This window comes from Miniopterus schreibersii (genome assembly GCF_964146895.1).
Source record: "Miniopterus schreibersii genome assembly, chromosome: 1".
NCBI lineage: Eukaryota > Metazoa > Chordata > Mammalia > Chiroptera > Miniopteridae > Miniopterus > Miniopterus schreibersii.
This window is the reverse complement of record NC_138101.1, coordinates 73,552,954-73,669,248: the sequence shown is the minus strand read 5'-3', so window position 1 is coordinate 73,669,248 and position 116,295 is coordinate 73,552,954. Positions and strand designations below refer to the sequence as shown.

Sequence of the window (116,295 nt, the reverse complement as noted above, 5' to 3'; positions counted from 1 at the left end):
CTAGCTCCATTTTCCAGTGGAGTGGGGGTGGAAAGGAAGACAGAGTTATTCCCCATTTTACCCAGTTTGTTTCCAAACACTGGTAAGAAGTTGAATGTAGAAAATGAAGAACTTAAAAACATTTTAGCAAACAGTGGCTGCAGAACCTAAGGAAGCTTTAAGCATTTCAAAAGGAATAGCAGTGAGTATAGGGGTGAACTGTTTTCTTTTTGTAGGCTTGCGGAAGTGTTTGTGTGACACACACACACACCTCCAAGCAGTTCACTCTCGAAGTGAGCAGTGAAGGTTTATACATGAAAGGCTCTTCCTGCAAAGAGAGAGGAACAGCCAGGGAAAGCTGACGTGCTACAGGTAACTGGCCTTTGCCAGAATTCGTACTCCTGCCATATTATTCAATCCATTCTTAGAAGTGGTGTGCATGCATGTGTCTGTGTGTGTGTGTGTGTTGGCTAGATTGCTATGTTAGAGGAGAAAATTGCAAACAGAACGTCTCAGAGAACTTGGGCATCAAATGGAGACATAAAACATCCATCTTTATGGTTTCTCTGCTTCATAGGTAGCAGATATCTGTCTCCTCCCTCCAAAGTCCTGAGTATGGCAAGGGGGAAAGGACTCCAGGCTTTGAGGGCAGAGAGCCTGGGTTCAAAATTTCCCTCACCCTCTTGATTATTTTTGGAGAATCACTTAACCTCTTAGCCCACATCCTAAAAAGAAGACATTACCTGCCTCACAGGTGTACTGAAAGAATGAAAGATGACAGAGATGATGTCACATGAGAAACAATAATTGCAAGCATCCTACTGCCCCCACAGACAGTAGGGAATATCCTGTAGTTTCTATCTCCCAACCTTATTTGTGAACTATTACCAAGGACCACTTTTCATGTACACAACTGAATTCTGTTCAGAAAAATAGATTTGCATGAACCCATTCTGCCTAAGATCTAGTACCTTTTACAAAGCAGGTATCTCTATATGAACAAAAGGAGGATCATTTTGCCCCCTTAAAACTTCCCCATGGTCTCTTTACTTAAAACTGCACTCTATATCCTTGACCCCTCCTACCTGTCTTTTCTCCCAGCCCTCCCCACCTCTCACTTCCCCATTTCTCTTTACTTAAAACACTGTGGTATTCAACACTGTCTTTCAACTCTCATGTCTCAACCCTGCTCAGTCCCCAGCACCTCCTGCCTAATTAAGGGCAAATAAATTTATCTTTCATAAAGAAGTCTCTGTCTAAAATCTTACCTGAAAGTGGACTTCCCTCCAGAGTGGAGATGCTCAGTGAGGCAGGCGCAGCTTCAGGACCAAGAGGTCTGTCCCAGGAACATCCCCTGAATTTCTGCCTCTGCTGGGGTGGCCGGCTCCTTTTCTTGTATTGTTTCTTCTCTATGGAGACCGCTCCACTCCCTCGTGTGTGTATGTAAAAGACAGATCACAGGGTGGGTCGTAATTCCAGACGTGGTTTCTACACTGGGATGAGATTTTGTTTAAAATACAACCAGAAGCAGCTGTCCACGTCATGGAGACAGCAGGCACTCTGTATCCTTGACCCCTCCTACCTGTCTTTTCTCCCAGCCCTCCCCACCTCTTACTTCCCCTCTTGCCCTAGCAACTTGCTTCATTGATAAAAAGAAAAAACACTGTTAAACTGAGAGGCAGTTTCTTTGAAGAGTTTTATTACTGATTTTAGTTCTTACCAATTTCAGTGTTTCTACATCCTATCACCCTAACCAGCCTTTTGGAAATCTAGAGCCAGGACCTGCTTTGAAAGTAGAGAAGGTACCTTGAAGTTCACCTGTTGTCTTGTGAATTCTGACCTGCAGTGTTATCTCAAAACAACAATGTATTTGTGTTATCAAAGGGCACACGAAGGGACAGGCATAGAGTACCTAGAGCTTTTGGTGGGAAAGCACTTAATTTTACCCATTTATTCATTTATTCATCCAGTATTTGGGGGATACCTGCTGAGTCCCAGGTATTGCCAGGGCCCTCAGGAATTCAAGGAGTAAGTTGCAGCCCTTGTTCTTACAGGACATTCACAGTTTAGAAAGATACATAAAAAAAGAACCTACTTTCAGGGTGGCAAACACCACAGCACAGAAGGGAGTATCCCTGTCCTGGAGACTCAAGACAGGGGATATGTGCCAGGAGAGGAGAGCATAGGGGTTCAGACAGAAAGGAGGTTTGGGTAGAGGAACCAATCACGAAAGGGACTGGTGGGAAGGAAGGTAAGTGGGAGAGAGGTGGGTGGTGGGGGTTGGGAGGTTGGTTCATCGTAGGATCTACTCTGAACGTAGGTTAGGAGGTTTGGATTTTCTTTCTAAAGCAGGGATTTAGGGTGCCAGAGGGAAGGGGGTGGGGGTAAAAGGGGGGTCTTAATATATGATGACAGAAGAAGATATGACTTTGGGTGGTGGGTACACAGAGCAATATACAGATATTGTAATATAGAAACCCACACCTGAAGCCTATATGTTCATATTATCCATGGTCACCACAAAAAATTTAATTAAAAAATAAATAAATAAAATTTTTAAAAAAATAAAGAAGAGATTTAGAAAGAGAGACAATAAACATTGGCTTTTTTTCTTGCCAATCAGCACTGTCTCCTCTCAACTTCCTAGAAAACTTTCCCACCTGAGGCCAAAGCTCCACGGGACTAAATAACATCTTGATGTTGGTGGCTGGTAGCTGTCCTTTGAGTGTACTGGCTCCTCCTTCAGACAGGTGGACCCATGGGTTCCCGCTGGATCATCTTGGGTTGGCCTTGGAATTGGTGGATGCTCCCAGGAGCTCCCGAATGTGAGTAGGCAGGGTGCCCGTTGGGATCCTCTTAGGCCTAGGCAGTGGTTAAAGATGCTGTCCTAAAAGTACCTGTGATCAAAACCTTAAGATACAGTCTATTTGTTTTGTAACTTGAAACATCTTCTGGCTTCATCTAATGGAGGATCAGACAGAGTCTTGGACAGAAAGAGGATGATTAGTGAACAAAAACCACCAGGGTGCAGTTTCCAGTAAACAGTGATTTCCCTTCCCACTCTCATTGACGTGTGTGTGTGGCATTCTGCTCTGCTTGCACTTTCTCTGGCCATGTGAGCCATTGGTCTCTTCTGTGAATTCAGCATCTGAAGGTTGTTTAGGGATGTAAATACTCTGTAGAGATTATGTGGAGGGCCAGGGTGGGAAGTAAAACTGGTCAGCCTCGTAGATGAATAGGAATGGCTTATATTCATAAAACTCATTTCTCCAAAGTGCTTGAAGCTAATAGTTTATTTTCTCAGCATCTAAGGTAGGCAGTAAAAGGAAACATAGGAAAGAGGAATTTGGGAGCTGTAGAATGCTTGATTTATAGAAGAGGTTTTGCCTTGGTGTCAGGAAGGAGAGTTTGCATCTCAACCAAGTCAAGAGTAATGGTGGTCAAGCTGACCACTGTTCTTCTAAGTGCAATAAACTCACTTTTGCCACTACTTCCCTTCTAGCAACTGCCCCAACCATTAAATATGTTTTGGAGTCACTATGTACATGTTTGCTGATTAGTCAGGTACAATGTTCAGTGAGTAAGGAATAAAACCAGCATTTCCTATCTGCTGTGAATTTTAATCCATTTCCCTTGGCAAGTCTAAGCTTTGGAGCTGGTTGTGGTCCATTCCTGCATTTGCCTATTTGTTTGCAAGAAGCTTGAGGCTGAGATTTACCCACCACTTAATCCTCAGGGACAAGTACAACTAACACAGTGGCTGAACATTTGTAGACTCAACAAATGAAATGGATATTCCTTATTCAAGATAGTATGGTCTGTGAAATTGCCATGAACAGTGAGTTAGCAAATACTATATCATTACTCCTAGGAATTGGTTCCTTGCTAGTTTCAGGTCACATTTCCATCAGCTGATCCATTCAGAACCCTGTTTTATGTGTTTTCCTGTTTAAAGACACCTTACGAAGTATATATTATTGATTAATTAACACTGAACTCACAGCTGACAACTCTGTACACATACTTGAACAAAGCTTATCTAACATATTTTATCCATAAGGCACACCACAGCCTTCTCACACTTAGGAACAGTAGCAGCATTTTAACACTACACTCAGGTGTCACTTTAAACAGTGAAATTACCAACAAAAAGCACAAAAATGTAGAAAACATGGCAATAACTAACTGCTAAAAGGACTCTTTTAAAAAAAATCTTTATTGTTGAGAGTATTACAGATGTCCCATCCCCCCCCCCCAATTGACCCACTCCGCTTCACTCCCACCCCCTCCCCAGGCCTTCACCCCATTATTGTCTGTGTCTATGGGTTATACATATATGCATATAATTTCTTTGGTTAATCTCTTCCCACCCTCAACCCCCTCTTCCCTCTTTCCTCTGAAATATGATCGTCTGCTGCATGCATCAATGTCTCTGGATCTATTTAGTTTGTCAGATTCTTTTGTTCATTAGCTTCTTCTTAAAGAAGACCCTTCAACTTTTCCTGTAGTGCTGGTCTGGTGGTGATGAACTCCTTTAGCTTTTTCTTATCTGTGAAGCTCTTTATTTGACCTTCAATTCTAAATGATAGCTTTGCTGGGTAGAGCAATCTTGGTTGTAGTTCCACGTTTTTCATCACTTGAATATTTCTTGCTGCTCCCTTGTGGCCTGCAAGGTTTCTGTTGAGAAATCAGCAGACAGTCCTATGGGTGCTCCCTTGTAGGTAACTAACTGCTTTTCTCTTGCTGCTTTTAAGATTCTCTCTTTGTATTTAACCTTTGGCATTTTAATTTCTGCAGGGAAGGCAAGGCAGGGCATGGTAAAGAAGTTAGGAAAGGCTAGTTTAAATAATTTCAGCTGGCTTTGGGCTATATGGGTGGTCCCCAGTTGCCTGTCACCTGTTTCTGGGATGATTAAGGCAGAAAAATATTGCCTCCTGGGGTGCAAGGGCCAGATACAAGAAGTCTGGCTTCAACTGGTTGGTTTGCACATCAAAGGCATGTTCCTGGCTTGGCCTTTTCTCTCTCTAAGAATTGGCTAAATTCAGGAGGGGCAGTCAGTCTCTCTCTAGTCAGAAAGGTTCTTCAACATATCAAACATCATAACATACAGAAAATTTATATATATAATATACCATATATACAATACAGTAAGCAAATTGTATTATGGAATCTGTGAGTAATGAAGATCAACTATATGTGATGAATAAATGAATGAATGAATGAATACAGGAAACCAGAAGCTATGACAAGGTTTTCCTTTTGTAACAACACAAATTCCCTTTACCCTTTCATTTCTATTGTAGTTCAATAGAAAGAACAGAGAGAAATAAGAACTTTTGATTTGGACAAGATGGCAGACTACAATAATCTAAGCACTCCAACTATGAACACATAGGAATTCTCCATAAAAATACATAATTTTAAAATGCATTTCTGAGCTTGCAAGAATAAAGGTGGGTGGGGGAGTATCTCCAGTGCCAGGACATGAAGGAACTAAAAATCAAAGTTACAAACACATTAGCTCATGGGGAAAGATTACTGGTCTTGGTATTCAGGGACATTGGTTTTAACATGAGACCAGGGGAGATGGTCTTGGACCCATGCAAGGTTAGTCATTAGAACTGAGATCCCTGCAAAAAGCTCTCCATAGGAGCACAACCTCCATAAGATAAATCGACGTAGAAATGAAAAAAAAACAACTTTAAAATGGCTTGACTGTAAAACTGGCTGCTTGTGAGAATGGAATGGGTTGGTGAAATTAAGATGTTTGATTAGAATGGTAGAATTTTCTTCTCTCCATGCTTTGGGAGAATGTGCTAGTCAACACCCCTGGGTTTGTATCATGAGAGTTCCTTATCACAATCTTTCTAAGAAAGCTTGCTCGGATGCTCTACCTCTGTGCTGTTGTGTATGGAGGCCACTAGTCACATGGGGCTACAAACACTTGAAATGTGATCAATGGAAATGAGATAGATTCCAAGTGTAAAACACACACTGGATTTCAGGACCAAATATAAAAAATATATCTCAATAATTTTTTTATCCTCATATGTTGAAATGATAATATTTTGGGTATACTGGGTTAAGTAAAATACATTATTCAAATTAATTTCAATTACTTATTTTTACTTTTAAAAATTTATCTACTGCACAAGTGAGAAGTATATATAACATTATCACATTTTATTTCTTCTGGACAATGCTCTTCTAGATAAATAATGTCATATTGGGGGAAGTTAAAACCGTGCCATGAAAAGATCTGGCACTTTGAAATCAGACAAATCTGTTTTTACAATCTGGCTCTGCCACTTTTTAATGTAGAGGATCTTTGGCCAGTATTTTAGACTCTGGGCTTCAGGTTCCTCATCAGCAAAAGTGAGGATAATCATACACACCATGTTGGATTGTTGTGAGAATTATGTGAGATAATGTATGTTATTACCTACCACACTACCTAGCCTGGGGTGAGTACAAGATGTAAATTCTTTCCTTTCTTCTTAGAAACTGAAATTAAAACTTTATTAACTAAGCCAATAATGTCACAGTGTGAGAGAACCTATCTCTTCCTACCCTTGCCAGCTTTAAATATTAATATTAAAAAAAGTTTTCTCATTTGTTTTAATTTGCTTTTGTTTGTATTAATGAGGCTGAACAACTTTCAGACAATGTTGACGATAATATAAAAGTTTTCTGAAATGATTTCATCAATAATCTCTAAAAAGTTATTTACTCTTTACTCAATAATTTTTTTCTCCAAATCTTTTAAAAAACAGTCACAGATAAGGACCAAGATACATGGGACATGCCCGGGAATCTTTATTTTAAAGATTAGATTAAGCCCGGCCGGGAGTGGCTCAGCGGTTGAGCGTCGACCTAGGATCCAGGAGATCGGGATTCAATTCCCGGTCAGGGCACATGCCCGGGTTGCGGGCTCGATCAATGACTCTCTCATCATTGATGTTTCTACCTCTCTCTCTCCCTCTCCTGTCCTCTCTCTGAAATCAGTAAAGATATGTTTAAAAAAAAAAAAGATTAGATTAAAATGGTTAAGCCTAAATTAAGTTGAAATGTTACTTCTACCAGCCAGGAGATGAGAGCTGGGAAAGACAGCTGTGTGGCCCCGAGGGACGGGAGATGCTGGTGCTGACTTGAATTGTGGCTGGGCTGCTGGTGGCTTTTTGCCATGATGTTCCTCTGTTTCATGTTGGGCCCCACTAACCTTTTTATTCTCTTCCCCTTCCCCTCCATATCTCTCTTCTTCCCACCTACCACCTACTTTTAACCTGGTGAAACTTTTGTAGGGGTCCTTGCTTTGACTCTTCATGATTCTCCCAAACATTGTTTTGTGTTTGTTTGTTTATTTTTTGTTTTTATATATTTTTATATTTTTTATTTTAAATGCAAGGAGTTCCCTCCGCTCTCTTTTATAGCTGGGGGTCTTTGGAAACTAACACCAAGAAGAATTCTGATTTATCTGTCCCATCCCTCCCTTGAGTAACTGAGAAGAGGCTAGGCCAACGATTAAGTGGGAGACGGGGAAAAGGAAATATGCTAACATGAGAGAGAGAGAAAAAAAGACTTTAACAAGTCAAAGTAATACCCCTCTACATATATTACATAGTTATGTGGGAACAATATCTGTGCTCAGTAAACTTTCTCTCATTTCCTGTGAAATCCTATTTGGTTGCAGAGTAATTAATTTCCTATTGTAATTGTGGTAAAGAATTTTTAGTGTAATCCATACAAAGGATATAGATTGCTTGGACAATAGAGTGGAAACACTATGGGGAAAATTCTTGTCACAGAAGCAGGATCTTTTTCTAAAGTATCCTAATCCTTACCCTCTAAAAAGAGCATGTGTGGAGGCACCAGTGGAGCAGGACTCATGTTTGTGTGCTGACAACAGATTGGAAACCTAAGTCTAAGGATTATAAACCTATTTCCACAATCAGTGAAGAAACACAGTAGGAGCTCAGTTTTCCATCTGAAAGATGGACCCAGAAATGCACTACAAAGATTAGAATAGGTATTTATTTTTGCAAAGGTATCCTCAATAGATAGGATACTTTTATTTGTAAGGTTTTTACTGTTACAAATGCTTAAATTCTGGTGTCCACGTTAAGAGAGGAAAGAAAAGCTCTAGAAAATAGGATAGTGAAAAACGCGAAACTCATTTTACTTTAGAGTGCTGTTGAAGGCACGTATGTTTTGAGAACATGGTTCGTTTTTTTGCATTATATACTTAAAGTGATGTTGATAAACTTGAGCTTGACTTGAAGAGGCTAAACGGAGAACCTGAAAATATGCCACAAGAGCCAAACAAACAGGTGAAATTTCATCTGAAGAAGACGGAGGAGAGAAATGTTAACTCACATCGGAAGGGCTTCATATGGAGGAGAGTAGATTTTGGTGAAAATGTGATTCCAGTTGATAGAAATAGGTTTAATGAATAAGTGTTCCCAGGGGACAGAATTTTCTTAGTCTTGAAGCTATTAGACTTCCCCTTCATCTCACCAAAAAAAAAAAAGTGCAAAGTATCCTGTACCTGGAGGTGAACAATGATGAAATGATATTGATCAGGATGTGGAAACTGGGATTCTGTGCAATGTTTGTTAGTGGGAGGCATGGGAATGAGGGGAGACTGAGGAGGTGGATTTCCAGGTTGCCTTCCATGCTTTAGCCAGAATGTTTAGTTTTATTTGTTTGATATACTGAGGTTCTGAATAAAATTTTGTTGGGAACAAGGTTTTTATTATTATAATAAATAAAATGAAATAAATTCAAACCCAAACCAAAGAACCCTTCTAAGCCACATGTCTGTAAATGCCATTGCTAAAGAGAGGATTGGGCCAATGGAAGCAGAACTATGGTGGGTGCTGGAGCTGGTGGTTATGGTGGTGCTGGTGTGTATGTTTGTGTGTGTGTAACTCTTACTGAAGATCACATTGGGAATTCATGGCAGATTGAGGACAGAAAGAAAGTCATTTGATTCCTAGAAGTGTGTGTTGTATATTTTAATCTGTAAAATCTTGCACGAGGTAGAAATAGCAAAATTTTGTACCTATATGTATGTTCTAGTTGCAATCAATCACATATACCTGAAGAGATATTCTTTAGGTATTTTAAATGTTTTTGTTTTTGTGAACCATTCTAGAATGACAGAAAGTTTGGCTTAAAGGAGGCCACATAATATAGTTGTCTTCTCCTTTTTCGGAAGAGGAAACTGAGGCACAAATGTGTTAAATTATTTAGTTAGGATTACACACAGGTTATTGTCAGAGCTCAGGCCTCTGATGTGAATATGCTCAGGGCTCTTATTATTTTTTAAAAATATGTTTTTTATTGATTTTTAGAGAGAGAGGAGGGAAGAGGGTGAGAGAAATAGAAACATCGATGAGAGAGAAACATCAACATTGATCAGCTGCCTCTTACACGCCCCTGCTGGGGTTCGAGCCAAAAACCCTTGCATGTGCCCAGACCGGGAATCAAACCTGTGACCTCTTTGTGCAAGGGTTGATGCTCAACTGCTAACCACACTGGCAGGGTGAGGGTCTTATTTTTTACAAACCTGGATGTGCTGCATTTCTGACCACTTGGAAGAAACAGAACTTTGCCTTGAGAGTGAGTGATTGTTTTAGACATGGAGCCTATAATTGAAGATAATATTATTGAAATGAAATAAAAACGAGAGATTATTCGATATTTATTCGAAAAGACAAGTGTAGGGAGTCAGATTACATTAAGATTACATTTTATCTCTAATAATCAAAGACGGGTGAAGAATGTATGGGTTTCTTTTTTTTCTATGCTAGGGCTAGGTTAGAAGGCAGTAATGCCACTGATAATTTGCTTTCAATAGTGGAAGGTCATACAATTAATTTCCATTATTAGAAGCAGAAGGAGAAATTTTAAATTAAAAGGAATATGCTTGCACCTGTGTGTGCATGTGTTCAGGGAAAGGAGGGCAGAGTAAACAACACATAAACCTGCAATTCTGGCCAGTAATGGTTATGAGGGTTGGGATGGAAGCTGCTACATGTAGAAAAACAGGTTCACTCTGTGATGCCAGATCACTGGGCTGAATGGGTAGGACCCTCAACTAATGATGCTATTTCTTGTTTTGCTTCACAGGCCAAAAGATAAACCCCTTTGCCAGTTCTGCTACCGCCTAACAATGCCCCAGCCTCCTTAATCTAAGACAAAAAGGGAAATTAGTAGGATGAAAGGCAGGCATCTAACCAAAGCTTCTTCACTTCATTCTACTATTGTAGAAACAGTCAATAAATTCAGTCATCCCTCCAAAATGTGTTTATTTGATACCTACTAAGTATGAGGAACACAGGTGCTTAGTTCTGTACTACTTATTATAGGAGTCTTCTGCTCAAAGTGTGGTCCCATGACCCCCAGCATCAGCACCCCTGGGAGCTTGTTAGAGATGGAGAATCTCAGGTCCCAGAGCTAATGAGCCAGAATCTGCATTTTAGAGTTCCAGGTGAGAAAAGCAGCCATTATTCCTAAAATAAATAACTTTACTATAGGAATATTTTTGTAGACAGGCTTGAAGAATCAGGCGATTGAATGGGAAGTGAGCCTCTCAAGAAGATTAGAAAGATCAAGTTTCTGATTCTTTGTGGCACCCAGCTTGCCTGCATCCCAGTGAAAGCTGAGGGGAATAATGTACTTTGGTCGTATTAAGGTGTGTAGCTTTGGGAAGACAGTCGAGTCATCATGGTGGGGAATTGGAAGTGAAAGAATAAAAAGCACTGCTCAGTAGTTCATGTAAGACATCCTCAGAAATAGCTCTTTGGGCTTCAGGGGTGGTGTGGCAGTGCAAGTCCCATGTCATTCAGACCAGGGCATGAGCACCTGGATTTGCAGCCTGAGAAAACTTGGGTTACATGTATTTGTAGCCATAGCATAGATATTATTTTATATTCTGCCTTTCCACCCTTCCACTGCATTTTCAAATACTTAAAAGGTCTACTTCTATTTCTGTTCAGTGGAGACTTATTTTTCCACTCCATGTTGTGGAGATAATAACATTACTATTCCCACTTCACACTCTGTGTATTGGGGGATGGCTCACTGAGCTTCACTGAGTTCCTGGGAAAGGGAGGTTTGCAATCATCTTGAGCATCGGGCAGACACTCAGGTCCTAGTGTTTGCAGAAAATATTGCTAACACCATACTTACAGAATACAGAGAAATCTGGGCTGAACCTGAGCTGCTAATGAGAACATCACTGCTCTCTAGAGTCATTCTGCAGCAGCTCAGAAGTGAAAATGAGATTTTCCCAAACAATAATTCATTGTTCATTCCCGACTGGCTGATCCTTCTCCACTAGGCTTATTTTCAAACATCCAAATGTTGTTATTGAACGGCTGGTTTGTCAGGGCTCTATCATGAAGGTAACTCCACTTTCCCCTTTGTAAAATAAACATGTTGCTCAAATGACTTCCTATGCACACTTTTTTCACCCTAACTTTTTATTTGGAAAATTTTCTAATCTCCAGAAAAGTAGAAATAGGAGTATAGTGAACATTGGTGTACTCTTTACCTAAGTTAATCAATTGTTAACCTGTGATTGTGTGTGTGTGTGTGTGTGTGTGTGTGTGAAGAATCCAGGCCAGGTAGCTTGTAGAATGCCCCATATTCTGGATTTGTTAATTTCCTCATATTTAGATTCAGGTTAAGCATTTTTGGCAAGATTACCACATTGGGGATGTTATGTACTTCTTATTACATCACATCAAGAAGTGTATAACAGTTTATTCCATTACTAATCATTTTAATTTTGATCACTCAGTTAAGATAATTTTGCTAGATTTCTCCATTTTAAGGTACCCTTTTCTTCTTTCTAGTTAATAAATAATTTGTGTACTGATATTTTGAGAGCATGTGAATATCTTGTTTCTCAATAACCTTTCACCCAATGGTTTTAGCCTAGATTGACATTTTATTGAATAAATCATAACATTGGAGATTACAAATGGTGATTTTCAATTCTGTAATCCTTCTTACATTAATTGACTGATATTCTTCTATAGAAAACTCCCCCTACCCTCTATCTTCCCCACCCCCCTTTTCCTTGTTCTCTTATTTCTGAATATTACCATAGACATATAAATTATTTTCTAAATTCCATGTGTTATAATCTATTACTATATTTTTACTTTCAAATTATTTGAAATGTATCCAGTGTTGGCTGAGCTAGCTCCTGTGTTCTTTGACATGTTCCTATTAGTTTTTTTTAAAATACAAAGCTAGGAAAATAAAAGAAAATTAAACTCAAAGAAAGCAAAATGAATTAGGTAGTAAAGATAAGAACATATGTAAATGAAATAGAGAATAGAAAAAGAGAGAATCAATGAAAATAACCCTCTTGCTAGCTTGACCATGAAAAAAGAAGACACAAATTACCAATACCAGGAATGAAAAAGGAACACTTTTACTTACCCTTTGGGGTAATAATATATATGACAAACAAATGTATACCCATGAATTCAACAAGGCAGATGAAATGAAAAAATTACATGAATGACACAAACACCCATAGTTCACTAAAGAAGAAAGAGATCCCTGAAACAGTTTTATATCTGTTAAGGAAACTGAAATTGTAGTTAAGACACTTTGAACAAATAAAACTTCAGGCCTAGATGGCTTTACAGGCAAATGCTATCAAATACTGAAAAAAAATACTATAGTAGTCCTACACAAACTATTCCAGAATATAAAGCAGGGCTGGGACTAGGGTGAGACAAGAGAAAACTTATGGAAGTGTAGGATCAGCACCTGTGAGTGACTGCCTCCACAAATTTTGTACCTTGGATGTCTTGGTTGCTCCACCCTAGTCCCAGCCCTATATAGAAAAGGAAGGAACACTTCCCAACTCATTCTATAAGACCTACAGGAAAAGACAACTATGGACTAAAATCCCTCATGAACATAGATGCAAAAATCCTCAAACAAATACTAACAAATCAAATCAAACAATATATAAAAAAGGGTAATACATTATGACCAAGTAGAATTTACACTATGAATGCAAAACTGGTTCAATATTTGAATATCAATAACTTTTATTAACCATATCAATAGACTAAAGAAGCAAAACCATATGATCATCTCCATAGATGCAGAAGAAGCCTTTAGAAAAAGTCAGCATCCCTTCATAATTTAAAATGTCAGCAAATTAGTAATAGAAGAGAACCTCTTCAACCTAATAAATGTTATTTGTGTTAACATATTTTATGGTGAAAATTAAATGCTTTCCCTTTAAGACTGGTAACAAAGTAAGGATGTCTGCTGTCACTCTTTCTATTCAACATCATACTAGAAGTCTTAACCAGTGTGATAAGTCAAGAAAAAGAAATAAAAACATACAGGTTGTAAAGGAAGAAATAAAACAATATTCACAAATGACATGATTTCTGTGTTAAAAACCCCAAAGAATCTACATAAAAACAACTAAACCAATAAGTTAGTTTAGTAAAAATTGTAAGATACAAAGTCAATACACAAAATTCCTTTTATTTCTATGTATTAGCAATGAATAATTGGAAATTGAAATAAAAATACCATTTACAATAACACTAAAAATAAAAGTAAAACTACTTAGACATAAAACTAATAAATTATGTGTGAGATCTATATGTTGAAAACTATAAAACACTGATGAAAGAACTCAAAGAATACTACATAAATACAGAACTATACCATGTCCATGGATTGGAAGACTATATTAAAGATAGTAATTCTCCCCATATTGACCTATAGAATCAACAAAATTTCAATTAAAATCCCAGAAGGATTTTTAAAAATTGATGAACCAATTCTAATGTATATGAAATGTAAAGAAGCTAAAATTGCCCAACTAACTTTGAAAATGAAGACAATGGAGGTCACACTTTACTTGATACCAAGGGTTACTATAAAGCTATAGTAATGAAGAGAACATGATTTTAGATAAAAGATAGAGGTATAGATTAATAGAAGAGAATTAAGTCCATAAATTAACTTATACGTATATGATCAATTGATTTTTTTTTATAAAGGAGCAAATGCAATTCAATGGAGAATGGAGAGTTTTTTCAACCAATGGTACTGGGACAATTGGATAGTCATATAAAAACAAAAAGACTCTCAATTCATACATAACTCCAATTATATGAATTAGCTCAAAATTAATCATAGATGTAAATGTAAAATCGGAGGCTATAAAACTTCTAGAAGAAAACATAACAATGACTTTCTTATGCATTTGGGTTAGACAAAGATTTCTAAGATACAATATTAAAAGCATGAACCATTGGGGGGAAAAAAGATAAATTGGATTTCATTAAAACGGAGACCCCCTATTCTTCAAAGATCACTAATAAGAGAATGAAAAGAAGACACAAACTGGGAGAAAATATTTTCAAATCACATTTCTGACAAAGAACTTGGATCCAATATTTATAAAAGAACCTTCTCAAATATTAAAAGATTTTCAATACTATAAGACAATGACACTCTTGTCACTAAATTTAGTTCTTATTTTGGATTAGGTAGTTATTTTTCATAAGATGTTTTTATTTAGGTTAACAGGTTTTGGTTTGCTAGTTTTATTTTTAAATGAATACTACTTATTTAATTTTTTTTTCTATTTTAATGTTGAATATGATAAACATTGATAGATATAATTCACAAAAACAAAAGCTCTTTGTTGTTCTCCTTAGAGTGTAAAGGGACCCTGAGACCAAGAAGTTTGAGATTTGCTGTTACAGACTATAGATATGGGAATTCAGCACCAGTATTTTCTGTAGTTGTATTAGCCAGGTGTTTATGGGGAAAGTCTCTTGTGCAAATTAAGTTAAGGTTGTTTTCAAATCACTTTGGTTTTGTTAAATGCCTGAGTTGGCTCAGGATCTCAGATGGCCCTTAAATGCCAATTTCTCACTACGGTTACTTATTAGATCCATAGGTAGCACCACTTACTGCAGCAGGTGCTTTAGAAGCACTTTATTCTAGAAAGATGCTAAGTAAAGGAAAGATGTATTTTCCCAGATGAGTTGGGAATGCTATATGGTCCTGATCATATTTGATGAGTGTCATCCTGTTGTGCTCACCTGTTCAGGTGTTACCTTAAGGCTTTTTCTGGCTTTGTGTGTCCCAGATAAGAAACATTTTTTTTCTGTGTTCTTTGCAACAATCAGTCATGATGGATATTTCTTTGCCAGAAATGTTAGAACAAGCATCTTGTTCCTTTGTCTCTTTCTGCATTCTGACTAATTGTCGATTAATGCTTTGCATATGCTTGATTCTTTGCTTGTCACATTTCTCCAGTGCCCTAACCTTTTCTGACACTCCTCCACTGAGTGTAGTCTGAGGAGAATTAGATGTAAATGAGGATAAATCCGCTCAGAAATGAACTTTCTTCAGAAATATTTGCAAGGGGGAGTAGGTGGGAGAAAACCTAAATGTCAGTAATAAATATGTTTCAGATTTCAACAAAGGAAGTGCTTCAGAGACACCCTGCTTTGTCATTTCAAAATTATAGGACTGGTTAATTGTCCCAATTGGAAGAGGAGCATGCTGGATTTTTAAAGATAGATTTTACATCATGAAGAAAAACTGAATTTTTGGTAAGGTCACTTATTTGTTTAAATATTTATTGAATGCCTATGAGTGTGAAGGGCAGTCTTGACTGCTGGAGGTTAAAAATGGAGTGGGACAGTCATGACTCTTGCTCCCAGAACAGAGTTTCTCAAAGTGGTGTTTCTTAGAATAAATGATGAACTCATTTCCTGCTGAGTATGGATAACTACTATTCATTTTTCAGTTCTCAGATTGTTAGGTTAGATGCTAAGAACTGCAATATCAAAGGGTCTATGTAGTTCTATCATTTTTAAAGATACCATATTTGAAAAGTATTGACCATTGCCCTTGTACAGTGATTGTACTAGTTTATACTCTTAACAGCAATATAAAAAAATATGGGTTAGGGTCCAGTGATTCTGAATCACTTGCAGGGTGAGCTAGTGTGGGCTGAAGATGGATAAAGAGTCAGTGGCAGGACAGAAAGCAAACTGACTACTACAAGAAGTAAAGTCCAGGGTGCCGTGAGGACATCGTGAGGGGTCTTGTAGTGTCTTGGAGGCCACAGAAAGATTCTTAGACATTGAAGCAAAAACTTAATATGGGCTCATGGAGACTTTTATTTCTCCCCACCCAGATTCCAGACAAAAATAAGATTTTTCATCTCTGCATAAACAGTCATTGTTTTTTTTGGTTTCGTTTCTTGATCACACACTTCAAAAAGAAAGCACTTTTAACAAATACATTCATTATGATTGGGTTTCCCTCAAACAAAGATGTGTGATGGATGGCTTAATATCCCTCCTATCATCAGCTTCTGATACATTAATTAGCAAAGCAGAACGCCGTGAGCACCGAAGTTACAGAACTGCCTCTAAATATGTTCTGTTGAGCCTCAGCAACAAATCTTAATACAGCCCTGACACCATTAGGACATCCAAGAACCTTTGCCCTAGTTGGCCTGTGCAGAAATAAACCTGAACTGTCCTGAGAGCAATAAGGAAATGGCAGGGTTGAGGTGGGAGGGATAATGTCAGGGCTGGCTGAGCCTCACTGAGACATGTGAGTGAGAATCTGGGCCAGCAATGTTCAGAAAGCATTTTACAAAACACAATTTTGTACCAGGTTCTGTTTGAGGGTCTAAGAACCAAAGCAGATACAAAAGGGTAACTCCACTGTCCTTCATTCCCCACAGAGAAGTAGAGAAAATAGAAGTCACATAATTTAGCCCACAAGAAATACCATTAAGTTTTTTAAATGCTACAGAAATGGAGCAATTATTATATCAGTTGTGTGTATGCTGGTGTCATTGTTAGAAAAGACAATACTTCTTTCATCACCAACAAACTATGCAAGAAGGAAAAAGAAAAACATATTTACAATGGCTAGGTGTGCCAATGAGGTAGGTGAGTTATTCCTCTTCTCAAAACTTTTCCTTTCTAGACATTAAGAAATGGTGTCTTATCGACAAATCAATAAATGACAGGTGCTGGCAAGGATGTGGAGAAAGGGAAACTCTGGTACACTGCTGGTGGAAATGCAGACTGGAGCAGCTGCTATGGAAAACAGTATGGAGATTCCTCAAATAATTATAAATGGAGCTGCCTTTTGACCCACTGATTCTACTCCTAGGAAAGTAACCTAAGAATCCTGAAACACTAATCAGAAAGAATATATGCACCCCTATGTTCATACCAGCACAGTTTACAATAGCTAAGATCTGGAAACAGCCCAAGTGCCCATCAGTAGATGAATGGATAAAAAAGCTGTGGGACATTTACACCATGGAATACTATGCAGCTGTAAAGAAGATGAATCTCATACCCTTTGGGACAGTATGGATGGACCTGGAGAGTATTATGCTGAGTGAAATAAGCCAGGCAGAGAAAGACAAACATCACATGATCTCGCTTATACGTGGAATTTAAAGAACTTAATAAACTGATGAACAGAATAGATTCAATGACATGGAAGCATAGATCAGACTGATGAATCTCAGAGGGAAGGAGGGGGGTAGGGGGAAGAGATTAACCAAAGAATTTATATGCATATATGCACAACCCAAGGACACAAACAATGGTGTGATGAGGGACTGGAGAGAAGGGTGGAAGGGGTAGAAGGGGTCAATGGGGAAAAAAAGTGACATCTGTAATACTTTGAACAATAATAATAAAATAAAAAAAGTACTGACATGAAATGATATGTGGAACAGGAACAGTTTCTAACAATAGATCAGATATTTCCTCATGTTAGTATAGGTTGCATTACTGGCTCCAGTTCTTCCCCCTTCCCAGTATCCATTCTCTTTTTCATGTGATTTTTTTTTTTTAATTTTTAAATTTTATTTTTGTTTAAAATATTACAGATGTCCCTTTTTCTCCCAATGACCCATTCCACCCTGTCCCATCCCCCTCCCCAGTCCCTCTCCCCACCATTGTCCGTGTCCTTGGGTTGTGAATATATGCACATAAATTCTTTGGTTACTCTCTCCCCCTCCACCCACCCACCCTCCTCCATCCCCCTGACATTCATCAGTCTGATCTATGCTTCCATGTCATTGAATCTATTCTGTTCATCAGTTTATTAAGTTCTTTAAATTCCACGTATAAGCGAGATCATGTGATGTTTGTCTTTCTCTGCCTGGCTTATTTCACTTAGCATAATACTCTCCAGGTCCATCCATACTGTCCCAAAGGGTATGAGATTCTTCTTCTTTACAGCTGCGTAGTATTCCATGGTGTAAATGTCCCACAGCTTTTATATCCACTCATCTACCAGAGGGCACTTGGGCTGTTTCCAGATCTTAGCTATTGTAAACTGTGCTGCTATGAACATAGGGGTGCATATATTCTTTCTGATTAGTGTTTCAGGATTCTTAGGTTACTTTCCTAGGAGTAGAATCAGTGGGTCAAAAGGCAGCTCCATTTATAATTATTTGAGGAATCTCCATACTGTTTTCCATAGCAGCTGCTCCAGTCTGCATTCCCACCAGCAGTGCACCAGGGTTCCGTCTTTCTCCACACCCTCGCCATCACATGTCATTTGTTGATTTGTTGATGGAGCCATTCTGACAGATGTGAAGTGATACCTCATTGTGGTTTTAATTTGCATCTCTCTGATGATTAGCAATGTTGAGCATTTTCTCATGTATCTCTTGGCCATCCGTATGTCCTCTTTGGAGAAGTGTCTATTCAGGTCCTTTGCCCATTTCTTAATTGGGTTTTTGTCTTCCTCTTGCTGAGAAATATGAGTTCTCTGTACACTTTGGAAATTAGCACCTTATCAGATACATCCTTGGAAAATATGTTTTCCTAGACTCTGGGGTTCCTTTGTATTTTGAGGCTGTTTTCTTTTGCTGTGCAGAAGCTTTTTAGTTTGATGTAGTCCCATATGTTTATTTTTCCTTTTGTGTCTCTTGCCCTAGGAGATGTATCAGTGAAAATTGCACTACGTGGGATGTCTGTGACTTTACCGCCTTTGTTTTCTTCCAGGATTTTTATTATTTCATGACTTACATTTAAGTCTTTTATCCATTTTGAGTTTATTTTTGTGTATGGTGAAAGTTGGTGGTCTAGTTTCATTTTTTTGCATGTATCTGTCCAATTTTCCCAGCACCACTTATTGAAGAGACTGTCTTTACTCCATTGGATGCTCTTGCCTCCTTTGTCAAATATTAACTGACCATAATGGTGTGGGTCTGTTTCTTGGGTCTCTGTTCTGTTCCATTGATCTATATGCCTGTTGTTGTACCAATATTAGGCCATTTTTATTACAATGGCTTTGTAATACAGTTTGAAATCCGGTAATGTGATCCCTCCCACTCTGTTTTTTTCTCAAGATGACAGCAGCTATTTGGGGTTCTTTTTCATGCGATTTTGCAATTCTGTTCTTGACCTTGTACTTGACCATGTGACTTATTTTGGCCAATGTGATATGAGGAGAAATGCAGTTTTTTAGTTGTTTACCCTTGTCATTGTCATAAGAACAGCTTGCTTTGGTTATCCCAAGTCAGGAAGGAAGATGAAAGACTAGTGGTAAAAGCAGAACTGCCCCAGCTGACCCAGAGGAACAGTGAGAAACTTCATGGTGCAAGGCCCTGCAATTTGAAGCTGAGAAGCTCAGCCAAGCCCAGCCTCGATCAGCCAAACTCCCAAAGTCCTGCAGACACATGGGTGATAATAAATGATTTTTGTTTAAAGCCCCCCCCCCAAAAAAAAAGAATTGGTGTCTTCATGTGGGATATTGGCATTTTAAATTCAACCAGTCTTTTTGAGGACTTACCACCTTTTTTTTTAGAGGTTCTGCAAGGGATATAAAGATTAACAGGGGTTGGCACTATCCTCAAGGGTTTATAGTTGTGTGTATGTGTGTATGTGTGTGTGATATTAGGGACAAAAAATAACTGCCAGAAAAGTTACCATGGATTGAATACATTCTCTATGTTACTTATTTTAATCTCATTTAATCCTCTGAACAATCACGTAAGGTAGGCATTATTCTCTGTGGTTAAGTGACTTTCCCAGAGTCACACAGCTAATAAGAGAAGGATCACAGGAGAATTCCAAACAAAGTGATAAGGGGCTCAAAGGAGGAAATGTCACATTTGAGTAAGAAGATATCAAAGGCTTCATAGCGGAGGATGTTTTTGCACCTGGGCAGAATTTTGAAAGGCAAAGATTATGAATGTGGGATGTGGGAAATATTCTCAGCAGAGGGGAGACTATGAGCACAAGCCCAGGGCGTTCAGGGCACAGCATAGTATGTTTTGACTGGTGTGTTGGGGTGGATAGTGGTGTGATGATAAATAAGGCTGGAAACATAGAACTTTAGAACCTTTCTTTGGAGGCTGTGTCTTTGAATGATGGCTGAAGAGTATACAATACAGAGGATATTAACAGCAGAGGAGTGGGCTCTGTGGTGTGGGCATAGCTGTGCTTTAGGAAGATGACTGGGACTGGAGGGCAGGAATGCGAAAGCAGTGAGATCCATTAGCAAAGAACCACAAGAATTTCATGAAAGGTAATGAGAGTCTTAACTAGGGCAGCGGCTTTGGGAGTGGACAGCTGTATCTCTTAAAGATGAGCATCATGGGGGTTATTTTGTTTCAGGATTCTTAAAGAAGAAATTGTGCCTATTTTCACCAAGTAAACCCATCATATAAATACTTCGATAATAATGGTTCTACTAATCATCTAAACATGATATATGCCAATATTTTCCAAGAATCGTTATTCTCAAAGAGCTCTTGTAGCTAAATGCTGATGCTTAAGGCAAAGCACAGGTGAAAACATCAACCACAGCAATCAGTCCTATGACTCACCCCCAGCAGCCTAGCCCCTAACTCAAAGGCTGCAGCCGGTGGACAGTGGCAGATGCTGTACCTTCTGGTGATTACATCACTCAAGGATTTGATCACAAGGGGGCCATGCCAGGTCATACAGAGGTCTTTAAAGTGGAAGTGGATCAGACAGAGTCAGTGGAAAGCTAAGAAAAGCCTTCTTGTCACCCAGGAAACTGGCCTGGCACTTGAGATCATGAACAACCATAAGATAATCTCTCTACACACACACACACACACACACACACACACACACACACACACACACACACACACACACAACAGATATTATATTGTCAAAGACCTGCTCTGATTTACTGGATAGCAAATATATGTCTGACAAACCTATAAGGAAATCAGAAATGACTTTATGTATAAGGGAATAAGAATAACACAGAGCTTCTTTTTAGCTAAGCCTATTTTTGTACCTGCTGATGCAAAGACCAGCTTCTCAAACCATTGAGATTGGGGGTAATGCCATTTTTCAAACATTTAAACCCTTTCAGATGCCACCTTGTGAAGGACTTGATGGAAAACATTCTGTCAACTTGATTCCTCAAACAAGGAGGATTTTTCAAGATTTTTACAGGGTAAAGGCTGCCTCTGAGAACCCAGATTCAAGAGGGCACATCTAATCAGGAAATTTGATAAGTACCAGGCATTACTGACACCACCCCCCCACCCCCCCACCCCCGTCCTCGCCAATAATGCCTGAGCAAATGTTAGTGGTTTTCCTTTACAGAGAAACAAAAGTGAATTTACTCAATTCCTACCCCCTTTCATGCTGTTAGACCACAATAGTCTCAAACACTTATCATTTTGTTACTCATGATTTACCTCCTTTATTCTTGGTGCTAAGTAAAAGGTATCTAGCCCTTGTTCAAAAAGTTATTTCTGTGCTCTGATCCCCTCATCTCCCCAAAGATCCCCTTCCTTCATTCTTTCTCACCAGTTCCTGCCGCTCAATTTATGGTCACAAGCAAGGCTTCTAACTTACTCAAACAATCGAACATCCCATAAACTCTGGGTCTTGCTTTAGTTGTCTTTCTATCATTCTCTTTTTACTTTAATAGCCATGCTTTTCCAAAAATAAATGAACATTTTTGCTAATTTGTTCTTTATTCATTTATTCATTCATCAGCCTTTGGTTGGGGTCCTCCCATGTGCCGGGAACCATGCAGGGTGCAGGGAACATGAAGATGAACATGACAATTCTTGCCCTCAAGAAGTTCACAGCCTGGCAGAAGAGACCAGTTAGTTAATGACCACACAAAAGGTGGTCAGTGCTACCCCAGAGAGATTTACACATTCTCTGGGGGTACATAGCACCTTCCAGTCTGTCCTTCAAGACACGGTAGAAAAGTTACTTCCTCTATGAAGGTTCTGCAGGGCTAGTCTTTTCTGTCTTAAGGTTCCCACATCAAGGTGTATTACTATTATGATATCATTTGTCACATTTTACTGTCATTAGCTTTGGGCCCAGTTAAGTCCTCTGCTATCTTGTGAGTTTGCTCAGGTCAGGGACTACGCCCTATTTACCCCAGGACCTTTATCCCAAAGCCAAGTACTTCGGAGGTAGAAGCTCTCAGTAAGCGCTTATTGAAAGAGAATGAGAGAATGTTAGAAGGAACACAATATGTTTGGGGGCCAACTTTGATGGTGATGACAAGGTTTAAGCGAGAGAAACCTTAGGGCAGAGGGCAGAGCCATGGGCAGAAAGCATCAAGGACCACTTGCACATTTGGTCCATTCTCTCTCTCTTATCACCTGGAGCTTCTTTTTCTCACCACATTTCTATTTAAACCTGGGAGGGTTTTGAGTTTGGTTTTTTATCACAAAGGTCCTTTCGCTTTCAAAACTGGAGGAGTTTGGCTGGTTGTGTGTGAAACCAGGTTTTTCATTCTGGTGCAGCTGAACATCTCCAGCCATCGTGGAAGGAAGCTTTGGATCTTCTGAAAATGAGGAGGGATGTGAGTATTGGGATTAGGACAGCAACCAAGTGAAATTTATGGGCTCCCAGATTTCAAAGATTAAGGAAGTGTTGGGCAGAATTTATCTGACCAAACTTTGTTCTTGGGAGCAGGAAAGGTTTTATTATCCTTAGGTATTTTGCTGAAGGTGTGATTGAACCGAAGGTAAGAGGTTAAATGGTTTGCCCAATAGTTAGCAAGAACCTTATGACTTCTAAGGTAAGTCTTTCTCAAACTCTCTGAAGCTACTTGAGCAATAAAGTGAAGAGATCAGCTTGATGTTTCTCTGAGGAGTGAGACAACTTCCCAATGATTTCACGTTGACGTAAATGCCTTTTTTCTTTTGGGCTGTGAATTTATCAGAAGTCATCCTAGACACAGATGCAGCAGGTAGTTAAAGTTAAGGGAGGGGGAATATGAGACCCTCCTACCCAGGTGTAAAGCAACTTCTCGCCCCAACACCCCTCTGTATGAAGGCAGTGTACAGAGCAGTGCTCTGGACTCTCTGTGGGGTTTATCACCCCAAATCTTGTCAGGGCTCTAGAGGAATGACATTCTTTTCTAAAAGTTGAATACATTTTAACTTTGTTAAATACCCACCAATTCTGTGTGTGTGTGTGTGTGTGTTACAAACTCCATAGGAAATTCATTAGTAGCTTGTTAACCAGGACTGTTGGAGCTGAGCTGATGCTAGTCAAGGAAAATTAGCTTGTGCAGCTTAAATCAATGCCGGAAGTGATCCTTGTCCATATTATCAAGAGCTTGATAAATGCCACAGTACATTTGGCAAATGCCAGCAATCAGAAGCAATAAAACCATTAATGGATTTCAATAACTCAGTCAAAAAAGGTCACGCATCAGTCAGGGATGGGATGAGTAGAGGGAGGGCGTAGGAGTTAGAGTAATCTCATCAGGAATCCAATAAATTTGCTGGGGTTGGGGAAAGAAAAAAAAATAATGTTGAAGACAGGACTACAGGGGAACTATGTATATTTTGAAGTAATCCTGCTAAATGTTAAAAGAAGCATATTAATTCATGACAACTTTTATGACCTTGAGTTCCTTACCTGTATGATATAAATGATTGGTAAGTTTGGATTCACAGAGAAAGGTATGAAAAAGAATGCTTTTGATCATTAAGGTGGTTTAGTCCAGAGTGGCTTAGATGTGCTACTTAGAGGCAGGAAATGAATGAACTATAGGAAACTTTGAAGGCCACTTCTAGCCTTCAGTTTTATGCTATGAATTTAGGTCCAAGAACCTGTAGAAAAGGAAGATATTATCTTCCGCTCAATCAGATTCCACATAGTTTAGTACAATAAGTAGCAATAAGTCCATAGTCATAAGTCACCCCACTTTTTAAATACCAGCACCTTCCATTTTACCTGAAGAGTCCATTTCTTCTCTTTAGACTCATTGGTACCTTTGGAAAACTTCCAAGGCAGAACTTCTGAAGCTGAAGCGCTTCTAAAAAAATTTTTAACTTAAATGTACATTCAGAAAATTGTATGTGTGTATGTGTGTGTGTGTGTGCGAGAGAAAGAGAGAGAGAGAAAGAGATTTGTATATGTTGTGAAATGATCACCATAGCAAATCTAGTTAACATTTGTCACCATAGTTACAGATTTATTTTTCTTGTGATGATCAGATCAATAAGCTCCTGAAGGCAACCTATCAGGCAAAATTACTACTCACAGAAAACAACTTACATGTGTGGTGGAGAATACCATTAAAGCCAGAGCAAAAGAATCTGCTGGATAATAAAATGATAGATATTCTGCCTGTATGTGCACTTTCTCCTGAGGAAGAGAGGGGGCAAGCATTATGCAAATAATTTTGAGATTTATTTACTTCTGTATATGTAGGTTTTTAAGAATATTTTCTTCAGCTCATTTCCACAAATGCTCATGACTCTCAAGTTCGTATGCTCCTATCTTTGGCCTGTGCCTTTGTCCTCAATGTACCATGTACATCCAGCTGCCTCGTCTACATCTCCATTTAATGTCTTTCATGCATCTCACATTTCACATGTGCAAAACTGACCTGATTCAGAAGACCTCCCCTTTTTACCCCTTCATCCCACCACCCAAAAAATTAACTATTCTCCCTATAGCCTTCCTTGTTTGGATAAATGGCAATTTTATTTACTTGCATGCTTAGGCCCAAACCTCTGGCATCATATTTGACTTTCTTTTACTCTCATGTCTCAAACCGCGTAGACTTGATCTTCAAAGCATATTCAGAATCTTTAAAAAAAAAAAAATCTATAAATATAATTCATTACATGCACAGATTAAAGAATAAAATGGTTACCTCAATAGCTACAGAAAAGGCATTTAATAATACTTAACATAAATTTTGATTAAAAGCTTATTAAATTAGAATTTCTTTAACTGAATCAGGGGCATCAGATCTATAAATGCCATCAGCCTAAGTGGAGACATATTGGTGGCATTCCTTTAAAACCAGGGACAGGACAAGAGGGATTGTTATTAGCACTCTGGTCAATGTTATATTGGAGGACCTCGTCAGCGTCTAAGACAAAAAAAGGAAGAAAAAGGGAGAAGACTGTAATATTGCTTTTCTTGCCCTTCCTTTAACCTGCAGACATCTTCCCACCTTAGCTGTTTGCTTACAGACTTCTTTTCTATGGAAATGTTGTTCCTCCTATAGTATGACATCAATAAACATTTCTTAAATGAACTAACAGGTAAAGAACGTAAGCTCCATGTGAGCAGGGGTTTTTGTCTGCTTATGCATTGCTGTATCCCAGGTCTTAGAAGAGTGTACATAGGAGCAGAGCTAGCTATATAATTGCAACATGAAAACATAGGGCTCCTTGTTAAAGACAAAAAACACTTAAGATTTTCAAGATAGTGACAATAGAGCCTTAAACCAAGTGTGGGGCTCTTTTAAGCGCAGGACTGTATACAGAGACGCAGATGATATACCCATGGAGCCAGCCCTATGTAGAAATTACATAGTAGTTACTCAAAACGAATTGCTGAATGAGTGAATAAATGAACGATCTCACCTGATCATCTCAATATCCCATAAGGCAGTGGGTGGAATGAAGCTCAGAGGGCTAAATGACTTGCCCAGTTTTATAAATTCTGTGGCCTACCTTGGCCAAATCGAACTGGAAGTGAGGATAAAGGAGCTTGTTGTTGGAGTTCATACAGGTCAACCTCTGAGGCCACAGAGCAGGGTGGGGAGGAGTGGAGTGTGGGTGTGCGGGGCAGACAGGAATTCCAGGACACTTCTTATCTCACCTTTTTCTTGACTTGTTTCTCCACCAGACTGTAAGTGCTGTAGGGCAGTGGGATTGTATGACATCCCAGACCCTGGCCCCAGGACAATGGAAAGGATGGGCTAATTAGATGGGCTATAAGTGAGATGTATCAAAACCTTGTTTACAGAGAATTATAGGATTAGAGTCCAGCACATGGTGCCTGCTATTTAATGTATATTTGTTGAGTAAATTTGTTAGCAATTGCATTTATGAATCTGTATTGTAGGTACAAAATTATAGATTTACACAAATCCATTTAATGGCAAAGTCTAAATTTATGGAGGAAAGAATCTAAATTTAATCCTGCCAACTATCAAGAGGATAGAAGGGAGTAAGAGGTTGGGACCAGTGCCTCCAAACTCATCACCAAGAATGGCAGCTCAGAGGTCTAGTTCTGGGTATCCTGCTTCATCAGCGTAGTTAAGAATGTTTAAGGGAGCAATTAAAAGTGACAGAAGTAATTAAAAGGAAAGGCACACAAGTAGGAGGGTTTAACAACAATCTAGTATAATTATGTAGCACTCAAAATATGAACATAGAGCTGTCCTTACCAGTTTGGCTAAAATTTTCCACCTATATTGTGTCACCTCTTCTGTACAACTCATTATTTAAATTTAAAGAAGCTATTATTACATCACCTTTAAACTGTGTAACATTTTAAAAGATTAAAAATTTTGCCTCAAACCCACATACAGCTATTTTCAGTTATTTAAGTATCTTTTTAATATGAATACTTATGCCATAATTTATAACTTATAAATCATATAGACTTTGGTTTGTATAAATTTGCATCCATGATATACAATTTAGTTTTTTTTCCTATTAGTATTACATTATAAGCACATTGTTGTTTGTCTGTTGTCTTCATGTACCTTTTTACAATGACTGTAGAACATTTTTTGAAGTTACTATCCTTTCTCACTTGTCAGCTGGTGGGCATTTTGTATTTAAAGTTTTTTCTTTCCTGTGACTGCCTTGGCACAAAGTGTCTTTATATATACATAGCTTTTTTTTTTTGCTTTTTTCTCTCTCTCCTTTTGAATGATTAGCTCAGGAGTAAATTCCCAAGATGGGGTTAGGTGTGCAATGGCATAGCATCAGAATTGCTTGTAGTCGACCTGCTCTTCTCACTGGCTACTTCCTGTACCACAGATTCCCCAGGTAAACCACCCCTCACAACTGAGGGTCTCTCCTCACTACTCACCAGCAGGCACTTCGTAATTTAGAGAACAGTGTCCCCACAGATCCAAGCTCACACCATATTCACTGACCTGAACCTCATTCCTCCATCTATGCTTTTATCTTGATGTACCCACATACTTCCCAAACAATGCCTCCCTCCTTGTCGCTGCTCAAAGAACAGCCTTTCTCCATATTGTAACACACACCCATCTCACTCCTCTTCAAACTCCTATTGTGTGTCTAGCCTTCATCATGCAAACAAGCCTTCCATTGTTTCCTAATAATTTCATGTGAATTAGCTTTATTCTCCTCAATTTTTTTTATTTTTTATTTTGAGCTACTCAGTTTTGAGCTCCTCAGATTTTCAGCTACCTTGAGGGCAAAGACTGTGTTATATATTTCTATAACCTGATTGTTTCTATCAGAAGTGCTGGGCCAACTCAAAACCCAATAAACACATGCTTGATCACCAGTAAGTAGTTTTTTACCTATAAGTCATTTTTTCTAATAGTCCTCTGAACTATTCTTTCAAAACCTTGTACTAATCTCCTTTTTTATTTTAGCAGATGGTAGGGAAAGGAATGAGGCTTTGGGCATGTGGCTTCCTTGCTCTGAAAGCAATGAAATGCACAGAAGTTGGCAATAAAAAAGAAAACATTGCAAGAAACATATTAAGAAACAGAAGGAAATGTAATTCAAACATTGAACATAATGTTGGTGAATATTATAATATTGGTAATATTAGCAGTTACCAATTGCACAAATAGTGTTATGTAACACCCAAAACTCAGTTGGCTTAAAAACATAACCGTATTGTTTGTTCCCAATTCTGTGGGTTAGTGATTTAGGCCGGTGGTCCTTCTGGTCTCGACTGGGCTCAGTTATAAGTGTGGGGCTCAGCTGATTGTTGGCTGGGGCAAATAAGCTCACCTCTACAGGTCTCTCATGCCTCTTCAGTGTATTCTCAAGTGAGATTCTATTTGAGCTGTGGACAGAAGTGGGAAAAAGGAAATAGACTCAGCACTTGAGATGCAAAGGAAGGACTGCTGAGAGTCTCATGGCCATCAGAGTAGGCAGTAGTTCAGAGTATCATGGACCGGCTACAGTTGGAATAGAAGGAATTGACAGGCAGGAAAAACTAGGGTTCAGTGGTCAAACTGGAGAGACATCAAGCAGCAGGAAGGGGAGTGAGACGAGTGGCTAAAACCTCAGTCAAAGGAGTGGGGATATGTGCTGGACCTGAGGCAGGGTGGCAGGCAAGGGAAGGGTGGGTGCTATACATATGGAGCTATGAGAGGGCCTGCTTCTGAAAATACATCCATCTCAGCATCCTCATGTATCTGGGGAAGGCAAGCATCAGTCTTCAGGAGGGGATGTGGTTTTTAATGAAGGAAGGAAGGTAGGTCTTGTTCTCCATTCTGGGACGACTGTTCAGACTTATATTTAAAGTTTCTTTCCACCTCACTGGTTTCTGGTTCAGCCCCCTGTCAGAACAAGGACAGGAGACTAGGACTTTAATTGTGTTAAGTCCAGTATGATGATTGATCTGTGTTCTCTGCACTTGGAAATAAAATCAGAGTCAAATCTGATCATTGAGAACAGAGAAACTCATTTAAGTCATGGGCTTTGCTGGTCATTTACATCATTTTCAATAGGGGAAGGAAGTGGTACTAGTTCAGTAAGCATGAAGAGGGGACAGGGCTTTATAGGAAGGATTTATAGTAGAACTTAAAATAAAGTGAGGGTGGAGTCCTGGGACAGCTGCTTCCCATCTCACATGGAGTTCAGGAGCACCTAATGTGTGTGGTCCCTGTGAGGATCTGTGCCTCGGTTCTGTGTCCCCACCATAGGAGACTTGAGAGAAGGCAGTGCACATTGCTGGTGTATCTTCAGGAGCATAGCTCAAAATTATCCCTCTTATCGGATAATCATGGTGTCTGGACCCAAACCATTGAAGATTTTCTGCTCTGAGGCTTGAGACTTCAGAAATCCAGACTTAGATCTAAATGCCATGGAAAGAGTAATTCAACCATCAGCAGCAGGGTCCCTTGAGCAGCCACACCCGGAGGTGGTGGGATGAGGCATATTTGGGAGGAGAAAAAGGAGTTGAGTCCACCCAAGAGCTACCAGATCAGATTCATAAACACTGCAGATGATTGTTTCTAAATTGGTGTTCTGGGCAATAAGAAGAGCAAGCTGACAGTCAGGGCCTCTGGTTTATGGAAGCTCACACTGTGAAAGACTTAGATGCTTTGTGGGAAGATACTCTCTTCTTTTCTTTGCTAATTATGGGCCTCTATTCATGATTTTCTTTCAACTCTGCTGAGAAATATAAGCTCCAAGCAGTAGGAATCATGCATATCTTATTGACACTGTAACCCTGGCAAGGTAGACACTCAATAAATACGTGGGCAAGACATGTGAGCCATTGTGTTTCTCAACCCATAACACCTCTGAGGGAAACAAGTTCCAGAGATTGGCTGCCCACTGTGGAAAGTAACACTTCTTTCACTTTGTTCTTAAAAAAGAAATCAATATTTCAAGTTCAAAAAAACAGATGATTGAATTGTAAATGGTTTTCAGTTTCTCCCTTCCCTGTTTTTTTCTTTTTTTATGAAAGCAACAAAACTATTTTACTAAATGCAAGTTTACTTAAAACGTTAATTTATAAAACATATACAAGCCAGGCTGCTCAGTTCATAGTGGGTAGACCTCCCTCCAAAGGTACCAGAATCCCAGTGCTCTACTTCCAGGCATTTGTACATTATCAGAGAATCCATTCTTACCATTAATATTTAATTACATGTTGCAAGGCTCTTAGCCCCCTCTGTTTTCTCTCCTCCCCATCTTCCTCCATCTTGAAATCTTTCTCTTTGGTTCATGTATTGTTTAACTATTTTTTTCTCACATATTTTTCTTAGATGGGATCCAGAGGCAGTATGCTCTCTAAGTTCAAGGCTGTGGTTAAATATCCCTTTATCCTGAAAGGCAAATGGTATTTCAACTGCGTAAGAGGATGGCAGCCTCTTTCTCAAAAGTCTGTAGATGCTCTCCTACTGCCTTCTTCCTCAAAGTTCCTAACCACTGGGGATCTTTTTATAATGCAGATTCTAATCCAGTAGGACTGGAGTGCGGCCTGAGACTTTTCATTTCTAAGAAGCTCCCAGTGATAAAACTTGGGAAGTCAGCTGGTTATTTTGAAAAAGCTCCTGATCCTTCCCAAGCCTGAGATAATATAACCTGAGCCTAAGAAAGACAAAGCTTTCTCTCTCTCTCTCTCTCTCTCTCTCTCTCTCTCTCTCTCTCTCTCTCTCTCTCCCTCTCACCTGTTAACACACGTTTATTATGTGCATGTGCATTTTCTCTCCATAGCAGCAGGGTGGCCCTAACAGCTGCCTTGGGCCTGTGGCAGACCTTGTGGTCTCCAAGTGCAGGCCTGGACACAGACCAAGCTGAAGCACAGCCGGGAACACAGACTAAGCTAGCCAGATGGGGAGAAAGGCTAGACTGGACTAGCCTTGGCATGGAATAGAATCTCTGAACATTGGCCCATTTCTGGGCCGGATGAAGACAAGACTGGACTTTTTCCATGGTGGGACGGACAGAGACTGGGCATTGGAAACCTGGGGACAGCCTTCTATTTCCACCCGAATAAACCTGACTACCAGACCACATTCTCCCACGTGTGGGTCTCCTGAAATGCTTTTCTCACAACCCCATGAAAGAGCCCCATTTCCACCAGCAGCAGTGAGAACACAAGAGTAGCCTTCTTAGCAAATTTGAAGTATACAATACAATTTTTACCTGTAGTCACCATGCTGTACATTAAATCGCCATACCGTATTCATCTTGTATAATGGAACTTTGTACCCCTTGGCCAATATCTCTTCATGCTCCCCACCTCCAGCTCCTGCAGCCACCATTCCATTCTCTGCCTCTGTGGGTTCAACTATTTTAGATTCCATGTTTAAGTGGGACCATGCAATATTTGACTTTCTCAGGCTGGCTTATTTCACTCAACATAATGTCCTCCAGGTTTATCAATGTCGTGTCAAATGGCAGTATCTCCTTTTTTAAGGCTGAAGATCAATAATATCTTTTTAAACTGGATATTGCCCTACATGTCTTAACCCTTTGGGAAAATAAAGACTTAAGTAAGATTGGAGTTGAAGGTAATTATTCCCTTTATTGTGTGAGTGGAGAAAATGAGGCTCTAAGTAATGGAGCCACTGCTTCATCAAAGGATCAGAAGCAGAAGTCCAGAGGAGACATCTATGTCATCATAGTCATTATCAACCATCTGTTGTACTCTTACCCAGTGCTAGGCACTGAGTTAAATGTTTCACACATATTATTTTAATTAAAGTTTCTTATGAAACGAAATTGTCTGGTTACTAACATACAACATTTGATCTGTGACATAGGTATGATGATTCTTCTCACTTATAGTTGAAGAAGCTGTATCTTTCCCTGAGATCACATAGGTAAGAAGTGGAGAAATTGGGATTTGAATTTAAGCCTCTCTGGTTTGAAATCCTGATTGCTCTGCTCCACCATCCTGGCATTTGCCTTCATTTGTTTGCCTTGGGCAACACTGGAAGTTGCCTCATTTCTCTGCTGCCCCTCAACACCTTGTTCAGTGGGTGGCTTCCTCATTTAGAAAAAATTTTCCTATTCTCTTAGTGGATGAGGTCAAGAACACCACCTCCTCATCTCTCATACATTTTTCGCAGCAGCATAGCCCAGCTATTATTATTATTTTAAAAATTACTTTCTTATTTAATGCTTAATTACAGAGACTGGTGGGTTGGATGGTGTTGTCAGGTGATGGACTCCCTGCTCAATTTTGCTTCAACCTTCCCCACCCCTTGCCCTTTGGATTAGCTGATTCATAGGCTGTCTCCTATTACCATGAACCCTGGGGGGAAAACAATCCTATTTCTGGTTTTCATTAGCATTTTTATTTTGGAGACATTTCGAGTTATGGGTGTGGCATGTTCAAAAGTTCTCCCAGGGTCTTAGGTGGTCTCTGCCAAAGGAGTTTCTGAGCACAGCACAAGAAAGAGATGAGATATGGATGATCTGAACCAATGCTTAACCCCAAATCACTTAAAAAAAAACCACTTTGTAATGAAACTTGTAAGAGGAACTAGATATACCAGGTATCCAGATGGAGGTACAGCAGGGGCTCTATGGCAGGCAAAGGAGTTGTGTCTTCCTTGTGTAGTGGTGGGATCAGTCAAAGCCAGTATGCCCATTAGAGTTCAGATCTGGGGAACTCCTAGGAATAGATTCTATTTCAGAAGGTTTTGGCGGGTCTTCTGAAATTTTTACAAAGTTCCCCTGGTGATTCTGGGACACACACCTTGGGTGAGATGTTGCACCAGCCTCAACTGTAGAGAGGAGGTGGGTCTTGGGTGTTTGATTACGTACTACTGAAGCCAGAGATTCAGAGTTTATTAAATGAGATAGTTCATGTAAAGTGCTTAGCATTGTGCCTAGTACTGAATAAATGACATACTGTTACTGGGCCAGGAGCAGGGAGGATAATCTTAGGACTGAAAGAAGAGGAGGGTTCAGGAACACAGAGGAACAGATCATCAACACAAGGGCAGCAAGAGTCAGAGTCAGCATGAAAGGGGAGACCTCAGGATTCAGGTTTTAAGGTTGGAACAATCTACAAAGGTAGAGACAGGCTCACAAGGGAGGCAAATGAGCAAGGGCCTGGAACACCCATCTCTACAGAATGCCCAGCCTGCCCTCCACCTCCTCCTGCTCCACTAGTTAACTTCTGCTTGCTTAGCCTTACTAGTTCCCCACCTGCTTCTAACATTATTTCACAGGTAACTTTAGTACCCAGATCTTACAGGAAACCAGTTCACTCTGTGCCCTAGTCCCCTGGCAGGTTTTCAATTTTCTAGGTAACCAACATGAAAATGACTTTCCTTCCCATCTGGACCCCTGGTGTAGCCTTTCTGGCAACTCTGCAGAGAAATGAGATGAAGAATGAGTCAGTTCAAGGTAGGGAGGTCAATGAGGAACATGACAGTGGGTATATGGGGACCCTGATGTGAGTAATGACAGGAGTCTCTTGTCTGGCAGAGTCAAACTTTTCACTTAGCACTAAGTGACCCCACTACCAAGAGCTGAATTGCTTCACTTGCCAACCCAAAATAGATTTATCACGAAAGCTTGAAAAATGAGATAACCTGATGAGGAAGCTGTCTTCCCTCTCTGGGACAGTCGGAGGAGCCAGCGGCATTGGACGCCATGGAGGAGGGATGAGAGGAGGACCCTCGGGTTGGCTCCCTCCCCCCCTGCTCTGATACTGGCTCCAACTGTGCCCTCCTGGCCCCACCTATGGGCTGAGATGCGAATGAGAGCAAACATCCTTCCCTGCCCGGGATCCCAGGCTGGTGTTCAGTCTCTAATTTTTGGTCCAAGTGGCCCATTTTACTATCAGAGTGACAAGTAGCATTTTCATTTGTTTGAACTTGAAAGTGAAAATTTGAAAGTTTAGCTTCAGCGCCCTTCTTCTGCACATGAATTTTAGAATTGACTTCAGTTTCGACGATTGTTCGTTGTTTCTCTTTCCCAGTTTAAGCTTTTACCCTTTTCTCGTCTTCCTCTCCTTTTTTATTTCTAGTTTCCTCTTTCCTTGCTTTGTCACCCACTTTTCTCTTTTTCCTCCATTTTCTTTGGGGAGGTGGGTAGAATCCTGGAACGGAAACCAGAAAATCTAAGTTCTGCTGTGAGCTCTGCCATGAGGAAAGTATGTGACAGTGGGCAAGTCAGCTCCCCTCTCTGGCTCTTACTGTGTTTTTTCTATAAAATGAGGGAGTGGGCTAGACAAATTCTGGTAATGCTTCTAACCTGTTCTCTTCTTTCTTATGACAGCTCACTCTTCCATGGGACTTAGTTCTACTCACCAATGTCCATGACACAATAACAGGAGCTTCTCTCTCCACCTAGCCATCCCCACCTCCTCCCCCCTCCCAGCCTGGCCCTGAACCCTCCCCTCATACACTCAGGTGTGCAATGGCCAGGTGCTACAGACCAGTATGCTTGCACCCTATAATATTCCCAGATGCTCCTCAGCCAAAGAGAGAAAGGGATAATTTGGTGGCTGCCATTGTGAGATTTAACTATTTAAGTGGCTAGTCTGGCTCCTCTTGCCCTGCCTGAGTGCTGCTTGAAGACACAGAGGGCCTCTTAACAAGCCTCACTTAGGGCAGGATTAGCTGTCAACTTGCCTCCCAGGTAATGACTGCCGATAGCACTACAGCCTCTATCATCACCTTGCTGGTGGCTAGGTAGTATTTGCCATGTCCAGCTGCTCTGTTTGCTTTTCTAACTGTAATGGTCAAAGTCAGACTGTTAATGAGGCAACAGGTGCTCTTCTGGGTGATTAAATTCTTAGAGACAGTGAATCATTAGATCAGACTGTCTCTGAGTTCTTATTTGCCTGGAGGGATATACTAGTAGGCAGCCCTACTCATTGGAATTTTCTAAGGGTCTAGGGTAAGTCTGGCCCATTCATTTGGGACACAAGGTTTGCTGTTCATGAAGTGTAAGGGGGAGGATGTGGCCACTGTGTTTGATGATTTGTCTATAGTTCTAGACATTCTCAGCTGACAGGATGGTTCACAGCTGTGCCCCTCATTGGGAATTGCCTCTGGAAGCAGAAGACTGCCCACTCTGCAGAGGGGATTCACACCAGTAACCACTGATGCAGGCATGCAAAGGCCCAGCCCCCTTGCCTCAACATGGGATAATTCAGAAAGGCCATCCCCAATCTAGGGCTCTCCATAGGATTAGCAGAGGCCTCCGTTCCAACTGCTTCACAGGTTAGCTGCTCCCTGGCCCAATCTTGCCTTTCTCATATCTTTACAGTTGTATCTTCCAAGAATATTCACCCCCAAACCTTTTGCATGTAACTCTCTGTCTCAGGTCTTTCTAGGGACCCTAAATTCAGATGCACAGAAGACACACACATGCTGCATGGTTTCCTCTGGTACACAAGGCCCTCAGCCGCAGGCAGGTGTTCCACATCTCCACCTTCTTCATGGGCCTGACACAGAGTGCTCATGGGTATTCATTAAAGAATGAATGAATGAATGAATGAATAAATGAATGAATGGAGACAGAGAAGTTTAGAATTGTGCTTTGTTTTTCAACTGAACTTCACATTCTAACACTTCTCAGACACGAGGGAAATGAGAAAAACTGATAAAGATTCCGTTGTAAGGCAATTACTGAGAGAATGTGGAAAATTACTTTGGGGAGCATAATCTTAAGATGATACAACTCTTACAATGTTGGCTGGAATGGTTGTTATCTTTTCAGCAAAAAGACATCAGGCTTGACAGGTGGGGAGTGGGACCCAATCACCAGGGAACCTATGACCTGCAGGGCTGCTCTCCTAGCTCCTTGCCAGTTCTCTCCCAGGGACCCATCTTAGATCCGGAAGCAGGTACACAGATCCTAGCTCCCAGGTTGTTCAAGGCTGTTCTTATCAATGAGTTACATTCTTATATCCTTGGACCTCCTTCCACCCCCTTCCAACTTCACTCCTCCCCCCTCCAGCCTCGAGGTCTGCTGACACAAGGCCCTCACTATCTGGCTCAGATCAGATGGCTTCCCCGGTGGCTTTGCTGGCTGCCTGGCATCTGCCCAGGGGCTTTGCGCTTGGCCTTCTTCCCTCCGCCTTGAAGCCCTTCTAAAGGGCTGCTTGTGTCCTTCAAGAACCCAGTCTGTGGTGAGCTCATGGCAACCCCAAGGGCAGCAAGTAGGCCTGCCAGTTCTTCTAGAGGGATTCCCGAGAGCTGCCATTGCCCCCCAGTGAAGAAGAAACATTACTGAGCTTTCACAACTTCTAAACTTATTATTCTTCCTTAAACAATCCAGGCTCTTTTCTGGTAGAATTGTCTAACTCCTAGACTCGAATGTCTCAGAGAGGCAATAACATAAATTAACATTCATTGAGTGCTCTTGAAAGGATGAGCTAAGTGCTTTTCCGTCTCAAGTTATTCACAACTCCCAACAGTCCTTTGTGGTGCTGCTCAGGGAAGGTAAGTAGCTCATCCAATTTACTGCAGTTGAAGAAAAGTTTCAGGAAGCTACCCAAAGTGACAGTGCATCAGTGTCAGGGCTGGGATTTGAACCAGGCAGTCTGACTCTAGAGTACACCCTCTGGTGTACCACTAGATGGCAGTGCCCTTCTGGATAGTGTGATATTTTGCAAAAAGCACAGTCACCTTTATAATCTTAGCTCTGCCAGTCACTTTCTGGGTGAGCTCTGGAGTTGCCCGACTCCACTGGCCTCAGTGAGACAAGAGTGCTGTCTGGACGGCCCCTAAGACTGATGCTATTTGGACAATTCTAGAAACTCTCTTTGTTCTTCCCTTGACCAGTTAAATCATCATCTTCTGTCACATCTTCCCACTCTTGACTTGGAACACTAGTCATGTAGGGAGAGAGAGATACTTTCCTGGTGCAAAGAAAAACTTCAGCACTCTATCCAGGAAGACGTGGACAGCTGGCTCGCAATTGGTGCTAATTCTTGAAATATGCTTCTAGCAGTTATGGCTGCCCCTAGTCAGCCCTCTATTGCTCCAGCAGGCATTTGAAGGTAGATTCATAAATATTATTCTCTCATGAGCTATTGGAAGTAATAGGGCACTTGATATTATTTGACATACTTTCCAAGGTCAAGACAATCAATCGTTGCTTCCTGGTGTCTGATAATATTAACTAAGTAGCATCCTCCACTTAAGTCTTTGTGCTCTGCTTAGAATTTTCTTTACAGGACCATAAAAAACAAGAGGGACAGAGCCTCAGCTTGTTGGCTGTGCAAAGTAGTTTAGTCACCACAATGGCCACATAACTGCAGTGTGATGGAGGGACGTCTGTCTCAGGCTGCCTGTGGCCCAAACATGAAGGAGTGAAATCTTCAGCCTAAAACTGTTTTCCCTTGTAAAAGATAAACATTTTATGAGAATAGTAACATAGTAAGCTTGTATTCATGAGTTGTCCCTATAGGTCTGGGACTGTACAACGCTTTATAAAGAAGCTGCCATTTAAGAGCATGTTTTCTTTGAGGGGGCAAGAGAACTGATCCATGTCTCATTTCTCTTTCTGGCAAAAGTGCTTGAAAAGTGTCTCCAATACCTGTACTCCCTGTCCTTCCATCCTCTTGAGTCAACCTGCATGGGCTCTCTCCTCCTTCACCCATGAAATTATTCTCAAGGACACCAGTGACATTCATGCTGTCAGATCTAATGATGCATTTGTTATAGGCAGTTAGACAGACATGAGCAGAGAAAGGACAATGGGCCAGGTACACAAACTCACCAGAGCAGAAAGCCCTGCATGCCCAGCCAGGGGCAAAACAAGGAAAACAAAAACCTTGCCCCCAGGGTAACTTTTCCTCCCCTAGCATGTTGCTGATCTTGCAGTTTAGAACCTCCTGACCTTTCCCCTGCTAAAGATAACATTGAGGCCTCAGTTGTATTTCAGCTTCAGGCCCAGAAAAACAGCAAAACCAGACTAGTGACCCCATGGCTGCCTCAGGACCAGCGACACTGACTAATGACCTCCTGCCCTGGTGCCAATAAGTCAGTGGAGACCATGACCCTGAAAAAGCACACCTGGGAGGCTGATGAATATTCTATTAAGGCCCCCCCCATTAAAACTCCCCTAAGATTTCCACCTGCAAGAGAGAGCGAAATACACTCCGGATGAAGGATCCAGCACACTCTCCTCCAGGGGAGCATGCCATTCCCTTCTCCTTTTCTTCCCTCTAAGGGACCTCATGAGACTTGCAACCAGGAGCAATGGGCAGTGGCAACTCATCCCAGGCTAACTCCCTGAACCTGTCTCCAAGGCCCCCTTTTCTCTGACTTCCCAGTGAGCCAACACAGCCGAGCCTGGGCTGTCCTGCTACTTCTTCTATGCTCTTCCTTGTTTCACTGTCCTAAGTATAGTTTTGCTGTGGCCAATAAATTCTTACTTACTTTGCTACATTTTGTCTCTTGATTGAAACCTTTCCCTCAAGAAGACAAGAACTGAGGTCTCATGGTCTCGCCAGTAACACATTCTCTTTTCTTGCTTTACCTGACCCATCAGCACTATTGACGTTTTTTGTTTGTTTGTTTGTATTTTTAGCATTTTTACAGTGTTTAGCACATTTTTTTCTTGAAATTGCTTGCCTCTCTTCTGTGATATGAGACCCTACTGCTCTCCTCTCTCTCACACATGGACTCTGCCCATCCTATCAGGCGAGTTCTCACCCATCACCCTCTTGTTCTCTCCTTTCCCATGACTTCCCTGGGCAGCTCCATGTGTGTCCAAGGCTCAGCTGATCTGTAACTAAGATCTATACTGTGTGCCTGAGCTCCAGGCCTGACTGTCTGATTGCCTACTAGGTATTTCTATCTGGATGTCTTGTAGGGCCTTTAAACTCAGTATGTCCAGAATTGAAATGATTATTTCTCCGACCTCACAAACCTTCTTGCTCCTTCTCCTGTGTTCACTAAAAAGCTTGGTAATACTGTCAACCCTGGTTCTTTAAGCTAAAAAATGAGGAGTTATTACCTTAAGTTGTTATCACGCATCTTCTGTATTACAAAAACAAAGCTGTGTTTATCTTTTTGTCTCTAGCCTACCCTCCTTCAGCTTTAGCCACAATGGCCTTCTTAAATTTGAAATTAGGTCATAGTTCTCTGCTTAATATCCTTCCATAGCCATCCACCTTTCCAGGATTAAGTTAGAAATCTTTAGCACAAAACTCTGTTACTTGGTCTCTGGTAACTCCCCAATTTTGCTAGTTAAACATGGAAATGATCTCCCACAAGGACCCTGCTTGCATGAACTGAGATTGTTTTTTAATTTGAACTATGTCATAGTCTCTCTTGTTTGAGATTGCAAATTCCTAGAGGGCAAGTACTGAGTGCTTTACGGTTTGTTGAATTTTAGAAAGTTTAATAGGGACCCTCACCTCTTACATGGAATCCTTTGTTCCACATCATTGCTTGCCTGTTAACTGCAGAGGAGGCAAATGATGGAAGACAGGAATCCTGCAAGTCCGTTCATCTCCACCAGCTACTGGCTGCATGACCAGGGGCAAAACACCCAGCTTTCAGTTTCCTCATCTGTGAAATAAGCTAGTTGAAGGGAATTTGGAAATGGCCATTAGGTGTCCTCAAACTCTTTTATGTCTGTGGCCAGTCCTGGGCTAATGTAATGTCATAGCTGCACACTACAGGGCAGCATTGAGTAAAATGTGCTGAGAAGTCCATGTACTCTAGCCCTATCTTGGAAGTTCATTTAGCTTTGTTTCAGAAAATATTGGCGATAAAGATCATGGTGAAGTGAATGCAGCTTTTCTATTCAGTAGGATATTTCCCCCCGGGCATTGTTTAATATCTTCATTTCTTTAGAGAGGAATTCTCCCTTAGCATCCCACAGAGGGGCATAGGGCCAACCCATTGACCCTACAAGGAGGACACTGATCTTCTATTTACAGTCCTTTGGCCAGGACCACTTTTTTAATATCCAACTGAAATACTCTGGCCGAAATGATCTCTTCTTAGCCTGCCCTAAGCGAGGATGAATGCCAGGTTGGATGACTATAAAGACAATCCATGATTGTGGACCTAGAACTTGCTAAGAGGGATTCTGACAATTAATCACTGATGGAGCAAGGATACATTAATGTTTTACCAAGGAACAGGTACAGCTCTTCATATCCTTCAGAGGAGCTCTATGTTATGGAGATACCCGTTTACTTGTGGAGTACAAAGGGTAGAAGATAACGCGATGACAACATTTGGTGCATAGTTGTTAAGCCCTACTACATGTCAGGCACTGTGCCAGAGGCTGAGGACACCACAATTATCAAGATGTTGCACTTGTCCTCATAAGGGACAGAGAGACAGACAAGTAAATAGGCAATTGCAGTAAAGTGTGACAAGCACTAAAGCCAGGGGTGAGCATGTTAGCTAAGGGGACACATCAGAGGGACCCTGCCTAGTCATAGACTGTCTTAGGGAGCTTCTAGAGTAGGGGATACTACAGCATTATACTGAAGGACAGGTGAAGGTTTGTAAGCCAGGCAGAGGAACTTTCTGGGGTGAAATGGAGCATAGCTGATATGGGGAACCGTAAACAGTTCAGTGTGGTTAGAATGCATAGAGCACAAGGGGAGGAAAGCCAAAAGATGAGGCTCAGGAGGTGGATCGTAAAGGGGCTGTACACTAAGGATTGGGCTTCCTCTTGAGGGCAGTGGGAAGCCAGTGCAGGGCTAAAAGGGGAATCTTTTGTTTGGGAAGGATAATCTGACTGCTCTGTGGGTACAGATACCGGAGGCTGGGACACTAGTTGGGAAGCTTCTGCCCTTGGAGGAAAAGATGTACACATGTTTTAGCATCATGTGTTAAAAAGACTACCCATTCTCCTTGAATTACCTTGGCACCTTTATAGAAAACCAATTGACTGTGCATGTGTCCATCTGTTCCTAGAATCTATTCTGCTCTGTTGGTCTGTGTGTCTATCTTTTCATTGTATCACACTGTCTTAATTACTATACTTTATAGTAAGTCTTGAAATAAGGTAGCTTGAATCCTCCAAATTGGCTCTTTTTCAAAAATGTTTTCACCATTCCAACTCCTTTGCTTGTCTATGTAAATTTTAGAACCTGTTTGTCAGTTTCTAAAAAAAAGGTGCTAGGATTTTTAGCAAGATTAAATCTAGAGAAACATTTTAAGAAGAAGTGACATCTTAGCAATATTGAGTCTTCTGATCTATAAGCACAATATATCTCTCTATTTATTTAGGTATTCTTAATTTATCTCATCAATACTTTGTATCTTAGCATACAAATCTTGCACATATGTTTAGATTTGTCCCTAAATATAATTTTTTCTTAATACAATACTAAATGATACTGTTTTAAATTTTTCAATTTTGGATTGTTTTATGGCTGATATATAAAAATACCATTTTGTATTCTGTGTTCATACTAAACTCACATATTAGTTGTATTATTTTAAAAATTGTCTTTGGAACTTTCTGTATTGAGAACATATCTGTGAATAGAAAGTGTTTCTTCTAGATAGCATATAAAAAGATTTTGCTTTTTATCCATTCTGAATATCTCTGCCTTTTTTGTTTGCTTTAATGATTTTTTTTTTTTTTAGAGAGAGAGAACCATCAAAGTGAGAGAGAAACATCGATCAGCTGCCTCCCTCACACACCCCATCAGGGATTGAGCCTGCAAACTGGGCTTGTACCCTGACCAGGAATTGAACACTCAACAAAGTGAGCCACACTGGCCAGGTATCTGCCTTTTAAATAGAGTGTTTAAACCATTTATACCTAATGTAATTATAAATTGCTTGGGCTTAAATCCACCATTTTGCTATTTGTTTTCTATTTGTCTCATCTGTTCTTTGTTCCTTTGTTTTCTCCTTTTTGCTTTCTTTGTATTAACACTCCATTAGTTGTGTATTTAGCTTTATTACTGTCTTAATTAGCATACCTCTTTTAATATTTTTTTGTGGTTCCTCTAGAATTTAAAATATTAATCTTCTAGGGTCTGTACTAAATACGATAGGTGCTCAACAAAGATTCTTCACTCTGGCTGGTTAGAACTCAAGCATGCTCTGTGCCATCTCTGGGAACTGTTCACCTAGTAGCTCCCTCATCTTATTTGTGTGACTTTGAGGAGTTTCACATTTCAGTATTTAGTCATATAGTCAAGGGGACTCCTATGCACCTAGCTCCTATTTTCTGGGACCTGCCATACAATATCCAGTTTCCTCAGCCTTCTTGTGCTATGATTTCAATCTGCTTAACTCAACAAGGCTGACATGCTCTGCTTGGTTTTCGCTCCCTGCACCTTAGAAAAGCCAGCTATTTCATCTGTTGGGCTCCCCTGACCAAGCGTGTTATAATCAAGAGATGGCAGATCCATCGGCACTCACATTCCTGATGTTTGCTACAGCATAATCCACAACATAATCCCTGGACTTCTAGGCTGGGTTTGGGAAGGTGTTTACCCCTGGAACCAGGGGCTTCAAGATCCAGCAATAATTACTTCTATGTCCTTGTTTCAAAGAAGATTGCTGCCATTTTAGTGTCAGGGAAAGATTTAAGAATATAGCCCTGCAAAAGCAAATTTCAGAACTCTTAGACTTGTCCCTAAGTGCATGACCTAAAAAAAAAGAAAGAAAAGTAGCAACAGTATTTGCATGCAAGAGAAATTCAGCAAATATTTGCTGAACTGAATCTTGTTAGGATATGTTATTATAGCCCCGCCTGTGCTAATCCCAACTTTTGGCAAAGGTGACCTGATCCTGTGAATGCTAATGCAAGTTAGCATTTCCCCAGGAGCAAGTTTTAACACATTCTAGTTAACCCACACAGTTCGCACCCTTACATTTATGAAACCAACGTTCTGGCCCCACCTGCATGGGGTACAAAAGAAGGCTGCATTCATCGATACCCAATTTAGGACACTGGGCCAAGAGCTGCTGGGTTGATTGGCATTATAGTGCTGGCCCTCAGACCCCTTTTAACCGTTTCTTGTGGCTGTAGCCAGGAGAGCTGTTCCCTGCAGGCTGTGTCCTGGCTTCCCAGTCTGCTGGTCTCCAGCTGGGTTTGGGTATTGGGAGGCACTGAGGAGAAACTAGAAATGGAGGGACGAGTCGGGGTATTTTTCCCTCCTTTTTTGAGAGATGTAACAGCAGCTTCCATCTTGTCAGTAGTTCTAGCTCCCACTCAGAGGGCCCACCATGCCTGGACCCCCTGCCAGGGGACCCCCCACCAGTTCTGGGCTGTAACCTTCCTTTCCTTTGTCTCTTAGCTACATGAACAACAAGCAGTGGCTGACTGTTTCTGAAAACCTCTGGGTGGCTTCATGTTCCCTGGTTGGCTTCCCAGATGCTCTAACAATTTGAATACTAGTTCCCCAAGTAGAATTTCCTGTGTTTAAATTTACAGCATGGTTTCTTTCTTCCCTTTCTTCTCGTGACTAGAGCTGTGCCCTCGAAGTGTCTCCTGCAATCTTGAAATCTCCTTAGGGCTGTTGTCCCACACATGTTCATGACCAGCCCTCTCATGTTTTATCCCTATGGTTACCTGTCATGCCAGCCTGCTGTGCTGCTGTTTTCCATGTGATTAGATATGTCACTCAGGTGGGCCTGGCTGTATCTGACCACTGTCACTGCTGTTATCAACACTGGCCTCTAGGGGAGGGATGAAAAATACTCTGTTCCCTTGCGAGATGGGCTTTTCAATTTCCCCGAGCTGAGCAGTTTTGGATGCAACTTTTACTAAGGATTTAGAAACAGTTTGGGTTCATAAAATCTAAGAACAGAGGATAACAAAACTGGGAAATGTGATTATGCTTAGAGGTCAACTGCATTCATTCCACAAATATTTATTGAGCACCAGCTACATGCTGGGAGTGTTTGTAGGTGCAGGGGTCAGTGCTGAATGATTCAATATGCTTGATAACATACCAGCAAATAAATGAGTAGGTAACATCGTTTCAAAGAGTGGCAATTGTTCGGAAGAAATTAAATCAGGTGTGAGGTGAAGAGAAGCTGTGCAGAATGGGGAGTTGCTTTGATTAGAGTGAGCCAGTAGAGAAGACCTCTCTGAGGAGGTGACACTGGAGCTGAGAGACCCAAGAGGTGGGAAGGAGGGAGTCCTGTGCAGTTCAGGGGGAGCCTCAGCTGGGGGTTCAAGTCTTACATGACTCTGATGGTTTCCTAGTTGACAATTTGGCAAGAGCCTAGTCATAATGTTCTAGCTGCAGGGAGTGTGTGTAAGGAGACTCCGTGTAGAGCCGGAGCCCCTGCCTGCAATGGCAGACCTGGGAGAGGGAGCCCAGAAGCCCAGAGCAGGAGGCCTCAGCTGGCGTGGGGCCTGGCCTGGGAGTGAGGGGTGGTGAGCAGCCCCAGAACAGAGACAGGTTGTTGAGGATGACCCTGTGTACCTGGCCCAGTGAGAAGAGGCAAGGATGTAACCAGATTCTTCAGGAGTCACTTAAGAGACTTGAAAGCCATCTTTTTGTCTACTCTGTTCATATGGGTGGTAAAGTCAAGTTGAAACAGGATCCCAGCCTATTAGTCAAAGTTTCTTTCTGTTCAGGAAGGATTCTGTCCTTGCGTGACATTTTATTCCCATGCAATGTGAAGACTTTTCTCATTATCCTGAGTCATCCTTTCCTTCAGAATCGCAGAGACATAACTAAACTTTGCCTTCTCTCTGGGATTAAATCTCCTTTTAGAGTAACTTGGACTCCATCCAACTCTTCTTAGCTTTTGTGTTAATAATTATTGCTCTTCCCTTTAAGCAAACGTTTTAAAACAATCCCACCTTTCCCCAGACGGTACTAGATACGGGAGGGCTGGGACACCCGTTCTTCCTGCGAGGTAACTGGCTCAGTATGGAAGAGAAGAAATCCCTTATTCATCATCCTAGCTGCTGGGCCCTGACAGTAACCCAGCAAGCGTCTCCCTCGGTGCAGCTGCAAGGGCGATGCTGGCAGCTGGATTCGCTCTGGGAGGAGAAAAGTCTTACTTGGTTCCTTAAAGACTTGGGCACCGTGGTGGCAGTTTCTGTTTGTTCCTGGCTTTCAAGGAAAATAGGAGAGGGAGTAAGTGACAGGGAGAAAAATTGCCCCATCATCCAGAAAAGTGAGAAATGATGGGGCAGGTTCTCAGAGGGCGAGGAAGGTGAGGAGTTCATGATACAGATCGAGAAATATCACGACGCCCTCTCTTCATACTTTGTGAAGATCTGCAGTAGCTGCTTCTCTTGAGCAGTATTTCTCATCATATAATGTGATCTTCATTCTCTATATTAATTAGTTCATTGTCTTACTATTGGAATGTCACCTCTACAAGGGCAGGGATTTTTTGGGTCTGGTTTGTTCATAATGCCCACAACGTGTCTTGCACATTATAGCTACTTAATTAAATATGTATTATTAAATGATATACACTTTTATACAATTCTTGAATATTCAGAAGTCATCATGAAACCTGCAGAGGTCACTGTAAAAGGATCTCTAACACATGTAACATGGGTTACCTGCCTTCTATCACATGTTCCCCTAGGAATCTTTATGTCCTGTCTCCTTATGCTGAGCAGTCATAATTTCCATTTAACCTGTCTCCCTGTATTAGTTCCAAGCTGCTAAGTTTGTAATAATTTGTTATGCAGCATGGCACAGCTGAGCTGGATCTTCTACTCAGATTCCTCAATGGGCTGTAATCAAGGTGTCAACCAAAGCTGGGGTCACATCTGAGTGCTCAGCTGGGGAAGGGTCTGATTCCAAGACTGTGATAGACAGAATTCAACTCCTTGGGAGTTGTTGGCATGAAGTCTTCAGTTCCTTGCCAGCTAGTGTCCAAAGGATACCCCCAACTCCTTGCCACGTTGGCCTTTCCAACATTGCTCCCTTATTTTATCAAAGTCTGCAAGTTGAGAGGCAATAGAGTTTACTAGCAAGGTAGGTGTCACAATCTTGTATAACCTAATAATGGAAATCATATCCCTTTATCTTATAATATTCTCTTGGTTAGAAGCAAGTCACAAGTACCACCAACACTCAAGGAGAGAATATTACACCAAGGCATGAATACCAGGAGGCAGGGATCACTGGGGCCATCTTGATGTGCCCACTGCTCCTCTAACGGACCATGAGCTCCTTGAGACCATCCTCTCATTGGCAGCCTTTGAGAAATCTTAGAAAACAGGAGAGGTGTGTGAAGCAAACACTGCATGTTTTTCCAGTTGCAAAGGGAAGATGGATTCTGAAAACCATATCCTGTCAGACATGATATCAATCTCTAAAAATGTTTTAGGATAATGTTTAAATGCAATTTTTATGAGACCTTTTTAAAAGAGAAGAAGGGAGCTTGGCCTGACTTTACTAAGGGAGAAATTGACCCATTCTCTCTTACTGATAAAGTTCCTAGGCTGCTGAATCAGGAGGTAAGGAAGAAATAGTGTCTCTGCACTTCAACAAGGCATTTAGTGCAAAATACAGATAAATATTGCAAGGGATATTAGACTAATTTATAACCTGTTGAATGATGTGCTCAAGGCTATTAACATCAATTGTGAGAATTTTCTTGTGACCTGACACAGACCTTAGCCCTAATTTTACAATGAAAATATAAAAAGTATACTCATCATGTTTATAGTTGTGGCAAATACTAAATACATGAAATAATAGAATCTGGTGTATTCTGACCTTGACCAGCCAGAGGGATGGGTTGAAAATAAGATAAATTACAATGTTACATCCTGTGGTTCGGCAAATAAACACAGGATGGGGGAAGCATGGCATAATTGTGACATTAAACAAAACAACACTAAGGGTTTTATCTAGTAGAAGTTTCTTATTAGTTGAGAGTGTAATTTCACTAATACGGTTTTCTGAGTCCCATTAATAGACACAGTAAGGATGCAAGGGCACACAAGAAAAAGCGATTACACCTCTGGCAAGGTCATAAAAGATGTAGGAGGCAGGAGCATGTGCGTTTAGGATAAGTCAGGGTCATAGGGCTCATGGGAACATAGGAGTACTTGAGTAGGCTGTTCCAGGAGGAGGCTTAGCTGAAACAAAGGCAAAACTACAGAAACTCATCCTGGATCTCAGACAATTTTTTTCTTGCCAAAAAGAGTCAAAGAAACAAGACACAGAGAATCAGAAGGTGGAATGAAGTCTTGATACAGGGGAAAAGGTAATGACATTATGGGTAGGGGTCCTAAGGAATTTTGTTGCATGCGTGTTCAGGACCAGGCATTGAGCTCTGTTCAAGAAATTCTGAATAGCGTCTTTTTTGATGGTATTTTGGACCAAATGAAGGGTGAAGAACTTAACTAAGGTCCTATAGTAGAGTTAGTGTTTAGAAATGACCAGCCTAATGACTATTTTGTGTCTTGTAGAGTAAGTCTGCTGTGATTATCAAGTACAACTTGACATGGTTAATTGCTTTTTTTTGAACTCAGAAGTCCAGGGTGAGTAATGCTGGAGAGAAAAGTCCAGCTTTTGTAGTGTGCGTGACATTTCTATACGCTCTTTCTGGGAGCTGTGCCTGCCGGGACCTGGAAGAAGTACATAGTGGGTCGATTCTTCCCATTGTAGAATCCTGTGCAGCTGCAATCCCAGCCATGCCTTGCTGTGGCTGGTAGACATAAACAATGCTGGAGCTCCACCTTCTGCTCGGCTTGCAGTCAGGAAGAGGAAGGGAAGTCAGAATCAGTTAGCCAGGACTGTAAACAGTGATGGACTCCAAATGCAGTCATTCTGTGAAACTAAATGATGGGCACTTCATGCCAGTGCTTGGATTTGGCACTCTTGCTTCTGAAGATGTAAGTCAAACCCAGGGGACCAGCGGGTTGAATGCAACAGCCCTAGGAGGGCCTAATACATCCTGGGTGACTTGGAAGGACTCATGTGGCCTCCATGTTACCACCTCTGACTTTGTACTAAGTGGGATGATAAGTAGTTGAATCTGGGGAGTCAGAGGTAATAATTCTGAGGGTTGATTATCTCTATTATTATTATTATTATTATTATTATTATTACCATTATTACTGTTACTATTTTGGTTACTTAATGTACATGAAATGCTTACCATGTATTTTAAGTATTTTACATGCATTACCTTTAATTTCCCAACAACTAGCCCAGGTAAGTACTATGATTCTTCTTATTTCTTACTTATTTAAAATCTAAGCTCGGCTGCTCTTCCTGGACCCATCTCTGCCTTGGTCGGAGTCACTCTGTTCTTTGTTAGAACCCCTGATGGGCAGTGGGCCCAGTAGGAGAGGACAAGTAACACGACTGCTTCTGGCAGCTTTGCTGTGGGTTTGTGGGCCAGAGAATTCCTGTCATTGAAATTTCTGTCATATAAGGGGCCACTATTGTTCCAAGTGTTAGACATTTAGAAAGGAAACCTGAGTACTGTAGGCATAAGTAACAATGGAGACAGAACTGTGCTCCTCATCAGACGTATTATTCACGCATCCCTGTGGTTGAATGCAAGGCGCTTAAAGTGTCCCACTGGTCACAGTGGGAAAGCGGCAGCTTTGGGGTTTCCGGGGAGGGATTGCCCCCATAAATGACAGAGACCATTCCATTCCATCTTGGTAGACCTATGACATAAAATATCAATAGCCACTAGCTGTCAGACAGGGCCAGTTTGTTTGCAATGACATAATTATCCAAGTATCCACTGTAAAAGCATAAGTACAGAGTATGTCTTACATACATTATATCCAAATTTTATTACCTTTGTTAAAGACAGAAAATAGAACAAAATATCTCCTAGTCCCTTCAAGAATAAAAGTAACATGTATATCTGCTTAGTACAGTACAAAAGTGCAGAGTGAGATAGAAGCTTCTTTTACATCCTAATCAGAGTTCTTTTTCTAAATGCAACTCCCCTGACCTCATCAACAGTTTACTGCAGGTCACAGAAGGAACAAGAAGCATGGTCCAGCATCCATGCATGTGACTTCTTTTGTTGAGTCAGGTGTGTTATTTTGGGAAACGTGCAAGCTCAGTGTATCAGATTTAGTCTTTAAGGCATTTACCATTGGAAATTTGAGGCAGGCCGTGTTCACATCATGCTGGCTTTGCCCACAGGCAGCGCCTTCCTATGTGGTGAGGTGAGGAGCAGCAGCCAGCTCTCCGGGCATCTCCTTCTGCATCCACCTGCTCTCGCTATAGATTTTTCTGATATGGCTCAAGTGTCCTGTCCTCTCAGTCCTTTCACAGAATTTCTGATGCTGGCCAAGGGACAGCCTCATGTAACCCCCCTGCACGTGAAACTAGCTTGTTGATTTTAGTCACCTCAGAGGCTGAGATAAATATTAGAATGAATAAACCAGTGTTTGGCCTGGTGGGCAGAAAGAAACAATAAGCTTTTTGATTTCATGTGTGTGACTCTCAAAATAATCCAGGTAGAATATGTAGTTATTAACTGATAAATCAATGAACTAAATCCAGGCAAGAGTAAACTTGATATTAAAATCTGTCCTAGCGTGGAGGGAATTTGCACAGAACATAGTTCTGTTTTTCTGGCATTTTGACAACTAGATAAAGACATGATGCACGGGCGAACAGCTACCTAAAACTGCTTATATTATATCACCAAATGTCAGGGGAGGTTGAGATGTTCAGAATGAGGGAGGCTGATGTGAGCTTGGGGGTTCAAGGAGGAGGTGAGCTGAGCTTAAGCAAGGCTTGGTGTCAGACACAGGCATTCTAATGAGCAGTAGGATCGGCTCCATTCAAGTAGAAGAGGCACGCTTCTACTTTAGTCCTTTCACAGATGATCTCATGCTGACCAAGGGGCAGCCTCCCCCCCCTTCTGTGAGACAGAAGGCATGAAGGACTGAAGAGAAAAGGATGAAAATTTGCCCGATGGAGAGAGTATGGATTTCAGGCAGAAGAGTTCAAATATTTTCCCATGGGAAAAAGGGAATTAATTTTAAGACCCCTTTTAAAAGTTGGAATGAGATTAAAAAATTGTTCATGATGTTGTCATTAAGTAATCTACACAATAGTAACAACAATAAAACCAAGACACATAACAGGGCACACTCCCCACTGCTTCAGTTGGGTCCAAGGCCATTTTAATCTTTTTTGCCCCTTTGCCAGCCATTCTAGATCCCAGTCACATTCAGGCAGTACTTCTGCTGGCCTAGTGGGGTAATTACTGACAGATCTGAGTACTTAGTTACCACACCCTTGCCCAGTGGTACTTGTTAACATTGCTCATTTACCAGTTATTACCAGCATAGAAGCACCAAGACCTGCCCTAGTGACTTGTGTGAGCTCCAGATATGCTCCTCCCTGCCACCATCATATAGAGGCCACTCTATCTTCTTCTGAAAAGCAAGATCAATTACCCTTTTAAACTCAGGATCTCCTGGCATGTGAACCCTGAATGACTAGGGGGTAACCATGGCATTGGGTTAGGCGGAACCCTTCCTGCATCACCTGGTAGGTTTTTCCACTGGGAACCAGGTTCTTTAATCTGGAAGATCCTAAAGTTGAGCAAACAGGCAACAGAAATTCCCCCAGTGGGAAACTTCGAGTGAGGATGACAGGGTGTTCCAGATGCTCTTCCATTTCCGGGCCTGTTGAACAAATTCTTTTTCTTTTTCTTTCTTTTTTTTTAAATATATCTTTATTGATTTCAGAGAGAGGAAAGGAGAGGGAGACAGAGAGAGAAACATCAATGATGAGAGAGTCATTGATTGAGTCCACAACCCGGGCATGTGCCCTGACCGGGAATCGAACCCTGATCGCCTGGATCCTAGGTCGACACTCAACCACTGAGCCACGCCCGGCCAGGCGAACAAATTCCTTATTGAAGGACTTGATTTTCCATGTTGCTTGATTTTCCATGGTGCTTGGTGAAGCTCATTTCGCTAATTCATTTCAGATTAGAGGTTATATTGGAGTTTAATCCATGCCCCCAGAGTACAGGTTTGTTATCAGGTCTTGCCCCATCAATCAGGTGAACAGGAGACATGTAGAAACAGCTGGTAAACATACTCATAAGGAAATAAGTTGCTTCTCTTGAGTCAGGTCAACTGCCAACCCATCTTATCCATATTTTATAGGTTCCTAAGAGCAAGGCTGCTGAGGCCACCAAAGTGGCAATCGATGTAGGTTTCCGTCACATCGACGCAGCATACGTCTATCAAAACGAGGAGGAAGTCGGCAAGGCCCTTCGAGAGAAGATTGCAGACGGCACTGTGAAGAGAGAGGACATATTCTACACCACCAAGGTGCTGTGAGCGGAGTATAGGAGGTCACTGTCAGAGCAGATAGGTTCTTTTGCAATGAAACAAAAACAGAAGTTTGGTCCTGGTTTGAATAATTTATTTACCTCCTGACATTGTAAAGCCCCATTATTATTTTTATTTTTTTGTTAATCCTCACCTGAGGATATTTTTTCAATTGATTTTTAGAGAGAGTGAAAAGGAGGGAGGGGGGAGAGAGAGAGAAACACTGATGTGAGAGAGACACATCAATTGGTTGCATCCTGCACGCACCCCGACTGGGCTGGGATCGAACCTGCAACCCAGGTAAACGCCCTTGACAGGGAATCGAACCTGAGACCCTTTGGTGTGTGAGCAGATGCTCTAACCACTTAGCCACACCGGCCAGGGCTGTAAAGTCTCGTTATAGAAAAACAGAAAAGAGAAAAGGATTGCTCTGCTCTGGAATGTGTTAAGTGTGGGACACAGTTGCTCAACCTCTCTAAACACAGGTCAGCATTCACATGTAAAACATGAATAAAAATACTTACCTTCATCTGCTGTGTGGATTGACTGAGCCACTGCAGTCCTCTCATTCTTCAGCAAATTCTCTCAGCACATACCCAAGTGAGGTTGACATATTATCCAGAGAGGGGAGCCAGACTAGGAAATACTCTTTTCAAGTCAGTACTGAGTTTACTGAAATTTGTAAAATTTTTCTTAGGTGGAAAACACTGCTACCAACATAAAGAGAGCCTAGGTTTCTACAGAGTGGTCCCATGTGTGTCCACATCAATGATGACTTGTTTTCAGAATGTAGACCTCTCAGTAGTCCTGTTTCCAGGCATTTATTATACAGGGCACTAGATTCCCGTCCCCGTTGCCTGACTTTTTTGACTCTCCTTTCAGAGATGCCTTTTCTCATTCTTGAAACATTTAGGTTGTTTTTCCTGGCCCATAAGTTTTATTTACAGTTTTCTCACAGTCACTCAAATAAATCTCAGTATCCCGTTAAGAACCTCATTTACACTAAGTAATATAAATTTAACCCCATAACTTCTTATTTTTAGGCCACCACTGTGGTTGGGCACTCACTTCTCAATCTCTTAACTATGATGTTTAATTTCGGTTCCCAAGTGTGTGGCATCATAAGCCATTTTTTATTTCTTTTGGTTACTGCAGCTTTGGGCTACGTTCTTTCGACCAGAATTGGTTCGACCAGCCCTGGAAAGATCACTGAAGAAACTTCAACTGGACTATGTCGATCTCTTCATCATTCATGTGCCAATAGCTATGAAGGTCAGCTTTTGTTTCCCCTGTTATGCCCAAGAGTATTTCATCACTGCTGTTGCACCTCCATTATCTCATTCTGGCTAGATTTTCTGGGTTCGTACTGAGAGTGGTAGATTTAAGAGTAGTGGATTTATGACTCATAATCATTTATGCTAGATGATTTATGACTCTCCTTGGCAGCTGTGTCAGCTCACCATCAAATTCTTGTCATTATCCCATCGCCTTCAGAAGGATGGAAATTCAGTGATCTCACTGTTCTCCATGTCCAAGTGATGTGCTCCTGTCTATAGTCCCTTAGTGGAGAGGGTTACAAAGATAGTAGAGACACAGTGGGAAGCCCACACCTCTTTAGAGGGAGGGTTGCTTGCACATGAACCTCTCAGCCCAATCAAGAGGGAGGCACCCTAGGGTGGCTTATATTGCACACTGGGCTCCTTTGGGCATCGCTGGTCCAGCCTCTCATTGCAATGGACATTTGCTGAGTACATCTGTTGTTCTCGCTATCTCTGATTTGGGTTACCATAAACTGGAACTAAAACACATTCTTAAGAGTAAAGGTAAATCCCATCATCCAAATCAGCCTGCCTTCGCAAAACAAAATCAATTCTAACTGTAGGGGAACTCATTCTTAGTGAAGTTTTTTGGGGTGTGTGTGGACAGGAGTGTGAAAGTAATTTGGAGAGAGGCACTTTGCTATAGTCTCTCAGGTGATTCTGATCTTCCTTTCCCCCAATATCTTCTACATAACAGACAGAAAGACACACACACACACACACACACACACACACACACACACACCGCTTAGTAATAACAGCCTCTTGAAGGTTGTGTTACCAAGCTACTTACCAGGAAAAGAATTCTTTAAGAAAGTCTTTCTTTTTAATCCTTTCCCCTCTCTGTATCCCAGCCTGGAGAGGAGCTTATGCCAAAGGATGCCAATGGGAAAATTATTTTAGAGACAGTGGACTTGCGTGACACATGGGAGGTAAGTACTGCTACTGCCACCCAAGGTGAACACAAAGACATCACTACATGGAGGTCAGAATAAATGGGTTCTGGCCCCATTCGTTGTCCGTTCTCAGACCTGTCACCAAGCTCCTCAATAGCTTGGTGTTCTTATCTGTAAAGCAAGGGAATTGAACAGATCACAGCTAAGGTCCATTTTTAACTTCTGTGGTTCTAAGTAGGGGCTTCTTTGCTCCACTGATCAGGCTAAGCCTGTGATCTCTAAAAGGGGCATTGTCGGAAGCAAACTCCAGAGGAGTCAGAGCTCCATCCCAGGACAGATAGACACAACCAGAGAGGGGGAAGATGGTGCTGTCTGCTTAGCAGGAGAGGAGGAAAGTCTGCCCTTCTAAACCCCATTCCATACACTTGTTTCACCATTCTAGGAAAGAGGAAGCAGAAAAACCTTCGACTAGTGGAAAACCTGAGTTCCTCTTTGTCCTTAACTGTGACACCATTTGTCAAGGATCTATTATTTGTCTAACAGCAAAATATGCACCATGGAAGAGGGCAGGGAGGTGAGGGGAATGTAAAGGCATCTTAATGTTTATTTATTGCCCTGAGTGTACATTAGGAAAAAAATATATCCCAGTGATAAAACCGGTTCAGCCAAATTGTTATGTATGTTTTAAAAAGTTCACTGACAGGGCTGAACTACACTAAAGATCTACCACACATGAACTTCCCCCCCAGGCCCTGGAGAAGTGTAAGGATGCAGGTTTAACCAAGTCCATTGGGGTGTCCAATTTCAATCACAAACTGCTGGAAATGATCCTGAACAAACCAGGGCTCAAGTACAAGCCTGTCTGCAACCAGGTAAGCCCGTGCCTGTGGCTTCTTTGTTTTCTGCTCTTCCCCTTCTTTCTCGATTAAGAGTCCCCAGGTTTTTGGCTTGATGCCAACTGCTTGTTCCTTAAATTGTAACAGGAAATTCCAGAGAGGGAACAGGTTGAGTGGAGTGGGAAGATCATGATTTTTGTTATTCAGTGGTGGGTTTGAGGTTCCCAGGAAACATACAAGTAGAGATGCTGAGTTGCCAGGTGGTAGTGTAGGTCTGGAGCTCAGGCAGGCAGGCAGGGCTAGAGGTACGTATTTTGGAGTCATTGCTTTGACTCCAACTCAGCGAAATGGATTCCCTCTCTTAGGGAAGTTCCTAGAATGAACAGGAAGACAGCAGCAAGGTCAACATTTAAGAATTAGACAAAGAGGCACTGGCTAGGGGATTAAGCAGGAGGTGGCAGACAGGGAGGGAGGAAATGAAGAACACCTGGTGTCTGTGAAGCCAAAGAAGATTCTTGAAAAGGTTTGTGTGAGCTATGGGTGGATCCTGCTGGGAGCAGCCAATCCAGTTAGGGATAGAAAGGGTATGGGGTTTTATAACACAGAGTTCATGGGAAGCCTCACAGGAGCAATTACAGAGTGGTAAGGGGAAAAGCTGGAAAGAGCAAAGCAGTGGAAAGGGGGGAAGGGGATACACCATAATTAAAAAATAATTTAAAAAAAATCAATGCTGCCAATGCTCAATCACTATATTACGAAGTTGTATATCCCTTTTGTACAACGGTTTGAAAACTATGCAAGAAACCATTTAAATATTTGTACTCTTCATCTTAGTTATCTAGGAATATATTTGTAAAAAATAATTCATAATATATTAAAAGATGTCCCTCACTCCTTTCTTTCTTTTCTCTCTCTCTCTCTCTCTCTCTCATTTATTTATGAGAGAAACTACGCCTTTTTTCTTTAAACATTTCCTCACAATTGGTGTTTCTGATTGATCCCTATGATACAATTTGACAATTTTGTTGTTCTTGTAAATTGGAGGTTACGTCTAAAGACTTGATCACATATATGTAATTGTGAATTCATGAATTTCAACAAATGTAGTTACTTTCTTATTGATGATCAAATTGTCAGCATTTTAATCAGAAGATGCTTCTTCGGGTGAGCCCGAGTCCTCTGACATCCCTTAGTGTCCTTTCTGTCTCCTTTGTTTCCTTGAATGTAAGATGTTCTAGGCTCAATTTGAAACTTTTTTGCCCAGTACCAGAATCAGACATTTTTCTAAGGAATCTTGGTTTCTTTCTGTAGGAAATGACATGTAGAGGTCACAACCTGAGTGTAACAGTCTTTAATCATTTTTAAACACTAATAAAAAATAAGAAAATTGTTTTATCACTTCTGAAAACGGATAGCATTTGAAGGTATTTCAGAAGGTGCATGAGAAAATGACCAGGAAAATATGGTGCATATATTAGATATTCTTTCAAAGGCTTTCCAAATATACATGGTATTGGCTCTTGTATTCTGATACCTCTTGGTCTTTGCAATTCACAGGTGGAATGTCACCCATACCTCAACCAGAGCAAACTCCTGGAATTCTGCAAGTCCAAGGATATTGTTCTTGTTGCCTATAGTGCCCTAGGGTCCCAAAAAGACCCAAAATGGTAATGAGAATATCAGACTTAACCTATGTCAGCAACTCATTGGTGATGAAGAACTTTTTAAAAATTAAGCTTTAAAATTTTATTATGGAAAATTTCAAACATAAAAAAAGCAAACACAATAGTGTAGTGAGTTCCTGGGTACCGTCAGGGAACCTTTACAAGCACCAACATTCTTTCATTCTTGTTTCATGCATACACCCATCTACTCCAAACCCCATTCCAAATATTACTTATAAAAGTGATTTTATGATAAAATTTACACAGCTTGTTGTGCATAAATCTTAGTGGTACAATGTTGACAAATGGATGTATTGCACAACCCACACTTCTCTCGGTTGTCTGGGGAATTTGGGAAAAAGGGATAGCACATTTTAGATTTCTAGTTCTACACCTTTCAAATCTACATTTTCTGGTTTTGTTTTCAGGGTGGAAAAGGATAGCCCTGTTCTCTTGGAGGAACTGGTTTTGAAGGCCATTGCCAAGAAACACAATAGAAATCCAGGCCAGGTGGCCCTGCGCTACCAAGTACAGCGAGGGGTGGTGGTTTTGGCCAAGAGCTTCAATGAGAAGAGAATAAAAGAGAACTTCCAGGTACAGGCTGGACACTGTCCCTCCAGAATGAGGAATGGGTGCTGTACTGGGGGCTATCTCTCTAGCCTTTCAGCTCGCACCCATGTTCACTCATTCCTGTGCATCTCTCCCCTGTGCTATGAGGGCAGCTTGGAAGGGTAGGAGAGCAAGCACTGGCCCCAGAGTCCTAGGTTTTATGGCCTCTAAGCCTGGCTTTCCTGCTTCCTAGTTGTGTGACACTGAGCACATTTCATCTCTGTTTTTTCATTGGTTTTAGGAGTCCTTCCATGTGATAAAGAACTTTTAAAACCCTGGTCCTTCTCCTTCACCTTCTCTACCTAATGAACCTCTGTTTGTACTTCAAGATGAAACCCAAAAAGGATTAGCTGCTTTGTTAAGCCATCAGGCCACCTCAGCACAGTTTTGGGTCACTATAGCTCTTGGCATGGCTCTGTTACTGAGTTTTTTCCTTATTAAACTAAAATTTCTTGTCTATATGTCAGTGTGCTCTCTAGACTGGGAGACCCTAAATGCAGTGACTCTCTCTTTTAGCACCTTCCTCCAGCATAGCTCGTGGCAGGTAGGGAGCTACGTATCAGTTTATAGACTGACCAAATTAACAAGTGAGTTTATAATTATTTTCCCTAAATTCTCCATCATGTATCTTCTGGTTCCTTAGATCAATCAATGATCTTCAACTTATTTTGCTGTGAACTTCGTAAGAAACTACGTAAACTCTATCCATTTTAAGATGACAGCTAAGAATTTCATCATGAGTTTGATATTTGTGAAAAATGACATTTAGAGCATATTATTTATCATGTATTTGCTCCAAAACTTTGAAGCTGTAGGTTTAGGTCATTCAATGTATGGAAATATCTGATAGGCAAATCTAAATTTCATTGTTAAAACAACCAGAAAAATCCCATTTTATTTTTCAGTTCAACTCAACACATACAGGCTGTCCCCCTAAAATGTATACTCAAAACAACTAAACAGTGTCCATAGATTCTATTAAATTTTGAAAATGAAATGTATTTTAATAAACACTGCCTTTATAATTATTCAAAGTATGTATACATTGTTTGGGACACCTTGTGTGTGTGCGTATATATATCCCCATGATAACCAAGTCACTTCTAGAGTATATTTTTAAGATGAATAAAGATGGATAGATAAATAATAGGTAGATAAATAGATAGATAGATCTGGATAGAGGCACTGAGTTTTCTATGAAGTTGGATGAAATAGTGAGTTTCCTGCTTTAATATTTCTTATCAAAGGTCTGCTTTGCTATTAATTGACTCTCCATTAAGGGAGAGTCAATTTGTATTATCAAACAAAAACAAATCTGGACTTAAGTAAGAGATACTTTATTCAAAGGGAGAACTCTCTGAATGTTAGATCTATCAGTGTCCCAAAAATCAATCAGATAGATTTTTCTTTTATAGGGAAGTAAACATGACAAGAGAGAGAATGAGCAGGTGTGTGGTTGAATAGTTGATTAGCAATGCTTTTCTTGAGGACAGTGGCTTCTTGGAGAGGCCTTTATAGGGGGGTTGCTTTTCCTTCCAAAGCTTGCTTAAGTTCAAGGCTGCATCAAATTCTAGGATGTACGTGGGGGTTAGGGGGAGTGGACTAAAGTTTGGTCCAGTCAGCAAGTATTTTGTCCAGATGGCCCAACTATCTGTTTAGAAAAAATAAGGTTTTTTTCCTGCTGCAAACAATTAACTTAGAAAGATTTGGGATTGATGATTTATAAAAGCCTTTATTTTGTGAGGTGGAGCAGAGGAGGAGAGGGAGTAAAGGAGAGGTCGCAAACCCGGGGGGAGAGTTTTCAGGCCAGTAGACCCGGGAGTGACAACAGCGATGCTTCTCCTAGTGCCCTCCTTGCCTCTGTCCAGCCAGAAGGTCCTCCTGTTTCCAGGTGGATGCTGGCTGCCTTGGGGGAGAGTTTAATGTGATTCTTTCCTTCCTTTCAGGTTTTGGACTTTGAACTGACTCCAGAAGACATGAAAGCGATTGATGGCCTCAACAGAAATTTCCGATTCTTTAAATTGCCATTGTAAGTGACTTGTAGATTGTTTTTCCCAGGTTGTTTTCTGTAGCATGCAGGTTAGTAGAGGAACTCAGCTTACTTAAATTGGGAGACAGGCCTGATTTCTGGTATAGAAGTAAAACTAGAGCTTCCTGGAGACCTCAGACCAGAGGTTTACTTCTGGCTCAGTCTCTGACCCAACAGAAATGTGGGTGGGGCCCAGGAGAGACCATAAGTAAAATGGCCAAAGTTTGCATCAGGGTGAATTCATGACTTTTATGCCCTAATTCCTGTGCCTGGTATACATACCTCCACTCAGATCTGACACAGAAGGCACAGTGCCCACAGCCCACTATATTTCTAAGGGTGCTAATCTAAAAATAAAAGGCCATTCAAAGTAAGAGGCAACAAGCACTTATCGAGTGAGATGCATAAGAATAGCTATTTGGGAATCATTAATTCAAGCAGAAGCCCAAACAATGTTCAGATTGGGAGACAAAGGCAGTGGGTATTTATAAGGAAAGGGAAACAATAATTACATCCACAGAAGGAAGGCAGTGATGTTAATTCCAAACAACATTTTTAATTTTCAGTCCAGTGATCATCAGTCCAGTCAGTGCTCACAATAACTGCTTTCTTGTTATCTTTGAAAATAGTTCCCTGGTATACTATTGCTCAGGCCCACTCCAAAGGATATTTTGCCCTTTTTAACATTCCAAAAGTGTGAGGCATAAAATATAAGAGGCAATTAGTTCCTCTGGCTTGGCAGCTCTGGCTTCATTATAAAGTGGCTTTGTTTATATTATTGTTTATAGGAGCCTATGAAAATATTTCAATTTTTAATTGTTTTTAAAATCAGGAGAAAACATGGTTATATCAATCACCATGTAGTAATGAGTCCAGCCTGGACTCTATTCATGTTTGACCTAATACAATTGTAGAATGTAACATTCATATTTTTTATGGAGGAAGGACCCATGAAGGCAAGTGTGTGTGTGTGAGAAAGTCATAATTGGACCTCCTTCCACCTCTTCCCTGATGGGTCAGTGGTATTTCTCCTCTTCCAAGACACCATCCATTTCTTCCAAATGTATCTCTTTGTTGGCCTCTTATCCTTATCATAAACTGCATTTCCTCAGTCATGTAATCTCACCAAACTGAATTATAAATGGATCACAAAATTAATTGACCCTAGTGACTGATGTGTCTTGTCCCCAGCATAAACCAACATAAGATCTTCTGAATTTCTCTTGTTTTTTGACTCAAGACTGCTCAGTGTTGCCTTTGTCCATCGGGAGACTAGCCCCTGAAAGCCTCTCACTCCTTGACTTTGACTGATTCACAAACATAGCAGGCCCATTGTTCAGTTACTGCAGGAGGGTCTTTGGGTTGAAGAGAAAGAAGACTCATCAAACTGAGAGGAGTTTGTAAGGGAGTATAGAGATAAGGGAATACAATTTTAGTTATAGAATAGATTGAGTTTCAAAAGAAAGATCTCAAAACTCTCCTTCTTGTTTGTAAAGCTATGTTGTAATTCTGAGAAAAGACATTACAAATGAAAAAAACGTGGGAAGTAACTTTTCTGTTTCCAGGGCTCTAAGTCTAGTCTAAGTCTGTGATCTTCATCAGGCCTGAGACTGTACTAGCACCTGCCTTCCTAGCCAGTTGTGAACAGCACAGCTTCTGGCACACAGAATATCTCAGAATACACTCTTTAGTGAAATCAAGTCAAAAAGGACAAATTTAAAAAGGAAAATAAGAACCTGGAAAAAAAGGAAAGTGACTGTAACACTAATTACTGAATAACAAGTATTTTTATAAATTGTCTGAAAGCAATAATTACAATGGGCTGGTATGGTTACATAGGCATACATATTAGCTGCTCAAGAGAGTAGGAGTTCCTTAACAGAGAGATACTGAATAGTTGAATGAATTCATTAAAAAGGGCAGTAGAATTCTCACTGTGAACATTCTCATGATCTAGGGCCAAAAGTGACACGTGGGCCAAATCCACATTTCAGCCGTGGCTCTTACATTTCATGGCAAACTGTAATCTAAAGCAAACTACCTGTCGTTTGGCTTTTCTACTGCATGTGAATGTGGGAATCGAGCACATGGATGGGGAACTGCATGTCTGTGTGTCAAGGTAGAAGGAAAGGCATGGTTAGAAACAGAGTTTTTAGCCCATCCTGATTGCCTCCACAGAGAAACCCTCTCTTTGACAGCATGGGACCAGGTTAGTAAATGAATAACCCTCTTTCTCTTTTAGTGCTATTGATCACGCCTACTATCCATTTTCTGAAGAATATTGACCATCAACTATACACCATGCGTCCTACCAGAGTCTCTTGTTTCTAGGGATGTCGAGAGGATTTCTGCACTTGGTGGAAGTGATTAAAAGCAGCTTTATAGCTTCAGGCTGCTTGCCTTTCTTCTTTCTAAAACTCTTTTTATTTTATGAAATAATAAAGACTTCCAAGTAAAGTTGTTTGTTTTTCCTGATAATTAAAATAATACATACAAATTAGAGAAAATTTGGACAATAAAAGGGAAAGGTAAGAGAATAAAAATAACCTGTACTTAGCCTTTTTTAGAATTCTGGAAGTTTGGGTGCATTTTTCTTACACAAATTGTGTGATTTTCCTACACAAATTGTGTGTGTGTGTTTATTTACAAAATTGAGATAATCTTCAACCTGCAAGTTGTATACTTTTTTCTACTTAGCGTAAGTATTTTTTCAAGCAATTAAATTATTTAAAAAGTCCAGCATTATATTTTGCTGTTGTAAAGCAGTGCATATTATTAATTTATTTAATTTAATAATCATCTGCCTATGTTTTGGCATTGTGATTAGTTCTTGTATATTTTTCCATTCATTCATTTTTTCATTCAGCAAATCTCTATTGAATGTCCTTTATGTGCCAGGCATTGTTTTATCAATAAATAAAATAGACAAGAATTAAATTCAAATAAGAAATGTTGTGAGTTTACAATCTAGTGAAGGAAGAAGACTATGAAGGAAAAAAGGATTTTTAGTTGTTAGAAATTGCGAGTGCCTATTGGGAGATAAGTCTGCATAGTCTCTCAATACTGTACACCTAATAAGCAGAGACATTATTTTTTTCAAGAAGTTTATATGGCCTTGGGATAGAGAGAGAGTATGGCTCCCTCTAAAGAAAGGAAGGCAAGTTTACTGCCCAGTAATATAAAGAAAATATTTCCCCTCCAGAAAAAGAGTGGGATGCTTAGTGCTCACTCATGTATCCAGGTTCCTCAGATTCAGGTTTTCTCCTATAACTCAACCCACTTCATATTCAGGTATTTTCTGGGCCTTTTCACTCTTATAGAAATGGGGGCTAAAGGAACTAGCACAACTAACCTTATTGTAGGAAACATTTTCACAATATATGTAACATCAAACCATCACATAAACTTTAAGCTCACACAATGTTATATGTCAATGATATCTCTACCAAACTGGAAAAAAATGCTTGGCTACAGCTATTGTTAGCTTGTGAATCAGGTAAAATCTTATGTCCTTCATGATTCTTAACAGTGATGTGGAGAAACTAAAGCAGAAGAGGAGAATGGGTAGTGGTAGGGTGGGGGAAGTGTTAAGTGCTATTGTAAGATAAATTAATGGAGACCATTAATTTACATCCCTGGTTCACTTTCGCTTGCCCACCTTCAGATATTTCAATGCACGGATCTCTCAGATATGTTTGTGTGTTGAGTAGGGGATCCTTTGTTGAATTATAGCTGTTCACATTGTTTAAACTTCAAAGGGAGGGACCCAGAGGTTCTCTCTCACGGCCATTCCTCTGCCAGCTCAGAAAGAAAATGAAAAATCTCCAGAAAATAAACTTAAAGACATGGAAATGTGTGATTTGAATGACAGAGAATTCAAGATTGCTGTCCTGAGAAAACTCAGTGAGATGCAAGAAAATTCATATAGGCAGCTTAATGAGCTCAGAAAAAAAATCAGTTAAAAAAATAAGTACTTTACCAGAGACTGAAACTTTAAAAAAGAACCAAATAGAAATTCTGGAGATGAAGAACTCAATAAAAGAAATAAAGAATGAACTAGCATGCATAGGAAATAGAGCTAACCAGGTGGAGGAAAGAATTAGTGATGTTGAAGATAGAAATCTATAAATGATGTAAGGGGAAGGAGAGAGAAACTTGAGCATAAAAAAATGAAAGAACTCTATGAGAACTATTGGACTACATCAGAAAGAGCATTATAAGAATAATAGGCATACCAGAAGAAGAAGAGAAGGAGAAGAGAATGGAAAGCCTATTCAAACAAATAGTTTACAAGAACTTCCCAAACCTATGGAAAGAGCTAGAGCCTCTAATCTAGTGATTTTCAACCTTTTCATCTCTTGGCACATGTAAACTAATTACTAAAATTCTGCAGCATACCAAAAATATATCGTTTGCCAATCTGCCAAAATTATACCTAAAATTTTGATTCATTCACACTGTATGGTTATTGCTGTGCTTGCTGTTGTCATTTTTTAAATTTGAGAATCTAAGGGAAAAGGGATCAGTGCCCCTGACTAAATAGTCAGGTATTGCATGTTTTAAAATTTCTTGTGGCACACCAGTGTGCCATGACACACCAGTTAAAAACCGCTGCTCTAATCCAAGAAGCAAACAGAACACCTAATTACCTAAATCCAAAAAGATCTCCCAGGTACATTGTATTAAAACTGTGAAAAATTAATGACAAGAAAATAATTCTCAAGGTAGCTGGTAAAACAAGAAAGTAACCTATAAAGGAAAGTCCATTAGGTTATCATTAGACTTCTCAATGGAAACTCTACAAGCTAGAAGAGAGTGGAACCAAATATTCAAACTACTGAAAGAACTTACCAGCTAAGAATGATACATCTAGCAAAGCTATCCTTTAGATATGAAGGAAAAATAAAGAATTTTCCAGACATAAAGAAGCTGATGGAAATAAATCCACATGTATATGGCAAATGGCAAATAGTTTTTGATAAAGGAGCCAAAACATACCTCTTCAATAAATGGTGCCAAGAAAATTGGAAAGCCACATGCAAAAGAATAAAACTAGACTGCTGTTTGTCCCCATATACAAAAATTAACTCAAAATGGATCAAAGACCTAAATATAAGACCTGAAACAATAAATTACATAGAAGAAAACATAGGTACTAACTCATAGACCTTGGTCTCAGAAAAGATTTTATGAATTTAACACCAAGGGCAAGGGAAGTAAAGGCTAAAAAAAAAAAGGAACAATATTAAACTAAAAAGTTTCTGCACAGCAAAAGAAACTGCCAACAAAACAAAAGGGCAACCAACTGAATGGGAGAAGATATTTGCAAACAACAGCTTTGATGAGGGGTTAATATCCAAAAGATATAAAGAACTCATACAATTCAACTACAAACAAACAAACAATCCAATTAAAAAATGGGCAGAGGACCTGAACAGACACTTCTCCCAAGAAGCCATACAAATGGCCAACAGATATATAAAAAGATGCTAATTTCATAAGCTATTAGGGAAGCACAAATCAAATTACAATGAAATACCACCTCACACCTGTAAGAATGGCTATTATCAACAAGAAAATTAATAGCAAGTGTTGGAGAGGTTATGGAGAAAAAGGAACCCTCATTCACTGCTGGTTGGAATGTAAACTGGCACAGCTACTATGAAAAATAGTATGGAGGTCGCCCCCAAAATTAAGAATAGAGTTACCATGTGACCCAGCAACCCCTCTTCTGTATATCTACTTCAAAAATATGAAAACATTTATTCTCAAAGGGATATGCACCCCTATGTTCATTGCACCATTATTTATGGTGTCCAAGACATCCTTGGCTAGATTGGGTAAAGAAGGTTTGGCACATATATATGATGGAATACTACTCAGCCATAAGAAAAGATGAAATACTGCCATTTGCAACAACATGGATGAAACTTGAGAGTATCATGCTAAGCGAAGCAAGTCAGACAAAAAACATTAAGAGTCATATGTTCTCACTCAGATGTGGGATATAAAACTGAAAGCAACAAATGAACAAACAAGAAAAACAAACAAAAATTCATAGACACAGAAAACAGTATGGTGGTTAGCAGAGGGAAGGGGTGGGGGTAGTAAAGGATAAAGAGGGTCATCTATATGATGATGGAAGATGATTTGGCTTTGGGTGGTGGACACACAATGCAATATGGAGATCATGTGTCATAGAAATGTACACTTGAAACCTATACAATCTTATTAACTAATGTGACCCCAATAAATATAATTAAAAATGCAAAACTTTTTTTTTTTTTATGCTCTCGCTATGATTTCAGTGGTCAAGCTGTTTTCCTTCTCAACAACCATTTTACTCCAAATGATTTGTTAAGGTCACTCATGTGGTGCCAATGTAATTATCCTCAACATGTAATTGCCTTGGGAAGACTATGGCCCAGTCTTGGCCAATGACATGTCAGAGGAACTGTGTTGGCAGCTTTCAAGAGGGTTTTCCTTACTTTTCATTACCTTCTAGAAGGAAATTTTTTAAAAATTTAATTTAATTTAATTTTTTCCCATCACCATTTTCCCCCTCTATGACTTCTTCCACCTCCACCCATCCCCCTCCACCCCCGCAGTCATCACACTGTTGTCCATGTCCATGAGTTCTTTTTTTTTCTTCTTTTTTGCTCAATCCCTCCACCCACCCACCCCCACCCCTCCCCCAACCCCAAGCTATGTGCCTGCTCTCTATGAGTCTGTCTCTATTTTGCTTGGTAGTTCAGTTCATTAAATTTCACATATGAGAGAAATCATATGGTACTTGTCTTTCTCTGACTGGCTTATTTCATTTAGCATAATGTCCCCCAGGTCCATAGGAAGGATATTTTTTAAAACGGAGGGCCTCTCTCATTCAGCTGCATATATCCTGTTGTGATATGAGGTCTTCACAGAGCCCAAGGATGTTGCCAATACACAGAAGAAGGGAGAGAGAAGGTAATATTAGAGAAGACCTGGACCTCCTGTGGATGACACCCACAGATAGCCCTTCCTCAGGACATCTTGTTATGGAGGTAACACATTTCTGTGAGGTTTAAGGCAATTTGAGAGAGCTTTCCTTGGTCTGGTTGTAGCCTAACCAAAGCAGTTACCAAAGTTAACAATTTTCTTTTTACAACTCCCCTATGAACTTTGGACCTAGCCAGGCATTTCAGAGTCTGTGAGAATTGCCGAGTCATCCTCAGCATGAGCTCCAGTGGATTCTTAGGATTTGATGATAGTATTGGGTGATATTAAAATAAAAAAAACTATACAGAAGAGGCAATGATCCCCAAAGAGCCTTAGCTTTCTCCTTCCCCCATCTTGAGGACACATTTGGAACACATATTGGTCTTCAAACAGAACTCGCTTCATGACACAATAGTGAATGTAGTAAATTTTACTCAAAATTCCCTGGGTTATGAATGCCATCAAACACCATAATTAAAACTTCAAAAATATCTCCTTAAACTTCTCTGTTCTTTCCCCCACGCTCCTCCCAGGGCAACAACAGTGCTTCAGATCTTCTCTTTATACCCTACTCCCGTTCCTGTCCCTCCTCCCATACAGCTTCTATCATCTGCTCCATTTTCCAAAGCAATGCAGTTCTGACCTTTGGCCTGCACAGCCCCTCAGCCCCCCACTCCCCACCCATTCACAGAGAAGCTCATAATTACCCCACAGAGACTTCATTACATAAAGCAGCTCACTTTCTAAGGACAAATACTGCTGGCAACATTTTATCTTTTTAAATCATGTCAATATACCCTTTGCTGAGCAAATATTAGTTGTTCTCTATACACTGGCAAATCTTTTCTAGGCCTGAGGAAGGACAGAATAAAAGCAAATCTTTACTTGTGGCACCTAAGCATATATTTGTATAACTTAAGGAAACGCTTTTCCCTTCTTCCCTCTCCTCCCCCATTTGTCATTCCTGCCTTCCTACTTCCTTCCTTCTCTCTTCCCTATGCCTGCCCCTCTTCTCTGTCTGCTGCAGGACTGGAAATCCTGAGGTCTCCTGACATAGAGTTTTCTTGTTCAGTCCAATTGTATACAACTGGGAATAGTTTGAATTCCTACTAACTCCATTAACCCAGACTGGTCATGCAAAAGCCCCTATGGACCAGTTTCTCTAGTGGACCTTGGGGGGCAGGGGTGCCACTTTCAAATAGAGCTAGCCAATCCTAAGTCTGCTTACCCTGCTTCTCCCAATCTTTCCTATGGAAACCACACTAACGTCACTTGCCCACAATTCTCCTCTCTGCCTCATGTGACCAGCCCTGGTGCAGCTCCTGAGTGACCATGTAAGGCATGTTGCGTTGTCCACAGCGAATTATGACTGTAAATGACCTTTCAACCTCCCAGCTCTCTCTCTCTCAATGTGTGCCCCATCTTATCATACCTCACTCAAGATAATATGGTTAAAACACTGGCAACCATAGTCTAAATGATCTAGAAACCTAAACGCCTCATTTGAGGCAGAAGAGAGCAGTGCATGGCGGGAGGGGACAGGTGAAGCCATTAATCAACTGTGGTCCAAATATATTAAATTTTAAAATTCTAGAAATAAATAGTCCATAAGTTTTACATTGCACACATTCTCAGTAGGGTAATGAACTCTCATGCCATCCTGCTCCACCCTGCCTGGGATGTGAATTATGCCAGCATATCCACCTCACTTCATCTCACCATGTAGGCACTGTATCATCTCACATCATCACAAGAAGGGTGAGTACAGCACAGTATGATATGTTGAGAGGGGAGAGAGAGACCACATTCACATAACTTCTATTACAGTATATTGTAATAATTGTTTCATTTTATTACTTGCCATTGTTATTAATGTATGACTGTGCCTAATTTATGAATTAAATTTTATCATAGATATGTATGTATAGGAAAAAACATAGTACATACAAAGTTTGGTAGTATCTGCAGTTTGAGGCATTCACTGCAGGTCTTTGAACAGATCCTCATGAATAAGGGGGGATGACTTTCTTATGTTCACACTTTCTTATATTCAGCACGTGGAAATTCCTCTAAGTGCACTAGTGTACAAATACTACATGGAGTAATTGTTCATTGATTTTCAACTGTCCACTTGGTTCCCAGGGTTGACACTAAACATGTTTACATAAGATAGCCTTATCCATGGACCATTTATACAGGAACTTTTATTTCTGCAGGATCGGGATTCATGAGTTAAAGGGTATATGAACTTTTCATTTCAATAGTTGTTGCCAGATTGCTTTTCAAATTCAGTTTCACACATCTCACTGCAATATATGAGATTACTTTCTTATCCACACCCCTACCTACAAGAGTTAATATGACTCTTTAAATTTTTGCCAGTAAGGTGGCTCATACACTGAAATCTCTTTGTTACTCTAATTTGCTTTCTTTTAACTATTAGTGAATCTAAATCCCTTGTACTGTGCTTATGGCCACTGGGATTGTTCTTCTGTGTAATGTCTTCTCATAATTGTAGTAAAATTTTTATAACTTATTAGTGCTTTTCTGTCCATTTTTAGGAACTCTCTGAGGTTATAGTATCAGCTCCTTTTCATCTGGTTTATAAATATTTTCTAAATTTATCATTTGCCTACTAACTATTAACTTTTACCATGCAAAAGTTTATATAGTCAAATATGTTTATTTATTCTTTCATAGCATTTGATTGTCTGGTCAAAATTGTGTGTTCCTGTTCCTTGTATTTTTCCCTTCCCTTTTTACACTTTATATTATTATAATTATCATTATTTTCTTTCTTTTTTTACAGATGTTCTCTTTTTACCCTCATTGATCCCCTCCACCCAGCATCCACCCCACCCCCAGGCCTTCCCTAGACCAATGTTTGTGTCCATGGGTTATGCTTATAAACATATAAGTTCTTCTATTACGTATGTACCTGTAATCTATTTACATATATGATGTAAGGAGGGAAATCCAATTCTGTGGGTTTTTTTTTTTGAGGTGGATAGCCATTTGTTCCAGCATCATGTATGAAATAATTCATTATTTTTCTCTGAATTATACTATGTTTTTAATCATATCTTAAATTCTCATATAAATAAAAACTAACCCTGAATTCTCTATTCTGTTCCACTAGTATTTCTGTGTAACCTTATACCAGTACTATTGTTTAGATTATATTGACTTTGGAATAAGGTCTGAGGTTAAGTAAAGAAAGTCTTCTTCACTGTTTTCTTCTTTTCATAAGTTTTCTTTCCAGATTGATTTTTAAATATACACTTGAAAAAATTTGCATCTAATTTTAAAAATTCTGTTGGAATTTTAAGTCGAATTGCTTGGATTGTATATATTATTTTATGAGAATTTAAATTTAATAAATGGTCTTTCTTTCCAAACATTTTACATACATTTTCACTTATTCAGATATTATTTTATGCCTTCAATTATATTTTATAGTTTCTTCCCTGTAGAAGCTGTATAAATTTTGTGAAATTGATTCCCAAGTATTTTGAATTTGTTATCATTAGAATGAAGGTGGTATTTTACCAATTTCCCTTTTGAGGAGCTTTGGCACAAGCTTTGTGTATTTGTCTTGTATGCAGTCAATGACAAGAGTCTCTAGTATATGCTAGTATTTTTTTTTTTACTAGAATCTCTTGTGTTTTCTAGATTTGTCAATGTTTCCAAGGTTTCACAGATTGTTCCTTTTTGGGCACACTTCCTGCCAATGGACTTAACCACAGTCCTTCCTGAACATGGCATAGTTTCACAAGTGCTCTGCTTGCACGCAGTTTCCTGCTTACAAAAACAGAGAAGTATGTAGCTCTATTTTATAACCTGATATTAACATAGAAGAAAATTTGCTCATATACATTTACTTTCCCTAACTTAGTAAAATCAGTGAAAATTTAAAGGTATTTTATTTTTGTTCATCCCTTTTAAAATAAAACATATACAGGGGATTAAAGATGGCGGTGGACTGACTGAAAGCTACACTGACACTCTCCCCGGATCAAACTAGAATTACAACTAATATATAGAAAAAACACCCCGAATAATCAACTATAACTGAAGACTAGCTGGAGAGCACCCTCAGAACTAAGGAGGAAAAGTGGAGACCACATAGAGACTGACAGGATGTGCAAAGGCATGAGAAAGCTGGCTGGGCTCTCACAGGCAGCAGCTGGAGGTTTGTAGGGAGATCTCAGCTGTGGGGGGGGTTCCCACTGAGAATTCTGGGGCCTAAACCCCAGGCTGGGATTCCCAGCCAAGAGCACCAGAACTAAGAAAGGTGCCCACATAACATCTGACTGTGAAAAGCATCCAAGTTTCTGTTTGCCAGGGAGAGATGGTTGGAAATGCAGGGACCCACTTAAAGAGCCAGCACACAAAGTTTTGTGTGCAGCCACTCACCTTGGGCTCCAGCAAAGGGAGGGGAGAGTAGACTGGAGCTGTGTGAGGAGAATCTAGGGTTGTTTGGGCTCTGAAGATAGAACTCAGAGGGCACCACTCTGGATTCCTGTGCTGTCATTCCCCCATATTGCCGAGGCAGACATTTAACTTATAAGCAACTTTTGCCTGGGAGGGGGGGGGCGGGAAGCACTTGCCTCACCCTGCTGGAAAACTTCTTTCCTTACCCTGTGGAGTTTCTACAACCTGAGGCTCCTTAAGAAAATCAGATTAATCAGCCTGCAGTCAGAGGCAGAACTTAAAGTGCTTTGAGTCTTTGCCTGATCTGCTTCTGGACCCGGGCCTTGGAAAAGCAGGCTTTAGTGTGCATCTTGGTCCTGTCCATGCACACCCAGCCCCAACAGAGGGGCCCTCAAGCTGTGTTGTTGATACCTCCAAACAGGGTACTCAAGGCAAGTCACAAACAGCGTCTGACATTGGCCTGCACCAGAGACCTTCCAAAAAAGAGTGAGAATCATAGCAGGCCTACCTAATACATAGAAACAAACTCAATTAGGAAGCCAAAATGGGGACACAAAAAACAAGCCCCAAATGAAAGAACAAGAGAAGTCTCCAGAAAAAGAGCTAAATGAAATGGAGATAAGCAATCTATCAGATATAAAGTTCAGAATACTGATTGTAATGATGCTCAACAGCATGAAAATAGATTTGGAAACTATGAAGGAAATTAAGAACAACCTAGCAGAAATAAAGAATACATTGGAGGGAATAAACAGCAGATTAGAGGAAGCTGAATATAGGATTAGTGAGTTAGAAGACAGGGTAGAAAAAAAATCACTGAATCAGAGATCCAAAAAGAAAAAACAATTAAAAAACAGGAGAACAGCCTGGCCAGGTGTGGCTCAGCAGTTGAGCATCAACCTAGGATCCAGGAGATCGAGGTTCGATTCCTGGTCAGCACACATGCTTGGGTTGTGGGCTCGATCCCCAGTTGGAGGCGTTCAGGAGGCAACCAATCAATGACATTTCTCTTCATTGATGTTTTTTATCTCTCTCTCTCCTTCTCCCTTCTTGTCTCTGAAATCAATGAAGATATATTTAAAAAACAAAACAAAACAAAACAAAACAGGAGGGCAGTCTAAGGGAGCTGTGGGACAACATGAAACATAACAATATTCGCAACATAGGAGTGGCAGAGAAGGTAAAAAATAAGCAAGGGTTAGAAAATCTGTTTGAAGAAATAATGGCAGAAAACTTCCCTAACCTGGTGAAGGAAAAGTCACACAAGTTCAGGAGGCACAGAGAGTCCCAAGCAAGAAGAATACAATGAGGCCCACACCCAGACACATCATAATTAAAATGCCCAAAATTCAAGACAAAGAATATTAAAGGCAGCAAGAGAAAAACAATCTGTTACCTACAAAGGAGCTCCCATAAGGCTGTCAGATGACTTCTTATCAGATACTCTACAGGCCAGAAGGGAATGGCATGAAGTAGTGAAGGTAATGCATAACAAGGATCTGAAACCAAGACTACTCTATCCAGCAAGGCTATCATTCAAAATAGATCATGAAATAAAGATTTTCCCAGACAAAAAAAGGCTAAAGGAGTTTATCACTACCAAACCAGCATTGAAGGAAGTGTTAAAGGGACTGCTGTAATAATAAGAAGAAATAGAGAAATATAGGCATAAAGAATTAAAGTGGCAGTAAATAAGGACCTATCAATAATAACCTTAAGGACTTTAAAGGAGAGATCAACAGCAAAACAGTCATAGTCGTGGACTTTAACACCCCACTGACTTCACTGGATAAGTCTTCCAGACAAAAAGTCAACACAGAAACAGTGACTAAATGGCACAATAGAGCAGATGGATTTAATTGATATTTATAGAACATTTCACCCCAAAGCTCAGAATATGCATTTCTCTGAAGTGCACATGGTTCATTCTTAAAGATAGACCACATGTTAGGACACAAAACCAGTCTCTACAAGTTCAAGAAGATTGAAATCATATCAAGCATCTCAGATCACAATGGCATGAAATTAGAAATCAACTACAGTAAAAACACTCAAAAGTATTCAAACACATGGAGGCTAAATAGCATGTTATTAAACAATGAATGAGTTACCAATAAGATCAAGAAAGAAATAAAAAACCTCCTGGAAACAAATGAAAATGAACATACAACAACCCCAAATCTATGAGACACAATGAAAGCAGTCTTAAGAAGGAAGTTCATAGCAGTACAGGTCTACCTCAAAAAGCAAGAAAAATTTTTAGTAAACTATATAACCCTACAACTTAAAGAATTAGAAAGCTCTCCTGTGAAGCCATCTTGACCAGGTCTTTTGTTTGCTGGCAGTTTTTATTTTATTCTATTTTATTTTCTTTTTTATTACTCCTTCAATTTCATCAGTTATTAGCCTATTCAGGTTTTCTGATTCTTCCTGATTCAGTTTTAAATGATCCCACTCATATGTGGACTCTAATAAACAAAATAGACTGAGAAACAAAATAGATCCAGAGACATAGAAGCATGGAACAGACTGATGAATCTCAGTGGGAAGGTGGGGGAGCGGGTGGGGAGAGATTAATGAAAGAACTTACGTGCATATATGCATAACCCATGGACACAGACAATAGTGTTGAGAAGGCCGTGGGGGGGGGGCAGATGCAGGGTGGAGGGGATCAATGGGGAAAAAAGAGGGGATACTTGTAATACTTTCAACAACAAAGATAAATTTAAAAATATAAAACATATACATTTTAACTAACTGCCTCTTCCTAAACTTCATTTTAATTTTATTTTTTTTTCAGTATAATTATGAACTCATGGCTTTTCACAAACTCATCTTTTTTTAGTTAACAATATAGCATGACTTGCATTTTCCAATTGCCATGGCTTATCTGGCAGGATTCCCTCAGTAAGTGCCTTTGTTTTCTCAGAGTTGTTCTGGTAGCCACTGTAATCAGCCTTAGTTTCTAGCAACAATATTTAGTTCTGCCTTGAATTTCCTGATGCAAGATAAAAATAGTTGCTCTCCAAGAGGATGAATTTCTTTAAAAATATGTTTTTATTGATTTCAGGGAGAGGGAGAGAGAGATAGAAGCATCAGTGATGAGAGAGAGTCATTGACTGGCTGCCTCCTGCATACCCCCTACTTGGGATCGAGCCCATTACTGGGAACTGCATGTGCCCTTACTGGGAACTGCACTGTAACCTTCAGGTTTATAGGTCAATGCTCAACCACTGAGCCATGCCAGCGGGGATGAATTTTCTTTTTCCATTTCATATTTAACATTTATTTACTAAGGCCTGACTGTTATATTGCACAAAGAAAAATGAAACTGGTTGTTTTCAAAATGATTTTCACAACTGTCAAATCATGTCTTGATGTGCTGTTCTTTCTAACTCTAGCTGTACAGTGTACTTAATTGATTTTTCTGAAATACCATTTTGTTGTTCTCTTGTCAACTGTCAGTGATCCCTCATCATCTACATACTGTCCAGAATGTTTCCATCTCTTCATGTCACCCTCCCCATCATTAGGTCTTCATAAAGCTCTTGTGCTACATTCTGGGGCCTCAGGGAGTTGTTCTAGGCACTGCTCCCCACATCCCTTTCAGAGCCTGCTCTGCCTCAGCTGGATTTCTTTTAGAATGAAATAGTATTAGGGATTGACTTCTGGTCACTAGTATTGCATATGAAAACTGGTGATGGGTAAATGTGCTACTGGGTACCATTGACCTCCTTTAGGAGAGGTGGAGCCAGAGACATTATTTTAGAGGTATGAATTCACATTATTTTTTCAATTTACTATATTTTATCTCTTACAATGTGAGGTATTCTCAGCCACTAATATTTTCTATTATGTTGCTAGTGACTTTATTAAGGAAGTTGTTTAAAGGAAATTAAAATAAAATGAAGGAATCAGCAGGCAAATAGGAACTCAGGTTTGAAGAATGTTGAGTATAAGTATTGAGGGGGAATTGCAAAGGGAAGGAACCAATGCGGCAGTCTGTACTGAAAGAGGCAAAATATCAACAGGTGTTTCGTAATTACACAGGCCCTAGTTTAACCTGTGCCACTTGCCAAGCTGGTTTTGTGTCAGCTCAGAAGCATTTAAGAACTCAGCAAGAACTACACAGAGCAGTTGTAGGCAGTGGGGTTAAGATCAGATGTCCAAGTGAGAGGACAGAGAGAGGTCAGAACAGAAGTCAGTAGCAAGCAGGCTGAGAAAGCGGTGTATTAGGAATCTGAAAACACGGAGGCTGAGCACGTGCTGAGTTCATTGCAGCCAATTGTGCATTAAAGTGTGCAAATCCAGGTAATTTAAAAATAAATAATAATCTGTTTTTTCAAAAGTAACACATTTTCATTTAGAAACCTTGAAAATTGGCCTTATAAGATTGTTTTTTTAATTTCCCTTTCTGATAGTTCATAATTGGTGTATAAAAAATGCAACTGATTTCTGGATATTTATTTTGTATCCTGATACTTTACTGAATCCATTGATCAGTTCTAGTAGTTTTTGGTGGAATATTTAGGGTTCTCTCTGTACAATATTATGTCATCTGCAAATAATGACAGTTTTATTTCTTCTTTGCCAATCTGTTTGCCTTTTGCTCTTCTTTTATTTCTTCTCCCGATCACTGTGACTAGGACTTCCAGTACTATGTTGAATAAGAGTGGTAAATGTGGACATCCCTGTTTTGTTCCTGATCTTAAGGAGAATGCTTGTAGCATTTGCCCATTGAGTCTGATGTGGCTGTGGGCTTGTTATATATGGCCTTTATTATGTTGAGGTATATTCCCTCTATTCCTACTTTGCTGAGAGTTTTTAACATAAATGGGTGCTGGATTTTATCAGACCCTTTTTTTGCAACTATTGATATGATCATGTGGTTTTTATCCTTCATTTTGCTTATGTGGTGTATCATGTTTATTGTTTTGTAGATACTGTGTCAACCTTGCATCCCCAGAATAAATCCCACTTGATCATGGGGTATGATCTTTTTAATGTATTGCTGGATTCAGTTTGCTAATCTTTTGTTGAGGATTTTAGCATCTATGTTCATCAGGAATATTGGTCTATAATTTTCTTTCTTTGTAGTGCCTTTATCTGGTTTTGGAATTAGGATAATGCTGGCCTCTTAAAATGAGCTTGGGAGTCTTCCTTTCTCTTGCATTTTTTGAAATAGTTTGAGAAGGAAAGGTGTTAGTTCTTCTTTGAATGTTTGGTAAAATTCACCTGTAAGGCCATCCAGACCAGGGCTTTTTTTTTTTGTTGGGAGTTTTTTGATTACTGTTTCAATTTTGCCAGTTGTAATCTGTCTATTCAGATTCTCTGATTCTTCCTGTTTCTAGGAATTTATCCATTTCTTCCAGATAGTCCAACTTGTTAGCATATAGTTGCTCATAATAATTTCTTAAAATCTTTTGTATTTCTTTGGTGTCAGTTGTTATTGCTCCTCTTTCATTTCTGATTTTATGTTTTGGGGTCCTCTCTCTTTTTTTTCTTGTGAAAAAAAAAGAGAGATGATTCTGGTATGAGGCTTGTCAATCTTGTTTATCTTCCCAGAGAACCAGCTCTTCATTTTAGCGATCCTTTTAATTGGTTTTTTAAACTCTACTTCATTTATTTCCGCTCTGATCTTTATTATTTCCTTCCTTCTAGTCACTCTGGGCTTTGTTTTTCTTTTTCAATTGCTTTAAGTGTAAAGTTAGATTGTTTATTTGAGGTTTTTCTTGTTTCTTGAGATAGGCCTGTAATGCTATGAATTTCCCTCTTATGACTGCTTTCCCTGTGTCCCATACATTTGCTGTTGTTGTGTTCTAATTTGCATTTGTTTCAAGGTGTATCTTTTGATATCTTCCTTGACCTCATTGTTGACCCATTCATTGTTTAGTAACATGTTATTTAGCATCCATGTCTTTGTGTGTTTTTAAATTTTATTCTTGTGATTGATTTAAAGTTTCATAGTATTATGGTCAGAAAAGATGCTTGATATGATTTCAATCTCATTTAATTTATTGAGACTTGTTTTGTTTCCTAATGTGTTCTAGCTTAGAAAAGGTTTTCCATGTGTTCTTGAAAATAATGTATGTTCTGCTGCTTTGGGGTGGAATGCTCTAAAGATATCAACTAGATCCATTTGAACTAGTGTATCATTTAAGGCTGCCATCTCCTTGCTGATTTTCTTTCTGGAAGATCTATCCATTGATGTCAGTGGAGTGTTAAAATCCCCTACTATAACTATATTACTGTCAATCTCTCCCTTTATGGCCATCAAGATTTGCTTTACATATTTAGGTGCTCCTATGTTGGGTGCATAAATGTTTACAAGGGTTATACCCTTTTGTTGGATTGATCCTTTTGTCATTATGTAGTATCTTTCTTTGTCTCTTACTATAACCTTGGTTTTAAAGTCTATTTTTCAGATATAAGTATTGCTACACCAGCTTTTCCCCCCATTCCAGCATATACATTTATAGTGATTATTGATAGGTACATATTTATTATAATTTTATTTTTATAACTATGTTTCTCCCCACTCCCCACTCCCCGTTTTCTTCTTCTTCAGCTTTTTAAAGCAAGCCCTTTAATATTTCTTGTAATACTGGTTTGGTGGTAACAAACTCCCTTAGCTTTTACTTCTCTGGGAAGCTCTTTATTTCTCCTTCAGTTTTAAATGATAGACTTTCTGGGTAAAGTGGCCTTGGTTGTAGGACCTTGTTTTTCATTACTTTGAATATGTCATGCCAATCATGCCTGAAATGTTCCTGTTGAGAAATTAACTGACAGCTTTATGGGGGCTCCCTTGTAGGTAACTGACTGCCTTTCTCTTGCAGATTTTAAGATTGTCTCTTTGTCTTATCATTTTAATTATGATGTAAAAAAAAAAAAAAATTCCACTCACAATTGCTTCACAAAGAATAAAATACCTAAGAATAAATTTAACTGAGGATGTAAAAGAACTGTACTCAGAAAATTATAAGACAGAAATTGAGGCAGTTACAAATAAATGGAAGCATATACCATGTTCATGGATAGGAAGAATTAACATCAGTAAAATCTCCATACTACCCAAAGCAATCTACAAATTCAACACAATTCTTATCAAGATACCTATGGCATATTTCACAGAACTAGAACAAATATTTCAAAAATCTATATGGAACCACAAGAGATCCCAAATAGCAACAGTGATCTTGAGAAAGAAGAACAAAGTTCTAGATCATGCTACTTGATATCAAACTATACTACAAGGCTATAGTAATCAAAACTGCATGGTATTGTCATAAAAACAGATATATTGATCAATGGAAAAAAATAGAGAGGCCAGAAATAAATCCACGTCTTTATGGTAAATTATTATTTGATGAAGGAGGCAAAAACATACAATAGACTAAAGATAGTCTATTTAATAAATAGTGTTTGGAAAATTGGACAAATACATGCAAAAAATGAAACTAGACTACCTTCTTATACTGCACACAAAAATAAACAGAGATAGTGGCATTGGCTAGCAGACACCATAGATCCTTCTCTCTGCTCAGCACAGAGTGAGCTGATACAAAGTCCCAGCTCCCAGCTTCCCCTAGGGAAGAAAAGAGTTGATCTATGCATCCAGTGCTCCATGTTCTCTAGGACTGACCAAAGAACTAGCATCCTTCTCACTAGTCTTGAAACTCTGATGGATTTAGCACAGTTTAGCTGTCGTAACTATAAGATATTTTATGTAAGCCACAAGGTAATTACACAAAAAACCTGTAGAAGTTATACAAAAGAAAAATAATTCAAAGGATATCACCACAGAAAACCAATTTAACATGAGGAAGACATCAAGAAAGGAAAAGAAAGATGCCTGAAACTAATACAAAATAACAATGAATGTAGACTGTAATTTTAAAAAATTGAAAAAAGATAGATGAAAGAATAAGATTAACAGAAGACAACTATCAAAGTGGCGTAGTAGAACCTTCCCTATCAATAATTACTTCAAATGTAAATGGATTAAATGCTCCAATCAAAAGACAGAGTGACTGAATGAATTAAAACAAACAACAAAAAATACCAAGACTCAAGTATGTGTCGTCTATAAGAGAGTCACTTTAGATTACAGAGCACAGAGCACACACAGGCTGAAAGTGAAGGGAGGGGAAAAGTGTGCAAATAGTAACCAAAAGAGAGCACGTTTGGCTATACTTATATCAGACAAAATAGACTTTAAGTCAAAAACTGTCCCAAGAGACAAGGAGGAGCATTACAAAACAACAAAAGGGTCAACCCACCAGGAAGATATAACAATTATAAATATATACTGACCCAACATCAGAACACCTAAATATATAAAGCAAATGTTGGTAGAATTGAGGGGAGACATAGATAGTTCCTGGATCTGGAACAAGACAAGGATGCCCACTCTCACCAATGCTATTCAACATAGCAATGGAAGTCTTAGCCAGAGCAGTTAGGCAAGAAAAAGAAATAAAAGGCATCTAAAGCAACATACAAAAATATTTTGTGTTTACACTAATAACAAACTATCTGAAAAAGAAATTAGAAAAACAATCCCATTTATAATAGCACCTGAAAGAATAAACTGCTTAGGAATAAACTTAACTAAGCAGGTGAAAATCCTGTGTGTGTATATATATATATATATTTTTTTTTACTTTCCCCTGGGGCAGGGTTAGTCTTTTTTTTTTTTTTTTTTTTTAATTTTATTATTGTTTAAAATAATACAGGTGTCCCTTTTTCTCCCCAATGACCCGTTCCACCCCATTCCTTCCCCCTCCCCAGTCCCTCTCCCCACCATTGTCCATGTCCTTGGGTTGTGTATATATGCACATAAATTCTTTGGTTACTCTCTCCCCCTCCACCCACCCGCCCTCCTCCATCCCTCTGACATTCCTCAGTCTCATCTGTGCTTCCATGTCATTGAATCTATTCTGTTCATCAGTTTATTAAGTTCTTTAGATTCCACGTATAAGCGAGATCATGTGATATTTGTCTTTCGCTGCCTGGCTTATTTCACTTAGCATAATATTCTCCAGGTCCATCCATACTGTCCCAAAGGATATGAGATCCTTCTTCTTTACAGCTGCGTGGTATTCCATGGTGTAAATGTCCCACAGCTTTTTTATCCACTCATCTACTGATGGGCACTTGGGCTGTTTCCAGATCTTAGCTATTGTAAACACTTCTCCAAAGAGGACATACGGATGGCCAAGAGACACATGAGAAAATGCTCGACATCGCTAATCATCAGAGAGATGCAAATTAAACCCACAATGAGGTATCACTTCACACCTGCCAGAATGGCTGCCATCAACAAATCAACAAACGACATGTGCTGGTGAGGGTGTGGAGAAAGGGGAGCCCTAGTACACTGCTGGTGGGAATGCAGACTGGTGCAAAACAGTATGGAGGTTCCTCAAAAAATTAAAAATGGAGCTGCCGTTTGACCCAGTGATTCCACTCCTAGGAATGTATCCTAAGAATCCTGAAACATTCATCAGAAAGGATATATGTACCCCGATGTTCATAGCAGCACAGTTTAAAATCCTGTATATTAAAAACTACAAAATGATGAAAGAAATTGAAGACAGAAATAAATGGAAAGCTGTCCATGTTCATGTATTGGAAAAACTGGAATGTATTTCTACACAAAAACTTGTACATGAATGTTTATAGAAACATTATTCATCATAGGCAAAACATAGAAAAAGCTAAATGTTCATCAACTGATGAATGTGTAAACAAAATTTGGTATATTCATACAAAGAGATGATGTTTAGCCATAAAAAGGAATGAAGTACTGCTGAAGTACAACATAGATTGGCCTTAAAAACATTATGCTAAGTGAAAGAAGGTAGTCACAAAATGCCACATAGTGCATGAATGTATTTATGTAAAATCTCCAGAACAGACAAATCTATAGATACAGAACACACTTGCCCCGGGCTGGAGAGAGGGAGGAATGGGGAGCTGTTTCTAATGAGTAAGAAGTTTCTTTGGGGATGATGAAAATGCTCCAAAGTTGTATAGTGGTAACAATTATATGACTATACTAAAAGTTGCTGGACTGTATAATGAAAAAGGGGTAATTTTATGGTGTTAGGCTTGCCGAGGAGGAACACACGAGGCCAGATGAGAAGGTAAAGGCAATTTTATTAGGGCATCTATATACAGATGGGTAAAGCACCTGAATACAGATGGGCTGAGCTCCAAATGGCATCAGTCCCAAGTGGTTGGGGAGGAAGTCTCTTTATAGGGTATAGGGAGGGAACTTTTTGCCCTGCGTGGTTTTTCTGAGCGGGAATAGAAAGTTACCAAGCATAAGGAACGGGTTGTTGCTGCAGTTCATCTAAAAGTTACTTTCTCATGCAGGGAGTGGAAAATTACCAAGTGAAAGGAACAGAATGTGGCTAAGGAAATAATTAATCTAAAAGTTACATCCTCATGCTGGGGAAGGGTGAGCCCTCAGGAACATTAAGTTTTTGTCCAAGCCTAACATATGGTGTGTGACTTATACCTCATTAAAGCTGTTAAAAATAGTGATTGTAATTTTCTTCTCTCTGCAGATTTCTTTTAATAAATAAAATCTCTTTGTTTAACCAAAAGAGTGAAAGGAGATGCGTGCAATGAGACCCTTCTCTGTGAAGCTGAATGATGGATACTTCATGCCTGTTCTGGGACTCGGCACCTCAGCTCCTAATAAGGTAATCATAATGGCACTGGAGACTGAGGGGCAGCCGATAGGGTCCTGATCAGAACTAGTCACTGCTTGAATTTGGGAAATTCAGATGGGCCTTCCTTTCTTCATTGGCAGGATGCTTTCTCTCCAGGTTATGCTATTTTGTGCAGTAAGTCAGTGTTTCTCAAATTTTAATAGGCATAAAATACCTGAGGATCTTGTTAGAAATGCAGATTTAGATGCTCCACCCACAAAGTTTCTCGCTGAATAGATCAGGGAGAAGTCTCAAAAATCCACACTTCTAATGAGCTACCAAGTGATCCCGCTGCTGCTTGTCCAAGGATCACGTGGAGGAGCTGTATCGAGGGAGGTGGAAGGGTGTCACCTTTCAGCAGTTTAGCGGTGGGTAAGCCTGTTTCTGATATTCTCACCTGATGTCCAGTTGTAGCCGTTTCATGGTATATTAGAATAAATGGAACCCAGTTGTCATCTAACCACAGGTCAGAGACTTCACAGAAAGCTTGCTTGTGAAGTTTCACTGTAATTTCCAATGCCCAAGTTGTTCCTGTTCTTCGTTACTCAGAATATTGAGAGAAATCCCGGTGGCAAAAGGATCTGGAGAAAGAGAGACAGCATTGATGTTTTGGTGGTCTGAGGTAGAAATTGTCTCTTAGAGGCTAGGTTGTTAGTACTGTGCCAAGGGGAGGGGCAAGTAGCACTTGGAAATTCTCTCTCTTTTTGGAAGACTTTGTTTATTTATAAATTGAATTTATTGGGGTGACATTAGTTAATAAAATCATACAGGCTTCAGGTATACAATTCTATAACACACCATCTGTGTATTGTATGGAAGTCTCCTTCCATCATCATTTACCCCCCCTCCCTTTCTCTTCTGCCTCCCCACAGCTCCTTCTCTCTGGCAATCACCATATTGTTGTCTGTGTCCATGAGTCTTTCCTATTTTTTCTTCTTTTTGTTTAATCCCGTCATTCTTCTCACCAAGCTCCCAATCTCCTCCCCTCTGAGAGCTGTCAGTCTGTTCTCCATACCTATGAGTCTGTCTCCACTTTGTTTGCTAGTTTATTCTGTTCATTAGATTCTACATATGAGTGAAATCATACGGTTCTTGTCTTTCTCTGACTGGCTTATTTCACTTAGCATAATACTCTCCAAGTCCATCAAACTCCACTCATGTTTCCAGTTCAAGCTCAGCTTCAGTGGTTCTTGGTGAAGTTTATGGTTGTTTGACAAAAGACGTAGGCTCGGTGCTGTAGCGCGAGAGCCGTGTGGCGTGAATGTTGAGGGCTGCAGCAAGGACGCTGGCACAAAGTGTGTTTTTTTTCTTTGATTTGGCTCTTTAATCTGTGGACAGTCAGTTAATCTCCACGGGACTAGTTAACTCATCAAGAGTTGAAAATTTAAATACCTACACGAGAACTTTTAATTATAGAGAGAGGTAGAAGGCGGTAATGGAGAGGGAATAATTATGGATAACTTAAAAAGTTCAGCCTGGTGGGCCAGAAGAAAAGTAGGCAGCTAAGAAAAATAACGAAGTTGCGAGGCAGAAATGATCACCTAATGGCCAATTTAATAACCAAAAAATAATTATGAGATATTTTTGAGTGAAAAAGGAGTTTATTTTCCTTTACATTTTTGTCCTTCCTCAGATGTCATTTGAAGTGTTTCTCCAAGTTTACATAGGTAAACCACTAATGTATTCCATCTAAAGTTACATCTTCATTGCATTGATAGATAATTTTTAGCATTGGATTTCTGGGCTGAAACCAATTTAATAACCTCTTATAGAGTGAATTAATTCAGGAATGTAAATTTAAAGGTTGTGCAAATCTATAGATCACATGGAGAGTATAAATCCAGAGGCAGAGGGTTACACCTAGTGATGTGCTAGGGCCAGCTGGTGGGCTCACAAGATTCAATTGTGAGCATCATTTTCCCCATATTGGTAGCTTGAAATTAGCTATGGGGGTAGTATTTGCACCATAGAAATTGGCAAATACTACAAATCAAGACTTTTCTTCAGAGTCAGTTGTTAAGCATTTACCACTGGTTATAAGTCAGTAGTTAGGTTTGTCACCTCTATCTCCTATACCTTAGGAAAGCAAGAGGTCCTGTCGACTATCTCTGCTTATAGAATTGGTCATGTGATCCTGAATAAGTGGGTCTTTATTTTTTATGCTTTTCTAGGTTGCTAAGAGTCGGGTGGAAAAGGCTGTTGAGAAAGCAATTGATGTAGGCTATCGCAGTATTGATTCAGCCTGTTTTTACCAAAATGAAGAAGAGATTGGGAGAGCCATCAGGAAGAAGATTGCCAGTGGCACTGTGAAGAGAGAGGACATATTCTACACTTCGAAGGTGCTCTGTAGAGTTGAATATATACCTGAGGAAAGTTCACTCTTAGCTGAATAGTTTTTTGGCAGATTTCTCCTCTCATTGGTTTAATTTTGATTCACTCTCAGACCTTGGGCTATGGGAGACTGATTAGAAACATGCTGGTTGGGAATGTGAATTCTGTTCAGACTTCCTTTATTTGAATCTTACTAAATGTGTGACCTTGGACTTAAACTTCCTTAAACTCCATGCCTCAGTTTCCCAAATTATAAAATGAAGATGATATTATTTACTTCACAGGATTTTCATCAGTGTTATATAAAAAGTACATATAAAACTTTTAGAAAAGCATTATATCTATATCTATAACTACTATCTAACCCTCACCCGAGGACATGCTTAGAGAGAGAAGGGGGGGAGAGAGAAAGGCCGACAGAGAGACAGAGAGAGAAGCGTCAGCGTGAGAAACATCAATCAATTGCCTTCCTTACATGCCCCGACCAGGGATCAAACCCACAACCCAGGTATGTGCCCTGACCCAGAATCGAACCCGCAACCTTCTGGCGCACAGAACGACACTCAACCAACTAAGCCACTCCGTCTAGGCACATTTAATATATTTTAAATGCTAAAAAGTACTTTTCTTATATAGCTGTTATTATATTTTTAAAAATTCAGGAATGGATTTGGCTTTTCCAACTCAGAGATACTGAAGTTTTGACAAAGTGACTTAATTTTGTCTTAGCTATAGTATGAAGTAACATAATTTAGTCAGAAAGTGGAGGTTTTGGGAAACTAATTACAAGTTTTAGTTCTTTAATATTCTATATATTTAACTTTGTGAAATTTCTTAACCAAAAAAAGTTTCTTAACCTCTCTGAACCTTAGGCATCATATCTCATCCTGTTATGTGGTCAACAAACATTTATTTCTCTTTCCTATGAGGTAGAAATGATCTCACAAAATTGATATGAAGATGAAATTAATGTTTATAAAAGTATTTAAGTACTTTAAAAAAACACACACCTCTTGAGCCATTTTCTCCTATTTATTCTCCATATCCACTGACATTATATCTAAAGCAAAAAAGAAAAGAATTTCAGTATTTAATTGAGAATGGAAAGGAAACCCAAGAGGAAGTTTTCCCATAGTGTTCATAGAACTGAGTGCCGCTAGAGAAAAGACATTTATGTTTGAAGGAAGTAGCTCTGAAGAGAGAGTTGAGGTCCATGCAAGTGAATCCTGTGCAGGTCTGTAAATGGATTTTTCTTTAAGTCCCAGAATATGAATCTCTCCATGTGACTGTGTTTAGATGTGGTATCGCTATAGCACTAGCCTTCTTACTCTCACCTTTTAATCTTCCTTCCATAGGTTCTATTTGTTTTCACAACATTAATAAGTTTGATTAATTTTTCCTTAGAATATTAGTTCTTAAAATGAGGTGACTCGGGTACCCCAAAAATAAAGTTCTCATTTAAAATGCAATTTCCCAGAGCAGTCTCCAGATACTATAATTTGTGATGTTTGGAGGTAGCACCTAGTTATATGTTTTTAATGAGCAAACCAAATAATGCTTTTACATTCTAAAATTTGAGGACCTTTATGTAGCAAATATTTTCATTTGCTACATTGCTTTCTTAATTCCATATGAAAATGGTAAAGAATTTAAGAGATTTACTGGGTGTCTTGTGACTTCCCATCTACTATAAGTGGATTACAGTTGCTGATGTTTATTTGCTATTTTATGAATTTCTCCTAAAGGCTCTTAAAGAAATAATCCCACACCCCTTCTCTTTCAACCATTGCAGCTGTGGTGCACTTTTTTCCGTCCAGAATTGGTCCAAATTGGTCTGGAAGAGTCACTGAGGAAACTTCAACTGAGCTATGTGGATCTTTTTCTCACTCATTTCCCAGTAGCTTTGAAGGTTAGCAAAAGTTATTCTACTATGGTTATCAATATAAAAATTGTAGCTGAATCCAGGAGAAGATATAGTTTTGAAAATGAGAAGAAATATACATAATACTTTGATTCCCCCTTGTTTCTTTTGATATAACTATCTTCATCTCAGTTCATGATTTTCGCCCCAGAGGGACAAGAGGTCACTTGTTTCAGTGGCTTTGTCTCAATCTTGCAGATGCCCCATGCTCCTGAATCTGAACCCCATGCCCACTTGTGTCTGGGGAGTGTTCCAAGGTGGAGGTCAGTTGAGGTCCAGGAAATTCAAAGAAGATGAAACTCAACCCTTGAGATGCTGACAGGTCGCTCTCTCATATTACCACCTCCAGGTGGAAAGTGGATGGGGAGGGCCCAGGACCCAGGAGCTTGCTGAGAGTGGCTCCATGCCAGGTTCTCCCTAGAATGGTGTCCTGGTGTCTCAAGTTGACTTTGACACCAACAATATTTACTAAATCTTTAGCAGTTAAAAACAATTCTAGGAGGTGTACTTCCTAAATGTACTTTCTTTTCCTTTATCCTGACCTTAAAATTCCTTTCAAAAATAAGAATAGATTATTCCCTTAGCCTCAAGACCTACAGGCTCCAAGCAGCTTGGCTGAAGCCAGACATAGGTTTATACAACCTTTCCTTCTTGCCTGTGTTCCAGCCTGGGGAGGACCTTTTCCCGAAGGACACAGATGGGAAAATTATTTTTGACACAGTGGGTTTCTGTACCACCTGGGAGGTGAGTATAAGCTTCTGCACCTGGGGGAAGAGAAGATGGACAGCAGTTCAAGAAGGGTGGATCTAGTCCAGTTCGGCCACCTATGTAGACTCAGGCAAGTCCCTAAATGCTCCTTTGCCACAGTTTTCACAATTCACCCACTTAATAATTCAATGAATACTTATTGAATGCTGCCTATGACGTACTCAGTACTTAGTACTTCTAAGTACTCGGGTGACATCAGTGAATAAAACCAAGGTCTCTGACCCCATGGGAACTGAGAGTGCAGGGGTTGGAGGGGGAGGGTTGGGACACAGATAGGCAATTAAACAAAGAATGGGCAGGACAGGCCTCTTTGCGAAGGTGACATTTGAGCAAAGACTTGCAGGAAGTGAGGGAACTGATTATATGGATAGTTGGGTGAAAAGTGATATGGGCCAAAAGAAGGCCAAGGCAAAGCTTTTAAGATGGGAGAGAACCTACCATGGTCAAGAAACAGCAAGAGGGCATGTGTGACTGGAACAGAGGGAGTTTGGTGGCCAAAAATAGGAAATGAGGTCAAAGAGAAAACGGGGCCATCCTCCTGTTCCCCATGCGGCAGCTGTTCCACTTCCTGCTCTCCTGGTGTTTGTTTTGCTGTAGCTCAATCAAAATTTTCCTGGTGTTTAGCTAAACATTGTTCTGGCTTCTTTGGATCTGTCCTGGCCACTTGCATTCTTTTCTTAGTCTTATCTTCTTACCCATTTTTTTCTATTATTTTTTATTCTCCTCACTTCGTCAATTCCTGTTTTTTTGATTGACACCTGAACCTTTCAAGACTTTTTCTCTCCTGCTCTGTCTCATAGTCTCTTCCATCCCCAACTCCCACTCTCAGTGTGCTGTCATTATAATGCTTCTCTAGTCAGTTACACAAATGACCTCTCACAACCCCTTCCTCTCCAGGCCCTGGAGAAGTGTAAGGACGCAGGATTGGCCAAGTCCATTGGTGTGTCCAACTTTAACTGCAGGCAGCTGAACATGATTCTGAACAAACCAGGGCTCAAGTATAAGCCCGTCTGCAACCAGGTGAGCCCCATCAATACACCTCTGACATCTTCTCCCGTCTCTTCAGCTTATTTTTTCTCATTTCCACAATCACCAATGGCACTCCCTCTCATGTATTGTACCTTTGGATATGAGCTGCTTCAAGAGACAGAATGTATTTCAATTTGTTGAAGACAGTTCCCAAGGCCGTGCCACTCATTAAAAAAAACAACAAAAAACATCTAAGGGTCAGGCTGGAGTATAATCTACTAGGTGTTATGGTGATTGGTCCTAAAAATTTAGAGCCAGCAGACTACTGACCTTTCTTATCTCATAAAAAGTCAGCAATGTTGGAATTCTCATGAGTAAAAGAAAGTGGGTGATTCATTTTTAAGTCTAACAACTCTTGAGTTCTATGCCATGACAACCATTGATCATCTTGATATTACAAAATCACTCCCAAACAATGTGAATGCACTTAATATCATTGAACTGTACACTTAATAATGGTTTAAGTGGGGCCTGGCTGGTGTGGTTCAGTGGTTGAGCACTGACCTATGATCCAGGAGATTGCAGTTCGATTCCCAGTCAGGGGACATGCCCGGGTTGCAGGCTCAATCCCGAGTAGGGGGCGTGCAGGAAGCAGCTGATCAATGACTCTCTCATCATTGATGTTTCTGTCTCTCTCCCTCTCCTTTCCTCTCTCTGAAATCAATAAAGATATTTAAAATAATAATAATGGTTTAAGTGATAAATTTATGTTATGTATATTTTACCACCATATATTGTTTTTGTAATTAAGAAGGCTACTTGTTAAGATAAACCCATTTTAATGAGCAACACATACACTTACTTGTCTTGGAGAGTAATGAAAAAAACCAGGAGTGTAGAAATGACTGGCAACAGGTCTGCACTGTGGAGGGCCCATGCTCCCTGAATTACCTCATCTCCTTTTAAACTTCTTCCATGCAAAATGAGAATAGTCAATCTAAATGTTAAATATTAGTAAGGCTTATTATTTTTCTTATTTTTAGATGAAAAATACAAGTAAGAGTTCTAAAAAGTTATATTTTGTGTCCTTTGGGGGGTTTGCTTCACTTGAAGATCACCAATTAACAGAAAGGAAAAAAGGTTGGTTTGGACTGGAGTAGTTGGTGAAGAATTAAGGGAGAAGCTGGATATTACCTGAGCTCTGAGGGAGGGATAGAATTTGGCCAACTTGACGCTGATCAGTAGCAGGGTGTTTACATGGGCATGAAAAGCTTCAATACATGAGGAAGACCCAAGGACACCACCATGGTCTCCAGCCTGAGAATCTAAGAGATCTATTGATCTCATCATCTGAACTTGCCTTCCTTGAGCACTGAGCTCATTGACCGACACTGCGATGCTATCTCTGGGGAGTTAGCCAGAGTAAAGCCTCTGGAAGCTCGAGTAGCACGGCTGTGAGTGACAATCATGTGCTCCCCCATGTTGCTGGTATTCCTAAATATTTTTAACACTATGCAATACAGCACTGCATGTTCTTAGTAAATTTGGTGCTGGTGGTTCTATAACCCAACACTTCTGCTTGGCTTTCTGCAGGTAGAGTGTCACCTCTACCTCAACCAGAGCAAACTGCTGGACTTCTGCAAGTCCAAGGACATTGCCCTCATCGCGTTTGGTATCCTGGGCTCCGACCCAGAGAAGGAGTGGTAATGGTTGTTATTTTCATCATAGATACTGTACCTTCTGGAGTCCTCTCTCAACTGTCTGGGGAAAATTAAGGATGGACAGCAGAAATAATTCATCTTTGTCAACTCTTTCTCCAGCTAACATGTAAAGTTTCAATACAACAGTATCAAATAATAACATTACCGATTAAAATGTTCACAAGATTCAGGGTTGGCTTTGAAGAGTGACAAAACCAGCCCAAGACATGATTCTGACAATAGTTGAGTCATGTGGGACAAGTAACCCCTTCTGTAGGTTTTAATTCCTTCATCTTTTCAAGAGGAATATAAATTATGCACCTTTTAGCTCTTGATGAGAGCTAAAAATTGAAAGATTTAATTGAAAGTATTTTTTTGAATAGCAAATTCTTATAAAATAGCTAGTTATTTTTTATGGTGGTGGTTATTGGGTTCTAGTTTGGATAACAATTATGTCTTTTTAACTTACTTAATCTTTTACTAAATTTCTCAGAAATGTTTTTAAAATGAAAAAATAGCTGAGTTTCTCTTTCTGCCTTTCTCTTGTCCTTCTTTGGCTTTACCAAAAGAAGCAAAAACAGACCTTGAGATAGCCAAAAGGTAATGAGGAAGATTTTAGAGGACTAGCCATCCCCAGCCTCAATAAGCAGCCCCTAGTGAAATGGATATGCAGCCTCAGATGCACAGCATCTCTGCTTCCTTCCCAGGGTGAGCAAGAACTACCCAGTTATCCTGGAGAACCCAGTGATCAATGCCATTGCTGAGAAGCACCAGCGAACCCCAGCTCAGGTGTCCCTGCGCTACCAGCTGCAGCGGGGGGTGATAGCCCTGGTCAAGAGCTTCACTGAGAAGAGAATGGAAGAGAACTTCCAGGTACCCCATAGGGCTGTGGGCAGCAGGGACTGACAGGCACAACATTTCCCATGGTGTGGGTTATTGGTGAGGCTCTCGATGTATATTGGGGCAAAGCTTGTCTCCTTGTACCCTGCCTAGAAGTGCTGTACCTAACTCTTCTGTCCTCCAACTGCTGCAGGGTAGGGGAAGCATGAGGGTTGGAAAGAACACTAAACAGGATCGGGTTTGGTCTCAATCCTGGTTTCTAATCCAAACGCGTGGCCCTGGCTAAATCATCCCTTAATTTCTTCAGCTGCAAAATGAAGGTGTTAGATAAGATGAGGTTTGGGCTCAAACATTTCTAGGATTCCTTTGCTATAAGCACAGCCATCCCATAAGAGTCCTTGAGGGTGGTCTGACCTGCCAACCTCAACTATCTGAGTGGAAAATTCCCATGACTTTTACCAGGGAATGACCTCCAGGTTCATGACAATTATAAAACCTACATAAATTCCCACTTCAATTTGTGTGCCTGTGTCTGGGAAATTGAATTGATCTTCTCATATTTCTGATAGGTGTTTGATTTCCAGTTGACACCAGAGGATATGAAAACCCTAGATGGCCTCAACAGAAACCTTCACTATTTTAAATATGATATGTAAGTACCTAGTTGCAGTGTGGACACTGAGGAGCAGGACAGTGAAGGAATTCTGCTTATTCCAACCCACAAAGCGCAGAGTCTCCTCTTCCCTCCCCCTTTAGGGAACTTGTTGGAAATCATTTTTCTTCAAGCCCCCAGACCACCTTTTCACTGCAACCCTTGTGTTCCCTCTGTCCTAATGCTACTTAACTTCCAGGATCCATTTATTAACATCCTTTGCATATTCTCTCAACTCTTGCCCTTCTCTCTCCCTGTCTTAATGATCTAAACAAAACTTAGTTAAGTCCCTTCTCTACTCCCATTACCAGTTATTCTCTCCCCACAAGATTATTCCTCAAGGCATTCACTTAAAAAAACAAAAATCCTCTCTTGAGCTGACCTCACTCCCCAGCTACACCCCACCTCTCCTTTTATAGAAAAGCTTCTAGGAGACGGTGATGGTCTCTTTGGAGCCCCCACAAGTCAGGCAACTGCCCTCTGCTTTGCCAACATTCTTATCAGGGCTGTCAATCACCTGGTCGTTGCTTAAACCGGAAGCGATTTTCATTCACGTTATTTTACCGAGTGGGCCACGCTCTCCTCCAAGCCACACTTTCTTCCTTGCTTTCTTTACCACTGTTCTGTTTCCCCTTCCCTCCCTCACCATTGTGTCTCATGGTCTCAGGTCTTTTGCAGGTTTCTCCTCCTCAACTTGAGCTCTTAATTTGGGAATGGCCTAAAGCTCAATCCCAGACCTCTTCTCTTTTCTATCTACACCCACATCCTTGGTGATTTCACCTAGTCCATGCTTTAAACACCATCTAAAGATAGATTCCCCCAAATTAATTCCAGCCTAGACCTAAGCCCTGGCACGAGAGTTACAGATCCATTTACTCAACTCTGCTTGGATGTCTAATAAGCATCTCAAACTTATCACCAGTGACGATCTCTGCAGTGCCCCCCTTCTACACACACACACACATGCACACACAGCAAATATAATCATATTAATGATAAGTCACCTTCCTCATCATCACCTTGAAATAGTTAACTTTATATATTTAACTAGATTAGCATTATTTTAAAAGAAGGTAGAATTCATTTCTGCCCTCTTGGGAATTTAAAATAGCAACACCAATAGTTTTATCTCCTTAGCTTGTAGAATAATACACCTATAAAAATAGAATATATTTATTTTACATAGATGCTCTAGTGCAAGTGAGTATATTTATTTTTTACACTGTATTTATTGCAGTGTACTACAACAGTATATGGTTATTATAAAACTAGTTGGGTTTGTACTTCTCCAAAAAGATTATATTAATTTTCATACTTAAGGCAGTTTAAAAGAAACCTCTCTTTACCCAGCCCAGAAACAGTTAATTGACTAAGCCTCTCCTTTCATCTTTTAGGTTTGCTGATCAGCCAGATTATCCATTTAATGATGAATATTAACGACAGTGCCTGAGGGTGTTCTAGTTTTTTGTTTTTTTTTTGTTTGGTTGATGATTGGACAACATTTCGAGAACAAGAAGGTGCCTGATTTATTCCATGCCCTTCGGCCTGACCAGTCACAATATGGCTTGAGTCTCTGGATCAAGAAATAAAAATCTCTAAACCTCATCTTTTCCCCCAAAGTAAATAATGATACAGCTCGAATGACCTACCCAATCGCGGCTTTGGCTTTTTTGTTTGTTTTGTTTTCCCCTGTGTCACTGATGTTGAAATGCTGACATTCCAGGAGGTGACCGTAGGGGATATGAGCTGTCAAACAAAGCTAACCATTTCCTATGCTTTCAAATGTTCAAAGTCCACTTTTTCACTTGTCTGTAGTTCTTGTTTAGTTTTTTTCTTTTTTGTTCTATGAATTTACCATACAATAAAATTTTAAACTTAACGCAAAATACCTGAAACGTCTAGATTTCAATGAAAATTTTACTCACAGTACCAAGAACTAGGAAGGTATCAAACTGAATGAAAGACAAGCCACCAATGCCTGAACTAAGGTGACCCATTAGAATCATTGAACAAAGGTTTTAAAGCAGATGCACAGTGAAGCGTGGAGAGCAGTGGAAATGGTACACAGGCTGGAAGGTGTGCAAGATTTTTTCCCCATGGCTGAAATTCTTTAGAACACTGAGTATTTAAAGGAAAAATAACATTGTATTGTGTATCACATCTGGAGGAAACAATACAACAAAGGGCAGGGCAGGAGTAATGAAAGCACACTGCTTCCCCATTCTACACCAGGTGGTCTCATTTCACTTCAGAGAAAAATAGGTACATTAAGGTGCACTAAGCCAGGGAGGCCTCTTAAACATCTGCTGGGTAGGTAGTCTAGGCTGTCATTAAACAGACCTCACAATGCGGTTGAGAAAAAGGCTCTCGCTACTAGGCCTCTGTCTTTTCCCTGCTTTCTCCATTATCTGCTTCACTTCCTTTGCTGATGGTCCCTAAGATCTGTCCGCAACTGGCCACATCTCCTGACTTTGCTTAGGCTGTTTTCTTCCTTGCTGTGTATACCTCTAATTTTCCATGTATCCTTGGGTTTTCCATTCCAATGAAAGCAGAAAATGCCCAGTGGAACAGGTATTGATTGAGATGAGCACCCCCCGCCCACCACACACACACACCCATCCTAAAGTCATCACAAACACAAACCAGCCATCGGATACAAGTAGGCTCCTTGAAGGGGACAAGTGTATACCTTTTCTCGTGGAGCCTGTGTTCAGGCTGATGGGTGGGAAAGAACTTCCACAGAAGTCAGGTTATTCAGAGAAGAGCAGGGTCCCAGGGGAGGATGGCTTGTGAGCCAAACCGCACAGAGCTTTTCAAGTACTGTGTGAACAGGGAAGTAGGTAACTGGCAGAGAATGTGATTGCACAAACTCTGTGAAACCTCCTCAGCTTTATAATTCCCGTGTGTGCTTATTTTTGCTACCTGTTGTTTCTTTCCTCCCAGTGACTCACAAAGTGTTTAAAAAGAAAACAAAAACAAAAAACCCCTTAAAATCCAACCGGCTTTGCAAGGAAGAGCCTCATTGAGCTGAGTTAGTCGGTCTCTGATGCCACCTGGTGGCAGAGTTATCCAATGGCTCTGATGCCTGCTGGCAAATAAATTGTAAATGCAAAGACAGTTGATACAATCATTATTCAGGATTTTATATTTGAGTATTTGCTTACAGGCTAAAATTTATTTGTAATACAGAAATCAACACTCTGGGAGATTTCCTGATCATTTTCAGACATGCATAGAGCAACAAAAATTGGGGCTGCCTGAGCTTGTTCCCACTGTGGTGGAAGGGGGCAATACTGTGCCTTCTTTCAGTTCTCACTGTGTCCCTTATAGGATCTATTTAGTGCCAAGCACTTCTGATTTGTATGGTTCTTGTTGGTAATTTTGATATTTAAAATGGCCCTAGTAAAAAAGCTATTTAAAAGATTGTAAAAACGTTTCTATAAAATAAAAAGTGATAAAAGTGGTAGCTATTGTTAGAACTATGGTACACAGACACTATGTAGTCTCTCCATGCTCATGTGTGTGGATCATCAGTCATCAACACCCAAGTTTAAAGTATAAAGATGAAAATTCTCTCTCCAGCATGCAGGGCCTTTGAAAGGTTTGAATTATTAATGGTAATGAGACGGTGTAACATGTGGAGATCATTTAAGTGATACTATGATGAGTTAAAATTATGTAGTTTAAAACATACAAAACTAAAGGCTCCCTGATGTTTATTGGTGTTGCTTATGAAAACATTAAGTGAACAGTTGCATGGACTGTATATTCAGTATGTGTTTGTGTTTTTAAAATTACAAATTACATATGCTCTGTGTGATTAGTTTTGTGAGATGTGTTTATGCACATTTATTACTTATAGAATTGATCTATATATGTCGTCGATGGGAACAAAAATTAGAAGGATCTACTACAGAAATGATTCTTCTTGAATATTGGTATTTTAGACCATTCCTATTTTCTTTCATTGAGCTTTTCTCCTTTCTTTGCATTCTGAATCAAGTAGAATGATTTCATTAAACAGAAAAAAACTTTCATTATTAATAAAAAGCTCTATGAGACAATTGTGCAGAATTTTTCTTATATTTAACATAAACAAGGAACGTCTGGCAATTAATTGATGAAAATGAGCTTTTTTAATCTAACATGCTGTGCTTTATGGAGAAAATTCATGTTAGATAAGCTCTGTCCAGGCATGAGTTACAGTGCTGTTGGCTGTGAGTTCAGTGCTAATATCCAACACTATATATACAAAATGAGGTGACTTTACACAGAAACCCACATAGAACAGATGATGTATGGTTGAAGGATGAAAATGTGCCCAGAGGCTCAAAACAGTGGTTCGGCACCTGCTAGTTCTGTGTTTGTGGTGACTTTGTAGAGCACAACCCCCACGGGTGCTACTGGCAAGACGAGACCTTGGTTCTTGTCTTCTTGAAGATTTCAATCAAGAGACAAAGTGTAGCAAAGTAAGAATTTATTGGATGCAGCAAAAATATAGTTAGGACAGAGAAACAAGGAAACCCATAGAAGAAACAGGAGAGCCTAGGCTGGGTGGCTTTGGCTCAGAGAAGTCAGAGAGAAACGGGCCTTGGAGACAGGTTTGGGGGTTAGCCTGGGATGAGCTGCTGCTGCCCATTGCTCCCCTCATTGCCAGTGTCATGGGGTCCCTTTGAAGAAAGAAGGGGGAAGGGAATGTCTTGGGCATGCTTCTCTAGGGGAGAGTGCACACTGGGTCCTCCATCCTAAGTGTATTTATCTCTCTCTTGCAGGTGGGGAATCTTAGGGAAGGTCTGGGGGGAGGGGCTTAATTCATCAGCTTTCTGGGTGTGCGCTTTCAGGGTCCTGGTCTCCACTGATTGGTCGGCACCAGGGCAGGGGGTCCTTAGTCAGTGCAGCTGGTCCTGAGGCAGCCATGGGGTCACTTGTCTGGCTTTGCTGCTTTTCTGGGCCTGGAGCTGAAATAAAACTGAGGCCTCGATGATAACTTTAGGGAAGAAAAGGTCAGGGGGTCTAAACCACATGGCTAGTGGTATGAAAAGTCAGGGGGTCTAAACTGCACCACCAGCAATATGCTAGGGGAGGAAAGGTTACCCTAGGGGCAAGGTTTTCGTTTTCCGCGTTTTGCCCCTTGCTGGTCATCCACAGCTTTTTGACCTGGTGAGTTTGTGTACCTGGCCCATCGTCCTTGCTTTGCTCATGCCTAACTGCCTATAATACGGGTAATGAGAATACACTGTGCCTGAGGATGGGCTGAGACACAGGCTTCTGTCTCTCAGGAACAAAGACCCAGACTCATAGCAGAGCCACCTTCGCCTCTGCGGTCACACAGGCAGGACCAAAAGAAGGGAAAACCACGGACTTCAAATTCTTGACATTGGAGTAGAGAAAGCTTATTTTTCTATCACCTATGGTTTTTATGTCCTCTAGGTGTCATGAGTCAGCTAGAAACCAAACAGAGACTAGATAAAAGAAGAGACTCCCAGGCTCTGTTTCCATGTCCTCCTTGCCCCCAAAAGGAGAGGGAAAGGAGAGGGTCTGGGTGGGTGAGTGGGCCCTCTTCTTCCGTGAGACAAACAGGAGAATCCAAGGCCCCAAGCAGACAAGCAGAGTGAAAGCAGAGGAGGATGTGTGGGTTACACCTTCAGGGCTCGAGGACACCCATGGCTTGGTTGGTCAGCACATTTGTTCCCCAGATAGACAGGTCATGTCTTATGACCAAGGCCCAGTGTCCACTGCTTAATCCACAGTCTGGCCAAGTGTGCGCTCGGGAAGAGCCAGGAGCCTAACTTTGCACATTAGAGTGTGGGCACGTGCTGCCCCACGGCGTTCCCAGCACTCTACACCGCCCTCTGACTGTGGTAGGAAGTGTGGTCTCCACCCCACCACACTCATCACACCCAGGCCATGCTGGGGGCAGATCCCTGGGACTCCGGCCCTGGGACCCTCCCTGGTTATTCAACCTCATGGACACAGAAAAGCTCGTCATTTGCTGCTCCTGCCAGTGGCCTGGGGGGTTCAGGAGCCACATGTCACCTCCCTGACTAGGCACTGAGGTTTGAATATGAAGGAGGGGTCGGTGGTGCACTGAGTCCTGAGTGCACCAAAGAGAGCAGGAAGGATGGCCTCACAAACTGGAGGCAGATGGGAGGACCTGGTGAGAAATAGGCAGAAAACATGTCAAGTCTGTGGCCGGCTGGTCTCCAAACAGACAGCCTCTCCCCTGGGAGAGGAAGCCCCAGCACTGGGCCAGGGACGTGGATGGTAGCCCCAGGTGGAGGCACCCGGGGCAACAACCAGGAGTAACTAACTCCTGTGGACAGGAGCACAGCTCTTGAGGCAGGCGGGCGGGTGAAATGACTGGTGAGTCAAGTAAGTGGCATCCTTGGAGATGTGTGTGCGAGGGAGGGGGGACCTTAGAGCTGGGCAGGAGGTGCTACGGAGATGCATCCAGGAGCCCTGGCAGCAGGTCCTAGGGGACCAGGAGCACCTGGGCCATGCTGGGAGTGATGTGCAGGGAACAGGAGTCACACACTGGCCTGAACAATCCTGTGAGACACTCATCCTGTCCTTTTCGTTGGGGACAGGACTCCTGTCCCTGATACACTGTCTTGGACTGAACACCGAGTGCACGAGAGAAAATGACATTCATTTCCGATTTGGTGTTTTCACAGGTATAATCTGATTTCCAGGAAGACTTTTTTAAACAATAGCATTTTAAAATTAAAATTTAGATTTTAAGAAAGAAAAAAATGCTTCTGTGTGAACTAAGACAGCTAGGCACTTTCACCCAGTCTTCCTTTCCAGGCAGGAAGGTAAGGATTTCTCTGGGAAATCTTCTGGGGGCACAGTGTGACTGGTGGGGAGAAGGGTGGAGGTGCTCATTGCTGAAGCTGAGTCGTGGCCTTAGAGGTTCTCCATGTGGGTCCCGCCACACAGTGCTTGTAGGATTCTTAGCCTGTTTGGTTCTCTGTGGGGCGAGCATGCTCTCAGGAAGCTTCTTCCTTTAATCTCAGACCACACCGATTCGGAGGATTTCTCAGGAGCTCGGCCTTCATCCCTCCCATCCCCAGCCAAGCTGCCTGTGCCTCTGAGGCAGCACCCTGAGTGGGGTGGAGGAGCCCTCCAGACCCTGGGATTTGGCTGGGTGGCACAGGAGGAGGGAGCGGGAGCTGGCTCAGTATGCTATGTGGAAAGGATAGTCCTTGTGATTTTCAGCTCTGGAAGCCAGAAGACAAGTCAAAAACAGAAACAAAGAGGGATTACTGTTTTTAAGAGAAACAATTTCAATGATACAATCACACATTTTTATACTCCTTAGTGTATGACATTCATCTTTGGGTTCCCTCATTGGCCCATTCCCAAACAGGAAAGAATTCTGAGATTTCATTCACTTAAAATGTGTATGATAAATACCCATCCAGGAAGCAATCACTCAATCTAAGTATTGCTTCCTCTATTTTGAAGGCACTTACGTGGAGAATTTGGTCAGTCGGAGGTTCCTGTCCAGAGCCAGGAGGTCACTCATATCCTGTTCTGTTAATTCAAAATCAAATACCTGGAACCAAAATAAAACGTTCATGCAAAACTCAGTTCAGTGACCACTTAACCGAGCATGTGTCACCTGCAGAGCACTGTGCTGGACATATGGGGGACACAAAGACGTAAAAGAAACACTTCGTGTGACACCTGGCACGTTCCCTGGCTCTCAGCCTCAGTTCCCAGGATGCACTGGGGCTTGGGCCATTTGCCGAGTGTTGGCTACAGCAGGATCCTTTGGAAAGGTGAGACATGTGCTGCATTCATTCCATAGGCGTGAGGAGCATATGCAAACAGACAAGGGGTACAGCAAAGAATTTTTCCCACTGTTTAAAAAAAACCCCAAAGAAACCAAATCCAAAACAACACAGACATTTGTTCCACACACCCTGGCAGTGAGGGAGAGGCTGGGCCTCAGGACCATTAAGTCTAACAATAGCCGTAACACGCTGTAATTTTGAATACATACTCACTTTCTGTCCCTTCTAAAATGTACTCTAAGTTGCCCCCTTACTTGGCCCCTAACACATCTGAGAACTGTGACCTGCTCCTATAATCACTGCTTTTCACATGGGAGAGCCGACCCTGAACCACTACTGAGGACCAGGCAAGAAGGTGCAGGATGTGATTCATCTTCATCCAGGGGGTTCAGGCCCCTGCCAGCCCCACAAATGCCTAGAAGACACCAGGGACTCCGTGTCAGAGGTCTTGCCTGGAGGGGGAGTTTGGTTTGAGGGGAGAAGTGAACAGTCTGGAAGGGTCCCTCCCATCAGGGTGGGCAGCCCCGGGGACAGTGTTAATGAGTGGTGCTTGGTGTAGAGCAGGCATCTGGATGGCAGGTGGCCTGACTGGCACCCTGACCCCTCATCACATCTCCTTCCTATCTGCATCCCCCAGGTGGGTGGCTGCTGGGCGCAGCTCTGGGTCTCCTTGGTGTGGCCTGTGCTTCACTGGCCCCTCTGCTGTGTCAGAGCCACATAGGCTGGCCTGCTCGCTGCAGTGTGTAGCCACCCAGCTCACACATGACCCCAAACCCACTGCCATCAAGAAGGAGAACACCTTCCTGGATATTCTCAAGAATCCGCTTTGGGTTGACGGACTTGGGGATCACTATCACATCCCTCTGGATCTGAAACCGGATCAAAATCTGCATGAGAAAAAAGAAAGTCTAAGATGAGACAAAGGGGGGGTCACATGGAGTCAGAAACCAGCCGCTTCCCTTACAGGCCACGTTTCATTGTGCAGTGTAGCCCAGTGATCCAGGCAGCAGGCACTGTCACTACCAGCTCTCCATTCCAGAGTCCTTAGGGACCACATGGTGCTTCTGCACTGTCCCACCAGCACATCTGGAAGGACGGCCACTGGCCTGAGGAGCTCAGAGGACCTGCTGATACCTTAACAAGAATTCATTAATGTGTCCAGTCCCCCAAACTGCTGGACATTAGAGCAAGGAAGAGTTTCAAAAACTCCTTTTGTGGTCTACTCAGTTGGTGGGCTGAGGGAGGTGGTAATCTCAGGCATGCAGAGAATCAATCATGGGGCCTGAATGAACAGGACCATAGAGGTCCCAAGGGGCTGGGGAACACCAGACAGTTCTACTTAGTCACCAGCTGGGCCAGAGTGAGAAGTCCTCCCCCTGCCCCACCCATGGCTCTGGAGGCAAGCGAAGAGGGGCCCTCCCAGCCCAGTGGGAGCCCCACCTACCTGAGCTGGAGACTTCTGGTGCTTCCGTGCGATGGCCTGGATCACATCATTGTCCATCAGGTCCACGCCCCCACTAGAAAAAATAGTACAGGGATGTGAAACCAAATATGTGCAACTCCTTCTTAAAAAACAATAAGACTTTCTCCAAAGTGGAAACTCTACATCTGCTTTTGTCTGATCATGATACTTGCTCGGTGTGGGAAATCTAATGGTGCAGAAAAGCTTGTCTCCAAATCCACCATCTAGAGATAAGTACAGATAGTATTTCAGAGGACACAGCTGGACACATGGCCTTCACATCTGTCTGGAGATCCAGGTGGTAACATCAGAGTGTCTAAGGCATGGGCTCTGGCCATGCATGGTGTGCCCCTTGGACTTCTGAGCTCTTCTTGTAGGACCAAGAGTGGTGCCTACAGCACCATCAGCATGAATAGATAATTGATATTAATCTCAGAAAAGTTCACCTCAAATCCCAAGAGAAAGTCGAGACAGCGGACATGGGGAGCCTTTATGCAGAGACTGTGAAGACTGCCCGCGGGTCTGCCCCTCAGTGTCTGTCCAGCAGTGGCCAGGCCCTAAGCACTCTGGAGAGCTATTGTTTTCAGCGAACATTTATTAAGCAGTTACTGTGTTTCAAACATTGGGCTAGAAACTGTCCTCAATGTCTATGAAGGGACCAAACAGAGCCCATCTCACTTGGCTGTGTGTCTGGGACATCAGTCACCTCCCTTCTCTCTCATGACTCCCACTACCCACTCTCTCACTGGGTTCCTTCCACCCCAAGCTCAGCTGTGAATATGATCCACCTTTAGCAACCCTCTCACTGCTACCAAGTTCACACACGTGCCCCATTTCACATGGGAAACACACAGGCAATAACAGGCAAATAACTGCAGCCTTTCTTGGGCTACTAATATGTCCCAGGCACTGAGCTAAGGGCTGGGCCGAGAGTCGTGACTTAGATGCAGTCCCCACAACTCAAGCAGTAGAAGAGACTGTGACAGTAGAAGAGACTGAGAAGAAAATAATGACAAGATCGTGGGTGAAACACGAATAAGGGGAAGTTGGGAGGGCTCCCTGGAAGAGGTGATGCTAAATTGAGCCTTACCTTAGAAACTGGAGTAAGCCAGATTAAGAAAAAAGATAAGATTTCTAGGTAAAGAGAACAGCAGGAGCCCCAAATAGTTTCAAATCGTTTGCGCATAGCATATTTACAGGAAGAAATGAGACAGAAATAGGCAGAGGCCATACCAGGAATGGAAGGATTTGTAAGCAGGAGATTGGCACAATCATAAGAGATGGTTCCCTTCAGCTGGCAGGTGGATAGTGGCTGAGAATCAGGAAAACCTGGGAAAAGTTAAGAGGCTGCTGTAATCACGGGAGAGAATTTGTAGTTAAAGAAGGCAGTGACAACAAGAACAGAGATCATGAGACAGACTCCAAGTTTCCTGGCAAAATAACCAGTGCATCTTGCTAACAAGTTGGATTGGGGGAGATCAGAAAGGGAAGAAGTTTCTGGCAAACATGGCGAGTGGGTGGTGGCTCATCTACTGATGTAGGGAGCACAGGACACAGTCCAGGTTCTGGGAAGATGATTCTATAGAGATTGGGATGTCTGTGGCCCATCCCAAGAGAGAGGTCTGGCAGAGCACTGGAAGTACCAGGCAAGAGCTCAGCAAAGAGGATGCTTCCTGCTGGTTATGTCCCTTAAGCACCACTGCCTTCCTTGAGGCAGCCACTGAAGGTGACTCTGCACTGTTTTCAGCGTCAGCTCCTCCCTCAGCCCACCAAGACCAGGGGCACTGATAGTTCCACCTGCAGGGCACCTGTGGTCTCCACACCCTGCCCACACCTTCCTTAAACCCTCTGCTACCTGTGCAAATGAAACTGGATTGTGCATCCATTTCCTGCTACAAACTCTTACCTGGAACCCCCAAGGGGCTGGTAGGCAGTCACAGACACACCTCTGGACTGGCAGAAGTTGATCAGATTCTTCTGAGCGAGAAATGGGTGGCACTCAACCTACAAAGAGAATCACAGCTGGCCAGAGAACATTCAGACTAACGGGGCCTAGAAAAGAGGACCTGCATCAATGTCCTGACTCCATCATGAACGAGCTAGGTGACCCGCCTCCAGGCTCGAGTATCCACGCCTCTGAAGTACCAGGCTGGGTTGAGGGGTCTCTGAGAGGCTGCCCACTATAAGCAAGCCTGAGGAACACCTATGCCATCTGATGCTCAAGAATTGCCTGCCCAATGAGGTCCTTTCTGGTCCCTTGAGGTAAAAGTGGCCCTCCCACCTCCTCCTCCCCTTTACCTTCTGCTCTAGCACTGATCATTAGCTGACACCTTACATATTGTCATTCTTTGCAATGTCTACCTGTTGCCACTAGGGCATAAGCTCCAGGAAGGGAGAGATCTGGGTCTGATTTTGTTTTGTTGAAGGCATGCCCCTCGCCCACCCTCCGACCTCTAGAATAAGCTAGGTATACAGCAGGTGACCCCAAGGGGCAGTTTAAGAAACTCAAGAGCAGGTTCCTGTCTCCTCAACACTCTAAATTCTCATGTATGATTCCAGGTTCTAACTAAGTGAACTTAAAATAAATGTGAGTTTAGAGAGAATTCAGAACCATGGAAAGTGCCCTCACGGGTTTCCAGCAGGCTCTCAGCACCCACAGGCAGAGCTGTCAGGGATCAGAAAGAAAAGCTGCTGGCTCTCTGAAAACTCCTCTGAGGGCGAGTTCCTGGGGCTTCCTCACCCTGTTTAGAAGACAGACCCTGCAGCCCCTCCTCACCCCACAGTCTAGGCAACACCCCGCCCCATGATTTACAGAGCCGCTCAACAGAAAAATCAACACAGAACCAGCTCAGTTATGCACAGAAACACTATGTGCCTGTGAGGTTTTAAAGCAGGGAGCTCAGCAAGGCTGCAAATTGGGACACGGGCCACTCCTCATGGGTGGTCACTGGATGAGCTTCCAGCAGGCTGAAGATGTTCTGGCTGTTGTTCTGGGTGCTGAAGACTTGAGTATGTTCACTTGTGGAAATTCACTGAGCTGTGTCCTTTAAGATTCATGAACTTTTCTGTATCTGTGTTATACCTCCATGTAAAAAGTTTATTTACAAAAAGAATAGAACATGATGCCGTATTCTTAGTATCCCCACACTGGAAACTACCCATGTGCCCATCACCAATAGACGGGGTAGTCACACAGTGGAATCCCACATGGAAACAAGGATGGACAGTCACACGCGAATAAGGAACGATCTAACACACACAATGCTGAGTAAGGAAAGCCAGACACAGAGGAGCACACAATGTGTCACATTTTCTGTATAAAGTCCAAAGGCAAATCTGTGGTGTCAGAAATCAGAACAGTGGCCGCCCTTGGCTGGGGCAGGAACTAGAGAGCAGTAGGTGGGAGCTCCTAGGGTGCCAGCTGTGTTGTTTCCTCCTCTGGTGCTGGTCCAGAGCTAGGTCCAGTTACGAGAATCTATGAAGCTCTATTTTTACGTGTGAACTTTTTGCATGTACATAACATGTTAATGAAAGCTTAAGTAAAATAAATGCCCTTTCTGCATACAAAGGCCGCCAGTCTAGAAAACACTGTGCCCCTCTTCTCACAAGTCATTTCTCAGCATTAAAGTCTCAGCAGAGTCTGAATCTTTTAGTCACCTGTCTCTTTCAGGTTTTAATCTGCTTGGGCTGGAGAGAGGGAGAGGGTCCTTGGTGAGTCCTCCCAGGAAGCCAGCACCACCTCCGACCATCATTAACCAGGGATAAGGGCCTGCTGGACCCTTGTCACTTTTGAATATACCTGGTGATTCACCCCACAGCTGCATGTGGAAAACCTTGCCTTCCAAGGACACCACCTCCCCAGACGGGCCTTTTGAAAAGATCTCGCCTCTCGCCTGGCCACCATCGTTTGCCTAACTGCTCCATAGTCATGACATTTCACAGCCACTGGAGAAGATGCCTACTTCCTGCTCCATCCCACTTTTTTCCCAGTGTAGCCAGGTGGAGGTGACAGCAGAAAAGCTGACTCCATCCTTCAAGTTGCTTAGCCATCCACAGCTCACCTGGTTAGTCAACGGCATGAACCTCAAGTTGGGTTTATTCAAAAGTCTCTCCAGCTGCTTGTGGTTGAAGTTGGACACCCCGATGGCTTTCACCAGCCCTGAGGTCACCAGGTCCTCCATGGCCTAGAGAGAACAAAAATTATTTTGGGCTCATGGGCTCTGTCTAATCCACTGGAATTCATGGCCCCCACTCTTTCACACAGTGTCCTAAAGCTGGTTTCCCTCAATACTTTAAAATATTTTACTTGATGCGTTATAAGCATTTTTGCACTTGAGGTCTACTCCAAGTCCCATCATTTAGGAGCCGTGGGATCTTAGGCACATTAAATGACCTCAAGAAGCCTCACTTTTCTCATTTTCCAATGGGGATGACCTTGCCTGTGTCACAGGATTAAGGATTACATCAAACAATGAACACAGAGCACTTAGCTAACACTCGGCACACGTACCAATTATTTCTGTCACTCTGAATGTCTGTTGATATGGCGTCGGCAAAGATGTCCGCTGCGGACTGCATCTGTGCACCAGTTTCTACCTAGATTATCATCGTCCTCAGCACGATGGTGCACCGCTGTTCTAATCCACCACCGTTTCCCCTATTAAGAGAACTGAGGGCAGAAACCCCAAGCTCTGGCCCTCAGCTTCAGAAGGAGCGTGGCCCGGTGCCAGGTTAAGTAGTCAGCACGAGTCCCGGTGGCCACAAGGCCGGCAGCCAGAGTCGGCGTGCTCTGCACCATTCCCCAGACCTTACTCGTGCTACGAACAGCCCAGAGCTGCACCCATGTGTTTCAGGAGAGGCAGTATCTGTGACAGAAGGGCTGGGGCCCCCGGACACTGTTCCTAACAGATCAGACACCTCACTTAATCTCTCTTTTGCTGATTCCTCCATTGAGAGGATGGCCTGGCTTGGTGCTCCTCCCTGGGCTCCTCACAACCCTCTGCCAGGATAACCTCCGGCACTCCCATGCCTGCACCTGTCCATCTCACCTAGTGGCTCCAGAGTCTTGTCCCCCGACACTCAGCAAGTTCCAATGTAACCCTGCTTTCTTCCCAGGCTGTACCTCACCCTCATGTTGCTTTGCAAGACTGCAGGTGCCTGGTGGGCTGGGCTAGAAGCCAGGGTCAGCAGGAACCTCCTGTCCTCCTGTCACACCATCAAGTCACTGCCCCAACCTCTCACATCTGCCACTTCCCCTAACTTCCACATTCCACACTCTACTTCAAGCCTCATCACTTCTCGTCTGGATGCTGTCAGCAGGCTGGAAACATGGTCCCACGGTCCCTTCCTCCATGTGTCTCCCATACTCACTCCAACTTCACCGTCTGCCAATGTTTTCATTCTGAAATGCTTACAAAAGAGCTAAAGGAACTATAAAATACTAGAAGTGGTCACAGAAAATGGAATTTTAACTTTCTTTTTTATACTCTTTTATAGTTTTTGTAATGACCATGTGATATTTTTTAATCAAATAAAAAATATTTAAGAATAAAGGGAGGTCTGGATTAGTTATCCCTGAAATGCATGTTTCAGGGAGATGAACAGGAGGAAACCGAGGTCTCTGAGTCCCACAGCCAGGCGTCCCTTCACAATGCACACAACACACTGCATTTTGAGAACACAACCTGGTATCTCTGAACACAAGGAGCTCAGAATCTTATGGCTTCCCATTCAGAGGCCCATCAGCAGTATATAGATGCTGCTGGCAAGCTCAGCTTACTTCCCACGTGTCCAGGAAATCGGTGTCACTCGGTATCACCATGCCACTGCGGTCCAAGGGCAGGTCTTCATCCCCAGGCTGTAAGAACCAGAAGAAAGGAGCTTATTGGGGGCTTCAGGGGTAATCACACCTGAAGAGGAGTCTGGAGAGAGGGAGAATCAAGATGCAAGGAAAGAATGCTGGGCCAGGAGGTGTGGGTCCGAGCACAGCTGTCACATGAAACCCTGTGATTTCCCTTCTCTGGGCCTTGCCTTTGCCTTCACAAGACTGAGGGTTGGGCAGACTGGATGGCCAGCTAAGTTCCTACCAGCCTAGAAATTCAATTCACTGCCCATGTCTCATGTGTCAGGAAAGGAAGGTCTGGAATCCTTGCCTGTTGTCAGAAAATCATTTAGCAATTTCAGGTAAAACTCATTTCTGAATCACTATCTCTCATTTCACTTTCTGGGCACCTTTCTTTCTTCACTAGTGTGACTGATGTGCAGTTACTACACCCTTTATTGAAATTAAATAGAAAGCCTGAGGATAAAGCTGTAGTAGGAATAAAGTGGTTTTTGTTGTTTAATCTAAAAAGAAACCTGACAGCTTGGCACACATCGTGAGCTCCTCAAACAAGGTGCACACATGGGAGACACCTGTGCAGTCACCACCCACTCCAGTGTAGGGAGAATGCCCTTTCAGGGCTCCAGTGCCACCTGTGTGACTGAGCCCTCAGTCAGGCAGGCTGTCATCGTGGCCTAGGGCATGGAACACAGGGACATCCTGGCCAGGACTAACATGAGACTGAGGCTGAAAAAGTGACTGAGCAGGGTGTAAGGGGCGTGTGTGTGTGTGTGTGTGATGCAATCATGTGAAGAGAATAACACCAAATGGAGAAATAATCTCCCCCTAGACCCTCTGGACTTGCTGCAGGTGGACAAGCAGGCAACTCCCATGTCGCAAAGCAGTCATCACTCCCCAAAGAGAAATAACCTATAGGAAGAAACAAGGCCAAGGAATTCCCTGGGACCTTGGAAGTGACATGAGCAGCAGCTTTGAGCAGCTCTGACACCTGCTTTCACCTAAAAACTTGTGGAAAAAAACGGGCTGCTCTCTTGGCTTGTTGAAGAAATGACTAGCTTGGAAGCAAAAAAATCATAGGTTAGAGGTCAAGTCCAAGCCTCTCCTGAGCTTCGGCCTGGAGATAACTGAAGGTGTATGTGGCTGACGCAGCCCCGGAACCCATGCACCCTGGCTGCTGGCCCAGCTCTTTCCACTACCCACTGGGGCATGACCAGGAAGACAGGCTGCCAGTGGGGGATTTCACCAGGCCTGGCAGTACCTTGAAACCCATGGGCCAGTGTATGAGATAGAGGTCCAGGTACTCCAACTTCAAGGCCTTCAGAGTCTTGGAGCAGGCTGTTCTCACCAAGGACTTCTTATGGCAGGTGCACCAGAGCTACAAGGGAGAGGAAAAGTGCTGACAATCAGCCACAGAGCCAGTGCTGACACAATGTCTGCCCCTGTTGACACAATGTCTTCTAGTATCTGGAAGAAAAACAGCATCTAAGACCAGGTGGCCATAAATCCAATGGAGCAGTGACATTATCTTCTGATGGTCCAGGACTCCTACAGGGAGGGGTCTCCAAAGCTGAGCTCCTTCTGCCTGATTTCTACTTCTGAGAAGCCAGGGACACTATGAAATTATTTGATGGGAGGGCTGCTGGTTATTTGGATCCACTGGAACAACAACAACAAAAATACCCACAGGCAGAAAAGATATGAGGAAAAGTTAGAATTTCTATCTTGACTTTCCCCCTTGAACAGACTCCATGTTAAAGGTTCTCTGTTACTAAGGCCCCATAATCCTGCAGGTTAAACTAGGTGAGTAAGTTAACACACACTGTTCTATACTTAGCTAGTACTTCCATCCACACCCTCTGTGAAGTAGAAAGTTTGTAATTTGTTTCCCCCTCATTAGTTCCTTTATTATGCTATTTAGTATTAACTGTGACAGAATGCACCATCACAGCCAGAGCAAAACAAAAATAAATAAGAGGATTAAAATATATAAAACCAAACTACAAACACAGTATAATTATAAAAAGAAACTAGAATACATCACATTGTTAACACTAGCACTTTCTAGATGGTGAGTATATCAGTGATTTATTTATTATCTTTGCAAGACTTTTCTAAATTTCAGGAATAATGAGTGGACATCCTCTGCTGGCTATGATCCAGCTGGAAGCAACCTGTCCCCAGGTCACGGGGTGAGCCTCAGAACCCAGGTACCACCTCCCTAACTGGAGGATCAGGAGAGATTTTGACTTCTTGGCCAAGGTCACACCTGAGCCTCTCCTTTTACAGCACTGATGAGTTATAGAAATTATGTCCAGGTAACACAGAAAAGCAAATCTACTGCAGGAACAGCACTGAATCTTGCAGTTATGGAAATTTAGACTTGGAAATCACTCAGGAGATAGTAAAACCCAGAGTCTCATCTTACACATGATGAAGCTGGGACCTAAGTCAGCTTCTCACAGCTGAGGAAGGACAGCTGGACTGTGAAATCTCAGCTCCTGGCCTAATGGCCTTAACATTCTTATTCAAAGTAAAAAGCAAAGGAATTCTTAATTCTTCACTATCTTGGACTATTGCCAGCATTTCCTACAGGGCCTAACTCCTAACTGTCCTTCCCAGCCATTTCCTTGCCATCCGTCTAGCACTGTCCCAATTTAGGCTGTCACCCTCTCCCTACACTGCTGTTAAGGTTTCCTGCCTTCTGCCTCTTGTTTAAATGCATGCTGCTTTCACCTCCACAATCTCTTATATACAGCACAACTCTCGCTCATATAGAAGATAAAACCTTCAGCGGTGATCCTTTGTCTGCAGGAAGACAGCTCCTTAAATGGTGTCCAAGTCTTCCGTGATCAGGCTTGTCCACGACTCCAGCCTCACTGCTCCTTCTCTCTGCTGCCAACATCACTCTGTCCAGGAACACCAAACTTCTTACAGGTCCCTGTACCCCACACACTGCCCCATGCCTTGTGCCTTTGCTCTAGTTGTCCCCCCTGCTTGTCACACTGTCCCTGAGCCCTTCACCGGCACCACTCCTTGCACGTGCACAAAGTTGCAGAAGTCCTTGTCAGGTATGGTTCAAGTATGAATGAAGTCACCAGCTCTACAGGAGTCTGGAAATCATCTGTGTGCTATGTTGTCTGTCTTATCACCAAAGCCCTGAGTGGCCTGCACCTGCTCTCCCTGCAGGGGAAGTCCTACCTTACTGACGATGAACAGGTCCTCCCTCCGTACCATGCCCTCCTTGATCTTGCACTGGATGCCAGCTCCGACCTCACTCTCATTGTGGTACAGGTACGCGCAGTCGAAGTGCCGATATCCCACATCTATTGCCACTTTCACTGCCTCGGTCACTTCCCCTGGGGCCGCCTGCAAAATGAACAAGATCCAAGGAGCTGCCCAGCTGACCTTCTGCAGCAGTAATAAGCCACGTGCTTGTAAGCCACCCAGCTTTTGTGGTGATTGTTATGCAGCATTTCTGGGGCAAAAGATTGCTGACGGCAGATTTGTGATCTTATACGATTAAAAATAAATAAAAAGAAGGCTTTGCATGGATCATAGAAGAGTGATTAGGATGAATCCAGTTCTATGCCTCTGAAGTCCAACAACAAAAAGGAAGGTTTGGGTCTCCTAAGCACAGTTTTCACAGCTTTTCCTTACCCCGTGTGCCAGAACATGTGGACTCCTACACCCAGCTGTGTGCAGAACACATGGTGCATAAAAGAATTAAAGTCAGGCAAGAAAGTCAAGACAGTTAAATCCATGGAGTGCTTATTGAACAGCTGCTAAACGCATGGCCCTGGCTAGATGCTGAGAACCACGAGTGAAACCACATCCTTGGCCTCTAGGAGTTGTTAAATGGATAGAAAAATAAGTAAAATAGTATTTAGATGAGTGGGGGTGGATAATGCTAATTCCTACTCCTCCGGTAATGACTTCCCACGGGAGTTCTTAAAGGAACACCTTTTAATCAAAGACTAAGTTTAAAGGAAAAGAAGAGAACATTTGAAAGTTAGTTAGTGCCACATCTCAAAGCACTGACCGGGGTCAGAAATCCAAAGCAGAGAAAGTTCCCAAGTTCAAAGCGCTTCCACTATCAGGTTTTACACGGGGGACATGACGGTTCAGTTTCTGTTTAAAACCAAGTTGGCAATGGCAGAATTTCTTTATCTTTTTGACACAGACAACGCGTTTCAATAGCAGTTGTCTGCTGCTTGATCTCCTTAGGCGACCGCCACTCTTTCCGCCCGTTCCCGAGCCTGACCACCTTTTCTTCTGGGCTTTCCCGAACATTCCTTCAGGATAATAATGAGTCGGCCTCAATATGAAATATCATAGAGACAACTCCCATTTTCAGATCATCTGCGATTTAAAATTCCATCTTTCAAACACGGGCAGCCGCCCAGGGAGGTGACTAGCTGGACTGGCTGCTGCTCCTGCCGCCAGCGTCCCCGCGGGCTTCTGCCGGCGTCCAGGCAGGTGCCCCTCGGCTTGCTCCAGGGGGCGCCCCGCGGCAGCCCCTCTAGTTCAGGGTCCGGAAAGGCCCCGCCCGCCCCGCCCCGCCGGAGGCCGCCTCACCTTCCAGGTGCCCAGGCCCACCGCAGGCATCCTCTCCAGGCCTCTGCGGGCTCCCGCGGCTGCCACGCGACCGCGCGGGGAGCACCGCGGCCGACTCCCCATTGGCTGGCGGATTGTGAGGGCGGCGCAGCCGACTCCCCATTGGCTGGCGGATTGTGAGGGCGGCGCAGCCGACTCCCCATTGGCTGGCGGATTGTGAGGGCGGCGCCCGAGGCGGGCGGCCCCCATTGGCCGGTGGCTCGGGGGTGACGCTGACCCCGCCTCCCGGGCAGCGAGCACCCCCACATCTTTGGAGAAAGTTGAGCATGGGAAGCCGGGTGCAGACGCTGGGTGTTCAGGTCCCGCAGGGTCCCCGTTTCCTAGCCTCGCGCCAGAGGCGCCCCGCACCCGGAGAGGAGAGAAGCTAGGCTGATGGGCTGGGGGGCTGAGGTCCCAGGGTCGGCAGGGCCACCCAGGGCAGCCTGGAGGGGACGGGGTCTGGGGTGCTCTGTCCACCGCGCTGGGCGCCTGGGACCAGGGTAAGTCCTTGACCTCCACCCCATGGAGAGGGGCCCCCAGGGTAAGGCGAGGAGGCCAGATTCCTCCTCTACAACTGGTTAGACTTAGGGCTGGGACCCCGAGGGTCCCACAGGTTCGTAGGAGAGCGTGTTGTGCTTTGTTCTCCATCCATGACCCGTTGCTCTGAGGCCAGTAAATCCTTTCTACCCTCTGAATTCCCTGGGACAGGGGGCGGCTCGGGGGACAGGGGGCGGCTTGGGGGCCAGGGCAGGGCACCGGACGGCTCCTTCGGGGACCAGGGGCCGGACCACCCCTGCTGGAGCCTCAGGCCACTCTCATCCCCCTGGGGCCCTCAGGTTCGGCCCCTTTGCTCCCTGGGGCCTGGGAGCCTCACTGCCCGGAAGACCCCAAACGACGGTGTGTTTTGTGGTTTCTTGCCCGCGGCTGCAGTGCTGGAGCTGACCACCAGGGGGAGGCTGTGCCCACTGTGCTCAGCGAAGCAAGGCGCAGGAAAGGGGGGGGTCAGTCAATCTGGGCATACCCCTGCCTCTGACCCAACTTGTACCTTTTATTATTAGCCTCCACCTCCATGACGATGTGAGCTGCTCAGAGGCGGGAGAGGGCTGCAAGATCCTCTCACTGATTCATTCAGCTGCTGTGAAAAAAGCAAAATTACTTTTCATTTGTGGGAATATCAGAAAATTCTTTCTATACTACTTTCACTTCACATTTTGACTACAAATATTTTTGTATTTGCTACTGTTTGTATAGTTTGACTTGTCCCTCTTTTGTCTTACTCCAGCGTGAAAATAGATCATCCTGACCCCAGATGAGACATACTTGCAGGGTGGGGACCGTGAAGGCAGGCACACTGCAGAAGCTGGTAGAGTATATGGCGTCTGCCCTCCAGAGCATACTACTGTGTGTCTGTCCCCGTCTACCTAGTGAAACCTTTCCAGCACCCAAAAGGTCAAAGACCTGCTGTGGAAAAGATGGGTGCTTCTCCTCCACTACAGCACAGTTGTTACTCTACCACTTCACAGCTGTGTGTCTTGGGAATGTCACTTCACCTCTCTGATCCTGTTTGCTCGTATGAAAATGGGGTGCTATGAGGACTAAACTCAGAGGGTTACTGTCAGGACTAGGTGGATAAGCCATGGAGAGTGCTGACACTATGCCTGGCCCTGTGGAAAGGGCTGCCCAGGTCTGTGGTTTTATGGCTTTCTCTCCCCCATGAAGCAGCTCTCTGCCTCAAGCCTCACTTGTTCTGTTCTTGGGAAAAGCTGCTTCCCATTTGTAAAGGAAGTGTTACATTTTATCTGGGCAGTCCCCCGTCCTGGGTGTGGCCAGAGCAGGTACTCTTGGGGCCTTGCTGAGGGGCCCCAGGTAACCTCAAATATCTGAGAAGCTTCATTCTGTCAACAATAGATCTATTAAGTGCCTACTGTGTCCAGGCCCCTTTCTAGGCTCTTGGTATAATCAACGAATGGAGCAGACTAAAATCCCTACCCTCCCTGGCTTCCTTTCCAGTTGTGGCATCAGCCAGTCCCACTAGACATCAAAGCAGGCAGAGGACACAGGATGTTTGATGTGATGCCCTCCTAGCCTTCTCCAGATATGGATTCCTCTGCCCTAATTGTCAGGAGGATGACAGACTTCAGGAGGATGACAGACTAAAGGAGTGAGTGGGCTTTGGGTCAAGAGGGCTCCTGTCTTCATGGTGGAGGACATTTGGGGCTGCTGGAGGGCAGCATCTGGAGGATGTGGAATTCACTGGCCGAAAGGATTTTATGGCTTACATGTGGCTCAGCAGGCCTGGCCCAGTCCTGGAGCACCGTGACTACCTTCTTTTGACCAGGAGCCCAGTGAGGCAGAGCCCTAGGGTGATTCAGTGGGGTGAGTGCATGTGAACATATGGGGAAGGGTCAGTGCTGGGGCCACTCAGGGAGGAGTTGCCAGAAGTTGGTGTAGGGATAGGAGCAGACTGGCCTCAGAACACCCATTAGGAGGACTCAGCCTAGGAAGAGGTCCTTCTCTGGAAGGCTCTGGGATATGTCCTGCCTTTGGAGAGGCCCATGGTAAGGCAGGCATGCGGGTGACCTCTTCATCTTGCAGCTCCAGTGCCGTCTCCAGAGTGGCGCTGGCTCTATCACTGACTCCGGCACCATCTCAAGAGTCAGATCCACCTGCTCAACTACAGAACCCAAGTCTGCTTAGAGCTTGAGGCATTTTTTCAGTGGATTTGATGCCACCTCAGGCAGGAGGTCCAGAGCCAGAGTCAAATGCATGACCAGTTCAAACAGCAATTCTAGAACTAGAGTCCAGCTACAGAAGAAGCTCTAGAGCCACCTTGTCTTCCCACGTGTGGAGGAGGAGCTGCACCTGGTGCTTCCCTCAGCACCAGGTCCTGAGCTACGCCCAGCACCAGAGCTGGCCTCTCTCCTCTGGTGGTAGCATTTATTTTTCACTTTTTATATTTAAAAATTTTTAAACATTTTATGTGTTAAAATTTAGATTCAGTATAATGTAATCTTTTAATCATTTTAAACTGCAATTTAGAGGCATTAAATACTTCCCCATGCTGTGTAACCAGCCCCACTATCTAACTGCAGGCTGTTTTCATCTCTCCCAAAAGAAAGCCCGTATCCAGCAGTCACTGCCTTTCCCAAGGCCCCAGCAATAGCTAACCTGTTTTGTCTGTTTCTTTACCTCGTCTGGATTATTCATATAAATGGAATCATACTATATGGCTTTTTATGTTTGCCCACATATTTTAAGAGGGACTTATTTTTGCTTTTCTTAAAATTTAAAATAGCACTTTTTATTTAAAAGAGAAATCCCAGATGAAGCAAGATTATACATGAAAACTGAAGCCTTTATAGTAGATATGTTCAAATTCTTGGGGTGGAAACCACTGTTCTAAGTGTCACTGAAAGCCAGGAGGTATAAAGAAACAGCTGGCTCTTTTGTGGCTACCTGAAAACAAGGAAATTGTCAGCAGTGGAAAGACAAATGGAAACTAGAACAGCATTCCTCAGAACCTGAGGCCAGAGGAAGGTTTAACATCCCAATGGTACCCAAAACTCTCAAAAACCACTGTTTTAAAAAGGGGCCAGAAATGAACACATGCCATGCAAGCGGGAAGCAGGGCATATGGCCTGCCTGCCAGAGATGCCCACCTCCCTGCTGAGGGCACACACTGTGAGATGGCATGTGTCACCATCACTAGCAGGTTTTATGTCTAGTGCCAGCCAGCCCTGGGGACAATGTGTGGAAGCAAAGACTCCACCAGATCCCCTGGAGGGAACTGTGAAAGGATACTTGCCTTTGGGAGAATAGCTCAAAGGACCCATAAAATCCTACAGATACATAGGTATTTATCTTTACCTAACAGTGCTGAGCCTAGAAATGTATAAAAAAATTTCTTGCACAATTCTTCCAAGCTATATTTACAAAACTACTCATTACAGTCCAGACAGACTATTCACTGTGGGGCTATTGCCCAGCCCCTGGCCCCATCCATGCCCCTATGCCTCCTGCCCCACAACCTAGCTTCTGAGCAGAGCAGCAGGCCTGCCATCCAGGACAGAGTGGGCAAGGGCCTGGCTGCCTGCTTGCTCCCTCTCCCTCCAGGCACAAACCCCTTCTTCTGAGTCAGGAAAGCTCACCTAGGGCAGCTCAGTGAGTCACAGGGACAACCTTGAATGTGCCCCACCCAGGCAAAGTTCTCAATTACAATAGCAGAACTCGCTTGAGCTTGTGTGAGCAGAGGCCTTTACAAAGCACAGGGGGATTGGGAAGCTGATGGAAGGTCAGAGCATCAGACTAGGGATTTGGAGATGGAAAAAGTGCTTAGACTACTTCTAAGGCTCCACTGGAATGACTCCTGCCCCGCCCCTCTGCCAGCCCCTAGCCCACACAGCAGGCACATTCAGGACCTATGTGGGAGGGGGCTAGTGGTTACGGGCACGGAGGTCAGAGGGATTCAGTGATCTTGGAAAGGTGCTACTAGTTGAGCCTGTTTCCTTCTCTGTGAAATGAGAGCAGCAGCCTTCCATGATATTACAAAGAAAAGTTCAGTGAGATTATACTTAGAAGACCCTGCACATACCAAGATGTGACGAGCTTTACAAAGGAACCCACTTGGAAAAGGCGACCTGTCCCAGTGGGAGGCACATTCTCAGGTCATGGGTGCACTGTGAACTGCTGTAGCTATACCTCAGGTGTGACAAGAGTTGTCAAAGTGCCTGTCCCCGGAGGATAGGGCTCTGGAAAAGCAAAGCAGCCATTTGCCCAATGATGTCTCAATGAGCTGGGGCCAAAGATGTATCTTGAAAAATGAGAGTGAATTATCATAAGCTTAACCAGGTGATGACTCCAACTGCTACTGCTTTCTAGATGTTTCACTGCTTGAGCACAATAACACACCCCTTAGTAGTTGGCATGCAGCTTTTAAAAAAAACTTATCTTTATGGTTGAAAGTATTACAGATGTCCCCTTTCCCCCACCTCCATTAACCCCCTCTGCCCTGCTCCCGCTCCCTCCCCAGGCTTTCACCTCACTATTGTCTGTGTCCATGGTTTATGCATATATGCATATAAGTTCTTTGGTTAAGAGGAAGAGGCACGCAGCTTTTGATGTGGGAGTGCTTTTTTCTCCACATCTGCTAGTGAAGACCTCCAGAAGCTGTCTACTTTCAGCAAGCAATACATGTTCACTGTCTGACCTTGGGGTGTATCAGCTCTCCAGCCCTGTCACAATTTAGTTCACCTGGATTTTGATAGTCTTTCCTTCCACAAGACATCACACTGGCCCACTGCATCCATGACATGCTGACTGGACACAATGAGCAAGAAGTAGCAGCTACTCTAGACTTATTTGTAAGACATGTGCGTGTCAGAGGGTAGGAAATAAATCCAGTAAAATTCAATTAATCCTCCACCTCAGTGACACATCTGGGGTTGGTGGTCTAGCACATGTGGAGACATCCCTTCCAAGGTGAAAGAGAAATTGCTGCATCTGGCCCCTCCTTTCACCAGCAAAGCTACAGCGCCTAGTGGACTCTTTTGATTTTGGAGGCAACATATTTCTCATTTTGGTATATGGCTCTGGCCCATTTATCCAGTGAACTGGAAAGCTGCTAGTTTTGAACTGGGCCCAGAACAAGAGAAGGCTCTGCCCTTGGGCCATGTGCTCCAGCAGGTCAAATGGAGCCTGAATGTCAGGGGCAGTCAGGACTGCTGTGTGGAGTCTTGCACAGCCCCTTTGGTGACTCAAGGAACAGGCCCTTGAGATTAGGGAGCAAAGACCTGCTATAGTCTTTAGATAACTATATTATATATTATGTTATAAATATACTATTAATATATAAATATTATGTATCATTATTGATATTTTAAATATGGTATATGATATATCATGTGCAATGCGTATATAATTACATATGTATATAAATGTATAATATAGTGTATATAACTATATACTGTATAATACAGGATCTTTATATACTACTGCCTAGTTGCTCTGGCTAGAACTGCCAATACTATGTTGAGAACAAATGGGGGCAGTGAGCATCCTTGCCTGTTCCTGACCTGACAGCAGAAGCTTTCAGGTTTTTAGCACTGAGTACGCTGTTAAATGTGGGCTTTTCATACAAGGCCTTTATTGTGTTGAGTCAGCTTCCTTTTATTCCTAGTTTATTATTTTTATCATGAAAGGTTGTTGACTCTTGTCGCATGTTTTTGCATCAGCTGAGATGATCACACAGTTTTTTCCTTTATTCTGATAATATAAAGTTTTTTGTATGTTAAACCACCCTCAGAATGGACTCTCATGTTAGGCTATCGTGCTTATGCTTGTGAGATTCATGAACATCTGTGTGGGAGTCTATAATATTGCTCTGCATGTCTGTCCTCACACACTACTCACTGCCTTGATTACTATAGCTTAAGGAAACGTCTGAGTAGCTGGAATTGTATGTCCTCTAACTTTGTTCAAGGTTGTTCTCACTATTCTTGGCCCTTTGTATTTCTATATAAATTTTGACATTAGCTCATCAATTTCTACAAAGGGATACCTGCTGAGGCACTTTATAGGGACTGTATTGAATCTATAAATCAAATCGGGGAGAACTGACATTTTAACAGTATAGTGGAAAAAAAACAGACCTAAAAAAAAAAGAAATGATGAGCTGGGAATAAATATTTGCAACTCATATCTCAGGTAAAGGGCTAATGTCCCCTATAGATACAGAAATCCTAGAAACTGATGAGAAAAAGAGCAGCCA

The 116,295-nt window shown here is 41.8% G+C and overlaps 2 protein-coding genes across 4 annotated transcripts; one reads left to right on the top strand and one right to left on the bottom strand.

Annotated features, from left to right (window-relative positions):
* Positions 1-47,600: 47,600 nt before the first annotated feature.
* AKR1C4 (aldo-keto reductase family 1 member C4) lies at positions 47,601-93,894 on the top strand. 3 transcript variants are annotated; one of them, XM_081129174.1, is made up of 10 exons: positions 74,062-74,242; positions 80,506-80,643; positions 82,824-82,991; positions 84,776-84,892; positions 85,571-85,648; positions 86,570-86,692; positions 88,235-88,344; positions 89,049-89,214; positions 89,751-89,833; positions 91,228-93,894. In XM_081129174.1, the coding sequence occupies exons 2-10, from the start codon at positions 80,557-80,559 to the stop codon at positions 91,268-91,270; spliced, it is 975 nt and encodes a 324-aa protein (XP_080985300.1). In that variant the 5' UTR covers positions 74,062-74,242; positions 80,506-80,556; the 3' UTR covers positions 91,271-93,894. The 3 variants fall into 3 exon arrangements, with proteins under 3 accessions (XP_080985302.1, XP_080985300.1, XP_080985301.1); XM_081129175.1 differs by having other exon boundaries at positions 74,065-74,242; positions 80,546-80,643; XM_081129176.1 differs by lacking the exons at positions 74,062-74,242; positions 80,506-80,643; positions 82,824-82,991; ... (5 more) ...; positions 89,751-89,833; positions 91,228-93,894 and adding exons at positions 47,601-47,731; positions 50,999-51,166; positions 52,322-52,438; ... (4 more) ...; positions 58,437-58,519; positions 60,762-60,973.
* A 2,573-nt stretch (positions 93,895-96,467) lies between these two features.
* AKR1E2 (aldo-keto reductase family 1 member E2) lies at positions 96,468-110,177 on the bottom strand (the record flags this gene model as incomplete). Its single annotated transcript, XM_081156314.1, has 10 exons — positions 96,468-97,053; positions 97,309-97,396; positions 98,441-98,519; positions 99,077-99,149; positions 101,001-101,098; positions 103,156-103,278; positions 104,874-104,951; positions 106,195-106,311; positions 108,135-108,302; positions 109,512-110,177. 10 exons carry the CDS (start codon positions 110,175-110,177, stop codon positions 97,011-97,013), a joined length of 1,533 nt encoding a protein of 510 aa, XP_081012440.1. The 3' UTR covers positions 96,468-97,010.
* Positions 110,178-116,295: the final 6,118 nt, after the last annotated feature.

Coding starts and splice junctions, on each gene's coding strand:
- AKR1C4 (XM_081129174.1), top strand. CDS start 80,557: ATGCGTGCAATGAGACCCTTCTCTGTGAAGCTGAATGATGGATACTTC. Junction 80,644..82,823: donor GCACCTCAGCTCCTAATAAG/GTAATCATAATG, acceptor ATGCTTTTCTAG/GTTGCTAAGAGTCGGGTGGA. Junction 85,649..86,569: donor GTTTCTGTACCACCTGGGAG/GTGAGTATAAGC, acceptor CTTCCTCTCCAG/GCCCTGGAGAAGTGTAAGGA.